The sequence below is a fragment of the Camelus ferus genome, chromosome 10, assembly GCF_009834535.1.
Source record: "Camelus ferus isolate YT-003-E chromosome 10, BCGSAC_Cfer_1.0, whole genome shotgun sequence".
NCBI classification, from domain to species: Eukaryota; Metazoa; Chordata; class Mammalia; order Artiodactyla; family Camelidae; genus Camelus; species Camelus ferus.
This window is the reverse complement of record NC_045705.1, coordinates 10,640,966-10,754,246: the sequence shown is the minus strand read 5'-3', so window position 1 is coordinate 10,754,246 and position 113,281 is coordinate 10,640,966. Positions and strand designations below refer to the sequence as shown.

Below are 113,281 nucleotides of genomic sequence, written 5' to 3'. Positions count from 1 at the left end.
TTTTGTAAAAAAAAATGTTGCCTACAGCCTGGATAGCCTATTCTCAAGGCTCTGACCTTTAAGGGTGTAACACTTTCCCATTCATATAAAGATAAAAAGTTTTAGAATAGAAAATAACACTTGTCCTGTTGGAGGTTTGCAGGAACACCAGGATCTGACCTAAAAGGACAGCTGCAAGAACAAAGGATTCTGACATCAAGCAGTTTGCAACAGTCAACCACACTCCCTCCCCTTTTTGATATAAAAGGAGCCTAAATTCTGACTTGGGAGAAGATGGTACTCCAGGGTGTTAGTCTGCCATCTCAGTCTGCTGGCTTTCGGAATAAAGTCGTTATTCCTTGCCCTAGCACCTCGTCTCCCTATTTATTGGCCTGTCGGGCAGTGAGCAGAACAAGCTTGGACTCGGTGACAACAGGACATCACAGAGCACCACAGAATATCACGGAACAGTATCATACACCACAGAACACCACAGGACAGCAGCATCCCTCCAAGAACATTTAGTTCACTCGAAGCACTATTCTAAACGCACTCAATGACTTATCTCATTTCCTTCTCTCAATAGCCCTACAAGACTAGTTTGACTTTCCCCTTCTTGTAGGTGAGAAAATTGAAGCTCAGAAAATGTAACTAACTTGACAAAGTTACACAGCTAGTAGCATGAAGATTCACAGCCAGGCAGTCTAGCTACAGAATCCTCCTTATTCCGAACCAGTGAACCATAATAACTGGGCACCAGGCTCAGTCAGGCAATCAAGAAGCTGTCATCTCGCTCATTCATTGGCCCTACCAGCCAAAAATTTACCCAAATATTTCTCTGCCTGGTGATGATCAGATCCATGATCTCCTGAGCTCTGGTGTTCAAGGTCTTGTTGGACCAAGTGGAGTGATTATGCTTCTTTTATAACATTTCAAGATTTCTAAGCCACTCTCAGCTGATTTTCAGAGATAAAATAGTTTTATTAGGGCTCATGTCCTCCAACATCAAAGGACATGCCCATTTTTAGGCAAATCAAATCTTAAGGAAAAGGGTAGAAGAAGAAAACTTTAGATCTAAAAAATTTTTAACAGTGCAATTATGGCCAAGGGAAAAATCAAAGGAAGATTTGGAGAAATAAAGAATGAAAGTCCAGGGAGATTGTAGGCACAGACGCTGAAGGGGGAGGAAGAACTATATTTTTTTATAATGTTAACTTTGGTGATTGTTTCTTTACGACGTAAGTCAGTGGTCGCCTCAATTCAGAAGTCTTACCACACACATCTCTCTACCACTCTTCTAGTCAGTTGGTTCCTATGTGTCCTGTAGCTACTCAGTCAGTGAATCTCTCACTTAGAATGCATTGTTTTCAATTGTTAACCGCCCCCCTCCCCCTGCCACTTACTTGCTTGTTTCACACACTGGACTGAGAAATGGCAACCTGAGATTTGAAGCTGTGCTTTTATTTTACATTCCTTGATCCAGTACGGTGCTGAGTACTCATCTGGAATTCAAATAAAACTTATAGAATGAATTTGCCCTTTGTCTCCCTGGTCTTTTGAAAGCCCTGGTTATACTTCAAAAAATGTGTTTTATGTGTAAAACATTGATGTTGGATTTGCCACAACTGGACTTTGCCATTTGCTCTTCCCAGTCCTAAATCTGGGGATCACGGAAAAGGTATGGACACCAGTGATCCAGGGATGGAAGCCAGGAGACAGCCAGACCCCTGCTCATCGCACGGCTGCAGGTGGAGAAGAATCATCAAAGCAGATCAGAAATACAGCCTCCTTACCACAGGCAGGCTCGCCAACCCTCACAAGAAATGCCATAAAGATCCTGCACATGGGAGCTGACTTTAGCATCACTCAGACTTGCATCAAAGAGCCAGTTCCTAACTCTGATGTGAATAATCGTGCTACTTTGGGTGGAATAACGAGTCTAGCTTTCACTTTCTTCATCTCATGACTGCAACGGGGACATAAAAGTGAAAACTTCAGAGAGTTGTGAAAATTAATCCATGTAAGTACTTGAGGCCCCTAACAGCACCTTCACATCAGTAATCCTTCTATATCCCACTGTGCTTTTAAGGTCAGAGGCTGCCAGAGAAGCAGCTGTGGCAAAGAACAGTAGTTCACTGTTGGGGAAAGGGTGGAAAGGAGGAAGGTGGGGCCTCTGCACAGAGGCGCTGGGATATTCTTCCTTCATTTGGCCCATGAACATCAAAGGAGGGCTGCGTGGGGTTAGTTCTGCATGGGGAAGGGATACAGGGCTCAGTGCCACGGGAATGACAGCCCCATAACATCACTCCCAAAGGGATGTTTGTTTTCCCTTCAAAAGGCTGGCCTCCTAATTCCTTTTTGTTCTCTTACCATTTCTAATAATAATCAGGATGGGTGAGGACAGCGTAAGAATGGAAGGCTAGCATGTTTCACAGTGCCATCTCTCCATCCCACAGAGAGCTCCTTCTTGGGGGCCTGAGAATCTGATTGTAAACCCTTTATATCTAAAAGATGGACAGAAGCTTCAAAAGAAAGTTTAAATGGTGATGGAGGTGGGAAGCTAGAGTCATTTCTGGATCTTTCACCCAAAAAAATATTGGAAGCAAAATGGTCACTACTGAAGAGCCAAAGAGCCTCCTCCAACAGGATTTACGGCATTGAGCATTCTGAAAGGTAAAATCTCTGAACCTTGCAAATCCCAGGCTAGTTCATGTAACTGAAACTGAGAGGTCTGCCGTAGCCTTTCTCAGGAAGAAAGGGTGGGGTAGATGAAAATGTTTAGCTACAACCTGCCCTTGGGAAAATCGCATGTTCCGAACAATATCAAACAAAAAGGCAGTATCTGCCTTAATGGCATGAAGTGTCAAGAATCTGTGATGCAGGAATAGGCAGAAAATGACTGTGCAGAGGGTGTTAAAAGATTATAGGATATTCTCTCCATTGTTGCATTATTTTTTTTTTTTCTCCAGTCATTTTGAATCACATTCTGGAGGGGGACAGATGATGCAATTTAAAGAAAGACAGCGGTTTTGCTGGGCTTACAAAAGTGTCTGACCTTCTCCTGGTTTATAAAATGTTTTAGAAGCAAAAAAGAAAAAAATGTAGGCAGCTATGACATGATTATATCCAACAGGTAAAAGGGAAGCACTGAAATTACATTTCTGTAAGTCATCCACATTTCAGTTAACTTTCCAGAGTTTGTGGTTTTATTTTTGGATTGTGACAGATTGTTTGCCACAGATTTGAGTCAGCATAAATTGGCTGCAAAGTCAGACCCCTTCCTCCAGAAACAAAATCTTTCCATTTCTGCCATAGATAGAGTTGTAAGTGGGAAAGGATCTAGCACATACCTATTACTGTGTAGGTGAAGATACTGAGGCTCAGAGAGGCTAAGTGGGGTGGCTGCTGTCACACAGCTAGTTAGTGACAGCGTTGTTGCCGGAAGATCGGCCCCCGTCCCTGATGAGCCAAATAACTCAGAGACCGGGTCTTAGAGCTTAGAGGAAAAGAGGCAGCTTTATTGCTTTGCGGGGCAAAGGGGGCTCACAGCAGATTGGTGCCTTCAAAACTGTGAACCCGTCTTGGGAACGGGGTGGGGTGGTTACATAGCCATGGCTCAAACAATAAAACATCGATAACAATCAACAGAATCATTTTTTTCTCATAAGATCAGAGTGGTGTCATGGTGTCTCCAGGTGACCACGTCCATAGAGGCTAGTGATTGTAGCTCTTTTGATCTCTTTACCTAATGAATCCAAGGCGTGGTCTTCTTGGTAATTCAGGCTATTTTGTAAGGTTACAGTCCCGTGAACTTCTCCTGCAGAGACCAAGCATGATTAATACTTCCAATGACCGGAATAAAGTAGAAAAAGTAAAATTAATAGCTTTAGTTTTAACAACAGGCCTCCAGTTGCGAATAGCAGCCAGTCGGTCAGCTTAGTTGACCATTTTAAGGGCAAGCATAAGAATAAGCAATCTGTTAGCCTAAGTGCGGCCATTTTATTAATCTTCCTTCAGCATCACGACTGAAAGCAGGATCGCTGCTTTGTAGACTGGGGACATTTCTCATTCTGCTTGTCACATTCTAACCATAAAATATTTGCATCTTCAGTTGGCACTGCCTTGCGAGTTTCTGGTCATTGTTTCATTCTGCCAGCTTGGTATGTATTTGAAGAAGTAACTCTTCTCCACTCTCCGTCTGGTTTGGGAAAGTGGGAAGCCATGCACTTCCTCTCACTTCGCGGGTGGGCATTAATCCAAGTCTGGTCAGTCAAAGCTCTTATTTTCCTAGGCTTGGGGACTGGTGTCAAGTTACATACCTGGTCCACAGCGAAGCCAATCAGACCTCTATCTGAGACAATAGCTGGAACTAGAGAATGATCCCTAAGACAGGTAGCCTGCAGACTAAGTGAGACAAGGGATCTAAGTCTGTGTAGCTTTTTTTTTTTTAACTCTCCCACTCTCCTCTGAAAATATATTTAGTGGCAGAAGATCTTCTGATCCTGCATGAGAACTTCAAGAGACTGATGAATTTCTTTCCCTCTCAGAGAAAAAAAAAACCTTCTTTATATTTTTAAGAAACATTCGGGATTTAGAATGTTAAGGCCCGCTAGTCAGTCAAAGTCATAACTACTTAGTGATGGAGGCAGGATGGGGCAAGAAGGGAGGAGGGAGCAGTGTGGCAGTAGGAAGGTTCTCACCTGCCTCCTACTGTGGTTCTCTGGCTTTGCGGTCTCTGCCTCTGACTTTCTCTTGTGGACATTTTGTGGGTTCTTTAGAAAACTCCAGTGCTGGGGTTCTCAGATTGCCCATGCCCTCAACAAGATGAATGTTATCTTCTTTATGCCTGGAAAGTTATTCTTACCCATAGCCATAAAATGTCAGCAAGTCAACCTTTCTTTTTGATAGAATCTAAGACAGCTGCCCTGACAACCCTCCCATCACATTGTGTGATGGGCTGAATTGTGCCTGCAGCCCCCCTTCCCACCCCCTCGCAATCATATGTTGAAGTCCTAACCCCTAGTACCTCAGAATGTGACTGTATTTGAAGAAAGAGGCTTTAAAGAGGCAACTAAGTTAAAATGAGGCTGTTAGGGTGGGCGAACATCACTGGTCTTCTTATAATGGAGACTGCGAGACAGACACACAAGGGGAAGAACTTGTGAGGACACAGCCAAGGAGGCAGTCATCAGCAAGCCAAGGAGAGAGGCTTTAGGAGAAACCAAACCTGTCCACGTCTTAACCACAGCCTCCAGAACTGTTGAAAATAGACTCCTGCTGTTTAAGCACTTTGTTCTTCCAGGTCATAAGTCTAGTAGCTTGTGAAGCTGGCATTCAGACTCTATTTGGGATAAATTCAAAGGGAGTCCTCCTCACCAGATTGAAAAAGGGTTGCACAAGACCTCCTCCAAAGCCTCTGAAAGCATCACAAACAGACTTACCCTGTTCCACCATGACCACCCAACGTGTGGCGGAAGGAAGCCAAGAGAATGGGGGTGCAGCGTGGAGGGAACTCACAGAACCAGACAGTAGGGTGGTAGTTTCCAGGGGCTGGGGGTGGGTGGGGAAATGGGGGGATGCTGGTCAAAGGGTGCAAACTTCCAGTTATAAGATGAACGAGTCCTGGAGATCTAACATACAGCATGGTGACTGTAGTTAAAGCAGCTGTGTGAGGTAGTGGGTGTGTTAACTTGAACGCGGTCATCTGCTCACAATGTATACACATATCAAATCATCACACTGTATACCTTAGGTATACAATTTGTCAGTTATACCTCTAGGAAGCTGAAAAAAATAATGAGAGGATGGGAGGCTTGAGGCTTTTCTCTTGTGGCATCAGAGCCCTGAATAAGAACCCTGCCCAGTTACTAAGAATGAAGCAATGCGCTCCCTCTGTCCTTACATGCTTTCCCTCCACCAACAAATTTCATTTCTTTCTTCATTCATGGGTTTGTGTTCTCACTCATTTGTTAACTCAGCTCTTTTGTTCTGCTATTATTTGCCCTACTTCTGAATAGCCTTTGGTTTACTCACTCCTTACTCAAACCTCCACACCCAGAGGGACTCTTGAGCTCAGAAGAATCTTCCTGCCCAGCCCTCTGGTTCCTCAGGGGTCTGGACCCACACACCACACCCAGCTCCCCAGCCACCGTAACCACTACGTGTGTTACGGCAAGAGAGTGGCACAAAACCAAATGGCAATAGAGCACTTGGAAAGAGTCTCTTCATCAAGAAAGTGGTTTTAATTCAGTTGATACTTTGTAGATAAGAATGTAAGGTTAAAAGGCTGAAGGCTCTAAATCCAGGCAACTCTGAGTTCAAATCCTGGTTCTACCAGTTCTGATCGTGGGACCTTGATCAAGTTAAGTTTAAAGTTGTCATTTGTAATGTGGACATAAAGATGGCACCCTTGCATCCTGCTTGGTGTCTCCTTGTGAGGTTTCCCTATACAAAGAAAATGCCTCTTGATCTCCTCCCTCACTTCCTTCTGTCTGGGGCACCTGTCAGGAGTGTTCAGCCTTCAGGGACCCTTTAGTGAGTCCTGAGGCCCCAGGAGCCACTAACATTTCCCCACACTGTCTGCCTGGTTCTTATTTCCCCATGGCCTTAAAAAGTCAGCCCTGTGCCCATACAGTTGCTTACTGCATACGCCTGGTTCCCCACCCCTTTCTCCACTGCCGTGGTCCCTACACCGATAACCTGTTTAATTTTGGTCCAGTTGAAGGTGACTGCTCACCCTGTGCGGAACCAGTCTTGCATTTTTAGTATAATGCCTTGTGGTCTCAATTTTGATATGTTGGCTTCTAAGGGATTATTGTTAGGATAGTGTCTTGTTTTAAAGTGACAACCCTGTTTTTTAGTGGGTTGGTTCTGGTTTGTGCAAACTGCCCACATGCCCTCTCGGTGGAGCAGGGCAGGGGCTGTTTCTGGGGCATGGCAAGGCATGAATGAGTCAGATTTGGAGCTTGGGAGAACACCTCCCACTCCCTCAGGCTCCAGCCAGAACAAATCCTGCTGCATCTGTTTATACAGTGTGCTTCAATAAGAGGTTTTTAGTTGCAAAAGGTATAGAAAAGGCTGAATACTTCTGAACTGGAATGACAGCCCCCCTCCATTAAACAGACTTGCACGCTCACAGTGGCATGACTCAGTGTCCAAAGGACCATTTACATCCCAAGCCCACATCTCAAATTGGAGTCATGACTTTAGCTTCACTCTGTCTTCCTTCAATCAACAGGCAATTAATTATTGAGAACATACCGTGCAGGTGAATCTGAGACCAACAGGACGTCTTCTCTAAACAAGACAGAGTAATATAAATCTGCCCTCATTGGTGTGAATCTTTTAATATTGGTTTCCAGGGACTGGATTCTAGGCCCCCAAAGTCCCTTTAAAAAGTTTCTTTCAGGAAGCTTTGTGGCTGTTGTGGCTGCCTGGGCAGCCCAGGGTCCCTGAGGGCCACTCCATGTGTTAGACACTGGCCTCAGAGTCACCAAAAGCAACTTGGTGGTATCATTTAGTAAGCTTCTTAGATGCACTGATAAATTATGATGTTTTAAAATTTCCCATTTCTTGCAAAGAACAGATCCCATAGGAGAGATAATAAACTGGGTCTCATCCCACAACAAAATTAGAAAGAAAAGAGAAAAAAAGGGTTAAAAGCGGATTGATCTGAGGGAACTCGCAGTTACCACGTATCTGACCCTCTGGGCACAGTGGTGAACTCCAGTCTCCTGATGGGATGAAAACAATATTCCATCCGACTTCCTTGAGATTTCCCCAGGTTTGACATAAAACTCAATCTAGCCCAAATAGAGTCCATCCTAAGGTACGGCTCAGTGAGCCAAGAAGTTTCTTTTTAAGTTGCAGCTCTGACCTAGCGATTAAAACATAAACTCTTTCTCGTTCTTTCTCCCTCTCTCTTTCTCCCTTTCTCACACCCAGGCTCCCACCTGCACACTCACATCTACACTCACAAATAGGAAATATTCCCATATTATATTGATGGAAATACGGCTGCAAAGCTCCCACACTATTTCTTCTCCTCTGCACTGCCATGTGTTTGGAATATGCCACTTCTCAATGTTTTGGCAGCTTCTTCTATGCATAAAAAAAGAGACAGGGGCAGGAGGTGACAGTAATCATCACACTTAATTTTTTTCTTGTCACATATCCTCAGTGCTTTTCCAATCGATGTAGCTACAAGAACAAGGGCATTCAACTCTTTTTTTGAAGAAACTTTAAATTCATCCACTATTTTGCAATGTGTCAAAATATTTTTAAATATCTCTCTTTGATTTCCTTTTTTTGTTTTGTTTCCTTCCTGCACTCTCAGGGAGTATGAATGAAGGAGATGGCAGAAGCGAAAAGGACAAGAGAGAGAGAGAACTGTCTCTTTTCTTGAGTTTTTTTGCCACTGAAATAAAAATATAATAATAATAATTACTATTTATTAAATTCTGCTAAGAACGTCATGGTTTCATTTCTTCCTTGAGCTCATGCAAGGAAGTTATTATCTCCAATTTATAGATGAAGACTGTGGCTGTGGGCTGAGGAAGTGAGGATGGGCACTAGCCCAAAGTCATAGGATGTCCTGGCTGCTAGGAGCCACTGTCCCGAACAAGGCACCTCACACTGCCTATCTTGTGAAATCTTCATAGCGTTCATAGAATGAATGAATGATTACTGATGCTTTTATAACTGGTCAAAGTCACCGGCTAAATGGTAAATTCAGGGCAGAATGCAAACCTAGGTCTTGCTGACTCTAAAACATGCACTCTGACTACTGCACCACAGACATTCTCAGAACTTGTCAGAACAGATGTTTTAATTCTGAAGAATAGAACAGATTTCATCTCTTGGTGTATCTTTTTGGCAGTCCAATCTCTAACTCAGTGGAGATCAGAAAAATCCATGAAGATAATAAAATGATATTGACTGAGACTAAAGACATTCAGCTATTTTCATCAGAATGGCTTCACAACAGGCAAAAAAGCGACCTGGAATTCTCCTCCTCTTTAAATAAGTTTTTGTTTACATCACCAGTCTATCATTCAAGCAATGCAAGTAAATTTACATTAGTTATAATTTCTAGGTGTTTCTCAGGAAACAAATTTTCTGAGTGGAATATTTCCTTTATAGAAAGTTTGTAAATAGACCTTTTGCGAGGCTTAGATAGCTAGGAAAGAATAGCGTTCATTTTATAGCCATTCTTTTACGCCGGTAGACTACTAGGATTTTCTCTTTGGTATTTTTTTTTCCTTTGTATTTATGGTCTATTAGTACACTACCCCGATTCTAGTAAGTACAGAAACATCAACCTGTGAATCAGAATTGTCACTGAAGCTTTATTCAATCAATGGATTTCACTGAGATTCTTTTCTGTAAAATCAGGACCCGGGGAGTAAAGCCACCAGCAACATTCTGACTCAGGGTGGCCAACTCACTAATCATAATTAGCCAGCTGCACGTGAGAGGTAGGGTGGACAAGGACCCTACGTCAGATCTCTGACAGCCACGTCTACAGCAATATCAGATGGATGTCAGGGAGAGTTTGGGGGCTCTCAACAACTTGACTTAGAAGAAAAGTCACTTGTAGGTGGGACATTGGTTATATGCCTGGCTCAGGTTTGCCTCTGTGCCATTTCAGGAGAGGAAAAAAAAAAACCAGAATAGCTAGTTTAATATATCAAATCTCCCCTAAGAAGCAGGGAGTTTGGTCAACGTGAAATGCAAGGCATTTTCATGTGCTTTTAAATTACTTTAGGAACGAACATTGGGAAGCATTGCACTAATAACAAGTTTATGATTTCTACCTTCAGTTTATATATAAAGCAAATATGAAACGAAGAATCAATTTAAATGAAAGAGAACTACATATATTTCACTTTTTTCTGCAACTAAGGTTTTCCACTAATTCTGAGACAACTTCCTGGAATAGGGGATAACAAATTAGCCTCTGTATTAGATCCGTTTCTTTGGCTCTGACCCTGTGCTCTGTTTCCTGTGCTGAGTCATGCTGATTCTGCATCTTTTGTAAAAGAATGTTGCTGTGAGCTGGCCTTGAGATGAGTTAAGGCCGTGGGACCTAAGTCCACGATCAGAGCATGTTTGTAGTATGCAGTAAATAATTGCTGTACGCATGTGTCAATTATATAAGATTTAGAACAAAGAAAATAGAAGTACGCATGGTGTCTCCTGCTGAAGTCTGTCTGACGGTATGGCAACTCCTCGTGCATTTTTTCGTTTGGGCCACTCACCTCCTAGAACCCCATGTCAGTCTCCCTCAGCTGACAGTTGCCTACAGCCTGGATAGCCTATTCTCAAGGCTCTCACCTTTAAGGGTGTGACACTTTTCCATTCATATACAGATTAAAAGTTGCAGGACAGACAATAACATTTGTCTTGTTGGAGATTTACAGGAACATCATGACCCAACTTAGGTGGACAGCCCCAAGAACAAAGGATTCTGATAAGAAGAAGTTTGCAACAACCACCTCCTCCCATTTTTAGTATAAAATGTGCCTGAACTCTGACTTGGATAAGATGGTTCTCCAGGACATTTATCTGCCATCCTCTTGGTCTGTGGCCTTTCCAAATAAAGTTGTTATTCTTTGTGGCCCCAATACCTTTTCTCTTGATTTATTGGCCTGTCGTGCAGTGAGCAGAGCAAGTTTGGACTTGGTAGAATTCCCCCATTTACCGCAGATATGTTTACTCATGTTAAAACAATAAGCTATTTAAATAATAAGCCCAGGGTTCATGTACACATAGGAAATAGCTAAATTCTTCCTCATTCAAGCACTTTATAGCTGAGCAAACTTTCTGTTCCCCTCTGATTGTGCTGATTACTGGCCGTCTTTTTAGGTCTATACTTAAATATCATTTAAATTTTTTTCCCTTAACCTCTTAGTTATAATTAAACTTCCATGTTACACTCTATCTTAAAGGCTGCCTATTTTATTCATAGCATTTATAACAATTTATAATTTTTTATGCATGCATATTTATTTGTCTAATGGTTCTCTTCCCATTTAATGCCTGATCCCCTCCTCACTGCCATTTCAAATGCTCAGCACCAGAGTGGAGACTCAGTGTATACTCAATGCATGAATAATGAATAAAAGAGAAGCAGAGATGAGAGCGACTGTGGTTTCCCTAAGAGAAAGCAAAGAGCAGCCTTTGCTGTTGGTCGGCCTTGGCTGTATATTGTTTCTCTTCGAAAAATGTCTGTGATATTCCTTCTTGTATGTTTACAATAGTATTCTTTTTTCTTGAGCCTGTTGTGGAAAGTCGGCCCCCAGCCCTGATAAGCCAAATAACTCAGAGGTAGGGTCTTGGAGCTTAGAAGAAAAGAGGCAGCTTTGTTGCTTTGCCGGGCAAAGGCGACTCACAGCAGGCTGGTGCCTTCAAAACTGTGAACCCACCTTGGGGATGGGGTGGGGTGATTATAAAGTCGTAGCTCAAACAAAAATAACAATCAACAAAATGATTTTTCTTGTCACAATATTTCTTGGCATCAGGACGTCTTCAGGCAACAATTCTATAGAGATTAGTAGTTGTTACTTTTCCAATCTTTTTATCTTGAGGCATGTCTGTTTTTGAAAAATTAGCCTATTTTGCAGGGTTACAGTTCCATGAACTTCTTCTTGGAGAACAACTCAGAAGCCAAACATGATTATAAATTTTAATTGCCAGAGTAAAGTAAAAACAGTAAATCAATAACTTTTGATTCAACAATAGGCCTGGAGCTGGGAGGAGTAACGGGTCGGTCAGGTTTGCTGACTGTTCTAAGAGCAAGCAGAAAGCCAAGAATTTGTCAGCCTAAGTGCATCCATTTTATTATTTCTCCTTCAAGCCTGTTGGAATGAGTCTCTCTTCCTTGCAACAGAAATATGCTAAGTCGCAGCCAGAGAATGGGACACACTGGCATAAATAGTCAAAAAGGAATATCTCCAAAAGGAAACAGCAGAGAAAAGGAGTAGTCCTCTTGGTATGGTTTATCTTTGCTTCATCCATCCTGAAACTGGAGCCCTCAACCAAATTGACTCCTTAAATTTAACCCTTTGATAAACTGGCCTCTAACGCCACCTGGTGGAGATATGGAAACCTATGGAAATAAACCAGTCCAAGTGAGGCTAAAAAGGCACCACACCTACTTGATTTCTCAAAGAGAATAGATCTATGCTCAAAAAGTGAAACAGGTGACCTCCTGGGATGTGTTCTACCCACTGGCAGTCCCTGAGGAGAAAAAGGCTGGAGCGATCATCTGCCTGTCGCTCTTGGGTCCCACTTCTGCCCTTCTACTTTCTGCCATGTGTTTTAAGAGCCCAGGGACCAGCGTATTCCATTTTCCTAGTTACTTGCTAGCAAGCTTCTGGTTAGTTTCTACCAGTGGGAAGTACTGACAGGAGTTTGGAAGGCAGGAATGCGGAAGAGGAATTTGCTTCTTGTTCTGCATTCGGTCAGCATTTTCCAGCAGCAAGAGTGATGGCACTCCATCTTTGTCTTCCAGCACTTCAGTCACCTGCAGCAAAGAGTCTCATCACTTGCTGAATATCAGCCTCTCAGCAGTCCCAGCACCTGTTTTAGGTGATGCTTCAGTTGTGACTTCAACAATGGCTCAAGCAGGCCCTTCTCCATGATCCTGGGGTCTGGTGAGCCCATTGCCTTCATTTATTCCTTCAGAGGAATTGTTGCTGCTCCCAACAGCTACTTAGCATAGAGTTACCTGACTATAACCGATTCAGAGAGGTTAAAAGAACCTGTTTCCTATCCTCACCACCCGGATATATCTAGAATCTAATTTTTGGTCTTTAATATTATTGTGGACTTTAATATAACAGCGTCCCTTGGAGGCAGCTCTTTTCAAGCCATAGAGAAGACAAAAGTCTATGTAAATCTGGATTATACTGTTTTTGCCAAATATCTACTCCTTAAAATGAATCTGAATTTTAAAAAAAGTGCTTCTCAGGGAACCCTCCTACACTGCTGGTGGGAATGCAGTTTGGTGAAGCCACTGTGGAACACAGTATGGAGATTCCTCAAAAGACTAGGAATAGACTTACCATATGACCCAGGAATCCCACTCCTGGGCATATATCCAGAAGGAACCCTACTTCAAAATGACACCTGTACCCCAATGTTCATAGCAGCACTATTTACAATAGCCAAGACATGGAAACAGCCTAAATGTCTGTCAACAGATGACTGGATAAAGAAGATGTGCTATATTTATACAATGGAATACTACTCAGCCATAAAAATGACAACATAATGCCATTTGCAGCAACATGGATGTTCCTGAAGAATGTCATTCTAAGTGAAGTAAGCCAGAAAGAGAAAGAAAAATACCATATGAGATCACTCATATGTGGAATCTAAAAACAAACAAACAAACAAAACATAAATACAAAACAGAAATAGACTCATAGACATAGAACACAAACTTGTGGTTGCCAAGAGGGTGGGGGGTGGGAAGGGATAGACTGGAATTTCAAAATGTAGAATAGATACACAAGATTATACGGTACAGCACAGAGAAATATATACAAGATCTTACGGTAGCTCACAGAGAAAAAAAATGTGACAATGAGTATATATATATATATTCATGTATAATTGAAAAATTGTGCTCTACACTGCAATTTGACACAACATTGTAAAATGATTATAAATCAATAAAAAATGTTAAAAAAAAAAGTGCTTCTCAGAAATTCTAAATGTAAAACAAAGTTTTGGTCCTCCCACACTGCTTCATTTATTTCATTCTGGAAATTGACACCCCTACTGTCTCTATTAATGATAACAAAACACTTACAAAAACATATTTCCAGTGATGCCAAAAAATTCTCATAATGACAGGATAATGAATTAGTAATTATTGTCCATTTTAAAGTGCACATTGTTCCTGGAATTTCAAAACCATAACGTTTTATAAAATTCATGGACTTAAATGCTCATAACCTAACAAGGGAGAGGCATTATTAGAAAGGATCTATCCTCAGTAAGTGGCTTAGTTTTGTTTTGTTTTGTATTTTTTCATCACTTTGAACTGCTTGGCTTCTTCAACTCAACTAAGAATCAACTTATCAAGAATGTAACCCTAGACGTTGGCAAGTCTGAGAGAGTATTCTTTTAATTTGGGGTTTGGAAAGATTATTACTACCTTTAAAAAGGTATAAAAGTCAGCATCTGGTAAAATTACTGCAATATTGGGACAGTAAAGAGGAAGACCAAAAACAAGACTATAAATATAAAATGAAATCATGAATAATGTAGCTACATGTTTTCATCCTTACTTTTAAAACTATTTTAATTTTACTGTAATATTTGTAATTGGTGTACTATTTTATGTGTGGGTTTTCTGTTCTTCAAACTGTTTAAAGTCTTTAGGAGAATTTCATATTTCCATGTTTGGATTTCAATTAAATATTCAGAAGACTAAAATTAAATAAATTCATAATTGTTTAAATATTTGAGTTATTTTTAACTGAACTCAGTAAGTGTCGACATAAGTGGAATAAAAATATTTAGAGAGACTGTGAGCGTTCCATGTTTAAGAGAATGTTTATAACAAAAAGGTTCTAAGTGTAATGAATTAAGCGTTAAACAAAGCAAAAGGAGAAGGTGGAGCTAAAAGATCTAAGAACCTCTCTGACTCTCTCTGTAGAACATCACACACTGACAGAAGGATGCATTCTTCACTGGGGCTGGGGGAGGGACTTGTCAACACGTTAGTCTCCTCCAGCACCAACACCATAGACAATTATCAGAGACCAGGAGCCTAGTAGGCTGGAACTTCAGCTGTATTTGGCTTTTAATAGCCATGTCTTTTAAATTTTATATTTTTATATTTTACCTATTGTTGTTACATATGTGGAGCAGATGGGGCACTGCCATCCATGATTATCTAGTGCCATCTTGATTGAAAATCTCTCTTACTGGACTTTTAAAATTGAACTGGAACATTTATTTTAAAAATAACTGTCTCTCCTACTTAATCAGAAACTCATTCAGATATCATTCTTTGTACATACAGACTCTGACACATAGTAGAGTGTTAAATAACTGTTTTTGAATAAATTATTGAGAAGGTAACATTTTGTGAATCCTGGAAATGCTGGAAAGGGAGGACAGAAACTATGGCTCCTGTATTATTGATGGGAAAGTAAATTGATGCAACTCTTGGAACTGAAGTTAGCAATGTTTTGTAAACATGTTCATAAGCTTTGCCTGTCCTTATAGGAATCCAGCCTTAAGTAATAATGAAAAAGAAGCAAAACAACAACAACAACAAAAATGAGAATCAACCTGCATGTCCACTTAAACGGAATTGGTTAAGCAAATTACAGTTTATTCATTAGATGGAAAATTAACCCTCTATTAAAAATATTTTTAAAATAGTGTATAGCAACATGAAAAAAAATTTATGCTGTAAGCTTATTATTTTAAAGGTAGCATTTAGAACTATTATGACAACATTATGAAACACATGGATTAAAAACTGGAGGAAAATAATACCAAAATTGTAGCACTGTTAATCCCATTCCTTTTCCATTTCTCAAATTATGTAAACATGGTTTTGTAAATTGGCCTTACATATCAGAATCAGATTTTGAAATTTTTTATTTCCTCTAACTATATATTCAATTATAGGAATCAAATAGAATACACATTTTGAAAAATATGATGTTTAATCTAGGAACAAATTCTACTTTCAGCTTATAGCTCAAAGCAAGCATGAATTTCAGGGACCCTATTACTTCTGATATACCATGTTTTCACAGGTTTTGTACACATGGTTAAATGTAAGTAGATGTTGCAACAGCCTTTGGAGAGATTAAAAGAAAGGAAAAAGAAATACTGAGTTGCAATTACAATGATATAAACCTCAGAGAGACTTAAAAACATTACAAAGCATCCCAGCCAGTGGACCTTCCGGCCGAGCCCAGCTACCACTCTGTCAAATCACGACTGCACTGGAAGTCAGGCAGCAGTTCCTCTCCGGAGGAGAGTACTTGCAGTATTTCATGATGTGAAACGTTCTCTTATAACCTTGATGGTAGAGACCATTTGGCACAGGTTCTACAGCACTGGCAACTGAGATTCTTAGCACAAGCTCAACTGTCCAAGCAATTTTATAGTCCCTCTAACTCCATCTCTTCTTGGACCTAATTTTATTCATCAGCCCTGTTAGTCTAAAGAGACAGGAGTAAGTGAACGTTTCTGGGCACTAATACACCTAGAGGGGTTGTTAAAATAAATTTTAGAGCTCCACTCAGCACAGAATCCTTCTTTCTTATGGGTGAGTTGTAGTCCATCACATTTATATGCTGCATCTTCTTTATCCATTCAGCTGTTGATGTGAACTTAGGATGCTTCCGTATCTTGGCAATTATACATTATGTTGCTGTTATTAGCTGGGTGTATGTATCTTTTTGAATTAATTCGTATTTTGTGGTTGGCTTTATTCCTCTGATAACTATGTAAGTTTAAAAAGCTAAAGCTATAAAAGTTCTGAGAAACAATGAACAGTACATACATGCAAATTAAAAAAATAAGTAGAGTAAAATAAAATTGATGAGGCTCAAGCTCAGTGTCTGACAGCCACCTTTAAATCCTGAAAATTTTAACTTTAGATTCTGGTCCCTAATTTGACCTCAAAGCTCCTCTCCCGTAACATAATTGTCTCATCCATTTATTAATGATTCAGCCAAAGATTGGTTCAGTGGTCCTCATGTCCCAGCCCACGAGTAACGCGCTGAGAAGGCAGCAGTGACTACAAGAGGCACTCCCTGTTTACCTCTTGTCCCTTATACGATTGTAAAATAAAAGGCCCTGCAGATTCTGGTTTCTTCAAAAGAAAGGCTTATCCCAGTCGCAGGGTCAGTGGAGATTTCCCTGTCAAATCAGTTTCCCCCGAGGGTGAGTGGCTGTGAGGACAGACCGGCTCAAGAGGAAGGAGGAGCAGGTTGCAGGCTGACCAGGTCTGGTAGGTGGCCAGTCTGCCCAGGCTGTGCAAGCCCTGTGTTCCCGGATTGGGGACCAGGAAGGGGGAGGCACACCCTCATATTGTGGGGGTCCGGCAAGCTCACAAAACAGGTGAACACCCACATCAGATATTCCAGACACATGGCTACAGGGAAGATTTTATTGCCAATAAATGGAAAGAAAAACCAAAATGTGCATTTGACATGCTCTTCATACAAAACAACACGAGGAGTCTACGTGAGCGAGGAAGGAGCTGCAACGCTACGGAGGACCCTAGGTCTGCGGCCCCGGGGAAGGGCCCCTCGGGGCAGGCGTCCCGGGCGCCCGGCCGGGCCCTCCTCACGCGCGGCCAGTGCGGACGAAGGGCCTGACGGGGAGAGGGGCCCGGCCGTCCCCGTACCTCCAAGCGAGGGAGCGCTTGGCAGCGTCCACGAAGCTCGTCCCCCCGCTGTCGCAGTCCGGGAACACGCCCGCGCGGCCCCGAGGCCGCTCCCCGTGCAGGGCGGTGGCCGGGGGCCCCCCTCACGCGCACGAGCAGGAAGCCGCCCCTGCCGGCGTCCCGCAGCCCGCGCGCGTCCGTCCTGAGCCCGGAGGCCTCGCAGGCGCCGGCGGCCCAGCCCCGCGCGCCGCCACGTCCGGCTCCCAGCGGTGCTTGCCCGAGGGGGAGCCCGGGAGCCCCGGGCAGCGACGCACCGCGACGCCCCGACGGCCGAAGGCCCGGCCAGGCCGGCGAGCCGGTACCTCAGCCTCCGCGCTTCGTCCAGCGGCCTCATGTGCCGACTGCTGACCTCGCTGCTGAATGAAATGCTCACTGTGGAGAGGTGAGAGAACATTCCAGCAAAATCAGTCTTAAACATAGTTGTCTACTGCACACGAGGGTCCACCTAGAGTCTCACTGGAAAATAACCTTATGATTCAAAGGTCCTTTCTGACTGGAAAGCATTGAGTTCAAAAGTTGTCAGCATGTCTGAGGAAGCAGATAACTAGTTACCATGAAAAAACCTTCCTAAAAATTCAGAGATCATAAAGGAGGGGGAGGTCATAGTTACTTCTGATCGAAAAGCCTGGACACCTGGGCGTCGATCACCTTTAAGACCAGGGCAATATGATTACCTCCGCCTCCCCCACCCCTGCTCAGGGGACAAAAGTGCATCTTAGACTAAAGGACTGGTGATCGCCCTACCAGGGGTGCTGTGGTATTCCAGCTAAATTAGCAAATGGACACTGAAGAAACAAAACCTAGAAAAAAGAAAACCTCTTAAGAGAGGTTGCCTTGTAAGAATTTTCTGCCTTTGCTGTGTGTTTCCGACCTGAGGGCACTCCTTCCACTTCCTGCTACTTCACCCCCAGGGGTAGGTTTATCTCAGAGCTCTGTGTAGGGTCATCAACCACCAGTTTGCTTTCTTGTGGTTGTTTGCAAATTCCTGGTTTCTGCATTTAATTTTGGGGCCAAGTAGGGGTTTTTCTGATTTAATCATTAGGAAAGCACATCATACATTCAATTGCTCAGAAACATTCAAGCAAATACTAACTCTAAGTAACTCCACTTAAACTTTGACTTGGAATATCCTGGATTAGGAGTCAGTTTTGTAGGACTCGGGGAAGAGTTGACATTGTATGTGATGATATTTCTAAGGCTCAAGGAGCCATTTTTGGAGCATGTACTTTTTTCATTAAAACCTAGACCTAGCAATTCAATGTGTTTATGATTTTGAAATCTAAATGCAGACATAACTGGCCTTATAAAAACTTTTGCATTGAGCTTGATGATACACACCTCTCTCAGCCACAGGAGCAAAAAAATGCTAATTTCAGATTCAAGGAAAATCATACTCAGACACACAGGCACAGACACATACACCCAAGCAATGTAGGATTATCTAGTAAGTGATGTCGTCACTTTGTTAAATGTGCTTGATCTTTCACAGCCCTCACAGTGCCCCAGTTAGCATCCAAGAATAGACTTACCATTTCAGTTTGTCTCCTAATTCCTGTCAAGAAAAAAAGTTAAAAAAGATATGATTAGACTTTTTCATAAATAATCCACCAGTCTGTGGGCTGGGGAAGACTTGAGAAGAGTTCTAATCACCACCGCCAGAAAGCAGTCTGGGAAATCCATTTTCCTTCTCCTCCCTGAAGAAATTTCCAGCACAATATATTGACAGAATCTAAATTCTTAAAAAATTAACAAGCTTGAGTGTGAAATAGAGAAAGAGAGAGACAGAGAGGGAAAAGACAAGGGCAGTGACTCTGCTTTGCTGCTCCCCTCAGCTCTGTGTACGTTGGTCTTTACTGGGTCTGGTCCCTAAAGGGTAACATGCCTCAAACTAAAGACAACTAAGACCTAAAATATCCCAACAGGAAGTGGAAATATACATGAGCTTTCCCACAGTGTCTCCCACTGCACAATTGGAGACCAAAAAAACTGAATGACAGTCCATAAGTTGTACCTTTCTGGTGTTTACAGACAAGCTACAAAAGGAGAATTTGAGACAGGAGTGTTCCCTGGGGAATCTGCATAATCACAGTTCCTTAAAGCCTGCTCACCCGTGATTTGGATGGTTTGAAATTTATTTCTCATATTTCCAACTAGGGGAGACTCCCACCTTAAATGCAAGACATGAAGAAATGTAGGGCTGGTACCATCTGATGGAAGTCAAAGGTGTGAGCTTCAGATAATATATTTTCAGGCAATTGCTCCGTTCTTACCTGGAGCAGCTCCACATCTGGTTTGTAGCACATTTCCATGAGTTCTTTATGGATTGCTCTGAGGTCTGTCCTCTTCCCAGTCATTTCCTCTTCCCTTTTTCTGATCTGCAGACACATCTCTTGGCCTTCTCTTAGAAGGCTCTCTAGGTAGTAATCTTCTTCATCCTGGAGATCTAGAGGGAGCATCTGATACGTTTTCCTGATCGTGTCTCTATATCGATACACGTAATACTGCTGGGAGATGGTTTAGAAAACACTTAGTTTTCTTTGATTCATGTCCTCTTCCAAGGAGCTATATTCATCCTAAATTCATTTCCTCCCTCTTCTCAGAAACAAAATTCAATCCTCTTTCATTTTCATTCAATTGTGTTCCATTCTTTCCTACTGAATCCAGAGCCAAACCCACCCCTTCCACACACCACTTTCTTCTACTTCGAGAGTTCGTGAGACGCCCGGAGAAAAGCTTTGATGGGTCATTTCTTTCGTATACATCCTGTCAAATCTGAATGACCCCATGCAAGCGACTGAAATTTATGGGCAATTCACAGACTGTATGCAACCTCCTCATTTCAGTCTCACTATGTAAATTTGTCTCTCATCTCAAACCTCCCAGCTCCACAGGCTGACTTTCTCTCTTAGCAGCCACGGTCCAGTTTACTCTCAGAGGTAGAAGCCGTCAGCAAAGATCTTCCTAAGATTCTCACCCACCTGCCCTCAGGCAGATGTCCATCCTTGTAGCCCTTTCCCCCTGCCCTCCTTTCCTCTATGAACGGGTTTCCACCTCCCCTCTAGGGCCACAGGCTCCTTCCCACCATGTCTGGAAGGTCTGTGGTCCTCACTCCCTGCATGTTCCCTCCCAGCGTGGATGGAGTCGCTCTCTCTCTCACTCTGCACCTCTGTCTTTCTCTTTCCCCTTTGGTTTTTGTTTTTGTTTTTTTAACACGTCTCTTTTCCTCCTACTTGAACCGATATCATTCTCTAGTTAGTGAGCTGCCACTTTTCACCATGACCGTCTCACTCCTCAAACTGCTGTTCACTTTCCGTTGCATCACCTGGGCTCGGGTACTAATCAGACTGAAATACTCATGGTTCTCAGGGATCTGCCCTTTTCTTTCTAGAATGTATGATCTACAGAAATCTCGACATTAAACAATCCATAGATTTTTAAACAACTATTTGAATTCCAGAATTGGGATGGATCTTAAGCCTGAGAAACTTCCCCGAGACCCTGAATCCTGCTTGTGGAATTGTCCCCATCCCTCGAGGCGCCTCCACCCTAGCACTTGTTGCACGTCCCCTAGTGGCCCTTTTGTTGCAGTTACTGCCCCATTAGAGTCTAAAAGCCTGCGAGGCTGTGAGCGTAGGCTGCAGTGGTGGATGGAATATGTATTTCCTGGTGATCAACCCATTCTCAGAATTTCACGGCACATCATGATTTCACATCAAATTATTAACAGATACGTTTCTGGCATGTCTGTCTCAACCTCCTGCGAAGAGAAATTCGTTCTCGTACTTACCATCCAGGGGTCAGCTCCTCTGCCAACTGTCGTGAGATTTTGTTCGATCTCTTGTATCTTTTCCCATAAAGATCTCATTTGGTTGGCCAGCTCCTCCTGTAATGATGAGAACTATGAATGTTAGCACCAGAAAAGCAAACAGATGGGGGTTTCAGAGCCCAAACGATGGGGTGAACCAAGGCCGTAGCGGCAGGTCCTTGCGGGAGACCGGAAGGGCCGCAGCGGGTCGCCACGCTTCCCTGCTCTCCCCCAGGGACGAGCGGTGTCAGGAAGGCAGCGCTGCAGAGCCACGGGCGTCGGGCGGCCGCCCCCCCGGAGGGGCCGGGCCGGCCGCGCCGCCCTCCCGCCTGCCGCGGGCTCCCGCGGGCCCGCTCACCCCGTGCTCCTCAGCAGCCTCGTGGCCGGGACGGCGTCCGTGAGCCCTGTGCGCCCGGGAGCCGGAGCGGAGCAGACAGAGCAGGCTCTTGTCGGCCTCACAGGAGACCGTCCTTGCCTCCCTGTGGCTCGCACACTCGTGCTCCTCAGAGCCCAGGCGCTGCCGGAGGCCGGCTCTTGTGGCGACGGACGCCAGGTTCCTCGGAAGGAGGTTGGTTCTGAGGTGTCTCTTCTCTGCCCGCTGCCTGCGCGCGGGGCAACTGGCGGGCTCTCCGGTTCGCTCCCGGCAAAGACAGAGGCAGGAGCAGCAGAAGCTGTGCCCGCAGCCTGTGGTCACCGGGTCTAGAAGGTAGTTGAGGCACACGGCGCAGGTGAGTTCCTTCTGGAAGGTTCCTGGGATGCCCGAGTCCATTCTCCTGAGGGAAGAAAATCCGGAGTTTATTCCTCTGCCCGAAGACAGAAGAGGCCTAAGCAAATGTGGACTCAGGCTCCGACTCAGTAACGCGCTGCGTCTGGGACAGAAGAGGCTTTGACACACTTTTGCTTTGACACAAATGGAAAACCGAGACGCAAGGAGGGCTCCCAAGCGCTTCGGAACGTTTTCCCCACTGCCCCCTTAGCTCCTACCTGAGGTGGGGCCTTAGGTTTGCTGAGGTCATTTTCCTGCAGCAGCTTGAGCTTCAGGAGCTTGACCTACTTCATAGCTCCAGGTGGTGGGTCCTAAGTGTTCTAAAGGCACCAGTCACAATGCCCAGGGCCGGTCCCGGAGCACAGGACACCTGACTAAGGGTGTGTTTGTTATTTCTTGTAACTGACAGGCCTCTTCCTTGGATGTCCTTTTTCATCTCAGTCTGAATCCACATACGCAAACACTTTTTCTTTCCCAAAACCTTCCTGAATACATTCAGAGTTCATGAACAGGAAACTAAACGCCGTCACGTTGGCTCCTGTTCTAACCAGAATCTACCGACATGAATACACTCATCACCTGCATTTTCCCTCCTGTTCTTATTTTCAATACCACACTCATGAATGAAACCAAAAACTGAAGAGAACGTATACCGGCGCCTCCACTCTTAGGGTAGCCTGAAGTAGGTACTGCATATGGAGGCAAAGAGTCCTAAGAAGCGTTTTAGGTTCTACATCAAACAGAAAACTGTGAGACACCAGGCAACCGCTGTCTGAGTCTTTGCCGTGCACGGGAATAACTAAGAGATGAGTGAAGTCAGAGAACTAACACTAATCACCATATTAATTCCAACTCGCATGCCAAGACAAGATGACAAAATGGAAATGGAATCACTTCCAGTAAGTGGGCAAACAAGGTTATTTCAATGAAACCACCTCAGTTTTCTGGTAAAATAAGGAAATTTTGTTTTTGTTTCCCTCAGGAGGGTCACAGGAGCTGCTCTAAGATGAATGGTGTGCCCACCTAAGGAGAGGCAGATGACTCCACTGTGGGGAAGGCAGAGGACAAATCCAGCCCGGGGATCAAGGCTTCCAGATGTGGGAGCGGCAGCTTTCAGAAGCCTCCACAGCCAGGTGAGCTCCAAACACTCGCTCTCAGTTCTGGAGAAAAATGAGTTTGGCTCCTTGAGTCTCTTTATATGGAGCCTTGAAGACCACGCCTACGTGTTCAAAGCCTTTTGTTGGGTGTTAATATGAGTGGTTAGATTTCCTCAGACCTAGGACGAGATTGATTTAACACCTTGGCTTATCTGCATAAACACATCTCTGCGACCGTTGTCTCATCAAGAGCCACTGATTGGACCACAAACGCACCCTCAAATGGACCTTGTTATCTGAGTTTCTGGATATCAAGGATTTTTATTTTTAATTTACCAAAGAACTTGGAAAGTTTATCAGTTAGGGTGTTTAATAAATGTCTTTGAAAACATGGAAATCTGTTTCCTGAGACTTGTTTAAATACTTTTTGTCATGAATAAAGTGCTTTATTTTATTAATTGGTGGATTTTTGAAATTTAAAGCAAGACTTCAATGTAAGAATACATGTTGCCAGCATGGAGATTACTTCTGCCCCTCACCCACCCAGTATATAACACAAAGAAGAATGTAAACGATATTTACTAAGCATTTCTGATAATGCTAATTATTGGGAAACCTATAAAAATGTGTTAAGTTTATTCTTCTTGAAGAAATTCAAAAACCTATATATTCACCGACTTTCCTCTGAGGGTGGTCTGCCTTCAGTGACTTGACTGCACAAAATAAAGTAGGGAAAGTGAAACGTAACTTTCAGTGAAGAAATCGGGCTCAGAGTTCCATGACCAAGTGATCAAGGTTAATGTCACCAGTGATGTCATGTTGGGACTCTGACTTGATGTGAAGAGTAGGGCGCGTCACCACTGTGGTCTTCCTCCCAATAGTTTATAAGCCCAGTCTAGTTATACAAATATAAGAAAACTCAAAATTGAGGACATACACAAAAATGCCTGACCAGTACTTCTCAAAAATGTGAAGTTCATGAAAACCAATGAAAAACAGAGAGGACAGTAAGGAGTCATGCCCATTTACTGCAGTGTGGTATATAGATTGCATTCTGGAGCCGGAATAGGACTTTAGCAGAAAAACAAGTGAAATCTGAGTAAAATCTGGAGATTAGGAGTAGAATGTCCCAATCTGGGTTCTTAGTTTTGACAAACATACCATGAAAATGCAAGAAAATAGCATTAAAGAAAATTAAAACTGGGTGAGTGCTATATCCTTTTGGAACTACCTCTGCAACTTTTCTATACATCTAAAAAATGTCCTAAAATAAGACTAAAAACTTACTAAAAATAACTGTCAATAATTAAATGGTCAAGGAAACTGTTTCACGCATACAATGCAATATTCAGTAGAGGTTGAAAAGAAGACATTCTCTGTAGGTACTAATATGGAACAAGTTACATGATGTATTTATGTAGTGAAAAAGGCACATTTAAGGAATATATTTATAGTATAAATGTACTTTTGCAAAAAAGTCCACATAAACTAATGATACCGTCACAGGCGGCGTGTGTGGCGTGTGGAAGCCTGATTTGTGCCTGCGTCTCTGAAATCCCACAGCTGGTGTTGTTTTTCTTCTCAGTTCTGCTCTGTGTCCTACTTTCTGAGGTCCTCGCCGCTCTCCCCTACTCCCTGGGGAAAACTAGCCTACACACCTGGAGAAGTGTGTGGATTTGAATCTTGCGAACACAGGTAGCCGTCGTCCTGCAGTTCCTGCACTGAGTCCTTCAGCACATGCCTCTGCGACACAGGAGGGGGAAAAACGCCCAACCAACTTGGGGTAAAGGGGCACAGGGAATCATACCCACTGCAGTGAACACTGGGGTGCATACATCTTTTCCAGTTAGTGTTTTTGTCCCCTCAAATAAATACCCAGAAGGGAAATTGCTGGATCGTATGGTAGATGTGGGTCACATGGTGGTCATGCCCTGTGACATTGAAACTTTTAAGGTTTGATTAACTTTAGAAACATTTTAAAAGCATTTTTTTTTAATGGAGTACTCTTTCTTTTAAACCACAAAAATTTTACTGTCTAAGCTAGTGACAACTCCAAATAGCTGTGACTACAGGTTTCTTCATTAAAATGTCTGAAATTTCTGAAGATGCAGTTCTATTTTCTCTATCAGTGTCATTCTGTTAAGATATGATTGCATTCCTATTTTCTGTCTGTAATGGAGAATTTGTCCAGCCCATGAATTCTGAAGCTAGCCTATTTCACGCTTCTGTTAGGTAGTATCCGCCGTTTTTCCATCTGATTACCCTTACATTTAATGAGCCTTTTAACAGTGGAATAGCATGTTTTTGTACATGACCTTGTACATCTCTTAATTTACTCAAACAGATACATTTCCAGCAGGTAGGTCTCTGCTACTTGTTTGGAATTTATCTGTACATGCCGTAGACATGAACCTTCTTCTAACAAGTCACCTAGATGGAAAGGCCAATAGTAGGTTCTGAGTTTTAAAAAGAAAAGTGTCAGATGTGGTGAGTCCCTACAACAAGATGGCCTCGTTTAGTCCAGAAGGTTTAGCAATAATACCATAAAGGAGATTTTAAAACTGAGACTTGAAGGGCCATGATTTGTAAGAGGCACAGCAAGGAGAAGGGAATTCCAAGTCTGCCCGTGAGAAGGAACCTGTGCTCTTGCCTTAACCCATTAAACTGGGGTAACAAGCCCAGGTCTTCTTTTATCTCCAGCCACCCTCAAAATCAAGCAAAACACCAAGACATAGAATAAAGAGGGCACAGTGTTCCAAGAGAGATTATTTTTATTTAAAGAAAATGGAAACAAATTTATACACTTAACATATCAACCCTTTAAAATCAATCAGTACATCTCACAAAGGAAAGTGAGGTTAAAGAAAATCAAGCAGGCACTAACTTAGTGATCCCAGTCATTGACATCCTGACGCCTGTGGTCGAATTTCTGACTTGTCCCCAATCATGGGTGTCCAGAGCAAAGAAAAGGCTTGAGAGGAGACGAGAAGGAGCATGAGAGAAAACTACAAATGAGGGAACTCCTGGCCACATTGACAAAGCTCACTACACCACCTTCATAATCCAGGAACACCCCCACATGGCCGAGAGGCCTTTTGACATATTGAGGTAATAGTGGGGAGGAGGTAAAGAGATGGCACTGATTATTCTCTTTGATACAAAAAAGGAGAAAAATTCCTTCCGAGTCAACCACCATGTCATTCTTCCTTGTCCAAGAATCATTACAAAATCCAATCGCCCAGTTAGCACAGTCTGCCACATCCACTTCCCAGTAGTGTTGACCGGAAGTGAATGACTCAGCTCCCCACGCAAGAAAATATTTAGATCTTGTTGGATTGTTGGCGACATCAGGACGATCAGACAGCAGACGTCTCAGATCTTCAAACAGAGGGACTTGACAAGTGACTGTTTCATTATCCAAGGCAACATACACTGCAAGAAGAAGGGGAAATTGTATTAATGGTATCATAAATTTACGATGGACGTGAGCTTTACATAGTGTCTGGGTTTCCTAGCTCATTACTAGAAGTAGGAGACAGAATAGCAAGAGAGATCTAGAAAGTCCAGGGTTACTGGTCTGTCCTCATAAAAAGAAGATTTTAATGAGACAAGATGGAAAAAAAAATCATGATTTTTAAAAATATACATAAAGAAGAGGCATATTGCTAAGTTTTAGCCATGATTTTCCCTGGAACATTTGAAATTGGCATTTAATTAAAACTTCACAGTCAGAAACAAAAGTAGCCTGCCCACCTCCTCAGAAAACATACAACAAGAAAAATAATAGTAATAATAACTCCTAAGGAGCTTTTCTTTTCCTAACGTAAGGACTTTCCCCTAAAGCCTGCAAAGCTAAAATATAATGAAAGAAAAATTCACATTTTTTGAAGTGGTTCCTTTGTGAGAATTTTCTGCCAGCATCCCTTGAAAAGAAGAGGGAGAAATCTAATGAAATGAGTTGTCAGCTTACTTTGCCAATGTTGCACATGAACTGTGTATAAAATTTCTTATTATGTTTTTAATAAAATTGATCATAATGTATTTTTATATCATGTGAATAAAATGTGTTCTTTGTAAAGTGGATGTATTACAGAGAGTTTAATAAATCAAGTTAAAACTCTCCAAGCATCTCACAAGCAGTGATAACTCACCTAGAACCTGAAATGTACTGAATGTGCATGCAGATTCCTGCTCCATGTGAACAGTCAACACTGCACCCCTGTGAGCTGCAGGCTTATCTTCCCTATTGTTTACCGTCCAGAAACCTGTTTATAATCTATCATAAGCGGCTTTTCCCCTCAGGTAACATATATATTATTCTTCTATAAAGGTAACTTTGGTTATAAAAGTTCCAGCAAAGAGCCCACAGACAGAGCGATGGGGAAGGGTAACCCACGGGAAACTAACAGAGGAGAATGTGCAGCTCTGTCACCCAGCGGCTGCCTGTTACCTTGGAATTGGTCGAGCCAGTTTATCAGTCCGGGCCTGGGACATGAACCGAACTCTGGGACTAGAGGCTGGGGCATGTGCAGCTGCGCTGACTCACTCCTGCAAGAAGAACACTTAGTTACTCTTTTTGAGCTCAAAGTTTTCATGACAATGATTAGATATGCATCCCTCCCAAGACGCTTCATTGAAAGCCTCATAATTAGGTTCAGGGCCATGAGGGTGACGCCACCAAGTGGGGACTGAAGCAAATTACAACTTATTTCATGAAAAATAAAATCCCGTCCTGTCTCCTAACACAGCAATCGCAGCATCCAATTCAGGTTCATCGTGACTGAATCTGATTCTTCTCAACCACTTGCCTATGCAAAATGGTTTGAAATGAAGGACTTTGAAGAAAGGCAATTTGATCTGTAATCCACACTAGTCACCACTGAAATGCTCGGTGTCTGCGTGACCACAGCTGGGGCAGAGGAGCTCTGCCGGGACAGTGGCCCTGCTTCCCAGGACCCCGTTCACAAGGTGCACCCTAGGATCTTTCCTTTTTAAGGTGCCACATGCGACACCTGGAAACCCAACCCCCGATGGCCCTCTTTATGCCTGGGCTCTCCCTGCATCCACCTTAGGCTTCTCTGAAACCCCTAATTCTTGCACATAATCGTGTCAGGACTTTGGGCACATGCTCACTGTGTTTGCATGTCTAATCAGGAATGAGAGTTGTTTTCATGCCACCTTTGCACAGAACCCTGCATAAGCCCCCTCCCCCACTCCACCTGAGGCAAAACAATGAAAGAAACTCTAACTTTTGAGAAAGGGAAACATAAATACATTACGAAGGAGGTTCTACATCATGATAACTTGTGCTCCCGTTTCAACATCAACTGACTGATCACAGATTCAATTCTCAAAACTTGAAAAGGAGGGCAAACTTACTTTTCCAACACGGTTTCAAAACCCTGTAGAGAGAAAAACAGAGAAGGTCAAGTCTTAGCACTTTTCACAAAATTCAGAGTGGAAACTTAGTTTCTTATTCCCAAGGGTGGGTGAACCCAAATTTCAGCAAATTGTACATGAGAATGGGAAGGGGAAATGAGCTGCAGAGATTCCCCAATTTCTCATTACTGCTGGGACCAGATACAAATCTATCTCTCTTCAAGGAAGCCTCTTTGTTCAGTAATCTAACGTGTATTAGGAGAATTTAAGAAGCATTGTCTAGGATTAATTTAACCTACTTCTCCACAAAGTTTTGTTATTCTTGTATATGGCAGGGATGGCCCTCGGTCCTTAGCAATACCCAGACCCATCAAACTCTTGTACCACAGCTTCAGAGAGCGTCTTTCCCACACATGATGGAAGGCAAAGAGAAGGTGGACATTATCTGAGAACCACACGACTCTGCGTTCCTCAGTCCTTACCTGGAGCAGGTCCATGTCTGGTCTGCGGCACAATTCCTTCAGCTCCTCGTATATCCCTCTTAAGAGTTGCCCCTTCACATCCATATTGTGTTGACTTTCCTTAAGTTGTTGAAAAATCTCCTTGCTTTCCTCCTCTATTCTCTCTAAATAACGTGTCTCTTCGTGGTCGCCCAAGGGGCACATCTTCCAATATTCTGCAAAGATCATCTTCCTCCACAGAGTCACATAACCCTAGAGTGACCGTGAATTAATTAGGTCATATAGTCTGGGAGATTTCATCCAGCCTAGTAGCTACTATTTGTCCTCTGATATTTAGAAATGTTGGTACATTCATTATAAACAGAAATTTTGGAACTCCTTTTTAAACTATCCTCATTTTTTAAAATTTCATTGCATCTGCAGTCAAAATCTTGACTCTAACTACTTTGCCTCAAATATCCACATTTTCTTGAAAATAGGTACTTGTGATTTAATAGTTGTGTTGGATAATATACAAAGAACTCCAATTCTTAAATCTATCTAGTCTGTCTTATCCTCAGATATTTTATCTACAGGCTGACTCTTTCCTTTTAGGAAAAAATAGCAAATAGAATTAGATAAGCCCTTTCTGTAATACTTAGTTCCAGGTCCACAAACTGCACGTGGACCAGAACCTTGTGTGCGTGAGTGCAGCTTGACTCTTTCTGACCGAGGCTTCACCCTCCACGTCTTAGCTGACTTCCACCCTGGCCTGAGACACGGGTCAATAGACAGCCAACTTCCGGTCTTAATTTCCATCTTCTTTCTCTTTTTCTTTTTTTCACTTTCTCTCTTCCTTCTTTCCTCTCCACTTTTTAAAGTAGTGGCCCCCATTGTTTGAAGCAAAACAAAACATCCACCATTGACCTGATGTCTCCATTTGGTTCTTGTGCTGTCGTCTTTATCTCCAAGGAGCAGATTTTTGAATCACAAGTGTACAGTCACTGAACTCATTTATGAAACTCTCAATCTTTCATCAAAGCAATGAACCATCTTCAATTCCCAGCACTTTAATGAAACCACATTCATCATATCAAGAACCTCCCTTGCTGAATCCACACATTTCTTAATACGCAAGTTCCTAATCTCTTCATCTCACACCAGTCCTTCCTTCTAGAAAGCCTGTCCACCCTGGGTCAGTCAACCCCCCCACCCCCGTTTCCCTCTGTCAATTTTCTTCCACCTGCTCCTCTTTCCCAGCTGGACCCATGAACACAGAAAGTCCTCCAGTTATCTTTCCAGGTGGAAATTTTACTCTTTTCTTTTAAAAACTCTCCTGGACAATTTTTCAATATCCCTGCCCAGACCAACTCTTTCACATAAGCACCAACCTCACTCACCCAGTTGCCTACAACCTATTTCTGTTAGGATATCTCCCAGAGACTCAAAGAGCAACATTTCTCAAATGAAAATTTTCTTAACCCAAGCCAGCACTTCCTTCTTTGTTTCTATCCTCAGTGATGCTCAAACCTCAAAGCAGAAACTGGGTCTCAGTTTTTAAAGTTTATCCTCTTAACATTATACATCACATAAGTCCTATTTTCTGACATTTCTCAACTGTAAAGAATATCCCTGAATCTGATCATTTCCCATTGTCTGTAGTCAGTGTATCCCTGAACGTTCCTTTAAGGATTCCTCAACTTTCAGGTCTGACTTCCAATTTCTTCATGCTCTCTCATTCTCCTTCATATCAGGGTCTGCACAATGGAGAAACAAGGGAAGTGTGGCGTGGAAGAAGCATAAATTTAGTCTGAGACGTGGTGGATTTAGTTATCTCTTCCTAAAAAGCCCTTTCCCCAAATAGACACCTGCCTCGATTTCTACCCTTATGTCCAAAAGTGATCTTCCATAGTGAGTCTTTTCTCATCGTATGTAAAATTCAGTTTTGTCAAATTACTTTTCTTATTTGCCTTTACTGCCGTATTTTTCTCAAAAGCACTCATCACAATGGGTCACACCACAGATGTTATATTTAGACGTGTTAATTCACCTCCCGCATTACTTTCTGAGCTCCTTGAGTACAAAGAAATCTATTCCTTTTGTCTGTTTCTACATTAGCTTAGAACAGTTACTGTGCTAAAGGGCACAGCAACCACTCAACATTTCAAAGAAAAATAGTGCAAATTATAACCCAAGTACAGTCACCTTTAAATAATTGGGTTGATTTTGTTACATCTCTTTGCCATTCATACAGCCCCATTCAAATTTCCTTCTTAATGGGAAGAAGTGCTTGCTTTTTACCTTTCCATCATTAAATCTTTACTTCTTTGAGGGTATAAATGTACTTTAATTTCACTCTTGTCTTTGTGATGCTCAATCCACATTTTTTAATCAACAAATGTAGACCTAAATTCATCAGCCATGTATTTAGGTCACATTTTGACCTGAACTATCCTACATTCCAGCCATACCTCTCAGCCCTGCGCCTCTTATTATACATGTGACAACCAACATGAACTTTGTAGAATTCTAACTTGATGATTCCTATAGTTTCTAGTGTTCAACTGTCACAACCTGCCCGACATCCCCATGTATTTCTGACTTCAAATTGCCCTTTACCGAGTAGCCAGCTAATGTCTTCCTGAATTTTCAAAGATTTTGCTTTGGAAAAACCTTGGGTTTATCTCATTCACTAAGTACAGTATCCCTTGATAATTCTGATTTTTCTATATCCGTTGGTGTGTTATGGTGTTACACAGGAAATAAGCTCTTTTAGCGTGGTATTTTGATTTTTAGAAAGAAATCCTAACAAAGGGACATACTTCGTTGTACATGATTAGATGAGAGCCTTCCACTGGTGGTTACCCACTCCTAGAGGATGATAAACATTATGATTTTTAGTTCAAGAACTTACTGAATGATCAGCATGTGTCCCAAGCCAGGTGCTGAATGAAACAGAATTTCTTGCTTACCTCCCACATCCTGACTTTGCTAGTTTCTCTGTTTAGATTTCTTTTATTTTCTTGTGTCTTTTCCCACACAGACCGCATCTGCTTCAGAAGTTTTTGCTGCAAAGGAACCAAACATGTTATTATCAGATAAGGTGATATTGACAATTTTAAATCCGAGTGGAAGAATGGCAGGAAATATCAGATAAATAATAACTAAAGATGGCAAAGGACCAATTTATTTTCACTGTTAAGCCAAGTTACCTAGTGTGTAGCATGTTTCTGTCCACAGACTAGACTTATAGTGGCAATGGGTGCTTCTCCATAGAGGAAACTGGCCCTCGTCCTTTATTCCACCTAGCCAATTTGCATTAAGTGACTATTGTCTCAGATTAGAGTTGCTCTGCTGCTAGTTTTCATCTCCCACTACTCTGTTACTTTAGCTAAAAGACAGTGTTTCTAAGTAGAGATTGTTACATTAGGCTTGTTGCGATCATGGTTACTAGTGACCAAAGTCACTGAAATTACCAGATTTGTCCACCTTAGTCTCATACTGAATTATCCCAATCCTAGTCATGATCATCATCAATGTCAACTCGATTTGTAAGATTTTAAGATGTAAAAACTAAAGTGTTTAAGATTGGGACCATCCTTTCTTCAATAATAGTCCCTGGCACGTAGTACCAGTTAGGATCTGCTTTATATTTTACATGAACGGAGAATAATTATTCTCACTTCAATTGCATTCGCTCTCAGATAGAGTCCCCCAGATTGCAACTCCTCTCTCAGCCACTGCTTACCCGGTATTCCTCAGCCATCCACTCAATGGAGCAGTGCCCATGAGTCACGTGCGCCTTCGACTGGCAGCAGGGTAAGCACAGCGCATCCTTGGTCACCTCACAGAAGAAGCTCTTCGTACTCATGTGTATCTCACATGTCTGTTTTGCAGAGCTGGGTAATTCACAGGGGCTTGTCCTCCTGGCAAGGAACACCCGTGTCTTCAAAATGATATTGGTTTTCAAATTTACTGGATGGGACGTTGCCCTGCACACAGGGCAGCGAGGGGGATCCTGGGCTTCCTCCCAGCCGATGCAGAGACAAGGCATACAAAAGCTGTGCCCACAGCCTAGAGTGACTGGGTCAATGAAATGCTTAAAGCATACGGAACAGGTGAAGTCATCCTGGAAGCTGTCGGCACTCATGTTTCTGAGGAGAGAGAAGAAAAGAAAGAGAACATTATGTTGTCATGAGCATTAAAAGAAGTTTCTTTTCAAAACCATTAAACATACCAAAGGGAATGAGAATTATTTACTTCCCCTTCATACCAATGGGCTTGTGTGTACAGCAGGACAGGCTATGCACTGCATTTAACAAAGAGGATGCTGAGCAACGGAGCGTCCTCATGATATTCAGACAGCCTACTGCCAGGTCAAACACAGCTTTCCCATCAGAGTTTCAGCTCTCTAGTGCAGTTCCAAAACAATCCCTGGCCACAGAGTTTTGGTCATATTCCACCTAAAATAATCCTGTTTATACCTCTGCTGGTTTATGTGTTCTGCTAGTTTATATGGCCATTAGACCCTACTTGGCCAATAAGATTTGAAGAAAATATTATTAGAAGGATTTTGTCAAAGTTTTTTTTTTTTTGGCTCATTAAAAGAAAAATAAGAGTCAACTGTCTCATATTCTTCCACATAGTACTTGAAGGTGAGTCATGGGGCTGTCATTTTGTGACCAGAAAGTGCACTTGCCTAGACACCAAAGCCTACAGCCTGAGGGTGACAGAGAAACAGAAGACCTGGGTCTTTGATAATGTCATCGAGGCAACAAACTAACCAACTGTGAGACTGCCAATAAATGCAAGAGGAATCAAGGAAATAGAAAAATCATTTCACAAACATCACGATTAATAATATATTTGGTAGGGAATCATCAATGGACGTGAGAAACATTTGGAAAGCCAGTATCAGCCCTAAGACTGTTAACTCATTCCTGTCACATCATGTCACGTTAAACTGCTTATTTAGTTTAAAGGAGACAGACTTTACCTTATCATACATTGTGAGTAAACATTTTCTTTAATTATATGGTAACTGTTATATTCCCTGCCTGTGAGCAACTGAATGGGAGAGGCTACATATTTACATGGTTGAGAAGTTATTTTTGGTCCAAAATGGACAGAAAGTAAACAATTGCTTAATTGAACAAGTATAAAATCAGCTTTAAGTTACCTCTTAAAAATGAGTAACAATGAAGGGAAGGTGCATAGATACATTTACAGAGAAAAACTTTTGAGAGGGGAGTTAAGGACTTCTGATCAGTGGCCACAAAATTATCAGTGATATAAAACATTGAAGCCATGGACTCAAATAGTCCTCAAACAAGGAGATAGTTTTGAAGACCAGGGAGAGTATATAGGTAAGCCCTGTGTAGAGTGGGCTAGAAGCTGGCCAAGACTTCATTATGAACATAATCATTTCTAGACTGATGATGTAATGATAATGATAACATTAAAATGGTAATAGGAGAAGCTAATATGTGTTATTTACCATTTCTAGGCATTAGATTCCTTCCTTTTACATGCATTAACTCTTTTAATCTTCTGAACGCTATTATTAACTAATTTTCCTTCTTTACCAACATTTTACAATGAGGTTATTTGACATTTACTTGCGGATAAAATAAGTACCTTGTCTAAAAATCACACATTGAATAAATGATTGATCCAGTACTCACATATAGATACTACTGATAAAAAAATAAAACGACTTAGCTCTAGTGTCCAAGATTACCAGTAAAGTTTCACTTTAAAGTGAAAATAGCAGAAAGGCACTGTACATTGATCGGGACTCACCTTTGGGAACCGTTCATGAGATGTTCACTCTTGTTCATAAGTAACTCTGCTAAATTCAGTGCAAGGGTGAGGAGCTCACCTCCCAGTGTTGGGAGCTTTCAGAAGTCTTCACAGCTGGGCCAACTCCAAACAGGGGCTTGAGAAGAATGAACTTGGCTCTTTGCTAGAGGTTTTATATATTCTCTGAAGACCACACCCATTTCCTCCAGGTGATTCAATTATCAAATCTTTGAAAAGGTATAAGTGATTAGATTTTTGCAGAGTTGAAAACATAGAAAACCGTTTGAAACTTACTTAATCCAATTGCCATAATCCGATCTCATAAAAAGTCATGCCTTGAGTTCACGTTTGTAATCCGCCGAGTTGTTGTTTCCAAAATAAGTGAACTCCCCGAAAATGAATTTCATATCTGCATTTAAGGAACCATGTTTTAGTCCTAATCACAGCGACTCATTACCACCCAGTATACTTGATTATCTGTCTGACTTTGCGTGCATCACTTCCTTGATGTTTCTTTCCTCAGGAAGAGGAGTCACTCACCATCCATTTGTCAGCCCAGTGCTGTCAAATTGCCCAATAATCCCCTCACGGCCCTGGCAGAGTAGCCTTCTACAGTTTTATGGATCTTGTCTACCTCATCGGAACTAAAATTCTCTGAAATTTTATACTTTTCATTGAGTTCTTCACAAAATTCATCCCTCTGAGGGTTTTTTTTTTTTTTTCTCCCTTTTTGGTAATACAGTATTGCTTTTTCTTTCCATCTATAAGTGCACGTAACAATAGCTGTTGCTGGTTCTTCTCTGAGTCTGTCCCTTTTCCTAGTACCCTGCACATTATCTCATACACTCTCATTCTATTATTCAATATATATGCAGAATTAAGATATTGATGATATGTTGTGGAATTAATGATCATATTATGAGTTTATATTATATAATTGACCAAAATAAATCATAGATGTTTTTGTGAAAGAAATAATGATATTGTCTGTTAAGTTTCCGGCAACCATCTCTTAAGGGTTTTTCTTTTGTTTGTTTTTTATCTTGGCTGGCTTTGCATCCTATTCAGCCTTCTCAAAACATTTCCCTATTTAATCAGTGATAGACAATGATGCTTAATTCAAGGAAGGATACTAGAAAGGAAACCTTTAAACACTATTTCTACTACATCGACTGTTCAGTAATCACAAATCTGCTCTTCTCATATAAATCCATGGCTAAAATCGTGACGTATTTCATAGGATTCCAAAATTTTTATCTTCAGTATTCTCTTCTCTTGGAAATTACAGATTGAAAGTAATAAGTTTATCTCTGGCATTGCTTCATTTTTTGTGTGCTTCTGCACATACAACAATGGAGTTAAAATTTCTACTTAAATGTGAGCTTCTTGAGAAAATGATCATTGTAGATATCTTTGCAGTTCTATTGCAAAAAATATCCTGAAGTCCACAGTGAGATATGAAACACTGTTCGTTGCCCAGCCTTCCATCCCCCTGTCCCTCCTCCCACAAAAAACCCCCCTCATTTTGAGAAATAGCCTGATTGGAGGCACTGTTGACCGTGTACAAGTTTCATGCGCCCACCCCAAGGGCTTCAACTATCTTAGCTGCCAGTTACTTTGCTTCCCTCTCTTCTCTAGGTCCTCTCCTTTCAGGTGACACATCAGAATCTCCCATAATATGGGGGATAATTTGACCCACAAGAGGAGATTTGCAAATGTGCTCATGCTGGACTCTGCCACCAGCAATATTTACTTATGTGAGCTGAGCGGAGAGCTTGGACAAGGTCGGATGAGAGGTGGAAATCTGAAACGTTGAACACACCATGATAGCTGAATAAACTACCTATAAAAGAATTTTGTATTGGATCTTCCTGTCTGTTCACCTCTTTGGTAAGAATTTGACACTTATTTCTATGGACCAAGAGTAAGATCTGAAATGTGTTGTTATAAATAAACTAGCGGGAAGAACCCATGGAAATGAATGAAAAAAAATATCAGATTCTTCTCCTTCATCCTCTCCCCCTTAAAACATCAGATAACAAAATCAAAGTCTAAGATTTATGATTATTTTGTGTCCTTTCCATCTAGACATCTGTGTGTGTGTGTCTGTGTGTGTGTGTGTGTGACAGAGAGAGAGACAGAGACAGAGAAAAAGAAAAACAGAGAGAGAAACAGAAAACACAATTATTCTGTGATTTAATTATCGTAGAAGCCAAATATCTAAAGAGAAGTCTATGCTTGCTCCCAACATGACAAAGTTCCCGGAGAAAATACCATTTACAGAGCCTTCCCAGAAAAAGCTAAAAAGTAACTCAGGATTGAAGTCTACATAGTTTCATGAGATATTTCTTTCCCCTGTAGATGATATGGCTTTGTGTTCCTCAAACTTGTCTGAAGGTGAGAAAATTAGGAGACAAACATTCATCTGGATTTTTGTTTCCATCCTAGATGGAGTAACAGGCACAGCATAATCAAATAACTCAGAATTAGGGATAAAGAAAAAAAAAATGTGTGAGACTCATTGGAGTTAACCTTAAATTTTTTAATATATGAGAAGTTTATGCTATTTGCTTCATTGACAGCCTGATCCTTTACCAACTTCAGAAGCCTCCAGTGACCATGAGTCAGGGCTAGATTCTGCAGGTGATGATTTTCTCTTTTTATAAATCATAACCAACACAAACAGTCCAGCAGCAACATCCACAACATGAATAGTGCCAGTGTCTCCCACTGAGTGGCTGCAGGAAGACACGATGAGCTGGGAAAGGATATTTAACTTCTCCCAGTAGGGCATGTGGGATTCAACCTTATTCCCTGCCTGGGATACTGAACCTGCCAGGGGGGTCAATCTGTTTCTGGGTATAAAAAGTCCCATGCCAGAGGTCACAGGAAGCATTACATTCAATAGTATTGTTTTATGCAACAGGTCCCTCTCTCATCCCATCCACTAATCAAAATTACAATTTTTAAATAATACCAATATGTCAAACAATATGTTAAAAAATAATAATACCTGAAACTACTACTTGTTGATGAGGATATGCAAATGTTGGGATTTTAATACCCTTCTGTACAACCACTTTGAAGTGTGGTTTAGTAGTATCTTCTGTGGCTGGGCATATACCCGCCTAATGACACAGGGAAGCGTACACTCAACAGAAATGGGAACACGTGTTCACAAAAAGACACGTACAGGAGTATTCACAGCAGCATTCCAAGTAACAGGCGAAATCTTTAGCAACACAAATGCAACACCAACAGTAGAACTGAAGTGTGATATGGTTACAGGGTAAAATGCAGCAATGATGATAAACAAACCACTGCAACGTGTAAGATCAGAAGTGAATCTCCCATTTAAGTGAAAAAAGTCACAAACTCAACAGATTGAATAATGAAAATCAGTTGATGTAATGATCATACTAACAGGCTAAAAAAGGAAAATCACATCAAATCAATAGTCACAAAAAGAGCATTTGACACAATCTGAGTTTCATTCATGATTTTATCAAAAGGCTTAGCAAGCTGGGAATGAGAGCATTTCAGGCACTTAATAAAGAACACATAAAAAAAATCTTCCAGCTAGCATCGGACTCAACAGTGGGAAAACTGGATGGTTTTCTGCTAAGAAAGAACCTCATCAGGTATTATTAACTAGTCCATAGGTAGCCAAAATGAAAGACGTTAATTCATTGATTCACCTCTCTCAAATAAAAAAGGTCCCTCCACCTGAATGAACTTTGACCTCTGTTTCTAGAACCTGGCTTCAACTATGACAAGCATCAGCAAGCTAAGAGGAGAAGACAGCAGTAGCAGGCAGCCAACCCGAGTCCGGACCATGCCCGTGAGACCCATCTTAATAGTTCCACTGTGCTGTCTACCAGATGTCTAGCTCTCCGTCAGAACTGCAAGCTTGCTTTTCCCTAGTCTTTATGTCTAAAGGAGAATGCGTCAATAAATTTGTTACAACGTATAGCTTCTGGAGACAATTTAACTGCCCATTTTTACATTCGTGTTCATATTAAGTTTTTTTTTTTTTTTAATCAAGTTAAGCCTGTAAACACTGGTGAAGTCACATTGGTTAACTGTTGCAGAATTAGCACACAGGAGTGGGCGTGGTTCTTTTCTGCTTTTTGGCAGGCTCAGTGTTGGCCATCCCAGGGGCTCAAGTCATTTTAATAAATGTGTTTTCAGGGGGCTTTCCCCATGGAAGGATGAGGGGGCAAAGAATGGCAGGTTCAGCCAGGTGCTGTCTGTTGTCTTCTCCAATCTGTACACGGCAGATTTCTCTTCCTCATTAGAGATGTTACACATTTTTTACTTCTATATATATGCATTTGCTTTCCCACTAGTCTATAATCTCCAGATTTTGTCTCACCTTTGAAGACTAGGTTGCTGGGGGTTAGGGTAATCGAGAAGTTATTATGATATTTAGTAAAACATAGGAAGGGTAGCAACTGATTAATTACTGTATTTATTATTTGAGGTAGGGATGAGACCACAGAGTCTGGTTTATACAAGTTTAGAATGCTGTGTGAAATAATCACTAATCCAGGGAACAATGGAGCTTGCAAATGTTGGAGAAAGCCCTCTAAGAAAGAGCATCATTTAACAGCACTATACCCCCAACCACTTAATGTCCACAGAAAAACGAGGTTAGAAAGCTCTTCCTCTACGTGCTTATGTAGATGATATGTAACATGTGAAGAAACATTTGGCGCAATTTTCCGAGAATGAAATGTCAGGAAAAGCCCTCATGTACACATCTCCATATACCTTAGTAGTATATAGACTGCTTCCTTTCCTTTCCTTAATATCCTGAGGACACATTATTGAAGTACAATTGCTGGTCAAGTGAGGCTTACATTAATTTACAGTCCTACGCTTGGAGTAAGAGGCCAGCTACTTTTCCTCTTTCTAGCATATGCTGGCTTGCACGGCTATCATTTTTTTCATTTTGGTAATTTTTTAAAATGTGACTTTTATTGACATTTTCACTTTTTCAATTTCTAGCAAGGTTAGATTATTTTCCTATGTTATAAAAATAAGACCTAAATCCCCAAACATTAGATAACTTAATGAAACATCTAATATCTAATCATGGGTAATTTGTTGAACTGTGATAAGTGTCAGCAAAATACAGGTAGTCTGGCACCTGTGCTAAAAATAACATCCCACAGAATGCTCAGTATGGTGGCCATAGTTAATAATACTTTATTGCATATTTGAAAGATTCTAAGATACTAGATCCTAAATTCTCACCACAAGAAAAAGAATTTATAACTATGTACCATGACAAATGTTAACTAGACTTATTGTGGTGATTACTTCACAATATATAAAAATACCCACTTTTTAATGTTGTATATGTATATGTTTATGTTGTATACCTGAAACTTATATAACATTATATGTCAATTATACCTTAATAAAACAACAATTTTCTTTATGCATTTTATTAGACATAATTATTATGCAAATAATTACTACATTATATTAATATTTAATATAAATATACCCATTGATATTAAATATATCAATTAACTAGGAAAGTTAATTCAACAAATTATTATATATACAATTACTATACAATTATTGAAACCACATTTGAGTGCCTAGTTACACTTTTTTTATGAGAAAGGTATACAGTGCCGATGTGTCCAGTTATTTCAGTGAATGTTTTATTATTGGGCATAATCAAATAAACAATGGCTAGAGACTTCGTTGGCTATTACAAATGTTAAAAGTAGAATAGGAAAATAAATTTGAAAAATTGTGATGCCATTGCTTGTAGAATAAAAAGTCATTTCATGAAAGCATGGCTTCCGTTAAAATGTATTTTCAAACAACTTGTGCCCAGTCACCTTCTTCCGTTTACCCTAAAAGAAGTCTATATTCACTGTGCTGCACACCAGAAATTGACACAAAATTGTAAACTTATCACACTTCAATGAAAAAACCCGAAGTCTACATTCTTTTAGGGTCTTATTCCCCAGGTGTTGTTTCCTATAACCTAATCACCCGCTTGCACATCTTTCTGAGTGATCCAATCAGTGTTTTCCAATCCCCTTTGAAGACAGGACTCAATCTCAAGACGTAGGTGTGGCCTTAGGTGAGTCTAACGCTTTATAAAGCGCCTTTGTCCAGCGGTCACTACTTCTTCAGCGTAGACTGAGGGAGTTTGCTGCGGCCGGGCATCGGAGAGTTCTCGTTGACCCTGACATCCACAGACTTCCAGACGTCCAGCCTTCCAGAGCTGAGACCGCTCGCAGGAGACTCTGGTGAACACAGAATTGATTGTAAATATCTCCATGCCTGATTTCTCTTATCCCAATAATTTTAATTTTCCTGTTGGCCTGCTTGAGTCTTGTCCAAACAAACAAGTAGTTTTCTTAGTTTTTTTTTTATTAAAAAATGACATCAATGTTGAAAATATCCGTAACTAGAACAATTAAAATATGCTGATATTTGTAATATTAAGTTACTTAATCCTTTTTATTCTATTACCTTATGGGTTACTAGATGTTTTTAGGTTTTTAAAAGAAATTTCATATATATATATATATGCACATACACAAAACTCATAAAACACCAAAAATGTTCAATATCATATATACATTTCATGGTCTTTGTGCAGATTAACCCAAGCGTTAAATGGGTTGGATTAATTAGAACACCTTGTTGTAAAGTCTTATTTGCTATCTGTTTAAAGCCTTCAGTTTGTAGTCTAGATTTGAAAAGTGTTCAGAATAGATCTAACCAACTGGTAGAAACTCCCAGGTGGCATTGGTCACGTGGGGAAATATCAGAAACAAAGAGGACACCGTCACGCTTCCATTGACTTCACCTCTGGATATTCTAGTATAGAGAGAATATCCCAGTGTTTATTCTAATTTTTTTTTTTAACTATTGATTCATTTTTGCTGATTATCATTGTCGCTGGAACAATCAGCAGTTGAAAATGTGAGTGTGCTCTGATGTTCCTTTTTACACCCTCTTTTACTCTCTGCTCTAATCTTTAAAGTTTTCCAAGTAACTTCAGTGTGATTGAGAACATGGTTTACCTTAAGCAAAAAGTTGCAAAGGGCTCTCTTATTTTATCATTGTTTCATAGCAGAAACCCAACCTGTCTGTATTCACCGTTTCTAGGTTTGTTCTGGGGATAGGCAAATAGGTAAATCTCACAAGACTTTGTCTAAAGGATTTTTTGTTTTAATAAGAGTAGAAGAATGAATTTCTCTCTTACTCTCTCTTTCTTGTTAATTTATAGAAGCATGGATTCAGGAGGCTTCATGCAAGCCTTCCAGAATGAGCTTATCTGCTCCATCTGTATGAACTATTTCATAGATCCTGTCACCACAGACTGCGGGCACAGCTTTTGCAGTCCCTGCCTGCACCTCTGCTGGGAGGAAGCCCTAACCCCACTGAGCTGCCCTGAGTGCAGGGCAGTGTCAGAGAAGCTGGAGTTTAAAACCAATATTGTTCTCAAGAGGCTGGCTTCCCTTGCCAGACAGGCTAGAGCTAACCACATCAGCAGCTCTGAGCAGCAGATCTGTGCGACACACCAAGAAGCGAAGGGGCTCTTCTGTGAGGTGGACAAGACCCTGCTCTGTGTGTCCTGCTCTGAATCCCCAGAACATGGGGCTCACAGCCACTATCCACTACGATGGGCTGCTGACGAATACAGGGTAGGTGATGCTTCTAAAGCTATGTGGAGTCCACAGGCTCCCAAACAGGAGAAAAAGAAGAGAATGATAATGAAGCTGATGGGAATGGAGACAGTGGAGGTGGGGATTGTTCAATGTGAATCCCATGATATAAGTGTATTGTTGCAATGTTGTTGACCAGCGGTCCAAATATGTGGGACTGCTGCATCCTGGGGCAGGTGGCAGCACCAGGAACACTGGCTTCGGATGTAAGCTCGATGCTTCCTTAGTCAGTTTATATCAAAGGCTGAGTCTCAGTTTCCTAGGAAATGGATTTTCTTATCTGTGGATTTCCCTCAATTTGCTAGTATACATTCCAATCACTTTCGGTATTTGAAATATTAGAGTCAGATTAGATTAATGTGGAAAAATCAGACCACCCCATTCTGACTCAAGATTACTCTTTTTCTCAATTTATGAGCCTTTGCTAATAAATAAGGGGGTGAAATTTACAGTGTCAACTTCTGAGTCACTAAAGCCCAAAGTTTCTACTTTGCAGGAGAAACTTCTAAAGAGAATGGGCTCTTTATGGAAAATGAATCAAGAAATGCAAAACAATCTGAATCAGGAAACTGACAAAATCCAGTCATTTGAGGTAAGAATGAAAATGTTCTTTTTTTTCTTTTTTTAGTATGGAGATCGATATAATTCTGGCTTAGACTTTCAGCTAAATTCAAGTTACCAAGTCTCTTCCCTGGAAAACTAGTGGCTTCAAAGGACCGATCAGTAATCACAAATATACAGGTCAATACAGGCAAACTCAAAGAATGCTATACTATGGGCAATCAGGTCATGAGAAGTATTTTGGTGGCTGGGATAAACTTAACAGACATGGAGTAAAAGACAACATGGCACTTGTGTGGCTGTGAAGGAGAGGAAAGGGCTAGAGGAGAAACAAGAGAATTTTTTTTAAACTTTACAATATGGAGTTTACCTGATTTTTAAAAATATTTAGAAAAATCAGGTAAAGGAACAAAAGGAAGAGAAGATTCAGGTAAGAGAGAAAATATTTGATGGGATAAGAACCCTGAAGAAGCATCCCAGGGAGGGAGCCTGGGGCCCCTTGATGGCTTGATTTAAACTGGGAAAGAGACTAGGAACATAGACAAAGGATGGACAGAAAGGACCAGCAAGTATTCAAGACGCTTTCAGGTGTGAGCCAGAAAGTTTGTCAAGATCTTTCTTGATGCCATTAGGGAAGTCGCATTTGAAGCTCTCCTTTGAGAGTGAGGATACGTAACTCTTTTTCATCCACCATCTCTGCAGAACTATGTGTCCTTGAGGAAGGTGACCATTCGAGCTCAATATCAGAAGATGCATCTATTTCTCCAGGAGGAGGAGCAAGTCCATCTGGAGGCGCTGGAGAAGGAAGCCAAGGAGACTTCCGACCAACTCAAGGAGAGTGTATTCAGAATGGCTCAACAGAAGGAAAGTCTGAAAGAAATGTACAGAGAGCTGACGGAGGTGTGCCACAAGCCTGATGTGGAGCTGCTCCAGGTGAGAAGGGAGAGCCCATTCTCAGAGGCAGAAACACTTTTCTGGGCAATGTCACCATGATGTTGCTGCATATACAGTTACTCCCACATAAGGGAGGATGCTCTGATCTCTTACCCCCTCATATCCTGGTAATCTTTGGGAGAGTCTTCCCTTTTAGTAGCTGACGTAGGACAAAATTATTTCAGTGTAATCAGAAGTACGATCCACATTAGATTTTCCAAAATCAGCAAAACTCTGTGACCAGGGGAGCATTAACCTTGTGGGAGAAGGTCTCAATATATGTTTCCCTAATCTGTTGTCACTCTCTCTTATCCCACAACTGCTGAAGACTTTGAAGTTTTGCTCCTTGTGTAGGCAAGATTTTTAGAATTGGTCAATTTCAATGCGTTCTATAATTAGTTTTTGATGATTCCCTGTTTTGTTTTAACTGTTATTGTAAATGGTGAGATCTCTCCTTGGGAATAGGGCTGGGCAATGAGTGCTTGGGAACCTGGAGGCTATTGCCTCATTACACAGCCCTTTCCTGACCTTCTTCCTTCCTTAATGCACCCTGAGGAAGCCTGTCATAGGCTTTGAATTTAGCTCCTTTTATTAATATAGCCTGACTTTCTTAAAGGGGAACTAAGGAAAAAGTACCTTACTGAACAACAAGAATACTAAAGAGGCAAAAGGACAGAGCTCTCATGATTAACACGATCTTACTTGTTTTCATTGCAGGACTTCCGAAATGCAATGGAAAGGTGAGTTTACGTTAATGATTTTTAGTTTCTGAGAAAATTGTCGTCTTTTCAATGAAGTGGATGTGCATTTGTCCCTTGGCACCATGGGGAACTGGTTCCAGCCCCCACCCCACCCCCCAAATTTCAAGATGCACAATTCCTTATACAAAATGGCAAAGTAATTGCATATAATTTACAAACATCCTCCCATACACTTTAAATAATTTCTAGACCACTTATAACACCTAATATAATGGAAATTAAATGCTATGTAAATAGTCGCCTCATGTGCACTGTTTTCAAGTTTTACTTTTTGGGACTTCTGGATTTTTTTTTTGAATATTTTCCATTCAGAATTCACAGATTCAGTCTATGGTTGAATTCACAGGTGTGGAACCCTAGGATGTGAATGGCAGATTGCCCATCTTTTGAGTTATTAATATTAATATTTTCTATTTTATTTTTAAACATTTTTTATTGATTTATAATCATTTTACAATGTTGTGTCAAATTCCAGTGTAGAGCACAATTTTTCAGTTATACATGAACATATATATATATTCATTGTCACATTTTTTTCTCTGTGAGCTACCATAAGATCTTGTATATATTTTCTATTTCATACCAAAAAACCCCACGGTCTTCTATTCCTTGGTCTCAGAAATTTCCTTCTCATTTGACTGAATTCAAATACACGTAAAAACCATTCAATATTCTGTCCTTGTTCTACACACTCACCCCATCCTCTCCAGCTTCACCACAGTAAAACGTAGGGAGTTTTTCTAAGGTGTCACAGAGGAAACACCTGTCCCAGTGAGCGGGAAGATGAAAAAGACAGGAAAGAGGGAGACTCACTAAGAATGGGAAGGGGGCCTGTGATTTTGTTCCTAGGAGTGGTAAAAGGACTCAGCCTGTTCACCAGCACGCCCCCTTGTAGGCAGGACCTCAGAGGGAACAGCTTCCCGGTGCCACTGGGAAGTGAGAGCTTGAGGACCAGGGTAGCCAGGCTGGCACTGGATTCTATTACTGGCTGACAAGAGCAAAGCTGTCTGGCTCAGTGCACTCTTCCTTTTAATGAATGTATGCTTGGTGACTACTTGCTGACTGAAGTCCCAAAGGCTTTGCCTGAATTTTCTGCTGTCTGTAAAATGCCCAGTGTCTCTGCATTCCTGGAGGTGGAACGGAGGCACTGAATGAACCTTAACAACTTCACAAATGAAATAATATCTAAGATGAATAGGAAAGTTGAAATTTGGTATAATTTATATTTAGGGAAAAAAATAAAGGAACATGTATTATATTCCCAGGAGTTTAGAATATAATATGTACCCTCTTCACCAAAAATGGAGAATTCTGTTGAAATATCTTGAATTAAAAAATTGCTTTGTTGGTAACGGCTGTGTTACCCTTTGGCCCTGAAGTATAACTGATGTCATTCTTCACAGGGCTGAGCTGGTACAGATGCAGAAGCCTCAGCCAGTGAACCCGGAGCTCACTTCCTGGCCCATCGCTGGAACCTTAGACATGCTGAACACCTTCAGAGGTGAGACTCAGCCCTTTGGTGATCAGGCCTCAGTTTCATTAGTGCTTCTTGCGAAGGAGCCCTCTTTTATTTTCATTTTATTTTTTCTGACATGAAGATAGTACCTGACTTTAAAAAATTGTTACATCTTTTCTGCCTGCATAGTTATGTTACAGAGATCAAGACTGAACTTTGTATCCTATAGTTCACTGAGAATGCAAATCCAGACACATGTTTAGTTACATTTGACATAGGCAGAGCAGGAGGAGGGCAATCAGCTTGGTTCTGTGGTTACAGAGAGAAAGTATGTAGTTCTCAGAGTAGCAGTCAGCATTGTGTTTATTCACTTTATTTCACTCTGGAAAGCTTGAGGATAGCCCTGGTGCTTTTAATTGGTTCTGTATTACAAGTGCATTTATCATGCATTCTACAAAGAATATTTATTTCTAAAATTAGGAAGATTTGACCAAAAAGGACTATAATTAGTGTAAGCAGAATGATTTTAATGCCATTAGATCAATCTCAAAACAACGGAAAGGCAGGAGATATGTGAACTTGCTTAGCCAGAACATTCTTTTCACAAGCTTCCAAACTATTCATTTATGGATTTGTATCAAAGTTTTTGACCTTTGCAAATTTAATAGGTAGATACTGTAGCCCAATAAATACCCACATAATAGCAAACTGCTGTCTTATATTGAATAGTATTAAAGACAAAGGACACAAGAAAAGTTTTCTAAAGAAAAAATTTTTCAGTGTGTCCTGAAACAAACTATCTAGAGATTGACGTTACATCAGTCTTCACACAGTTTGTCATATGTCTGGACTTTTGTTTTCTCTTTCTGTAAGATTTGAAGGGTTTCTCCGTGCTGTAGAGGTAGTAATAACTCTTGTTCTTCATAGAAGAGTCAGTCTGAACTCTTTGCTCCCTTCGTTTTTGTATTTGCTTGGAGAAGGGAAAATGCAGTTTCATTGGGTGGAGAGCCTTTGCCTCTTAGGACATGGAAAGCCCATCGCTGACCTGACTTTTGCTCTTTCTGCAGTGGATAACATTGTGAGTCTGAAAACGACCATTCCAAACGTGAGCCTTTCTGACGAGGATGCACGTGTGACATCTGGAGGTGACCATCACGGCGAGGCCGCAGAGCCCCAGAGGGCGGAGGGATTTGCGGTGTGGGGAGCCGAGGCCTTCACCTCCGGGAGGCATTACTGGGAGGTGGATGTGAGCCACTCCCCGAACTGGGTCCTGGGAGTTTGTGAAGATGTCTTGACAAATGTTACTGACATCATTAATAATTCTGTGGAAGCATTTCTTCTATTTTCGACGAAGGTGAACAATCATTATATTCTCTCCACCAACTCCCCAGCGTTAATTCAGTATGTGAAGAGGCCTCTGGGTAGGGTTGGGGTGTTTCTGGATTACGACGATGGAACTGTGAGCTTCTATGATGTTTGCACGGGGTCCCTCATTTACAGTTTCCTCCCATCCCCGTTCTCTTCCCCTCTGAAGCCTTTCCTTTACCTGAGAGCCCCATGAATAGTCACGTTTTGTGACCATCTTTTTTGATAAACTTCCATGTCTGAGGACATGGCTGTCCTGAGACCTCATATGAGGCAGCAGAATGACACGAGATTGCTTTTGAGCACATTGGGAATTTAAGGGAACGTAAGTGTTGTATGTGTATAAGATGGCATAACCATGTTGCATGTATACATGTGTTAATCAAATTTTCTTTAAATAAAAATTAATTATTATGGAGCATTTCCTAGAACACAATCAATGGCTCTTTTTTTTTTTAAATAATAGTTTTATTAAAATAAAAGTGACATACCATAAAGGTCACCCCCTTAAAATATATAATTCAGCCGTTTTTAGTAATATCCAAATATGATTTGTGAAACATAACTATGTTATTCCAGGACATTTCCTTCACCCCCGAAAGAAACCAGGGCCCATTAACATACACTTCCCATTTCCCCTCCCTCACCCCTGTCAACTTCAAGTCCACTTTCAGTCTTTATGGATTCTTCTATCATATGTGCTTCATGTACGTAGAATCACATAACGTGTAGCTTTTTGTTTCTGGTTCCTTTCGCTTAACGTAATGCTTTCACATTTCATCTGCATCGTAAGCAATGTGTTTTACTTGCATATCTGAGCCAGACTGGGGTAGAAGAATGAAGTGGTGTATCATTCAGCTTAGCAAACAAAAGGAAGGAAACCTGAGTGACTCCAAAAACTTAGTCATTTTAATTATTAGTTTCTACTTTCTCTACCTCCCACAACCCTTTTACTAGTGATGATTTTTAATGGGAGCAAAATTTGCTACCCCAAAATGTCTCTGGAATGTGGATTGTTTGGAGCTGAAAACAATCAAAGCCCAAAAGACTCAGGAATAAACTTTGACATTCTGCCACTAACTGCCTAAAGTAATTTAGATAGAGGAACTGTTCACTGAACAAAGCTATCACCAGATATATCTGCAAGGAACATGGGTTGGGGTGGGGGCGGGGGGGGGGGCGGGGAATTGGGTCAGACAGAGAGCAAAACAAACAAAAACCAAAAATAACTGCTTCGTGGTTCAGATAAAAACAGATAATAGCAGATAGGGAGGTTGAGAGGAAAGAACAGACATTTTAGAAGTTCAGTTTGCTTCCTTGGTGACAGATTCCATGAGCCTGGTAGAGAACACACAGTGACACTGAGAACATTTAGAGATCAGAGTCCATTCTGTGTCCCATTGTCTCTGCATGGCCCAGCACACTTTTTTTTTTTTTTTTTTTTTTTTTTTACCAAACATTTGCTTTTCCATCCCCATGTGAATTGCCTTCCTCCACTTGAGGTCCCAAACTACCTCCAACATCCTCTTTTGCCTTTAGCTGAAGATGGTACTTATTTGAGAGGTTTGGGCCATTTTGGTGCATTACTCAGTTCTCCTGGGTCTCTCCTATGTATACACGCTATTAAACTTTTCTTGGATTTGTCCTATTAACCTGTCTCATGCCAATTTAATTCTTAGACCAACCAGAAGAACCTAGAAAGGGAGAGGAAAATTTCTTCCTTCCTGGCAATTTTATTCTGCTTTTTGAGAGATATGTCATCAATAGCCCATGGTCCTATGGGTAGCAGACAAAAAGTGCCAAGGGTATAGAAATTAATAAATTATATAATCAATTCTCAAAAAGTTTGTGTGTCACACATTTTTGTATATACTGACACATAATATTTGATCTTGTTTTTGGCATAAAGGAGATCCTTGTTACCCAACTGTTACAGTAGAAACTGGATTAGCTATTGAAATCTTAATACTCTTTAGTTATGGGACATAAAAATAATTCTGGATGCTCTAGGGAATTTGCTCAGGCTGGCTTGTTTTAGCCCACCTTATCAGAGTCATAAACCCCACTGTCCTTCACAGACCCTAAAACTCTTATCTCACCTACAACCAATCAGAGACTTGTGCACAAGTCAATCAGGCACCTTGTGACCCTATCTTATAAAAGACACCAAACTGGCCCTTGGGGCTCACACAGGCACCTCTTGTCTGTGTGGCTCACTGTTGTCTTTGGCAATGTACCTCTAATAAAACTCCTGTCTATTCCCATACATTATCTGGTAAATTCTTTTACCAACCCGAGCATCACCATGTCACTGACCGGCCGCCCCACTGTGTCCCATAACAGAACTGTTCCTTAAACTAGGTTTGAGGAGTGTGATTACTTCATTGGCTATTGGTTCTATTTGAATAACTTCATTCTAGATCTCTGTCTGTGCTGCTGTATGTGTGTGTGCGTTGAGGGGACTTTGTTATGAAAATGGTATCATTTTAAAGATGTTCATCTCTAAAATAGGAAATGCTGGAGGCATCAGTTAAGGAGTAACAAAGGGGCTAGTAGCTAAAAAAGGTGAAGCTACTTAGGGCTTCAACAATATACATGTATTTTGAAATCAACTAGTTCACTAAAGATATTTGGTTCAAAGTTAACGATCAAGGCTTCTACAAAAGTTCTGAGGGAAAAACCATCAGATATGACCATCAGCAATTACAGTGCAAGGAAAAGAAATTAGATTCTTCTAGCAACTTGTTAGGAGCAAAAAAAAAAAAAAAAAAAAAAAAAAAAAAAGTGCCTTAACTGAGATCAACATGACCTCGGACAACGCAGTGAAGTTGAGGTTATAAGCAGAAACATACTGTCCTCTTCATAGTCCACTCAGTAGCTTTTGCTCTGGCTGCAAAATTGCTTTTAGTTGGATAGGAGGAATCCAGTCATGAATTGCTAAAAGATTTCCTCCAGGGTAAAATGGATGGATGCAGGTGGCCTATTTACAAGGACTACCATCTTGTAAACCTTTTAAAGAAAAATTCTGGGAGAAATGAGATAGGAGTGGGAGGGCGGGGAGCATGACATTTGTTAAAAACCTACCATCAGTTATGGTGCAAGGCACTTTCATGGTTAATATTAATTTGAACCTACAACATTCCAGTGAGGTAGGGGAAAAGCCCAGTTACAGAAGAAGAAACTGACAATTACAGAAATTTGGAGGCTTGTTCAGGGAAAGGAAAACGAAAGAACCCAATCCCATCAGTTCGGATGTTGTACCTGGTTAAGCAGCACGTGAAGCAGCCAGGACCAGAAATGCTCCCCAAGTGTGAGCAGTTAGAAATTAGCCAGAATCTGGCAGGAAGGTAATCAACACGGAAGGAAAAGCAGTAGTTAAATGCATTTGCTGCCAAAATTGAGCAGTTCCTGGAAAGAGGCTGGTAAGCAGAGTTTTTCAGGGAACACTTCGGGACATGTTCAGCTGCTCCTTCCCACCCCAGGCCGACTTTGTCCAGGAGCAACAGAATGGACGTTGCCGGCCAACAGGAAGATTGTCTCCTCCCCTTGCAGGGCTTCCTCTCTCCCCTCCAACCCCCCCGGGGCTCACAGGGGCCAGGAGTTTGGGGCCGATTTCCACTCGCTTCTGGACGGAGCTGGAGGGCAGGGGCGGGGCTTTGCGCCCGGTCGGCGGCGGCCGAGGTGGGCGGCGACCTGGGCGTCCCCCGCGTCCCCGGGCGCGCGCTTTCCGCTCGCCCGCGCTCCCGAGCCTCGCACCGGCGGTCGGCGTCTCCCGCTCAGCCCCGCCGAAGCCATGGCCAAGTCTAGGGGTCGTCCACACCTGTGGATGTGCTTGGCTGCAGCGCTGGCCTCTTTCCTGGGCGGATTTCTGGTGGGTAAGTGTACCGACCCGGGGCCGGGGCCGGGGCCGGCGCCGCCGCCCGCAGCCGCCCCTCCGCGGAGGAGCCGGGAGCCGGGGCTGCGGGGCTGGGCTGCGCGCGGGGCGCCCTGGCCGGCCGAGCGCCCGGCCCGGCGAGCTCCGCCGCTTCAGCCTTCCTAGTAGAGGGTGGCCGAAGTTCAAGTGTGTTAAATGCGCACCGCCTGCACGGTACTGTTAAGGGCGGCTGCAAGGGCAGTTTAGAGTTGCCACTATCCGCAGGGGTGAAAAAGGTGATTTCACTTCCAAGCATCGTTAAGGAGGCAAAACTTGTAGCGAATATGGGCAGCGCTGCAAAAAGCTGCCGTTCCGTAATCATTTATCACGTAAATGTTTGTGGAAGGCTCCCTCTGTGTGAGGCGCTGCGCTCTGACCCAGACCCCGGGGGGGGAACAGGAAAGCCAGAGGCCCGTGTGATGCGTGACACGTGGGGAAGCGAAAAGATACCCCTCCTCCAGACTCCTTTAACCGGCTCAGAATTAGCAGCAGAATTGGAAGGTTTTCTGCATCTATGTGACTTTTTTTTGTTATTGTTGTCAAGCTCACCATGATGTATTTCTCGGATAAGGGCAAATTTTTCCCCTTGGCTTCTAGTTTTATAAAGTCAAAAGCAGTTATGTGTGTCTGTAGTGTGCATACGTGTTTGTATTCTCCCTCCAGGCTGGCTTACTAAGCCTCTCAAAGAAACAGCCACTTCAGTGAGCCCTCACCAAAATGTAAGGGGCGAACTGCTGTCTGAGATGAAAGCTGAAAATATTAAATCATTTCTTCGGTAAGTTTGTCTTGTATATTTGATCTTAAAAATAAAGTGTTTAGAATGTTGCAGGGTGAGAATTGTATGAAAACTGAGTATTTATTCAGGTGGGTAATTTCTTTGTGTGAAAATTTTTGATACTTGTTAATTTATGGTAGTTTAAGATGTCCCTTTATACCATTCTTAGGATGAAATCTATTTGAATGTTGCAGGAGTCTTTCTTCACTAATTTTATCTGCATAAAAAGTATCTGGTTGCTTTATTAAGAGATGTTTCAACTTCACGTAACTTTGGACTGCGAATGAATGTTATTCTTTCTTCTCCGTGCTTAATCAGCCCATTGGGTTTAATCAGCAATTTTATTTGAAAGTCATATTCTGTCAGGAAGACTAAGATGGTTGTAAACTCTGATTTAGAGGAAAGGAAATTGAAGCTTCAGATTCTGTCTGCCACAAATTAAACCTTTATCCCGTGTCGCAAATATAAGTAACACAAATAGGACAAAAAGAAAGCAGAAGATCAGTGGAAACCCACCAGTCTCTTAATAGGAGAAAGTGACATTCAGGGGAGTGACTATGAACTCCTTAAGGGCAGTTACCGTGACATTTATTTCTATATTCAGACTCTTTCAAAGGCGTATCATAAGAACAAAACAACAGTTTTTATTGAAGCATAGCTTACATAAGATAAACTGCATCCATATAAAGCCTACAATTTGGGAGTATTGAGTGATGTGAAATAAATTCAGCAGACCACCTCCTCCATCAAGACACAGAAGATTTGCAGCATGCCCTTTGCCGTTAATTCCGCCCTTCTGTCCTGGCTCTAGGCAATCACTGATCAGTCTCATGTTACTATGAACTCTTTCACATTTTCTAGAATTTTATGTGAATAGAATCATACAGTACGTGCTCCTTTGTGTCTTCTTTCACTCAGCAGTGGTCTTGGGGTCTTTTGTGGATCAGAAGTTTTTAATTTTAATGAGGTCTAATTTATCAGTCTGTGCTTTAAAGAACGTTTTAAAGAACTCTTTTAAGAACTCTTTTTAAAGAACTCTGTGACGAGTCCTAGATCCTTTTTCTCCTCTTTTTTCATCCCCACATTTTATAGTTTACGTTTTACATTACAGTGTATGATTCTTTATAGAGCTAATTTTTGCATAAGGTGTCATGTTTGGCTGAGGGTCATTCTTCTACCTGTGGACGTCCAGCCGCTCTCGCCCCGTTTGTTGAAAGGCTGTCCTTCTTCCATTTAATTGCTTCTGCTCCTGTGTCAATAATCAGTTGGGCATATTTGTGGGAGTCTGTTTCTGGGCTCACTGATGCTCTACTGATCTTTGTGCCTTCTCTCTGCAGCACCACACTGTCTTGATTATTGAAGCTACGTGGTAAGCCGTAACAAGCCAAACATCGACTGATTCCTCCCACTGTGTTCTTTTAAACAATTGTTTTAGCTATTCTATATCATTTGCCTTTTAATATAAAATATATAATAAATATGTATATGTCTGGAAAAATTCTTGCTGGGACTTTGATAATAATTGCATTAATCTTATAGAGCAGTTTAGGAGTGCTTGGCATTTTTACTATGTCTAGTCTTTCAATCCATGAACATGGTAAGTCTCTCCAATTATTTAGGTCTTCCTTTATTAACATTTTGCAATTTTCAGGATGCAGATCCTATACACGTATTGTTATATTTATATCAAACTATGTCATTTTCTTTGCAGCAAATGTAAATCATATTGTGTTTAATTTCAGTTTTCACATGTTTGTTGTTAGTATATAGAAACACTGTTGATTTTAGCATCATCTGGCCTGCCTAAACTCATGTCCTAGTTCTAGGAGTTTTTGTAGATTCATTAGGATTTATTTTCTGTGTAAGAAATCAGGCCATCTTCAAATAGGGACAATTTTATCTCTCTGTTTCCAAACTGTATGCCATATTTATATATATTGCTTTATATATATATATAGCTTTATATTTATATATATATATAAATTTGTCCCTATTGTGCTGGTTGTAATTCCAATACTGTGTTGAATAAAAATGATGAGAGCAGACATTCTTTCCCTGTTTCTAATCTTAGTGAGAAGCATTCAGAGTTTCACCATTAACTGTGATGCTATCTGCAAATTTTTTTGTAGATATTCTTTATCAAGTTAAGGAAATGAGCCTCTATTGCAGGATTGCTAAGAGGGTTTTATTTTAATCATGAATGGGTATTAATATTGTGTCCAGCGGGAAAAAATGAAAAACATGAGAGAGCTGTGAGTTCAGTTTTATTTGGGGCTTACTGATGACTGTAGCCCAGGAGATGGCCTCAGATAGCTCTGTGGAGCTGCTCTGAAGAGGGGGTGGGGGGAGGTCAGTACACATGGGGTTTTGGTGAAGGGGGTACGTACAATCAAGCACACATCTCGGTAGACAGTTACTGCGAGTCACGGGATGGTTGCTGCTGGTCACGAGGAGCAGATTTTCTCCATTAATGATTTTAGTGCTTCTCTAGGTATGAGGCGATGCAAGAAATTGGGTTCATAAAATTAATACTGAAAATATTCATGAAATATTTACATTCATTTTTCTATACTAAGTGTTTGATGTCCAGAATTCATTTCATACTTAACAGCACGGGTCAATTCAGACTAGTCACATTTCAAGTGCTTAATAGCTAGATGTGGCTGCCCTCCCTGTTAGACAACATGGGACTAGACAGATGGCCCACTGCATGAGAGACACCTTGTTTTCAAATCCTTGAACAGACAGTAATTACAAGAAGTCCTAGGAAGAGAGGGTGGATTGGAACCTCCTATCTCCAAATTCCACACCCATGGATGAGGATTATAAATGGTCTCAAGATGATAGTTTTTGAGGAAAAGTTGTCAGCATCAGCCAGGCTGGTTGCTTTCTAACACAGGGCTCACTGGCAGCCATACTTGGCATCCTAATGTTCACCAGTGAAGGTCTTTTATTTTTTGGATAATAGACTCAATTTTATTCTTCAGCCTTTTTGTAGAATTTCCAAAGACTACACTTTACTTGATATATTTTACTAAACTCTTAAAAGCAGATTAGGTTTTCACAGGCGTAAGCGCAAGTTCAAACCGTTTTGATTGGATTTATCCAATGGCCTGATCTATTTAAGGAAACATCTGCGTATTCCTGCAGTCCTCCATCTAAGGGACAATGACTGCGCCTCACATCTGCCATTCTTCTGTTCTTTAAACTTCTCTTTACCTTTTACTAGACAGTAGCTCATTGCTCCAATGCTATCATAATTAGCCATTCTTTATGTTAATGTTCCCCTTTTATGTTTCTGCGTGGTTTCTCTGTCTTGACTGGATGCTGACTGATAAACGTTATATCCATGCAAGTGAATGCTCTGTGTCAGTGAAATTTAATGACCTAAAGCCACAGTAATACACGGATGAAATGTCAAAAGTGAGTGAAAAATCAGGTCCTAGAAAAATATACATGGCATGATTTTATTTATAAATATTCTAAAAATACTCAAAGCCAGAAACATGTAAGGGATACAGCAGTGTGTGGTGAAATTACAAATAACAGCAAAGATTAATGCAAAACTCAAGACAGTGAGTGTCTCTGGAAGGCAAGGAGGGTGCGTGGTCAGCAGTACATGGGGGATCCAGAGATCTGCGATGTGCCTCTTCTTAACCTGGTTATTGGGGGAGCTTTACAAATGCCCATTTCTTTATTATTTTCACTGTACATATATGTTATGTATGCCCTTTGGTATAAACAACATATTTGCTAATTTTAAAAAAAGTAATTATAGTATAGAGGGACTATATTTACCTCCACTGGGTTACACCAGAGCTGCCCGTCTAGTGAGCTAAGATACTGGTCTCCTCAGCCGGGGGAGACGGGCCGGCTAAGGCCTCTGGCTTGGAGCAGCTCTGTGTATTTTCTCATGTGTTCTTTAATGGATGCTTTCTACGTGTGCACTGACAAGAGTAGGTTTGGAAATGCTGAACTACACCTGATTCTCTGACAATGCCACACAAGTGTATTACAATTTTAGCCTGTTAGTTTCAACACTTGGCTCAACTTCAGAATAACTTTCTATAATTATAGAGTAAAAATCACCTATCTTTCTTATTTGATTCTATAGAGAGAAGAAAAAATACCTATCTGTGTATATGTGTGTATATATATATATATATGTACACAAGTTTATTTTCCAGCTTATCAATACATACATCATGATTCTTCCTGCCTGATGCGTCGCACCAGCTCAGTGTGTGTTCTCTGAAGGTCCCTCTTAGGCTACTTCTCGCAGAGTCCCTGCTGCAGCCTGCACTGTGAAGGCTGCAATGGAAATCTGTCTCTTCACCTCTCCCCAGGCCTTGGAAGGGTCCACGCTGCTTTCGATATCAAACAGAGCGTCATAGATCCCTGGGAACGACTCCCCGGCGTACTTGTTGAGGCTGCTTGGAGCATAGATGATGTGCCTGTTGGCAGAAGTAGTTTGCTGTCTATTAGTTGCTCGAATGATATGTACAAGAGAAAACACAGGGACACTCAGCAATTCCTGGATTACATAATTCTAACTTTATGATTTGAAAAAGCCACTTGTCAACTAAACTTCCAAGTTTAATCTCCAAAGACTAGTCTGTGAAATATGTACCAATTAATTATATGCTGACTTTAAACAGATGACTTAAAAGTGGTTCAGAGCCATAAAAATAAAGACAGTGACAGTAAGGACCTCTATCACCTACTATGAGTCATGCTTTCCACTAAATTATTTATTGACAATTTTTCTAGTCCTTGAAAAATAAACTCTACAAAGTTGATATTAGCATTTCAAAGAGGAGGAAATTGAGGTCTAGGAGATGAAGAGATCAGTCTCAAGGCACATGGCAAATATGTGCTGGCTTGGAAAAACCACTCTACCCTCTGAGATGTAGCACAAGTGTGATTTATAAAGTCCTGTTTGTGACCAGCCAACCTACTATTGTGGGTTTTATTTTCGTCTTTAAAAGAGAAGTCACGTTAGAATGCCTAGCACGAGCATGAAGAATCACTACAGACAGCTTTGTAATGTCCGACATGACCCAGGAGGTGAGGTTTTACTGAAGGAGCTACAACCGCGCAGGCGTCAGCCCTGGAAGGGAGGGACAGGTTCCACAGCAGAGCGGTCGGGAAGGAAAGGGGCGTGGTCGTGCTGCCCCTGACAGATCTTTCCCGCTGTTTGGATGATGCCCTTACTCCCAATTCCAATCATTTGAGAGAATTCCTGTATAGAAAGATGGGGTCGCACCCAGGTAATCCATGCTCTGATTCATCCTGCGTACTTAGTAAGATCAACCTGGAGACAGTTGCGTTTATTTGAAATAAGTACAGTTGTCAAAAATTAGGAAAAAATAAATGTCCACATTAGGAGGTAGAGTAAATAAATACATATTTATTATGTCTTATGTCATATATTTATGACATAAATACAGATATACTTAAAACAAAATAAGGGGCTAAAATCATGTATACCAAAGAATAAACATGATTTTATATATGACTAATTGAATGCGGGAAATGTTTATTTTCTACTTCTGACTTCCTGGATCTTCTAACTGTTCTACAGTGAACATACATTTTTTTATAAACAGAAACAAAAAAGATAATAAAAATAAAGATCTGTAGCAATCGTATTGCATTACATAAATAAATATTTATCACTTATGACACATATTTTGGAATTTTCTATTTGCTTGCAAAAATCAACTGTATTTTTTTCCTCAGTGCAAAAAATAAGAAAAAAATGGTATTGTATTAGACTACAGAGTCATATTTTTATCCTTACCTATAGAAAGGCCTGTCTGGTAATCCTAAAGGATCAATAAATGCTCGTTCCAGAAACATCAGTTGATCATTCATAATTCTTAATAATATCGGGCTAGAAATGGAAAGGAGGACAGTTGTAGCTGCATGAAAATACATGTAATACCCAGCAAACTAAAAATCTCAAACAGAAGTAAACACAGCTAAAATATATTTTAAATTCCTGTAACATGCAAATTAAGAACAGTAGCATGCATATTTACATTTTCAAAATCCTATAAAATGCTATTCTGCTGAGGCTTATAAAACCACCGAAACAGTTCAATGTGCCAATGGGAAAAAAATTGTAGTAATTTTTATTTATATTGAAGTAATTAATTGATAAACCTTGATACTTAAATATTGGCAGGACTTTTTTCATGTTAGGTATCCTAATAATCTGTTCACAGAAGTCATTTCAATATTGAAATGGGATAGTTTATTAATGTTCTGTAGTGTGCCTGAAAAAGTATACGTATTTACCAAATGACAGCTAATAGTATTCTTATTGTTATTATTATAAAGATACACCCATTGTGAGCACAAGAGGTGGGGCTTAATCCATCTTTTCAACAGCATTTGAATGCCTGCTGTGTATCAAACACTTCCTGCTTGCAGAGGTCACATTCCAGAGGGCAGGGAAGAGTGTTACTGTAACAAGAATGACTCAATATAACTGAAGATTTACCAGCAAGTCTAGAGTAGTGCAACGATGTTATTAAATTCAATGGATTAATCTGTCATAATTTCATTAACCAATGAGAAATAATTGTTACAATAAGGAATCATGGGGAGGGAGAGAGAGGAAAGGAAGGAAGAAAGGAAGAAAGAAGGAGAAAAGAAAAGAAAGAGGAGGGAAAGAAGAAAAAAAAGAAAGAAAGGTGGGCAGGGAGGCAGGTTTGTAGATGGATGGATTGCAGGGTATGTGGCTGGACGAATGGATAGGTAGGTAAAAAGAGATAGGTAGGTGGATGGGGAGGGAGGGAGAGAGAAAAAACAATCATTACAATAAGGAATCATAAATTACTTTATATAAAATTTTAATTATCTCTTAGTTTTGTGATGTTTTAGCTTTTATAATAACAGCTACTATTTACTGATTTATCTATGTGCCAATTACTACTCTGAATGTTTATACAATTTATACAAACACTATTTTTTTACCTTCAGAGAAATCCTCCAAGATAGAGATGGTAATAGCCCCATTCCATAGATGAGATACATAAAAACCTGACCAGGTTCACAACCAGAATGTCCTAGAGGGAAATGGGAGCTCAGTACTATCCCTTCACCATGCTGATGAAAGGAAGACAGAATAAAGGCACCACAATTTGGATTTGAGCTATTTTCAACACTCATTTATTTAGCATCAAAACTCTGGTGTGATAGGATAAAGGTAAACTAGGTATAGACTTTACCTGTGAACAGTTCACAAACTAACAAAGGAGGCAACTGCAAGAACCATAATTTCAATACGACAATCTAAGTTTCTGAACCAAATTTATAAAGCATTGTTACAAACACACAAATTCATGTGAATACACACAGCCTGCTTGGATATTCCTTGTGCAGAGCAGAGTTCAATCTGAAATATCCCTGGGAGATAAATGCCCAGAGCACCAGCCTTAGGTAAAAGGGATCTTTTCCCTTCAGAAGCATGCTGGCCTCCTGGAGAGACTGGAAGAGGCTAGGTCTTGAGGTTAAATGCTATGTGTGCATGAAGGTACCAAGGAGTCAATACTCTGTATCCTTTTACGATGAATTAAGGGATTAACTCAAGAAAAGCAGGATTCAAAGAAGTGTCTCTTCCTACATGCACCACAGTGCTCAGAGCAGCACTATTTACAGAAACCAAGATGTGGAAGTAACCTAAATGCCCACCTACGGATGGCTGGATAAAGATGTTGTGTGTGTGTATGTGTGTGTATGTATACACACACACACACACATATACATATACACACAGTGGAATACTAGGCAGCCATAAAAAAGAATAAAATAATGTCATTTGCAGCAACATGGATGGACTTGGAGATTATCATACTAAGTGAAGAAGGTCAGACAGAGAAAGACAGATATCATATGAGATCACTTATATGTGGACTCTAAAAAAAGAGACAAATGAACTTATTTACAAAACAGAAACAGACTCACAGACATAGAAAACAAACTTACGGTTACCAAGGGGGGACAGGGGATGGTAGAGGGATAAATTGGGGGTTCAGGATTTGCAGATACTAACTACTATATATAAAGTAGATAAACAGCCAGGTCCTGCTATATAGCACAGGGAACTATATTTAATACCTTATAATAGCCTATAATGAAAAAGAATATGAAACTGGATCACTATGCTGTACACCAGAAATTAACACAACACTGTAAGTTGACTATACTTCAGTTTAAAAAAAGACCACAAAAAAAAAAAAAAAAAAAAAAAAAGAAGTGTCTCTTCCTCAGATTTCAAAGTTTTGGTTGAGAATTTCGACATCCACTTTAATTGACTTTAGCCACCATTTACTATTATTACGTGCAGTCGCTTGTGCTCCAGGTGTTTCAGGATTTATAATACAGACACACAAACTGTACCTTCCTATCATTTAGAGATGGTAAGACAAATACAGAAATACTCAAGGAAGAGAAAGCCAAGGGTCCTAGATTATCATACCAAGCCATCAGATAGTTTGTCACGGAGAAGAAACATCATTTTTTTTTAGTGATAGAAAATCAGCTTCATAGAATATATGGTGTTTGGGATCTCTTAAAACGTATGTATCTTTTTTTTTTCTAACCCTTTGATTTCAATATATCCTTTATTACAAATACATCCTTACATATCACTAGTCTAATCTTTGGTCTGTCTGTTCTTGTCTTTCTATGTATTTTTGCATCAGTCCCCAAAGATTTGATGTTTGTATCATCATAGTAAATTTAATATGTAGTGGATAGTCACTCAAAATTCTACTTTTAAAAAAATTGTGTCTAATATTCTCTATTTTCCTCCCATCTTAAAATTTTGCTCAAATTATGTTTTACTTTTGAGATTTTTACCAGAATTAATCCTAAATGCTTCACTTTGGAAAAAAAGGTAGTGACTTTATTTGCTATTCTGGATACAGAGAATTTTTCCAGGTGGAAGTGGAAATTAGGAACTCTTTGTGGGGTAATGACATTAAGAAGAGAGAGGAAGAAGGTGTGTTTTGGTATAGGAGAGGTTGGTTGAAGGATGATGTATAGATGCTGAAAGAACAAGAGATAAAACTGGAAAAAGATGGGGACATACAGTGCAGGACCTTCGATGCTATAGTGGAAAGTATCTCTTGAGAGATACGGCATCCATCCTTGTACAGGAAGTTAGAGTGGACAGAAAGCAAGCAGAAAAAAATTTTCCAAAGAGATTTCAGCAACAAAGATGTCAACTAGTGTTTCTCTTTCATCGTATCTATTACATGTATAACTTTATCTATATAGAACATACTTGTTTTTGTCCAAGTCTTGGAGTCTCTCACTGAAGTTAGAAGCAACTTCTGTAAAATTCTTCACTGCAGAAAACAGTGCATCTGCAACAGAAATCAGCACTTAATGGCATCGTTCTGTAGCTTCAGCAAAGGGAGCACCATAGGAAGGTGTCCTCTTCTGTATTTAACAAGGTATTTATACTTTGTGTACTGCAAGACAGGCGTCACTGAAATGGAAGGTACATCTGTATGCATAAAATATTTGATCATATAGAGCAGCGATAGATAATAAATGGATCTAAGGTAAGTCATTACCTTTTAGAGATCAATAGAAACATAGATTGTGAATTTTGAAAGAGGAAGGGTAGCATACCAAATGACACACTGTATGTTTTCATTTCTTGTGGATGTTTCATTGAAATATTGTAGATTGTATCAGCGTAGTTTCTTAAAACAACAGCGTAGTCTCGACAGTCAAAGGGGAGCACTATGGAATTGGCTAGTTCGAACACGATTCCTCCTCGAACCTGGGCCACAGCAAGGTGATTCTTAAAAGTTGGATCGTAGAACTTTTCCACTAATTCATATGTTTCATAGATACTGTGATACAGTGGATAGCTGCTGAAATTGGTGGTTTCCTACAAAAAACGCACGAAAAAAATCTCTCTTGTAAGATAACATAATAAAATGCACGGTATCATATTTACTCTTAATATTATTAAGACTGTTTTTGTCAGTAATAAATAAAGAATTTAAGTACTTCAATAAGCCACTTACTAAAGTATTAATATTAAAATACTAGAACCCATCCCAGGTTTTTACTAGTTTAAAAAAAAGTGTATGTCTAGAACATAAATGATATTATAAAAATTATCTTGGAAAAACCTAACATTCTTGCCTTTAAGAAAACAGGAGATGTAGAAATGTTTCTGAAGTAAAGACAAGGTAAATTTGCATTTGAGTGAAACAAATTTAAGAAGACAGAGGGTTGTCAGAAGCAAGTAAGCAAGCACGATACAGTATTATATAGGGCAATGCTGCAAACTGCTTAGTGAATAAATTCCATGAACGAGCAGTTCTCGGACGAGCAGTGCGGGGACAAACGAGGCCTCTGAGCAGGGGAGGGGTTCAGGAGTGGGTCCAGAATCTCCCTGAGGGGAGGGAAATAATGCTCAGACAGGTATAAGAACATACCTAAAAGGCAAGAGGCAAGGACTTCTCAAACTATGAATTGTTGATTTATGCCTTTTATCCATTTTTTCAGATCCTTAGCTATCTATTTATTTCCTTTTTAACTGATTGTAGCCTCCCAACTGTGGGAACAAAGGAACGAGCCTTGGGCTGGAATGGTAAACAAGTCATAAAAGGCTGCAGACTCAGAGGTGAGAAGGCTGGTTAGCCAGTGACAGGTAAGATCCCCAGAGCGGGGCAACCTAAGACAGGCAGAGCCGCCTGAGTCCAGGAAGACTGTTGTTAAGCAGCTGTTTCTCATACGTTCTGCCCTGATAAGCTGTAAGGCTTGCTGGTGCCAAGATGAACATGATTTACCGAAACATCAAGGGTCTTATGACCTTGAGCCAGACACTGTCTGTTAACCATTTCCCTTGTCATTCTTCTTTGCTACATAAGACTATGTAACTTAATAAAGCTTCAGAGTAGCCATCAGCTCTCTCTGCATACGGTGTGTATGTGTACATTGATATTGTGACACCAACACTGATATAATGGAACACTTTATATAGTGGTGTGTTGAGAGTAGGACTCTGGAATTAGCCTGCCAGAGTTTGAATCCAGGCCTCAGGACTTATTACCAAATAATTTTGGGTGGTTATTAAACCTTTCTTTGCTGTGGTTTTCTCCTAAGTAAAATGTACATAATCTTAACATCTACCCCATCACCAACCCCATCTAACCCTGCCTAACGTCCTACCCCCATGGTAAGAGATTAAAGATTTCCTGTCTGGCCAAAATAACTAGCCCAAGAAAAAGACCTGTAGGTTCTCAGTGTCGGTTGCCTCCCAACGAAGCAACTAGACCAGGCATTCTCAGTCTGTCTCTTGTGAAACTTCCCAGTCAACAAGCACCGTCCCTGCATACAGGGCTTCAATCAGTCTTTTATGGTTTCTCTCCCAAAGACAGACTGCCAAAGGTGGCCAGGCATTTGAATAAAGCCTTTAATTTGAAAGATACAGATCAAACACACAAACTAAAGTAAAATCAACTCAGAGTAAGAAGGTACTGCAGGAAATGGAGGAAACTTAATAAAAAAGAACGCATGAATGGCAGCCTTGAGAAAAATATCCCAGAAAGTAGAAAAAGACAGAGATAGGAACAAAAGAGAGCAGACTATTACAACAGAAATTAATCCCTAGATGCTAAACAAATGGCTAAGTTTGTGAAAGGGGAAAGAGGGAATAATCAAAGAAAAAGCCACTTCCTCCAATTACAGTGCACAGATTTCCAGAGCAAAGGGTTCACTTTGTGTCCAGCCCAGCATATTAAAAAATGGCATAACTAATACAACAATGTGTACGCCAAGAACAACACAGTCATAAAGAGAAGATACTAAGATCTTCCTTAAAAAAAAAAAAAGAGACAAGAGATCAGGGGCTGAAAGACAAAAAGAAAATAAAGCAATGAGTTCAAAATTCTGAGGGTACAGGATTTTCAACCAAAATTTTGCTCTCAGCCAAACAATTGAAGAATTGTGTGTAGTACAGATAATTTTGCAGACTTGCAAGGTCTGTAGCTTTCATTCACCCGTTTCAAGAAGTTCCTAAAGGATGTGCTCCAAAATGAGTAGAGAGATCGTAACAAAAAGGAAGACACAAAATCCAGGAAATAGAAAATCCAAAATACAAGAGAAATAAAAATACTCTCAGATTTTTAGTGAAAGAAAATTTCACAGGCAAGAGTTGTGCCAAAGGCACAGAGAATAACCAGAGAAACTGGAGGAGCAGAAGAGCCCTGACGGGGAAAATGAAATCTCCCAGGGCACCTGACATATTTGAATATTCTAAGAGTTTGAGGTGAGTTAATTGCATATGCATGAGGGAAGGAAAAGTCTGCTAATCAACGAGTGTAGCACAGCTCTATACTGAGAAAATGCCACGAGGGACAGTATTCGAGAGTTGGGACAAGAAGTGGTATAAGAGAACCGAATGCCTATTTTCCCTAAGAAGTAAATGCATAATACCGAAAACTGAAAAGGAAAGCAAAGCAGCACAGGCATACTTGTTCATAAACATGCAGATAGAAGTCAGAAGAAACCCACTACACATTGAAAGAATTTTAATCTCTGAACACAATCAGGGGTGGAACAATTATGATGTGTTAAGTCACTTTTTTTTTGATTCAGAATTATTTGTTTGTCTAAAATATATTCGTAAATAATCTTGAAGACCTTATGGACAGACTTACCCAGTTTTTAGTGTACCGTGCTCTGCCTGAGGCAATTCCCAGTCTTTGGAAGAACACTTCAAAATCATTACCAGATCCTAATTTGCTAATCCTTTTAGGGGTAAAATACAGGATTATTTGAGTTAAGTTCTTCACTGAGTGCAGATCAAAGGTTAACTTAACTAAACTCCATTCTTAATACTAAAAATACAATTTTTAGATATATCACCTTAGACAAGCAGAAAAAAAAAAAAGAGAGAGGAAAGTCAATTCTGATCACAAATATTTACTTCCATAAGACTATTATGGATAGGAGTAACCACTGTCCTTCTGGGTTCCTGGACCCAGTTCCAACCTGGGGGAATGCAGGGGTTTCCCACATCAACTAGAAGCAAAGCTTTGGACACCAGCTGGGGTCTACAATTCAGTCCGATTCTGACACTGTCTACCCAGAGACAGCATCAGATTCCACTGAGCTTCAGGGCTCAATCCCAGGAGACTGTCCCCTCTGTCCTTTGGGGGGTTTATGGAGGCTTCATTCTATTGTCATGATTGATTAGATCATTGGCCGCTGATGACTGAATCAACTGTAAGGCTCTCTCCGCCTCAGAGGTGGAGGGCAGGGCTGAGAGTTGGAGTCCTCTAGTCACTTGGTTGGTTCTCCTGGCAAGGAGCCCCCGCCTTAGGTGGGGTCCAAGTCACCTCACTAATGTAATAAAAGACATCTTTGTCCCTCTCGTCACTTAGGAAATTCCAAGGGTTTTAGGAGCTCTGTAAGAGAATTCAGAGGACCAGATACACACTTCTTCTTATGAATCACAGTATCACAATTGCACATCACTTTTTTTAAAAAAGATTTTTTTTCATTTTTAAATTTTTTTTTTTATTGAACTGTAGTTGATTTACAGTGTTAGTTTCAGGTATACAGCAAAGTGATTCAGTTACACATATATAAATATTTGTTAACTGTATGATGTTCAGAAAAAAAATTTATAAATTGACCAGAAGACAGATCTAGAGCCACACATATATACTACTTATTCAAAAGAGAAACATAGTTTGATGGCTTACAGATTTAACCTCAAAGAACATAATAATATTTTCTAAGCAGATAGGGTAGAGGTTCCCTGGAGAAAAAGAAAGAACCAGGCCTGGCTTTCTTGACATAAGAGAAGCCATTTTTATCATTTACACACCACTATATATAAAATATATAAACAACAAGAACCTACTGTACAGCACAGGGAGCTATATTCAGTATCTTGTAATAACCTATAATAGAAAAGAATCTGAAAAAGAACATATATATGTATAACTGAATCACTGTGCTGTATACCTAAAACTAACACAATATTGTAAATCAACTACACTTCAATTAAAAAAAATAATAAAAACATTTTAAATTTAAAAATTAAAAAATTTTTAAAAATGGAAAAAGAGAAGTCATTTTTGGCCTGTGTCATTTTGTGATAAATGCTCGGCTTTGAACAGGTCTCGGTAATTAATGATCTAAGGGGACAAGAGAATTTAGGAACAAATGACTGTCATCAGGCAAGAGAAGTAACAACAGCAAAGATAGTAACGCAGTTGTAAGGACTCCCCATTCTGTTACAAGGGTAAGGATGAGCCCAAGCCCATTCTTGAGCTGTTTTGCAGAATTCAAACCCCCTGGACTGCTCAACCACCAGACCAATGGGAACCTAAGGAAAGTTGATGTTGACCTTTCCTGACTTCAATCAACTAACGCTTAAGACTCTGTCAAACTTTGCCCCAATTTTATTATGAATTTTTCGCTCAAGCCCCTCATGAACATGCACGTACCCTTAGCTCAAAACTTCCCCGGTTTTGCTGTTCTGGGAGACACTGGTTTGGGAACGATCCCCAGTGCTCTCCTTACTTGCTGGTAATAAATCCTTCTTTCTCCCCTTCTTGGGCTTGGCTGTGTCTTCTGGCTCAACACCCACCAAGAGGCTAACCTAGTTTTCTGGTAACAACTTTATTTGTCAACCTAAGCAGTGCTTTTTCTTTATCAGAGGTTAGAAAACTTTTAATTCAATTTCTATTATTTATTGAAAGAAAATACCCTGTTATTTTCAACATGATCCCATACTGACTTTAGCAGGAAGTTTTGATTGTCTACCTGGGCCAGCCGCTGAATTCAGGAGAAGGGTCTTTTTCGTTCCAGCTCTCAAAGAGAGATTTGCCTTCAAAGCCTTCATCAGGACTCTGGAGCTGCACAAGTTGAAGGGGGGGAAAAAGGGGAGAAAGAGAGAGAGAATACTTATAAATCAGACATTTTAAAACCTAAATATCTATTAATCAGGGAATCAGTAGCTAAATTATATTCAGCAAAATAAGGAATGCAATTCATACATTAGCAGTCAGTAAGAAAGACAACAATGGGGGATATAGCTCAGTGGTAGAGCATGTGCTTAGCGGGCACAAGGTCCTGGGTTCAATCTCCAGTACCTCCGTTAGAAAAATAAAATAAAATAAGATTTATATATAAAAAAAGAATTTTAAGAATGAGTTGCTGACAATATGGGAAAATGCTCATGTTATTATGTATAATGCAACTATTATTTAAAAAATACATGGAGTGTAAGGAAAAAGAAACCTACATCAAATTATTACCAAGCCATTGTGTTCACATGAATGGTTGTAAGATTTTGTTTTTGGTCTTTTTTTTTTTTTTTTTTTTAATCTTTCTGAATTAAGGGATGCTAGTCTCAAAAGTATATTCCTCCTCCTCTTACAAAATAAAAAAAAAGAAAACAAACAAGCTGGTTAAGGAAGGTATTTTTTAAAAATATTGCTTTGTGCCAAGAAGGGTGTCAAAGTCATTAAATAATACATACCAAAACAAATGCACTAATATTTTATTTAATTAGTTGAGTATTTATTGTAATTGTGTTAAACCATGGGGCTTTCAATACAATTACAGGTTTTACAGATGAGAAAACTAAGGGAATAAAATATGACTACTATTGAATTCTAGATTCAGAGCATTAGATGTTATGCTAAAATATTTAGCACACTAACGTATAATTAATATTTCATGATTATTCACAGCTAATTGAACAATATGTGATATAAAACTTTATTTTATATTTAATTAAAGTCTTATGTTCTATTTTTTAACAAATTCAAAAAACATTTATAAACTACCTATGCTGTTGAAGGCTTTTTGCAGATACCAGTGATACAAAGTTTAACAAGACGCATTACACACCGTCTATTAGTGGGAACTGTAAGTAAAAACATGGAATTCAGTGTGCCAGGTTCTCTAAATACTGTGCAAAGGTTAATGGGAACACAAATACATTTATATAAGCATGAGGAGAGAGTCAGAATTTATGTTAACATCTTAACTTGTAAAATATCAATACAAAACAATAAAATAATTTCACTCAAACAATACATTTACACAAAACTTTGACACAGGAGACAGTACCACCCCATTTATTTTGAGAAATACAAATTTAGAATAATGCAGAAATATATTACTAAATTCTCAGTTTATCACCAAAATTTGAAATGCTACCAATCACCTTCCCCAAATAAATAAAACAGAATTTTAAAAAATCCAAAATTGTCAAGCAGCACAATTTCAAACCTGACCTAGAGAGTAGTGGTTTTGCATTTGGTCTGTCTTAGGGAGACACCAATCCACCTGCTCAACAAATGTAACTGTCAGGCTTCGTCAGCATTGACCTTAAATTACAGAAATGGTGGGAATTCTCTGAAACACAACGTTTCAGATATTTAATTCTGTATACATTTCATGGGAATTGATAAAACTGCAGGTACCCAATGGCGCTCTTCAGTCATACCATGAGTAGACTATTGCCAAATTAAAACGTTCTATACCTACTGGAGAAGTTAATACGTTAAATTCCATGCCTGGGAATCCAAAGCTTAATGATATGTTTAGGTTTTATTTAAAATCCCTATCTGAGGGCAATAACTGTTTTTCTCGGTAATTATATTTCCATTGGTATTTCTATTAAGTTGGTGAATCTGGACAGGAAAGTCCAGTTCAAATCAGGTAATCAGTATAACAGTACAAATCTGCCATGAAAACTCACTCGGACGAACTTTAGGACCAGAGGATTTTGGGGGCAGGAGAACTGAAGCGCTGCCTGGAGGTCCTGAAGAAATTCAGGTACCGCCTCTCTGCCAGGTTCAGTATCTTGTGCTGCTGTCAGAACTACGGTAACTTCAGCTGATGGCCAGGCCCCGTGGAGCTCAGCCGACTGAGCCCGTGGTGGGCAATCAGGAAGGGGGGAAATGGCCTTAGCCTCTGTCCCAGACTGATTCACGCCTGGAGTCAGCCCTTGGGGTCCTTCTACAGCCTCTTTCTCAATCGGTTGGAAACGTCAATTCTTCCTGAGTCCTGAATTAACTGGTATCATTCTATTTAAAGAGTGAAGCCAGTTTTAAAATTAAGGAGTTAAACTGCAGGACCAAGTTACTGGTTCAGCTACCAAACAAGCTGTGTGACTTTAGTGGCTAAATGCTTTTTCTTTTTTGAGCTGTTTATTCATTTTCAAATGGAGATGGTAGATATAACACTTCCCATAGGCTGCCTCAGATTAGCGTGGGGAGAGCCGGGGCAGCGGGCGTGAACTGTTCATTGGATGTAACGTTCTATGGAGTGGGTATTTGCCATATGAAAAAAAAGACAAGTCATAAAATAGCACGGGCGTTTAACATAGCAAAGCCACTTCAAGAACACATCATCTGTAGAACTTAGATTCTCTAAAATTCAAGGTATTGATTTTTACCTCCTTTGTTAGATTGTACACCAAGCTGTACATAAGTGGGGTGCAATCAACTCTCAGAGTGTAGTTTCCTGAAAGACAAGGAGAAGATAGGTTGTCTTCTATTTCATTCCTTTATTTTATTCTTCCACTCAAAGACCCTTCCTAAGTCCTTAGCCAGGATGATCCCTTTAAAACCTAAGTCTGATCAAAACTCTGCAACTCATCACTCATTGAAAGCCATCCTCCTCCCCGACCCCCAGGAAAAGAACCTTGAATTTATTTCTGTGGCAACGTCCCCCAACTAAAGACTATGTTCCTTCAAAAAATTTAATTAAAAGAATGTCATCTTGAGTTTCCATTAAACTTTATGACCCATGACCTTATGCTGTAGGTTCGCATTTATAATCAAGACTAACATGCCAAAAGGGGGGGGGGGAGCCTCAGTAAGCTTAATTCAAAGTGAATGAAAATTATATTTGAAAGAAAGAGTAAAGGAGCTATTCGCTGAAACCAGGGAAAAATAACACTCTGGGAAAATGTAATAGAGTAACTGCTTTTTTTATGGTTCTATTTATTTTTACAAATAATTGATGTAACTACGTAATGTAGACAATGCTACAAAAATGTTAGAATACCAACTATGAATATTGATCTCGTTAAGGTGTGTCATTTGCTTTTGATTCTTAAAATGATGGGGATATAATGCAGCATTTTAAATCAGGGGATGATGTGATCAGAAAAATCCAATGACTTTAAAAAAACATACATGAAAAATCAAGTCTAAAAAAAAAAAAGCTAGCAATAGAGAGAACATTATTCTACTTTTGAAGAATATATGTTTGGAATACTTATTCTATGTGGCAAAGGCATTTCATCTTCATCCGTGTGTTTAAATAAGGATAATAATGACCCAAGCTAACATTTTGGAACACTTACTCTGTGCAGGGCACAAGTCTGGGAGTTTTGTGAATATTACCTACTTTTGCGCGTCCATGAGCCTCTGAGATATGTGCTCTTACTAACTCTGTTGAAAGGTGAGAAAACTGAGACACAGAAAGTAACAGCCTGAGGTCACACCACTAGTGGGTAGCAGGGCCAAGAATAAGAGGACGCCCTTAGCCACTAACTAAGGAAAGTTAGGAGGAAAAGGTAACTGAAATGCACGACCTAACTTAGGGGACAAAGCAGTTCAGCCACGTGCACAAAGGAGAAAATATAAATAACAATGTACCTCCATCAATGGCCCGATTATTGTTGACAGGGCAGATTTACTAATCAAGAAAATATTCTATTTAAGCCTACCCTTCATTCATTTGTTGCACCCATGCAAACAATATTTGAGACATTAAGAATCCAGGAGGGAAGATGTATGATCCTGCCTGTTCTAGGCTGAAGTATATAGTCTAGAAAGGGAGGCAGTTTGTAAAACAAATAATTTCTTAATAATGGCAGAGATGAGTGCTACAAAGATATGGCTTCCAAGAAAAAATTACATTTCAGGGAGGACTTGTAAAGGTAAGAATTAGGGGGAGGGTATAGCTCAAATGGTAGAGTGCATGCTTAGCATGCATGAGGTTCTGGGTCCAATCCTCAGTACCTCCACTGAAAAAGTAAATAAATGAAGCTAACTACCTCTCCCTGCAAAAATAATATATATATATATAAAGAATTAAACAGAGTGGGTTAAACAGCAATCTGAATACAGAGAATAGCAGTTGCAATGGCTGGGAAGTTGCACGTGTTCAAGGAACAGAAAGATGTGTAGGGCTGCAGGGCAGTGACAATGGACTGTGAGTTTCTTGGACATCAACATGCGATTGTCCCTAAGTTCAAATCTCTTGTTTATCAAAGCAAATCCATTCTAAAAGGCCTGACTCCGATGTCTTCTGCATTTCTCAAGCTTTTCCTAAAGTTTCTGTCATTCTCTCCTCTGAAATCCAAGACAAGTCTGCTTATAGTCTGAGTACCTGCATATATTAAAATCCTAGACTGATTTATTTTATCATCTATAGTCAGCTGTAAACTCTTGAGTCCTAGACTGTTCTTTCCTAACCTCTGATTCGTCTGAAATCCTGGGAAGTACATTGCATAGAGAGGTGCTTCATAAACAGTCTTTAAAGAAAAAAAAATTTTAAGAAGAAATATTCTTGGTGAAAGATGAAATCTTGGAATTCAGCATTTTTTTTTTCAAACTTTGTACGCATGATATTATGATGACACAGGGGTTAAATTTAAATCGTACCTTTTTGCTACCCTGTTCTAAAATCATAGAAATCTTCAGTACCATAACTGACTTATCCATTTAATAGGTATTCACTGAATTCCTACCATGGACAAGGTTATCTGCCAGATGAAACAAATCAAAGAATTTTTCCTAAATTAGCAGCCCAGGGCTCACCACTGCTGTAAGCACAACAAACCGACAGCAGCTTCCCTCACCACATGTTAATGGACCTGCATTTCTTGTTAGGGAACAATTTATGAAAGAAACTGCTCATCTTTTCCTATGTGACCAAGGATATTCACCTTCTATAGAAGAATCAGCATTAATATAGGCCACACCACGCTCTTGAAGGAGTCTGGAATTCTCCTGCAATAAAAACAAACAAAAAAACATATAGCCATAACCCCCCTCTGAAAAAACGCACACCTACATTTACTGTATAGAGATTTCTGAATTATGTTGGCTCAAGTTCACCACAAATTTGACACATAAGATTTTTAGGGTCTGCTTGAAAAAAATGTCAGTTTGTAAGAAATAATGAGCAAAACATTTTTAAGGCTAAAATGATGAAGATGAGACTGTCTACATTCTTAATATGTTAAGTGGAAAAGGAGCTGATTTCTTAATCACACTGACTCCTTCAATAAGGTCTCCTATATTATGGCACCACCTACTGGTCAGAATTGACCACTGCAGTTTAAAAAACTGAGTGTAAGTAGGCTTTTTTTTTTTTTTTGATAAACGTGGATTCTGAATCTCTAAAACATGCAATTTTCTAAGCGTCCTGACTATAAGAAATAAAGTGGAAAACATGCAGTTCTATGTGATGAAAATAATATTAAAAGGACAAATCAAGCTCTCAAAATATGTATGCTCTTCTTGACGCCAGCATAAATCTTTGTCTACAGGAGCACTACATCCCACTGACCCCTTCAAAGAAAGTTGAAGTTTATAGGGCTTCTCATAATTCCTGGAGGATGACAGAAGCCAAGTAAACATTTACAGAATGACTGAAAGTTAATGGAATAAATGTTAATTTTGCACTTTACAGGTCATGCTTCTATTTCACAAAACCAACAATGCATGCAGGTAAAATTACTTTCCAAAGGGCCTGGTAAATATTCTGTGGTGGGGCTTTCCTCCTCACTTTTAGCATGATTTAATTTACAGTAGGTCATTATGCTATGAGGAAGACAGTGCAAACTCAAGGGGTATTTAAATGTGATCAGTTTTAGGAGCTAATTTGCAAAAAACAGAAACATGACATCTTACATGATGTTCAGTTTCTAGTGAACTGAGTGACTATCACACTTCCAGAAAACGAAGATTAAAATATATTGACAATTGACATTAAGTGGTTTTAAAAGTTCAAACAAAATTTAGTTCTCAAGGGACAAGAACTTTTATTACTGAGTTTTGAACGAGAATATGTGCCTATAGACTTTCTGGGGAAAAGTTGGAATATTTTCTCACCGGATTGACTTGTTATTCTTACATCCTTGGGAATTAAATCCTAACTGCTTTGTTATCATGAAAATGTATCTTGGAGCAAATTATTAACTAACCTCTGCCCACTCAGTGGAACCAAGAAGACCAAATTCTTCCGCATCCCAGCTTGCAAACAACATTGTCCTTCTAGGCCTCCATCCTGAAATATGCACATACATATAAATGCAGGGGAAATGCGTACTATAGCCAATACAGCGCCACACCCAACAGAAAAAGACCAGCAACAGATCCCTTGGTTGTTTAGGAAGAGCGAATCATGATGACAACCTTTACTTACGTAATTTCCTTTTGATAGATTTTTAAAGCTGATCTGTCAATACAAAATAGCACATTTGTCTTGAAAAAGGGGAAAAGGCAGACATGGTAAAAATCCAGTGAGGTCACAAAATGTTCTAATAGGTTTGTAATGATCGACTACGCATGGGAAGCCATCTGCGGTCTGCAGGTGCCGAGACTGCTAGATGTGGTCTGTGCTCTGAGAGCTGAAATAACTGAGAGAGAACCCTTTACAACTTCCACGTGTGCTGGCCTCCCAGGAACAACTGCTCAGTGTCAGCTGGTTGTGTGATTTCACTCCACCCTCTGCCGGAATTAATCAACAGACGCTCCAATCCCAACACCAGGGTCGGCTGCTGCTGTGAACCACATCATTCAGGGCAGTCACGTGGACTGCAGTTATAAACACTGACCTTGGAGTTAAAGAGAGACCTCATTTCAAGCCCTGCTTCTCACTTACTAGCAGTCCAACCGAAGGAATGTTATTCAGACTTACTGAGCTTCTGTTTCTAAATCTGTACACCAGGAAGAGCAGAGTAAAGATCAAGTTCCAGCCCGATTGTTGGGCGGATTAAATGAAGTAATACGTACAAATCCAGCACTGAACAAGTGCTCCAAAAAGTGTAAGTTGTCATTATTTTAGTATTTCCTTTGTGCTTATTAAGAATGTATATCCCTGGGGCTGTTGAATCCAGTACCCCATTTTTGTCAAGTGTGTTAAGAGTATTGTTCAAATTTCTTATTAATTTTTATTCCTCACCATTGCATTCTTTTGACAAACTCTGTCATTGTTGGAGTGATGCTTTATATTTGCCACAGGAAATCTTCTTGAAAAATCATGAAACTCTGACTCTTCCACACACCAGCTGTAAGTCCTTGGATGAATGACTTGATTCTGTAAACCTTGGTTAACTTATTTATAAAATGAGAGCAGAAATAACTAGGTGACTATCTCCCTGGTGGTTATGAGTTCAAAACAGATAACACGTATGATAACACTGTTTCACTGAGAAAGTGAGTACCTTGCAAACTTAACATTTTTACCATCATCTTTATTGCTTAAAAAAATAGCCCCCAGACACCTTGTTCGCAGGGTCAGTAAACTAAATGGGTGTTCTGCTCTCGGTGTGTAATGATTATTTTAAACAGCAACCGTTTGAACTAAATTTTATTTTTGTTTTCATATGAAGATTCTAAAATGACTGGAAGTTAACGGCGCTAACAGCATAATCCTAAATTCTGGGAGAGAAACCAAGGCTGGGGGTGAGTAAACAAGTGCAGACATCAAACTTTCGACAGAATCCTATTAAGCAAGAAGACCAGCATTTTTCTGAGTCATCTTCTATCTCCTCAGTCACTTAGTGTCCTTGACCTGAGGCATGAGGCTGGAAGAGCCCAAGAAACTTCTGCTCACATTTCACAGACCAGGATGCTTTGGCTTCTGACCTAATTCTGGTGTGTACTCTCTAGGGAAAAAACCCATCTCCATCGTCTTAGTTGCCAAGAGAAACCCCTAACAGTGTAATTCCTTTATTTCAGATTATAATTTCATATATAAATACAAATAATGTAAATATTATATATATAAGTGAAAAAATGAATAAACAATATAATTAACCAACATGATACAGTCACCATATTATTGACTTGAGTAACGTAGTCATTATATTATTGAAAGCGAACTTTTGCTACTGAGTTCTACAAAGTACTCCATGCAGCTAAGATGATGTACTTTGTATCATGTAGCCTCAGTTGGCCCTTCACACAAACCCACAAGGCAGTATTTGTCCACTCACTTTGCTGAGGACCCAAATGAGATGCAGAAAAAAATTGGTGTTTTTACTCTCTGTTTACATTACCTTCTTTTTTCAGCTTTCCAAAACTCCTGACGATTTCATGAACAACAGCTGCCCCGCTCTGAGGGTCAATGCCACCAAACACCCACGAGTCACGGTGACCTCCAAGGATGACATATCTGTCTGGAGAGCACCATCGCAAAATGACTTACCCTTCCGGGTCAAGAACAGAGCAAACTGCAAATGAGTCAACAGCACTACACACCGAGCACTCACGCCTCGAGATAGCAAGTTTCCTGAAAACTTACGTAAATACGTCACTTTGTTCTGACGTATGAAGAAAATACGAATGTGATAAGCGAATGCATACTTCAGTGAATTACAGTAATTATAAATATATAAGTCGTGATAAGTGAGTATAAAATTATCCTTATCCACCTAGTTATATAATTCTCTATTACTCCTCTGACCTGTTTGCGCTTTGTTGCCAGTATTTTCAGAGTAAGAGAACACAGTAGCCACATAACAAGTTCTCCACTTTCTCCTCCTTTTGCTCAGTTTTTAAAGTACAGCTCAGAGCCTCCCCCTCTGTTTCCTGTAGGGAGAGAGACCTGCCCCCCTACCCAGCTTTCAGGGCAATCTCTTCCTATCTGATAAACCATTTACTGCACTTCAACGTAGGGGGCTTCTTGTCCCTGGTCTGTGTCTTTTTAAAAATCCCTCCATCCCCAATGCCTGGCACAGAACTGGCACAAAATAGGTACTTGGTGAGATTCAACACATAGCCAGTTGTATTTAGATTAGTGCTCATTAGAAGTATATCAATATTCTTGATCCCTGAAAGAAAGTACTGGCTGCTTGCAAGAAAGACATGGAATTTAATTCTATCCATTTAGGTAAGAAATACATCACCGTATAGTTCCTAATGAACCGACACATAATGAAGTAAGATTATTTTTAGAATGTATTTATCAGCAGGTCATCTGAAACCATATAGAAATTGGGTCAATATATTTCACCAATTTCAGTGTAAAATAAAACTAAAGGATTCATTAACTTTAGGTTACCTAAACTCTTTAAGAGTGTTATTTATCGTTATAATGAAGATATTTCCCCATGCAAAATAGGTGGTGAACAAACCCAGAAAACTCAGATTAAACACCTGTAAACTGTCCCTCCCTGCCTTTCCTCCCTGGATCCTTTCATTGAAGCATGATTTATCACTAAGGTCGCTCATCTGACAAACCTGGTCCCAAAGTTTACTTTCTTCTCAACATGTATCACAATGCAAAATGACTTCCTATGGATCTATTTTGTACTTATGTGAGTTCTCTTAGGACAAAGAGTCGCTTTGCTTTGTTTACCCTCCATCCCTCCATCCCTGCTGCTCAGAGCAGTGCCTGGCACCAAAGAACTGCCCGATCGATATTTGCTGAGCAAATGATTAATTTACCTGGTTCCACTGCTCCTCTGAGTGTTCCAATCACATTGTAAATTCTTTTCACTTCATTGTTGGAATGAATATGCATCTTGACTTTTCTAATGCAAACATAAAGGATGAAGTCTAAAAATACTGGTTAACAGCTTGCCACCCACAATGCTGAAATCTGACATCGTCTTGAAGATTTCTAAATGCACACAGGCAAGCATTACACCGGCCATTAGTACAACTGTTAAGGCTGTAGGTGTGTTCCCCTCTTTAGCCTGTTGTTTTGTTTCCTGCTGGTAGTAGACAGATTTTACTTTTCAGTCATTCTCCATAATTTTTTTTTAAAGCTTTCCTCCCCCTAAAGAGTTACAATAAAAATTGTCTCTTAACTGGGTAGAAAAGTTTCCAGCAAAGCCAGGTCCGACATTGTAGGGCACTTGCAGACTTCCTTCCCAGCTGTGATCTGGTGGGGCTGATCCACCCATTTTTCTGGTGAACACAAAAAGTATTATTAGCTGCAGGAAAACTTTGAAGTTATAGGTTAAAACGTCAATGAACTTGCTGTCGGGAGGGCCTGCTCGTAATAGCTTCTCTGAGTCAGGGCAATACAAAGTGCATAAGGTATGCCATTTAAACCTTACCACACCTCTTCTGAGGTGATTCTGCCATGAGCACCCGAGGCTTAGAGCGAGATTAGGTACCATGCCCAAAGCCAGGCAGCTGATTAGCGGGATAGTTGACATTCAAACGTTTGATAAGGATGTGGACTCTGTGTGATCAGTTTCCAACAGGAAACCACGTGCAAAGGGCTCTCCAGAGCGCGCTCGGAAGAAGCCGCTCTTGTCACGCTCCTCGGGGTTTTGCATTATGTGATTCCTCCCACTGATGAAGACCTTCCCAAATCTGTGTATGGTCATCCTTTACAAAGCACTGTCACACTCTGTTAGGGAGGGAGGAAGAGCAAAGGAAAGGATTTCATTTCAACCAGCAGCCCCTCAAAGTATCATGCTATTTATTTATTTTTTAATTCAAAAAGGAAGGAAGATTCGGGTGAACCAGCCCACACACCGTACACGCCACTGGCCCCAGTTCTCGCTCAGCAGGTGACTGAGAAAGAGAATATGGCCCTATTTATGGAAAGGTGGGGCTCTTGTTTCACTCCCACATACCTGCCTTTACTGTTTGAACTTAGTCTTGCTTTGGGCATGGAAACCCACATGTACTTTTGGTTCAAAGAAGCAGAGAAAAGGAGGTGGTTCCAGACAAACTTAAGAGAGTGGAAAACGTCAATCTATCTTTCATGGTTCTGTCTCTAGTCACAGACCCCCATGCACACTATGCTTTGCATGGAACATTTTCTGTGGTTTCCTCCTTTATTCTGCACCTGCACACAGGTGCCTGTTCCCTGCCTACCTATTGGAGGCAATGTGAATAGGTCAACTTGACCTAGAGTCTACTAGTAACACTTGCAATACTAGAACAATAAGATTATCTGCTTATGGAAAACTGTGAACAAGATTTTTGTTTTAAAATACCCTATCAGAGAGGTTCGTCTGTTTTCCTATCTCACTAGAGAGTCTGTGTAACAAACATAATTTCACATACTATATACTATTATTTGTCTATCAAATATACTATGTAATATACTATATGAACTTTATGTAATATACTATACAATTTATTTGCCTATCTACAATAAAATTTCACATGAAAAGCATCAAGTAAAATGAAGGGGCATTTCACATTGCTAAATATCATAATGAATAGTCAAAACAGCAGAGTATTATGTATACAAAAAAACTGTAGAGGGCAAATGAAGAATATACATATGCTTGATTATATGTAAAATATTGGTACAATTCCATATTGTAGATTAATAACATTGATTGGCTTTGAGATGGAAATGAGCAGGAGGATAAATTTTTCTTGTATACCCCTTTGAATTCTGAACTGTGTAAATGTATTTTCTTTTCAAAATAAAAATATGAAAAACATAAAAAGGTTTAAATTCATCAAGAAGAATAATAATCAATTATATATTATAATATAAGGAAGGTAATGAATAGTACATATTCCCAGAAAATAATAAAATACAAAGCCAAGATTACAGTGTCTCCACAAGGACAAGTAAATAGATGACTGGAACAGAACATAGTATTTGCAAGTAAGAATCTGATGTATCGACGAATGAAACATCATTTATCTATGAGGAACAGAGGTTTTAGTCTGACAATAAATGTCACTGAGATAATTAATCAGGGATATAAGTTTCTCTAGGTCTTTCTTTCACTCTATAAATTTAAACAAAATCCAGGAAGATCAAAAAGTTGAATATTAAAATTTCAAAGCCTAAAAATTTCAGAAAATACTGAAAATGTCTTTGAAAGGCTATAATAGATGGTAGATACTGAGTAAGTGTCTGTAAGCAACAAGGAACTGAAAAACCTATATCCTGGAGCATATTAATTTTTATTTGTCCATTTGGCAAAGATTTATTGTCTATAAGGCTCAAGGCACTGGACTGTACTCACAAAGGAACACCAGTATGTGTAAGAAATGGTCATTCCACCGAAGAAGTTATAAGTTAGTTAGAAGAAGATACATATACAGCCAACTATAAAATAAAACAGAGCATGCCAGAAAATAGATAAAGTCCTAAAGAACAAAACAGAGCTTGATTGAGCTTGTGGGATGAGAGAGAGCTTCCCAGAGGTCTCACTTGTCTGGATTTTAAAGAATGAGTAAGATGTGGGCATACGAGGATGGAGGTGAAGAGGACTCCAGTGACAGTGTGTGATGTGAAGAGACATGGAGGCAGGAAAGCCAGAGAAACTGTAAGGCACGGAGATTAAACTGGCTGGGGTATAAAGTGATTAGGGAACATAACAGAGATGCCTGAAAAGCAGCAGGACTTTGCTTCTGAGACGATAGAGAAGATGTGCTTTACCCTGTTCCTCCTGCTAAGTACAGCTAGATTCTCTGGACTATAAACAGATGGAAAACAAACATAAGACCCTGAAAGGTGGACAGAAGAACACGAGCCAGCTTGGGACCTCAGGGCACAAGGAATGACACAGTGGTGAGTTCCTTACGTTTTCTTTTTTGGCTCACATATCCCAGACATGGAGCTGAAGAAGCTGGCCAACCAGAAATGCCAAGTGGCACATATAGAACATTTTACCTAACAGAAGCCTTGAGTATTAATATATATTCTTCTCAAGTGCACATGGAAAATTTTCCCAATTAGATCATATATTAGGCTATAAAACAACTCCAAATAAATTTAAAAGGTTGAAATCATATAATCCTATGATTTTTATTAATCATACAAACCTTTTGTTAATCCAACTACAATATAAAGAACTTAGTAATCAATAACAGAAGGAAATTTGTAAAATTTGCAAATACATGAAAATTAAACAACTGACTCCTAAATAAACCACTGGGTGAAAAAAAAAATCACAAGAGTAAACAGAAAACACTTTGAGATGGATGAAAATGAAGACACAACATACCAAAAGTTATGGCACGCAGCTAAAGCAGTGCTTAGAGGGAAATGTATGACTATCAACACCCATATTGAAAAAGTGGAAAGATATCAAATCAATAAATTAATCTTCCAACTAAAAAAACTCAATAATGAAGTGCAATCTAAACTCATATCAGGCATAAAAGAGGAAATAATAAAGACTGGAACAAAAACAGTGAAATAAAGATAAGAAAAAAAATAGAGAACAATTAACAAAACCAAAAGTTGGTTCTTTGAAAAGATCAATAAAATTGACAAATCATTAGCTAGACAGACCAAGAAACGAAGGAGAGAAGAATGTTACTAAAATCAGGAACAAAAGGGGGAACATTACTACTGACTTGACAGCAATAAAAAGGATTTATAAGGAAATGCTATGAACAATTGTATATAACAAATTAACCCTGATGAAATGAATTCTTAAAAACACACCAACTACTGAAACTGGAGAAGAAAGAGAAAATACAAATAAGCTATAACAAGTAATCAAAACTTCTCAGGAGAGAAGCCCAGCACCAGACGGCTTCCCTGCTCAGGAATAAACACCAGTGCTTGACACCCTCTTTCAAAAACCAGAAGGAACATTTCTAAAATTATTCTATATGACACACATTACCCTGATACCAAAACCAGATAAAGGAATCACAGGGAAACTGAAGGTCAGGATGAATATTGACACAGAAATCCTCGACAAAATACTAACAAAGCAAACTCAACAGCATGTTGAAAGAATCATACACCATGGCAGGTGGGCTTTGTCCCATGATTGCAAGCCTGATACAACATAGGAAAATCAATCAGCATAACACACAATATTAACAGGCTGAAGAGAAGCCACGTGATCATATTAACTGACACAAAAACCGAGCAACCACAGCATCAATAAAACATTAGAAACACTCAACATCCATTCACAATGAAAATTATCAGGAAACTAGAAATGCTGAAAGAAAATACAAGATAAGCCTGAAATACTTTGTGATGTCAGTACGTAAGTGCTCATAAAAGGATGAGAAGAAGTGTCTATTTTTTATGTTGCTGGTAGGACATAAAATGATACATCTACTGGAAAAGTCTGTCAGATCCTTTAAAAGGTTATCATATGACCAGCAGTTGTGAGTCCAGAGAAATGAATACATGTTGACATGAAAATCCGTACCCGATTATATGCAGCGGCTTTCTTCACAGTAGCTCCAACTAGCTGCCGTCCAACTAGTGAAACAAACTGTGGTACCAAACACAATGGTACACTCCTCAGCATTAAGAAGAAACAAACTATATACACAACAACTTGAACAAGCCTCCAGAGGATTATGCTGCGTGGGAAAAAAAATCCCAAAACGGTGTATACATAATCACATTTATATAACACTCTTGAAATGACGAAATTGTAGGGATGGTGAACAGATTAGTAGTTGCGAGGGGTTCAGGTCAGAGGGTGTGGATGGAGCAGGTCAGGAGAGAAGCAGGTGTGGCTAAAGGGCAACGCGAGGGATCCCAGTGGTGATGCAAACACTCTGTATCATGACTCTCGATATTGATATTCTGGTTGTGATTTTGTACTCTGTTTTGCAAGATGTTACCGTTGGGGAAAGCTAGGTAAGTGCCAAGTGGTGACTCTGTATTATTTCTTACAGTTGAATCATTATCTTAAAAAATGAGTTTAATTTAAAGAAAGTAACTATATTCACTATCTTGTAGTAACCTATAATGAAAAAGAATATGAAAAGGAATATATGGATGCATATGCATGACTGAAACATTACACAGTACACCAGAAATCAATGCATTGTTAACTGACTATACTTCAATTAAGAAAAAAGTAGGGGCAAGCTAGATTGGCAGACAATGGTGTGCTAGAGTTTTCCCACTTATCATGTAGCCTCCATAAAGCTGTGAGCACCTGTCCTAAATTGTGAGACCCTTGAGAACAAAACGTATGTAGAAATCATACTTTTTCCACAGTGCCTGACATACGGATGTCATTCCATAAATGTACCTTGAGTGGACAGGTGGTGGGAAGCCACTGAAGGCCTTCTGAGCAGAGACATGAGAATGAGACCATACCTCGACAAAAGGAGGTGCCTACTAAATGCTCGTGTTGCTGAACAGAGACTGAGTGATGCTCATCAGAGCTGTCTTTCACATCAGACCTGGGTTCCCGTCCCAGATCTATCACTTCTTCTCTGAACTTTGTGACATTCATGATCACAATGCTAACTCACACAGTTGTCTTATGGGTTAACTGATAAAGCAGTATGCACATTAGGACAAATTAAGCGCAGCACATCATTAGCGCTCTCTGCGCGTTAGATGCTATTAGTATCGTCTTCACTGTTTTGTGGTTGCTGTCATTCTAATGCTGGTAGTTATTCAGGGAGGCAGATAGAAACCGTACAACCACACTCCTGTCAGTACAGATGGAAACAAGAATAGGGGAGAACAGCCATGCTGCCCCCTTTTACTCCCATCCAGGTAAATATAGTTTTAATTTACTGTAACTCACATTTCGTCAACTTTTTATTGAAGTTCTCAGCATTCGTGGGCCATTATGTAACTTTCTATCTCTCCTCTTTGTCATACACATTTATTAAGAAACTTCCATTTTATGATACAACCAGCTTTTAAAATGCTGTCTTTTCTAGTTAATACATGATGTTACACTGCTAACCATTTGTGGGAATATGAGAATTCACCACTAGGGACAAGTGGCAATACCCCTAGATGATTACGCAGAAGGAGTGAATTTTCACAGTGAAGTTCATAAACAAATTATATGTTCTCAAAACTGTTATGACTAAATTCCAGTCATGTAGAATGTTTCTTTATACCTTAGTAGGTATCGCTGGTGAAATAGAAACTTACTGCTTTTGATATATACAGACCATCTCCTCCTTTCAAATGTGTTGTACTTCCAAAATTCATTTTGTAATCATGGTGTTTTGAATACAAAATATACTTCCATAGAAGCTACATTATTAGTGATGATTGCATTTGCAAAATGACTTACTGAAGCTGGCTTAAACACATTTGAGATAAAATGCCTTCGTAACTTTTTTGATCAAGTAATTCTACTACACAGCTAGGGCACGGCCCAAACCTGCTGGTTTACCAGAGCAGTCAAATGGTAGACATGGCCAATGAACCTTACCCCCAATTCCATATGATGCTCCCTTCTTTCTTTTCATGCATCATTGTTCTAACTACAAAGATAACACAGGCTCACTTTTTTAGACTTTTACAGCAGTGGGGTTATACTATAAGTATATAGTATACATATAGATACACCTGTATACTCACCAAATAAACAGTATCTATTTCTTTTATATATAGTATGTGTGTACTATACATAGTAGATATAGATCTTTTATATATATGGTCTATACATATCATATATGGTATATGTCATCTTTTAAATATAATGAATATTTAGACTTTGTAAGTATATTTAGGTGCCTGCAAAAGTTGTGCCCCATCCTGAATCCCATGCAGAAAAGCTAACAGCTAAAAAAAATAAATGAAAAAGAAGAACAGGGTGCAGTTCCTTAATCTGCCCTTAAATTGGACAGATCCCTCAAGTCTCTGACGACAGCCTCCTCACCTGTAAAAATGAGGGCATTGCACTGGGTCATAAAAAGTCTTCTTATAGATACTAGAATAAAATGATTTAAAATGCCTTGAACTGAAAGAAGAAAAGGGTCTAAGGCTGGACACTTTGGTTTCCCAGCGATTCCACTTTCAGAGAAGTTAGCGCTGAAGGGTGACGGAGAAGAAGGGGCGTGCAGATGGGAGAAAGCAGGACGGGAAAGAGGAAGGAGTTGCAGTGTCACGTGAAATAGTAACAAATTTGGCGAAGCTTCAATAATGAAAGCAGAGGAAGGACAGGAACAGAGACGAAAACCAAATGTTAGATGCTTTCAAAGAGTGTTATTCCAGGTCCTCCAAGAAGTAGGCAATGAGAGTAGGAGATTTCTTAGGGGAAAGGCCTGTGAAGGGAGCTGGGAAAGACTGAGAGAGCCATCAGACTGCAATGCAGGGCAGACATGGGGTAGAGGAGAAAGAGGAGGAGGAAAAGCACGCTGATGAGAGCATCCAGTTGGGCAAGGCTGTCAGGGAGCCCTGTGCCGGAGTCTCTGATCAGCGGAGTCCCATGACTCCCAGTCGTGGGCCTCATTTAGCATCCTGCCGCTCTCAGCCACCGACTGAGAAGTTGAGGATCTGAAAGGCCCACTCTGCTGGCTGTCACACTGGATACCAGTATTTAAAGCAAACTCCAGATTAGAACCCCTGTTCTCTAAACTCATGATAAAATTGTATGCCTCACCCACTAGAGAATTTCAGTAGCAAACAACAGAGATAAAAGCGTAAAAGGTGAAGACTGCCAGTAAGGAGAATTACCCAAACAGCCCATCTGTCTGTTTCTTACAAACTTACTCCAGAAGCTTCTGTGCATCATAGTATCCAATTGGATGAACAGGAATACTTGGAAGACCAACAGCTTCTCCAATGTCGCGTCTATAAGCATATTCTGAAAAAAAGTTGAACATCCTTCTGATAAAAGTGGAGTCCCTTTCAAAACGTTCTCTGTGAACCACATTCAGCACATTCTTAAAGTACATCTAACTAGAGCTGTTAAAATGAAAAAGACGAACAACTTCAAATGTTAGTGAGAATGTGGAGCAACTGAAACATTCATCCGTTTCCTGGAAGAGTGTATAATTATGCGGTCCCTTTGGGTTACTTCTTTGACAAGTCGTGTTATACAAAATGATGCGCTATGGCACAACAATTACAGTCCTAGGTATTTACCCAAGAGAGATGAAAACATATGTTCACAGAAAGACGTGCACAAAACTGCTCATAGCAGCTGAGTCTGAGCAGCCAAGGCTAGACACGGTCCAGCTGTCTGGAAACAGGAGAACGAATAAGCAATTTGTAGAACAGTCCCACAATATGACTGTACTCAGCAATCAGAAGGAAAAAACTATTGATACACACAAAAACATGGCTGATCTCTAATCATTATACTGAGTGAAAGCAGCAAGGCGAATGATGAGGAAAAATCATACATTTTTCTATCACAGCAGCATCAAGCTGAGAAAGAAATAAAACAGCACGCCCTCTTTGGGGTGGCCTTTCCTGTTGTGCAGTGTGCGTCTGCTGTGTACATTAACCAGATCACCTCAAAGCCGGAGGCTATAACCCACCTTTGAGGAAAATGGTCCTTTTCTGCAGATGCCAGCATTGTAATGTTAAGATTGTCTTTCTTCCCTCCCAGACCGGAGGTCACACTGACCAAAGGCTCTCTCTGTAAATGCATAACTGATCAAAACATCTCTGTGGAACTTTATGTACAATGCTAACCTGTCAATACAGTACATACATTCTTTGTCTCAAAACTGTGTAAAACCTTATCTCTAACTCCTGACCAGTGGAATGCTTCTCACAGGTTCTAAGAATCTGTTTTCCTGCTTAAAATTCTCAGTTTGGCTTAACTAAAATTCTGTGTTCTTTCCTCTTAGCTTGACAGTTAATTTGATTTTCTGTCAACATTCAAAACAATAGATACTGTCTGCTTCCATTTATATGAAGATCAAAAGCAAATGAATCAGTGAGGTTGCCTCTGCGGGCAGGTGTGGTGAAAACTGACCAGAAAGGAGCACCAGGGGACTTTCTGGAGTCACAGAAATGTCCTATATCATATTTTGAGTGACACAGATGTATGCAATTAAAAAAATTTTTTTGAGTTAACGCTTAAGATCTGTGCATTTTATTACATGTAAACTCTACCTCAAAATAAAAACACATTCTGACATTTCTTGATATTTAAGAAAAATAAGAGCTATTTTTCCATTTTTTTTCCAAAATTTTAAATTATAATAACTTGAGGTGATTGCAAACGTTTATTTTTTTTTATGGGTAAAATGACATAATGATATGTTGCATGAGATTTGTTTTAAAATTCTCTAGAGTAATAATCAAAAAAGGGACGATGAAAGAGAAAATGAAATTGGCAAAATGGTGATAATTATCTCCATTTTTGTATATGTTTGAAGTATTCTATAATAAATAGTAAAAATAAAAAGAAAAGGGCACAAAAGAGAATTCCACAAATGTTAAGTCCCGTAGGGATAACATGATTTTTCTTTCTATACTGTCATCTTTTAAATTTGAGAATAATAAGCAGAAATATTCCAGTTAATCTTATTTTATGTTCATAATTTGAGCTTTTATAACCAACAGAGCTTGGGAGAGGTCTCGTTTTTTTTCCAAAACTTAGGAATAAAAGCCTAAGTAAGTAAAGTTCAGGTAGATTGATGTGATTTTATTATAGGACAATATGTATTTCTTAAAAAAAAAAAATCTATGTCAGTGTAGTATGTTCCAAGATTTATCAAGCCAAAGCACAGAAGCTTTAAAGGCATCTACACTTTGATAGAAAAAAGCAGATGAAAATTAACTATGGAAATGCCACTATCTGGCAACCTATTTTATCCAAGTTATACACCTTAGTTAGTTAGAAACCACACAAACCGAATGATTACAGGTTTCTGCAAATGGCATCAAATAGCTGAGCACATTCAAAATAAATCATCTCCCCTTGTTAATGCTCTACTGTTTTACAGCAGAGCATTTCAGCCTAAGACACACACATGGACTCTGGAGCCCGACTGTCAGAATCTGAATCCCCACTCCTCGTTTAGTGATGTCATGACCTGGGGCCGACTGCTTACTTCTAGCCTCACTTCCCTCCTCTGTCAAATAAAGAAAATAACATGATGAAGCTTAAAGGACTGTTAATGGATGTGAAGGGCCAGCATTTAGGAAACACCCCTTGAATTACTATTGTCTTTATGCAGTAATGATACCCCAAGCCTGTTCTGGACTCCGTATTCTAAATGTGCCGTATTCTAAAGGTTTATAGAACTTCTGTCCTACTCTCCCTTATCCACAACTAGAATTTCAAAAAACCTGTGAAATCCATTAATTTGGGGGACTGTACTTGGCAATAAAACATCATCTGATGTGAACTCATTTGGCAGCAACGTTTGACTTGAGCAGACACGAGTCTATTTATATTACTTACCTACCGCTGCTTAATAGGATTGTTCATATATTTTGCTGCCCATATATTTACATGTTGCTTCCTGTATTCTGTCCCAGCCGCCCATGTGAATGCTATGCAATAACCTGGTGTACACACCAGGTTACTTTTAAATACCTGGAAATGTCTGCATTTCAAAACCTATCAGACTCAAGGATTCCAAATACGGGATAAGGGACCAGAACCAATAATTACCAGAGTTCAGAACTCTTTAATTTTCTTCTTAGATGTAAAGTAAGAAAAAGACATACATTATCAAAGGAAATCCTTTGACAGAATCACGTAAAAATGTTGTTTGTTTCTGATGGTTACGGTCTGATCACTCACCATTTGCTGGGTAACCGGGAGTGAGAGGGTCCCCTGCGCCATTAAGATTTAAGGTATTTCCACGCTGAACACCACGTCCAGGAAGATTCCAACCATCTGGATAGGGCTCCACTCCAGGTGCAAAGTAATCAGCAGGGTCTGAGTACAAGATGATTCCTTTGGCACCTGCCAGCTGGGCATTTTTAACCTGGGAAACACAATGTCTTTCTTGTTTTAGGTTGGTTATTCAAAATTACACTTAAATAAGCAGCCACACATTATCTTCACTCTTTTACCACTAGACCTCTAACAAAGGACGTCTCACAGAGAACTGGCTTTTTCCTATTCCTTCTGCAGGCTCTACAAATGAGTTTCCATGGCTGGATCAGCCCTCAGAGCAGCATATTTGGAAAATGTACATATTGGTGGAAGCAAGTACTGGCTGTTTTCTTCCTCTAGTTCCAGAAGCACAATGAACAAATAGAATCCACAGAATAGATTCTCACTTTTTCTATGATTGAATATTTCTGAAATTTAATTTTCCCCCAGGGAAGAAAAAAACATTAAGAAATCAAGCGATAGTAACTTTCAAAACTGCTATGTATAAATTGATTTCTCTCATTACCTACAGTGAGAACTCATACTAAGATTTAATTTAGTAAATATTTTCAAAGATAACATTTAAAACAAAGATACTGACAAATTCAGTGCATACTTCTTTGTAAATTAGAGGCATGATCTGTAGGTGTGGAAAAAAATCTGTTCTCCTTGAACATGTATACTGGCCACATTCCAAAGACCCAATTGAAAATCACCATCTAAGGCAGTAAATATATGTGTCATCCTATTAGGTGAGCATGGGCACAGCCTATGAGAAGGTCACAGTCTTCAGAAAGTTGTAAGGATGCGGTTCACCTCACGTAAGACACACCATAACTTTTTATCTTTGCAGAAAAGGAAATAAGAGATGATTTTTACCTTATTTCCTCTGAAAATTTTCCCATATCGGGCAATTGCAATCTTCCCAGAGCAATTGATTTTCATGTCCCGCTCTAGTTTAAAGAAGTCTTCGGTTCGCGCATAGTTAACGTACACGAGGTCACCCTGTTGAGATCACGGGTGACTTAGTACAAGAAAGATTTACTACAAAGAGGTTTCTCTGCATGAGGACAGCGTCACATCTTGGAACGGGGGAAGAAGCAACAGGGCCAGAAAAGTATGAGCTTCGGATAAGAGATTCAAGGGAGAAATGGACTTGATAAGACAACTAGCTGGGTTAGAGACCTGTGAATTAAATAGTCAGTTTTGTTAATATCTATGCTTCCTCTGCAGTGGTTATAAAACTATAGAAGCGCTCCCCAGAAAAAGGCACATAAACACACACACTGCTGCATGCAATTTGGAAGGGTCCAGGCACCCTGCATTAAGAAGCCACTGAAGACAGCATTATTCTCTTTGAAATACATCCTCAAACAGTAGCTTAATGGGTCTTCACACCACAGGATAAAGAAGAAATGTCAGATAATATCACTGCTTTACGGATCTAGTTTCAAATCATTAGGATGATTATGTGAGAGTCTTATACCATCTCTGAGTCTCAATATACTGTCTGTAAAATGGCCAGTTAGATCGGTGTTCTTCACACATTCTTTGCTCACCTACTTCCTAAATTAATTTTGAAAAGCAATGTACCCCAATATATTTTCAAGTTGACACCTGAAATTTTATCATGCCTTTTAAGTAGCTGCAAAGAATGCAATTTCTAGCCCATTATAAATATTAACATTTTTAGAAGCAACTCACTTTTTATAGGTATCCAGAGGAATTTAAATGCTGTACTGATTTATTATTCAACATCATCCATTTAAAAAACACACTCTCTGGTCAGTCTGAATCTTATCATCACTGTTTCTCCTTGAACTTGTGTTTATTTGTCCCCCTTCCCTAAAGCATTCTACTCTCAAGTAAAATATATTCAGGCGGGACACAAGGGTGCCCTGCCCAGATTCCCCTTCAATGCAAGCGTTCCTACTCCTGCTGCAGGGAAGGCTCTCTGTCCCGTGAGATCAGCTATGGTCACCTCGCTCAAGGTCGTGCCCCTTCTTAGGATGCACACATTCAATGACTGATCAAGGAGGGAATATAAAGCCCTGCACATCTTTGTCCAAACCAGGGCAATCCTGAAGGGCTGTTCTGACTCCAGAGCTGCCCATCGGGTCAGCTGAGGCTGTCCTTGAGCTGGCATTGAGATGCAGTTTCTCCCTCTGCCTGTTCCAGCTTCCTGCTCCTCCCCGCCACAGATATCGATCCCAGGAGAATGCTCCTTAATTAACATCTAGCATGCTCAATTCCGTTTCAGTTTCTAGTACCTACAATCTGGGTATGCTTGAAAGTCTTTTATTAATCACTGCCAAACCTCCCTTGATTAAGAATGTATGTGTAAATTTATAGTTAGATAGATAGATAGATAGATACATAGATAGAAGTTTTAAAAATATTTATTTCCTATGATTCAGGCTGCGCATGTTAAGAAAATTCTTCAAGAACAACTTACTGTTATTATCAGTAGCATCAAAGCGAGTCTAACAACATCATTACAAACCTTTATAAATAATACCTAAGCAGAACACTTTACTTGAAATACAACTTTTAGTGCTATGAGGTATGAAAAGTATTAGCTTATGGATCTATGGATGAATAAATTATTTCCAGAATAAGTTCAGAGCTAGGATCAATTTTATTCACATTTCTTATTTTTAGACATAAGTTCTGAGGAACCTTGGGATGGGAATGAAAGAAATTTTGTTATGGAATTTTCACTAAATTATTTAAACTCTTTCTAAGTTATGCACCTTAACCTCACACTGATCTGTTATCCAAGTTCATTCTAATGATATCAGCTGGAAATTCAACTAGGTTCATCCTTAATTTTGTTCAACTGCAAACCATTTGACTTGCCAAATCTTTGTTACCCAGCTATTAGAATCTTTCACCATCATCTCTTTGTTTGGAGTTCCAGAGATTGTTTTTTTACAACTCAGAGATATGCTTCCTATTGTCTTAGGATGGATGAGTGATGTCTCTTACTCATAAAATAAGAGAAAAGTAACTGTAAATAGGGAGGTGGGGACTGAGTGCCAGCAGGACCTCGCCACAGGCTAGTTCTCAATTCCGTGACAGAGTACACTGAGAAATTGATGATGCAACTGATTTCTTTAAAATGATCCTACGTCTGCCTTTGAAAAGTCTTCACACACTCTAGTTTGAATTTTATTTTGTTTATTGTTTTTCTCTTCGACCACATGTCTCCTGACATGTGCACAATAAACCTGTAACATCTTGAAATAAGGTTGTTTCCAAGCTGATTCTAGGATGCATTTGACAAGCCTGTTGAAGACACATCATGTTGAGAATTAGGGATACAGTAAATCTCTGTCCTCAAGAAACTTACATTAGTCTGGAGAGCAGAGAGATACTATAAACAATAAAATTAATAACTAAGTAAATTGTATTGTATATTAAAAGGTGATAAGTTCTGCAGAAAAATTTTTAAAAAGTTGAAACACAGTAGGCAAACAGGGAACTAGTACTCAATTGGGTGCAATTTTCAAAAAAGGAGAAAGTCTATTGAGAAGGTGACATTTGAATCTTTGCTTACTTTTAGCTCTTATTTTTCTTCCTAAGACCAATGCAACATTAACGCACTGTGGAAGACAGCACTGTGCGTCTGATTTGTAATTGTTGGTCTTCTCTGGGGCTCACTTTTAATGCCAACTGTGAACACACAGTCATGAACCAATTTGGTTTCAGTGAATTTTGTTTTTGTGTAAAAGTTCTACTTGAAATGTATTCCTGTTTACTATCACCTACTTTAGGGAGACGAGCTACTTTACTATACTCCTCACATAACAAATTATGACAGAGAAGGAACTGGAGAAAACATTAGTTTGAAAATTACAGTAAACTTAGAAAATGAAAACAAGCGTGACAGACGGGCCCTCTTGGCACTTCACAAATGCAAGTTGTCACTGCTAGTTAGGGGAAAAAAACCCTTTGTTATCAGACAATGACCTTCTTGTAACATTTACACTGTACCATTGTTCTCCAACTGGGAATAAATACAATCTTGCACTGTGAGCCTAGAATTTTCCATTACTTCCAAGCTTCCATCTTCTTGCTCGTGTTAGGAGAGCCAGGATTGGTTCTCACAGCATGTTTCTTCAATCCACAGAATCAACACCACCTAGGACCTCGCTGGAAACAAATTCTCAGGCTTCATTAAAGACCTACTGACACTCAGGGGGAAGGAACCGGAATCTGTGTTTTACAGGCCCTCTGATCATTGCAGCACATGCTGAAGTGTGAGAACCGCTAGCTTAGGCTGTACTTCATGGGCATTGTCAAATAGCTAATTTCAAATAATCTAAAGCAAAGTCCAGTATGTCACACTCCAGAAGATTACGTTATAGTGAAACAACTCAAGCACACATACAGACATAAATAATTAAAAAAAATTAATACTCCACTGCTTGAGTTACTGGTAATCCAGTGAAACACATCAGCCAGCAAACTAATTTAATATTGAATACAAACAACAATTCCATGGAGAATCCCATGCACCTTCTATCCACCTGTTAATCTGGAAAAGTTTAAATCTGCTTAAAAGAAATGAGTTAATAATCTCTATGACTCTTTTATGAGTAGAATAATTCTATCAAAACTGGACAGCTCCATGCAAAAGAATCAAACTAGACTTTCTCACATCATATAGAAACATAAATTCAAAATGGATTAAAGACTTAAACATAAGACTTGAAACCATATGACTTCTAGGAGAAAACATAGGCAGTACATTCTTTGATGTCAGTTTTAGCAACATTATTTTAGATATGTCTCCTCAGGCAAGGGAAACAAAAGCAAAGATAAACAAGTGGGACTACAGCAAACTAAAAGGCTTATGCACAGCAAAGGAAACTATCAACAGAACTGTAAGGCTGCTGACTGGGAGAAGATATTTGCAAATGATAAATAGGATAAGGGGTAAATATCCAAAATATACAACAAACACATACAACTCAACATCAAAAAAGCAAACAACCTATTAGAAACTGAGTAGAGGACCTGAATAGACATTCTTCCAAAGAAGACATACAGAAGGCCAACAGGCACATGAAGAGATGATCAGCATCACTAATTCTCAGGGAAATGCAAATCAAAACCACAATGAGATATCATCTCACATTTGTCAGAATGGCTATCATCAAAAAGACAACAAATAACAAGTGTTGGTGAGGATGTGGAGAAAAGGGAACCCTGGTGCACTGTTGGTGGGTAACTTGGTGCAGCCTCTATGGAAAACAGTATGGAGGTTCCTCAGAATATTAAAAATAGAACCACCATGCGATCCAGCAATTCCACTCCTGGTATATTTATCCAAAGTAAACAAAGCACCAATTCAAAAAGATATATGCACCCTACGTTCATTGAAGAATTATTTATAACAGCTAAGATATGGAAGCAACCTAAATTCCCATCAACAGATGAATGGATAAAGAAGATGTGGAATATTGGAATATTACTCAGCCATGAAAAAGAATGAAATCTTGCCACCTGCAGCAACATGGACGGACCTAGTGGGCATTAGGCTAAGTGAAATAAGCCAGACAGAGAAAGACAAATACCTGATGATTTGACTTATATGTGGAATCTAAAAAACAAAACAAATGTGTAAACACACCAAAATAGAAACAAAGTCATAGATACATAGAACAAATAAACTGTTGCCAGAGGGGAGGGACGTGGGTGGAAGAGAGAGATAGGTGAGGGAGACTAAGGGGCACAGACTTCCAGTAACAAAATAAATGAGTCACAGGTATAAAATGTACAGTGTGGGGAATACAGTCAATAACTATGCAGTATCTTTGTATGGTGGCAAATCATAACTACATTTACCATGGTGATCAGTTTGAAACATACAGAAATACTGAATCACTGTGTTGTGTAACAGGAACTAATACAGTGTTGCAGGTCAATTATACCTCAAAAACAGACTCATAGAAAGAGATCAGGTTTGTGTTACCAGAGGCAGGGGTAGAGGGGAGGGGTAATTAATTAGGCGAAGGTAGTCAAAGGCATAAACTTAATTATCAGATAAATAAGTACTAGAGATTTAACACATAATTTATGCACAACATAAATATAATGAACTCTGCTGTATATTATATAGGAAAGTTGTTGAGAGAGTAAATCCTAAAAATTTTCATCACAAGGAAAAAAAATTTTTTCTGCTTCTTTCTGTATCTATACAAGATGATGGATGTTCACTACACTTATTGTGGTAATCATGTCATGATGTCTATGAGTCAAATCATTTTGTTTTATCCCTTAAATTTATACAGTGCTGTATGTCAATTATATTTCAAAAAAACTGGAAAGAAAAATAAAATAAAAATTAAAAAGAAAAACAAAGTACAAAAATTAATTAGGGGATTTTAACTGATGATACGGTAAACCCACCAACTAATGTGGGTGTAATTTTCTCCTTATAACATTCTGTGTTCCCATCCAGAAACATGATCTTTTTCTTTATACATAATATTTTCTCTGCTCTGTAAATTTCAGTGTTCTTCAACTAGTTCATACCCATTTAATTTAATAATTTTTACAATGTATTTTATATTTTATGGCTATTTTAAATTATATCTCTGTTGCATTTTCTGCTGCTATATATCACTTGTCTGTATATATTTAATCTGGTAATTCTAACGCTATTTTTAAAATAAAGAGGTATTAGTATTTTTTGTATATTCTGGCTACACAGAAATACCACTGTAAATAAGAAGGAAAGAAGACCCTTCTTACTGAAGGATACTAGACACGTGATTATATGCTATACAATCCCATTTATATGAATTTCTAGTATAGGCAAAACCAATCGATGGTGGCAAAAAGATCAGGAGAATGATCGCCTTGGGGGTGCGTGGAGTTTCTGAAGTGATGGTAATATTCTCTATGTTGATGGGGTTTGGATTACACAGGTATGTGCATTTGTCAAAGTCAATAAATGCACATTTTGGATTGCTGCATCTCAGCATAATACATTTTATCTTGAAAAAACACTATGAACACAAAATAATATATATTCTTTTCTATTACTAAGAAATTCTATTTCTTAAACGTGAAAAAGATTAATTTGAATTATATCTAAAACCTCCTTCATACCCCCTTCCTTACGACCTGCCCATAGGAGGGGGATCTGTCTGTTATTTTATTGTATTGTATTGCATGTTTACCTCTGTCATTCCTTGTGGGGAGAAGGCATTAAAAGGTGGCACAACATCTGAAACATTTTCATATCCCGGAGGAGGTGGCTCAAACAATGATGTCTTGAAAATCTAGAGAAACAAGATAAAATCAATAGAAGCAAAGCAGGTCAAGTTTGATTACTCCCATCAAACAAGGAAACAAGTGTATTATCTCTTTTGTCAGCAGAGGGTTAATCCGTCCTTTGGTGTCTTGAGAATACATATCAAAGAGCCAGCACTGTGCTAGAAGCTGTGAGGATTTCATGAGATGAATAAACTACAGACCCTTAGAGGATCTATAAGCACCAGTTTTTGATTTAGAAGGAAAACTTGAATCCTTAAATAGAAAGCAACATGATGCAGTGTTCTTAGTCACCTACAGCCATGCTGAGACAATTACTTACGAGCAAATTAAGTATTAAATTCACTTCGACAAAATATTTCATTTTGGGGAAACTATACTGGACAGTATCTAAATATTCACACTGAAAAGAACTAAAAACATTGAATCAAATATAACATAATCTTTTTAAGTGTGTCACTGAATTGGAAAAAGAATGTAAGGAATACTCAGAAAAAAAAAAATGACATGGAAGCAAGAATCCTGAAAGGTAGCACTGAAGTCTGCTTTTGCCTTAGTTGTAACTATCAAAGCCTGGGGTCCCATGAGAGAAGCATAAGGATTAAAAGACAAAGTCTAGAGCCGGCCCAGATAAGGGAGTTTGCAATTTACAACACAGCTCGGCTGTGAATGGTTAGTCACAGTAATTACGCTACACTGGGAGGCGGGTGAGGGTAAGAGAGTGTTTGTAGCTGGGGCACAGGAAAGAGAACAGAGCTGAACCGTCACAATGTCAGAAAATAATGCCTAGATCTGAAACATAAGCAATACGAGCACATTATTTAAAAAAAAAATAGAGGTGAGTATCAAAAGAATCAACTCAGGGTTGGATAGTGATTGCCTCAGGGAAGCAGGAAATAGGGAGGCAGCAAGGCCCTTTGGAGAACTAGGTGATTCTTTGTGTGCAGGTAGAACTTAGATAAAAATTAAAATGAATTAATGATATAACGGTCAAAACAATGACTAAGCTTTTGGCAGCTAACACAATTCAGGAAAATCTCTAAAATGAAACTGCTACATGATATGTTTATATTAAGTGACAGGCTTTAGAAATTTCATAAATGCTTGTAATAGTAAAAAACAGATAATGAAATGGAATAAAAGCAACGGTACAGTCAAAACTAGGAGGTGAAGAGGAAGAAAACAAGAAGAGAAATGAAAGCTTACTCTTTTCCTCAATGTACACAATCGTCAAATTTGATAGATCGAATTTGGTTTAAGTACTTTTTTTTTATACTACCCAATATTTTATTATGCCATTAAATAATTTCCCTAAATATACTTTTAAAGACCCTTTAGTAGATAATTATATAGATATGTCACCACTTATTTAAAAGATTATGGGATCACAGAACATATATTGGTATTACCCACACCTAACCATAAAATATTTTTAAAATTTTGAAAAAGACTTTTGTAAGTTAAACAGTGTTAACAACTATAATTTAAAATAGTTAATATGGGGGAGGGTATAGTTCAGAGGTAGAGTGTGTGTTTAGCACGCCCAAGGTCCTGGGTTTAATCCCTAGTACCTTCATTAAAAAAATAAGTAAATAAATAAACCTAATTACCCCCCCAAATAAAAAATAAATAAAATAGTTAATATGGGAAGTTTCAACTCATATTATGAAATTTAGCATGAGATCATATCACGGACCGCAAAACAGCATATTAATCATTAAGAAGAGACTGATTCATTAGTCAATAAGAGAAGGTGATTAAAATTTTATGTATACTTAAACCACATGACATTTTCAGTTGACTAATCAAGCCAGACATATCTGAAGCTACACCCAATTTAGAAGGCCCAAATAACAAAAGGACTGAAGGAAGCAATCTAGAGTAAAAGGGGCTATTTTAGATATGGGAGCTCTAAAGTATGCTAAAAAGGGATGAATATGTGAATTATATTTCATAAGCTTGCATATTGAATCTATATCGTGATAAGAAATAGCTCAATTACTTGTATTACCTTCTTTCCCAAATATGTGCCTTCACTTGCAAAGAAGATTGTAAATTCTTTGGAGTAGATATCATTCCATAGAATTTCTCTCAAAACTCTCTCCCCTACAAATGCCCACATCTGGGCACACAGCCGGACGTATGATCACATGAGATATAATCATTAAGTACCAATACAAACCTGCTGGCTCAAACAGCCCATCTCTGGACTTCCTAGCACCCTCAAATCTATGCATGGTCTTTATAATCTGAACCTATCAAAAAAGTATCTAATTTAGTTGCTTGGAAGTTTACTAATATATATTAATGTGCAACACTAAATAGAAAATAGTAACTGTCATCAAGCGTTAACTTCTCAGAATCTTTCAATCATCACATTAAATTCAAGCATCATAAGAGCTGAAGCTGGAAGTAAGATTATTAAAGACACCATTCACAAGTTTCAATACTGATTTCTGTCAATATGTGGAGATAGTATAGGGCGTTCCTTCACAGAAGGTATTCGAAAAGAGCAGATTTGGGGTGGGGGTTCTTTCTTCTTTCTTTTTACCTCATTTCCATCTTCATCAATTATTGAGATGTAGTTGGGGTAAGTCTTATTTGGATAGGACAACAGGACATCATAATGGGCTAGCTCAACAGAATCCAGGCCAAATTCTTTCCACTGAGATTGAATTTGCTTGGCAAGCTGAAAGTTTTGTTCTGTTCCAGCTAAATGTGGTATCCGTGTAAAATTACTGTCAAACAAAAATTCAAAGTGGTTAAAAATTGTTTAGTCAGCCTTTATCCCAAATCAACCACCAAATAAAGCAGATTTATATGAAAAAATACCTTGAAATGTGACACATCAAAAAAGCAAAGTGGTACTATTATTGCATCAAATAGACTTTCACGTGTGTTTTGAAATTTTCGTGCTCTAATTTGTACTCATTCAAGATACACTGATCTTTGTAGAGAATTGTTATGTGCAATACTGTAGATGTATCCTTGTATAATAGATGAGGACAGTGTCACATTCTTTCCTTAAGACCCAGGCATCTTGGAACTTTCATGGAATTATCTGTTTACTTCACCTTGTGAAATATAATTGGAAGATAAACAATATTTTCATCCAAAGATCAAGCTCTTACATGCCAAGAACTACTGATAATTACATTTATTTTTAAATACTGAAAGTTACAGCCAAGTGAGAAAACTTTTGATTAGCAACCATTTATCAAGTGTCTTCATTAAGGAGTAATCTGATCATATTTACACAAGCTCAAACTGAATCTCTTTTACTCTATTCACCATGCAAAATAATACGCTTAAAGTCAGTGATGAGAAACAGTCCAACCAGCAATGTCTTTAACAAATAGACTGTGGCCAAAGTTTTAGCTACCACAGATATTTTCACGAATAGACTAATTTCTCATTTAATATGCGTACACAGTGGTGCTATTGTTTATTTGTCTTATATTTCTCTGTCTTGGAAATTTGCTGTTTCCCTGAAGATTCAGTTCATTGATATTTTCAACTTAAATCCCTTCAAGGAAAAAAACCTCATTTGAAAAAGCATCATGTATCACGAAAAGACATTTCTTTCTTTCTAGCTCAGGGACTTCTTGAACTTCATGAATTTCTGGTTCTAAATATGTAGGTTTTTCTGAAGTCAACACACTTCCATCCTTGTGATGATTAAAAAAAAACAAAACAAACTAATAGACAACATGATGATGATCCCTATTTCTAATGTTTGATTCTACTGTGTATCTTTTAAAAGGTGGGGATGGGGGGCGAGATTCCTATGATTGATTTTATAATTATGTCAAAATCATTTAAACTGTATTTACGAAAGTAGTATTTAAAAATCCTCATTCAGTAAAATTTTAGGGGCTTAACACCTCACATAGGATTTCTAATGTATATTTGCAAAAGAAAGTAATGGAGAGAACACAACGTTAAGAGGCAGCTCAGGAGTCTATGTGCCCCTTCATCAATGGATACCCACAAAGGCAACAGAAAACAGCCAACAGGTTGCTCTTTTCTTCCATATTACACAAATCCAAACTGTGACATAACTAAAGCAGATGTAGATTATGCATGTTTCCTGAAGTGATAGCTATACCTCTGCTCTTGGATGAAAGTAGACTCGTTATGGGAGACTTAAACCTACACACGCACACACACGCGCGCGCACACACACACACACACAGATCATTATCAGACTTCATTATTATTGAAACTGAATCTCCCTAAAACCGAGTTCCTCTGCCAAGTTTATGATTATCCTCTCTATCCAAAGCTTTATTCCCTTTCTTGTCCCATCTCTGTTCCCCTCAGGATTAATGAGCACTGAAGAACAAGGGGGATTGCAACTAAGCAGGACCCTGTGGGGCCCTCCTGGGTACAAAAGCCTCTCAGTGTCCCCCGTTTCTTGTTTGTAGAAAAAGGTTTTAGTCTCCTAGGCTTTCCCCGAGTGCTGAAGAGCAGACTCGAAGTTACTAATTAGGGAATTGAGAGAATGCGGAAACAAAGGAAACGCAGTCAAGCAAGAAAAGTAATGATAGCTTAAGCAGTATCACAACCTGATGCATATTTTGAGCTGTTCTGCAGAAACTAAGACACCCCCCCCCCAAGGTGGAGGTTGGTGACTACATGTTGACTACAAGCACACAGACCCCAGACTAGTTGGAACCAGAAGGCTGATGATTTAGATTTTGGAAACATCACTCTGCTACCTCATCACCAATCAATCAGAAGAAAGTCCTGCTACCCTCCCCCTAAATGTTGCCTTTAAAAACCCCACTCTGAAAGCCATTGGGGATTTCTGGTCTTCCAGCATGAGCTGTCTGTTCTCCTTGTCTGGCGCCCTGCAATAAATGCTGTCTCTACTCCTTCATCTCAACCCAGTGTCTACAGATTTGCTGCATAGCAGGCTAGCAGACCCAAGTTTGGTTAGGTAAGGTTACGAATGAAATTCCTGGTTAAAGTTTTGTCATTACCAGCTAGGATATAAGTGTGCTATGATTAGGATTAGAACCTACCCGTTTGGAGCAAAGTTGATCCTGAAAATGACAAGCAAGAAAAAAGATCCATTTCCAAGGATAAATAAATCAATTGGCACAAAATCCTGTAAGTAGTGTACTACAGGTTTTGCCACTAACTTGTTGTATAATCCTGGCTATGTCTTAACTTTCATTGGTACATGGAAAGAATATTACTACCTCACTAACTCACAAAGATTTGAGGCTCCATTAGATAACTAATAAAAAGCAGTTCATATTTTTTTTAAGTCGATTGAGAAGTGTGTCACAAGCAATCTGTTGATTCTATTAGAATATCAAGGTTTTTTTTTTAATACAAAGAATAATCCAAAATAGCCAATGACATGTATTAAAAAATAGTTTCATACAACTCTGTCTGGTTAGAAAAGTTTAAATATGTTCCAAGTATTATCCATCACATTATCTCAGTTAATAAAGGGCGCTATTGATATTCCTGTTCTGATACATTGCATCTAGTTTACAAATGATGAACAGTGCTCAGAGGAGTTAGATGACTTAAAGACAGCTGGTGAAAGGTGGAACTGGTATTCAAATGCAGATTAGTAAAATTCTAAAATAACTTTGTTTTTCAGAACGGGGTGGGGGAGGAAAGCTCCTTTATTTATTTATTAATTTTCTGATCTTTTTTGGGGGGGAGGTAATTAAGTTTGCTTATTTATTTATTTTTAGAGGAGGTACTGGGGATTGAACCCAGGATCTCATGCATGCTAAGCATGTGCTCTGCCACTTGAGCTATACCCTTCCCCCATCCCCCACAAAGCTTTTAAAGACAGAGAAAACAGTGAAAGGATCTGAGAATTTAACCAGGTGTTAACAAAATAAAAGGGAAAACAGGGCACCCCTGCACCCCAAGGGAGACTGTAAAGGTAGCCCCTACTTAGTCCTCCCAGCCGCTACTGAGAGGCAGAAGCAGTGGAAAAATCTTTAGTTGTAAAGCAAAGGTTGCAAAGGGGAACAAGATCGAGGATCTGAGACTTTAATAACCCCTGACCTAAGGGTGTAATTAGATTGAAAGCACTCTGATAAATAGCGAATTGAGAATCTGGAGCGTCTGGGAGCCTTCTGGAGATTCTGTAGTCCTTGGAGGGGTGACTGGAGGTTCTGTTCATCTCTCTCTTTTGTGTGTTAATGGTGAAAACCCTAGAGTTCTAAACAGAGGAGCTTAGTCAAGGCCACGGAAACAAGCAAGAAGCTGACTGCTCTGGTCCTGCTCAAGGCTCCAGAGAATGAAATAAAAGAAGGCATTCATTTTTTCTTCTTTGCTGGTCACTCCAGGTTAGGAAAGGAGGAAGGAAACAGAGATAGCAGCTCTGTCTAGGAGTGAAGAATGTATCTCAACAGACGACCTTCAGTATAGCTATTACACACAATTACAGTAAGGCATGTGCAAGAGGCAGAGGGCTTCCCACAGAATTGAAGCTCCCAGGTCTCTCATTTGAAATGGCCCTCCCATAGACTCGCTAGGTGCCCTAGGAAATTTTATTCATAGTTTTAATTCTATCATAATTAAGTAGACATATATGTTTGTACATCTATGCATATATATATTTACTTGACTGTCTTTTATATAAAATTATAACTTATATTTACTAAGAAATCTTTTCATCATTATCAGGGACTTCAAGCATTTTGCTTTGAAAAAGTTTGTATTCTAATCAAGCATTCAGTAAAAGTGTTTTATTTTTTGTTGCTTTGCAAATACTTTTCAAATTTATTCATTTACCTCTTTTGCTCTACACCAGAGACAGCTATTTCAGGAAATAGGGAGCTCGTTTTTACACAAGGTCACATATATGTTCTATAATTTCATGCTCATCACATGAATATCATCATCCCCATTTCACAGATGTGCAAATGGGAGCTCAGGAAGGTTAAGTATTCACCGAAAGTTACTTCAATATCAATGGGCAAAGATGGAGTTTAACGTTATGTATGTCTGACTTCAAAGTCCTAATTTATTCTTTTGACTAAAATATACCATCTTCCTCTAAAACAGGAGTCAGCAAATTATGTTTCACTGACCAAATCCAGCTCACTTCCTGTTTTGCTACAGCCCACAAGCTAGGAATGGTTATCACATTTCAAATAGGTGAAAAAAATCAAGAAGATTAATCTTTTATGACATACCATTTATATGAAATTTAAATTTCAGTGCCAATAAATAAAGTTTTGTCAAAACTGCCACATTTAACTCATTTATGTATTTTCTATGGCTTCTTTGGTGCCATAATAGCTGATCTGAGTAGTTGTGCCAAAACCTGGCTGGCCTATAAAAGGTGGACCTTTACATAAAGTTTCCTGACTTTTGCTTTAAAACATCTATCATGATGAAGTTCAGCTGAAGAAGGTATAATCCTCTCCAGATGAAATATGATACAAGATCGTCAACAAATAAAACTTCTAAAGTTCCAGTTTATGAAATATTAGATCAAAACTTCCAAACAGAATAACAAAAATTTCCAACAAATTGTCCGTATAAACTTTCAAGTAGATGCTTACTATAAGAACTTCTTGATGTTCTCTGCTTTCAACTCATCCAAGAATGCTTTCTTCGCATTACGCTGTGGAGTAACGTTAGTAGCTTCACTGGAGGGTTTTATAAACCATCCTGTAAAATACAAACATAGGAATGAGGTATGAGCTTATACACAGGTTGTATTTTTCCTTATTACTGTATTTATCACATGTAAAACACGAATTATCAGTGACCTCTGGCATGAACTGAGATGTTCTGAAGTTTAATTTCTCTTGCCTTCTTCCACTGGAAAAAAAAGGTCATGCAGACAGACTTTTAATTACAAATCAATAGTAACATATTTTTAATCCTATTTCAGTAAGTATTGTTCTTAGATAAGAAATATTTTATGAAATTAGCACTAACATTAAATAGGGTTCAACTAATGGGGAAAATGAAGGCAAAGAGACCCACCTTCTTTCTCCTTAAAGCTTCTATCCCTAGTGACTAATCCTCTGCTGATCCAGAATAAGCATTTAGTAAATGTGATGAATTAATTATGAGTATATTTCAAGTACATACATTATTTCGAAGAGTTGAAAGCAATACAGACTTGTAATTTGTTCTGGTTCTGAAACTAAAACAAAATGTTCTGAGATTTTGTGTTTCAGCTGAAGTAGGTTTGAGAAGTTCAACTTCAGAAAGCTACAATGCAAACTACAGTTCACCCAGCATCTCTGCAAGACGGCAGTGCCCACAGAAGGCTGGAGGCACTGGGTGGCCAGGTCACATAAAGCCATTAGCCCTTACAGTTGGCTTCATTGCAGGGTTTATTTAGAGAAATGATTTGGGCATAAAATGGTTACCAAAATCACCCAGCCAGCTTTCAAGGAGTTTCCCAGTTATTCATCACATATAGACATACACACATGCATATATACATGCCTATTGAAATAAATGGTTGGCAGAAATACAGGTCCACCAGTATGCAAAACAAAGGGAACTGGATTTCCCTTCAGGATCAGGGAAGGACACAGTGAGTATGAAATGCTTGAATTGAGATCTGAAAAATGAACAGGATAAAGAGGGAGGGAGGCCTGGGGCGGGGGGAGAGCACAGAATCCTAGGAAAAAATTAACAAACATTAATAAAGAACTGATTCTGTGTAAACCATTGAACACTGATGCAAGGATGGTACTGAGGGCAATACTGGGGAGAACAGAATGCCTGTAAGAGACGCAGAAGATGTTAATCCCCATACCAGTCTTGCCAAGTCTGTTTCTGTGTTTACAGTTGAGAAAATTAACTGAGGTTGAAGTGTGTCCTTACTGAGAGCACTTTCCTCATTTAAGTCCCACAACAACCCTAATATCCACATGTTAGTTATGAGAAGAGTGTGGCTCAAAAGTCTTTAAATGACCCGAAGGTCACACAGCAAGCAAAAAGAGACTGAATCTGTGCCAACCTAACTGGTCTATGCCCTGGTCTTCTAAATCCCAGAAAGCGGACCCAGAATTGGGAGTAGGGGCAAACTACCTGGCAATACCTTAGGCTAGTCCGGCACATTAATGTTCAACTAGAAGCATCTCCTCATCAGAAAAGAATAAAGAAAAGGGCCAATACCTCAAGACTGTGCCGGGAGCTTTAGCTATTCATGTACAAAAAGTTACAAATACTCTTCTTATCATAAAGATAGACAAACTGAGGCTAAGAGACTCAGTAACTTGTTCAAGGCCACGAAGAAGTTGCAGAGTCAAAACTCGAATTTAAAAGTCTCAGCTTGTCCGTGGTGCCCCTCTGGTTACCTTGCAGAGTTGGGCTGAGTCTGCAAATCAGTACACGGGGAAAACGCGAAAGAACTGCTGGTAAAGAGCTGTTCCGAGCACTGACAACAGTGTCAGCCAGTTACAATGTCCCTCCATTATGTATGTACTCCCAAGAAGAAAAAGCGAGCGAAAAGGTCTCTCATGCAGCAGTGCCCTGAGTCCTACCTGCTGTACATACGAAGCAGCTCCAGGCAGAAGCGCAAGAGCACAGACCCCAAACAGGTAAGGGTCGTTTCTTGCAAAACTCTCTGGACCACCTGGCAAACGCCCCAGAGATCGGCCGCTCCTCCTGAAGCGTAACCAATTTCCGCAGGGCTCCAGCAGGTGGAACTTTCTGGAGTTCAGTTTCAGGGTCTCTCCGTCCTACTCCTTACCCTGGGTGACTGCCCTCCAGGAGCGTGTCCAGAACCCAGCCGTGCACAGCCCCCAGCAACTCCCACCTACCTCGGGGGCGCTCGTCCCCACCTGTTCCCCCGACCCAGTCATCACTGACCCCGGGAGCCCAGCGGCGCGACCCCGCCTCCCGCCGGCAGCCCGCCCGGGAGTCCCGCGAACCGCGGGGCCGCGGGGTCGGCTCCGGGCCGTGCGTGGCGAGGGTCCCCCTACCGAAGACGAAGCCGAGGACGAAGAGGCCGGCGGCCAGCAGCAGCGCCCCGGCGCACAGCCAGCGCGGCCGGCGCCAGGCGACCGAGGTCGCGCTGGTTTCGTGCAGGGGATTCCACATCCCGGCGCGCGGTCGGCGGAGCCCGCAGGGACCCGTGCGTCGGCGGCGGCCCCACTGCGGCCTCGCGGGCGCGGGGCAAAGGCTCCCTCCTGCTGGGGCCCGCGCTTATCAGTTGAGCAGGACCCAGTCCACTCCCGGCCCCGGGCTCTGCTTTCTCCGCCCAGAAAGTTTCTCTCCTTCACTCCGGACCAGTCCCGGCGCCGGGAGGCGGCGTCCGCAGCCGGAAGAAAGCCCCGCCCCCTTGGAGAGGCGCTTAGAAACTCCGCAGCCTGCAGCTCTCCAGCCCTTACTCAAGAATGAACGGAAAAGGAGGAAGAAAGGAAAGGGGCAGGGGGAGCGGAGCAAGAAGTTCTTTTTCCCTTAGCGGACCACAATCTGATTCACAAAAAGAAAAGTTTCCCTCTTAACCCAACAGAATGCTGCTCTTATCTGTCTAGGAAAGCACATACCCTAAGCCAGTTGGTAGACTAGACTAAATTATTTCTCAATAACTTTTTTCAGATCTGAAATCCTAGTAGATATTTTATAGCCATGTAATGAGTAAAGTCAAGTGAAAAACGGGAGTGTCCGGTTCCGGCGCTGTTTGGGCTAGTCAGAGAGGAGATGGGGCTTAGTGTGGCTTTCCACTGTGCTTTCTTCCAGTGAAGACCATTGATATTAATAAACTATTAGGTACAAGCTACTATATATAAAATAGGTAAACAAGGTCCTACTATTTAGCCCAGGGAACTATAGTCAATCTTTTGTAATAACCTATAACAAAAAAGAATATATATATGTACAACTGAATCACTATGCTATACACCAGAAACTAGCACAACATTGTAAATTACACTTTAATTTGTTAAGTTTCAGCAATAAAAAGTTTGTAAAAAGTTTCAGCAATAGACCAACCCCACACCCCACCAAAAAAAAAGAAAAACTATTAAGGAATTATCCCCTTCTTTACATAACATATCCACTTTTAAAGAAATAATATGGGCACTTGCTGAAGGCAGAACTTTTTTTTTTTTTAAGATAGTGGTTCCCAGCTTTTTCAAATATGAAACATTTTTTAACCAATCCATTTTTAGATTTTTAAATGGTTGACATTACAGAACTAAACTGAAATTTAACATTCCACTCTTACATTTTTTATCAACAAACAGAAATAAAATCTATGAGCCAAAAATCCAAAACAAAACTAAAAACAGGGAAAAGCTTATAAAACTAAATATGGGTCCCAACATTAACAGCTGAACAGAGAATGTGATTTTTCAATTCTTAGCAGATAACAAAGTTGTGTAGAAACTGAACACTTAAAAATTATTTAAAACCTGGAATCACTGACCAGAAATTAATTACACAGTTAGATCATGGGAAAACAGCAAAAAGGGGTAATGAGTGAACCTACACTGTTCTAGCTGCGCCCCCTGCCCTTCTCAGAGGAAAGCCTGGCATTGATTAGATATTGGGCCAGACTAATGCTGGCAGCAGAATCAATGTGTCTGTTTTCATATTCCAGCTGCACTTGGGACTGTCTCACATTGTAGGTATGAAATCAGTCTTTGTTGAATTAACCTGAAGAATCAGTCATACATAATTCTACCCCTATTATAAATTCTTAAAAAATTACAACATGATTATCTAAAGGGGGACAGTGACCACATACTTTATAAAAACAACAATGTTCTTATAATCCGTGAGGGAGACTGCATGCGTGGACTGTAGGTAGGAGTGCTTTACGGAAGCAGTGTGTTTAACAGAACCATGAAGTACCAGCAGATTCTGAACCACGGGAGATGAGAAGAAACTTTGAGTCTGGGAGCCAGAAGGGTAGTCAAGGACTAATAGTTTCCTTTTGCAAAGGGAGAGGACAGGGAGAGATTAAGGAGAGACAGGGCTAGATTGTAGAGAGTCTTGGGTACTTTGATAAAGAATTTCTGAGCTAAATGAAGAGACGTGGGAAAATTAAAATGTCAGCAGTGAGCCATGACAGCTACTCGATGACCTCAAACAGGAGAGGAGGAAATTTCTTAATCTCTTTCTAACGATGTCCTATATTTATTAAATGTCTCCTGATGTTCCTACGGTCAGATCTAACCAGGGATGGCAGATGAGTAATACTTACTGAGCACTTATTCTAAATGAGGCACTTTATGTACAATAACTCATTTAATCATCACTGGTGCTTCATGGTTGATGTTATCACCCTTGGCGTTTTACATGTTAGAAAACTGAAATTTAATGAGATGAAGTAAATCCCCGCAAGTCACTGAGCTAAGACATAATCCAGTGTCTGCCTTACTCTAAACCACTGTATTGAGCATGGGCTTAATTTGCTAAGACCTTTGCTTGTATTTGGAGAATCACTGGGCTTGGGGTCAGAAGACTTGGACTTAAGCTTAGGATCTGGTCCTGTCTCAGATGTGTACCCTTGAGAATCACATATTTAATTTGCTTGAATATATCTTCTCACTTGTAAAAATAGGACCATCTAATACCATTATTAAGTACCCTCTGCTAATAAAGATGTTCTGAAGATCAGATGTGACTATAAATGAGGTAAATTAAACTTCTAAAATATAAGAAGAGTTTTTTGAACAATATTAGGTCTGCCTAACAATTTAATTAATATCCTTTATGGTGAAATGGGTTGCATTTGAAGAAATCAGAGAACAAATGAATATTTGTCAAATCTTATAGAAGGAATTCCTTCTCCCCTCGTGAAGCTTACAGTTTAGTGGGAAAGACGTATCTTTTATGAGTAATCAATGACTAATATGAGCACATTCTGCATGATAGGCACTGACTATATGCTTTACAGGAATTATTTCATTTAATTATCAGGATTTCACCCAAAAGAATTTGAAATCTCTAGTAAGTGGTTATACAAGCCAGGCTAGATTTTATTTTGATATCATTTTCATTATCATTTCCCTTTTACAGCTGAAGAAACTAAGCTTTAGTGATGGTGATTAACTTCTCCCCCGCCAAAAAAAAAAAAAAAAAGAAAAAAAACTGGCACGTTTGCTTTGATAAGCATTAGATCACACTGTACCTCCTTTTTTGATTACTGAGGAAAAATTGTCGATGATGTTTCATATAAGGACTGTAGAAGAACGCCAAACCCAGCGGGATAGCGCCTATTTCTCTCGATTATAGCATCTATCATACTGTATTTTAACTGTGTTCACTTGTATAGCTTCCCGGTACTGTGATCTTTTTTGAGCTTAGGGACTTTATTTGACACATACTTGTACCCATAATTCCTGGTACAAAAAAACTATTTGATAAATACACTTCCAATGAATCAATAAACGAATGACTGAACTGAAGAACAACTTTGATGTCAAAAAGGAAAGCTATTTGCTGGTTAATTCTCTACATGTTATGTCTCCTAACGACAGTGAGACATCTGACATACTTACACCTTGTCTGCACGCCTATGTGAGATTTCGAGAACTTTGGTTTCATACAGTTCTCTCCCCAGCCCTGACCACGTGCTTCCTTCACCCATTCATTATGATTCCTAAACTCCCAAGGAAAAGTGAATATAATATTTATTTAATAATGCTTTATTTTAAAATATCCAAAGATGCAAATGTACTCCTCTAGGTAGACATTTTATTTTCACCTTCACAGGCATCATTTTTTCTCTCTTTAGAGATCCTGCTTAAAAATATTTATGTTCTGAAGTCTTCTTGATATTCATAGACATTTGCTACTAATATACTGATCTCTACATTTCCTTAATTTTGTGTTAGCCTTTTGCTTTCACTCTTTTTACTTTTTTTTTCTTACACATTTTACTCTTTTCCTTTCAGATTTTAAGCTTCTTGGTGCCGGGAACCGCATCATGTTCCTATTTTCCTAGAGTGATCACAATGCCTCGTATACAGGAAAATCCTTTTGAATGAATGGATGACAGTATGCCAAGTCATGAAGCAATTATGAGGTATAAGAAATAATTACTGTTACTGAAGAACTTGACTCAAAAGGGGAAGGCAGAGCCTAAATAGAAAGATAAGTAACAACACCAGAAAGCAGGGATTGTCAGCCAAAAAGAACAGCAATAGCTGGTGTTCAGGAAAGCATCGTGGACTCCTTATTTGTACTTAATGATTCCTATTAACCTCGATACCTCTTGTTTGAAGAACACCTTGATATATTTCACAGTGCCACGTGCCCATCCATACACACACAAAAACGTGCGGCATCACTTGGTAGGTAGGTAGGGAAGCTAAAATGTGACCTGACCATTCTCTTTCTCTCCCAGTGCCAGAAATAATAAATTCAGAAAAGAAATATTAAGTGAAGGAAAGGTAATACACTTGCATCTGCTACTAGTTATCAGCTTTTTGAAAGCTCCACAGAGGAAGGATTGTGCCTGACAGAGGATTTGGCACATAATACTTACTCAATCAATACTTTATTTTATTTTACTGAAGTCTAGTCAGTTTACAATGTTGTGTTAATTTCTGGTGTACAACATAATGTTTCAGTTATACATATACATATTATTGCTTTTTGTATACTTCTAAAGGAATGAATTGTTTAGCCACTATCAGATGATGAGTAGTCACTAGCTAGTTACAAAGCTCCTTTAAACAATAGAACAGCATGGTGCAAAATCCAAGTATTTAACTTTAACTCAAAAGAAAGCATTTTTGGTCCTTTACTAATATGTACTCATATTTTATTCAGTCCTTCCAGACATTTTTCTATGCACATACACAATATCTTTAAAAATAGAAAATAACGTCTTGCTATGTATTTTTTTTATTTTAAGAACGCTTTCGATGTATATATATCAAAAAGTATATATATACAGGAAAGTACACACATCATAATCATACAGCTTCATGAATTTTTACAAAGTGAAAACACTGGTAATTCAGAATCAAGATCAAGAAACAGAACTTCACCAAGAATGCCAGAAGTCCTCCTCAATCCCATTTATATCACTACCCTTCACACTGCATAATATCCACTATTCTATTCTGAATTCTAACACCAGTGTTTAGTTTTGCAATTTTTATAAATAGAATTATATAGTATATTTACTTTTGTTTTTGATTTTTACACTCAGAATTATGCTTGTGAGATACTTTCAGTGGTGTGCTGGTAAATCAGCTCTACCAACGAAGGGAAAAGCCCCAGTTTGTAGCATTTCCTAACTTCTGTGATGGAAATACTACCGCCATGGTAGATTTCAAGCTAATGACATGATGTAGCTGAAGGTGCGGTTGGAAGGAGATTGCCTCTTGTGAGTGGTAGGAACAGGCTCCAGCACATCACTAGACCATGTTTTCCCATGTAGCAATAATTCATTCATTCTCAGTGTTCTGGACTAACCAACTGTGCAGATACAGATCACCACGGTCCTCCTCTTGATGGACATCTAGAAATCTCCGGTTCTTCGCTGTTAGAAACTGTGCTTCTATGAGCATTTGGAGATAATATGTAATTATTTCTGTGAGTATACATCTAGAAGTCATAGGTATGTTTATGATTAGCTTTAGTAAATGAGTCCACTTTTTATGCACTACTCTTACCAGCAGTGTATACGAAATTGTAAATCTTCCACATGCTTGCCAACTAAATTGTATTTCCCCGACAGCTAATAAGACAGAGGAGCTTTTCCCAAGTTTCTTGCCCACTTGCATTCTCTGGAGTGACCGTTCAAGTGTTTTACTCAATTTTTACCTGGGGGCTCTGCCTTTTTCTTTTTGTTTCATAGGATTTTGTAAATAGGCATGCCTATGATTTTGTAACATGCTTATTTTACTCAATAATGCAGACTTTCACATTAGTACATACATTTTCTCCTTTGTTGTTTTTACTAGCTTTGTAATACTTTAAAGAATAGATGTGAAAACTCAAATATTTTTTTCTTAGGCATGTCAAAAATTTCTCTGTGTGTCTAATTCATGTAAGAGTTTAATATTTTGAATCAAAGCTGAAATCTGTCCTGGAGTGTAGCACCTGGAGTCTTGCCATGAATAAACATTTAAAAGGAAGGAGTGGCCCTTAAAGAAGTTGAAAAGTGGCAAGGTATTCTCCAGACCAATGAGGTAGGAAGGGCCCTGTCTATTCCATACACAGCAGAATCATCATAGAATATTAGTGATCTTAGTTTGATAAGAAGCAACGTGAGTGTGACTGTATGGAGTAAAGTGAAAATGGTTGGTATTTGTTTGGAATATAAAAGTAAGAACTCAGCCAGAAGCTAATTGAAAATAAATAATGGCAAAGGTCATAGTTTTGAAGGTCTGTAATGGGAATTCAGAGAAAAGATACATTATTAAGACCTAAAGGGAACTGAGTTAGCATGTGTCTAAAGAAATATCTTTTTCAAAGCTCTTGAGAAAATATGGGGAACCATAAACTGAAGATTCAATTAAATGCAATTTTATTGGGGAAATAGAAGAGTGGGGATTGGACAGATGTTCCATTGTTTCTTTCAAACTAGAAACTAAAAGCTAGAATCTCTGTTTTTTTGGTGTTTGCTTTAAATGATTGGAACCCTTTTACACTATTTGTAAGACTCAGAATAGTGCAGCCCCTATGGAAAATGGTATGAAAAATCCTCAAAAGTTTAAAAAGAACTACCATATGATTCAACAACCCCATGTCTGGGTATTTATCCAGAAGCAGGATCTTAAAGAGATATTAGTTCTTCTACATTCATTGCAACCCTATTCACAACAGCCAAGATGTAGAAACAAACTTAATATCCACCAGTCAATGAGTGGACTTTTAAAAACGTGGTTTATACACAAAATGGAATATTATTCAGCCTTTAAAAAGAAGGAAATCCTGGGGAGGGGATAAATTAGGAGTTTGGGGTTAGAAGATACAAGGTACCATATATAAAACAGAAAAACAACAAGGCCCTGCTGTAGGGCACAGGGAGCTAGATATCACTATGCTGTACACGAGGAACTAACACAACATTGTATATCAACTGTACTTCAATTAAAAAACAGAAGGAAATCCTACAGTATGTGATAACACTGATGAACCTTGAGGACTGTATGCTAAGTGAAATAAAGCAGTCACAGAAGGGAAAATTCTGCATACTTCCACTCACAGGAAATATCTAAAAATAGTCAAACTCATAGAAGCAGAGAATAAAATGGTGGTTGCAGGAAGTTGCTAATCAAGGGCTATAAAATTTTAATTATGCAAGATGAGTAAGTTGTAGTTATCTCTGCACAACACTGTGCCTATAGAGATCATGCACTGTAGATAACAATATTGTTTTGAACTCTTAAAAATCTATTTAAAGGGTAGTTCTCATATCAAATGTTCTTACCACAATTGAAAAAACAAACAAATTCAATGGTAATTTTAAAAAAGTACAGGATGCTGAAAGGCCCACAACATAACCAAAACAATGAATTTTAACTTTTTTAGTTTTTAAAAATGCTGAATCTAGATTTATTTAGAGTATTCACCTAATTAAAAAATTAACAATGACAAATATTATGAAAAAGACACAAACATTCACACATACAAACATGCCAAGTACATCTCAAAGTTGTGACTTTGAAATCATGCATACTTGATTTTAAATCTATTTTAGTTACTCACATATGCAATTATAGGTAAATTGTTCAGTTTTACCCTTTTCATAATCTCTATGAATTCCATAGAGAAGGCTCTTCTCAAAGCTACCAAGGCAGAGGTCAATCATCTTTGCTCCTCATTCTTTCTCTCTCTTTCTCTGTCTCTCTCTGTCTGTCTGTCTGTCTGTCTGTCTGTCTTTCTCTCTCATTAGTGGACTGGGCTGCACCTTGGCACTGTATGGCCATGAGTTATCTACATCTATAAAGGGCCTCTGTTTTTACCAAATAGGAATAATTTACAAAAGTGTGGGTTTCCATCAATATCAGAATTATTTACATCTATATAGGAAAATATTTTAAATAACATCAGAACCAAAAGAAAATTCAATCCAGTGATATAACTACCTGAGTGGGGTTGCAGAGTCTTGTAAGAAGAAGAATTAGGTAAAACCTAAACTCAAGCATGAAATCTGTGTGGGTTACGAGGTCTGCGAGACCACTGA

At 39.5% G+C, this 113,281-nt stretch overlaps 5 protein-coding genes and 1 long non-coding RNA gene across 7 annotated transcripts; 3 read left to right on the top strand and 3 right to left on the bottom strand.

Moving 5' to 3' along the window:
• Positions 1-16,815: 16,815 nt before the first annotated feature.
• LOC106729573 (tripartite motif-containing protein 43-like) lies at positions 16,816-21,280 on the bottom strand. The gene is made up of 4 exons (XM_032490436.1): positions 21,198-21,280; positions 19,681-19,914; positions 18,940-18,962; positions 16,816-17,782 (listed from the first exon to the last, which is right to left on the bottom strand). Exons 1-4 carry the CDS (start codon positions 21,273-21,275, stop codon positions 17,494-17,496), a joined length of 624 nt encoding a protein of 207 aa, XP_032346327.1. The 5' UTR covers positions 21,276-21,280; the 3' UTR covers positions 16,816-17,493.
• Positions 21,281-26,022: 4,742 nt separating this feature from the next.
• LOC102521981 (tripartite motif-containing protein 43-like) lies at positions 26,023-41,009 on the bottom strand. The gene is made up of 7 exons (XM_032490432.1): positions 40,834-41,009; positions 32,646-33,051; positions 31,870-31,965; positions 28,940-29,170; positions 28,458-28,480; positions 27,529-27,626; positions 26,023-26,510 (listed from the first exon to the last, which is right to left on the bottom strand). Exons 1-7 carry the CDS (start codon positions 41,007-41,009, stop codon positions 26,023-26,025), a joined length of 1,518 nt encoding a protein of 505 aa, XP_032346323.1.
• A 961-nt stretch (positions 41,010-41,970) lies between these two features.
• Positions 41,971-47,677, top strand: LOC102521323 (tripartite motif-containing protein 64). The gene is made up of 6 exons (XM_032490431.1): positions 41,971-42,384; positions 42,902-42,997; positions 43,669-43,944; positions 44,617-44,639; positions 46,040-46,161; positions 47,184-47,677. Exons 1-6 carry the CDS (start codon positions 41,971-41,973, stop codon positions 47,675-47,677), a joined length of 1,425 nt encoding a protein of 474 aa, XP_032346322.1.
• A 3,069-nt stretch (positions 47,678-50,746) lies between these two features.
• LOC116666318 lies at positions 50,747-75,127 on the top strand. 2 transcript variants are annotated; one of them, XR_004323105.1, is made up of 4 exons: positions 50,747-51,356; positions 52,058-52,169; positions 74,812-74,884; positions 74,976-75,127. XR_004323105.1 is itself a non-coding variant. In XM_032488364.1 (3 exons), exons 1-3 carry the CDS (start codon positions 50,861-50,863, stop codon positions 53,520-53,522), a joined length of 624 nt encoding a protein of 207 aa, XP_032344255.1. In that variant the 5' UTR covers positions 50,756-50,860; the 3' UTR covers positions 53,523-54,780. The 2 variants fall into 2 exon arrangements, 1 of the variants encoding a protein (XP_032344255.1); XM_032488364.1 differs by lacking the exons at positions 74,812-74,884; positions 74,976-75,127 and adding an exon at positions 53,507-54,780 and having other exon boundaries at positions 50,756-51,356.
• On the bottom strand, positions 55,623-105,376 carry FOLH1B (folate hydrolase 1B). The gene is made up of 19 exons (XM_032488363.1): positions 105,108-105,376; positions 102,720-102,828; positions 97,724-97,910; positions 95,079-95,180; positions 88,765-88,890; positions 87,808-87,994; positions 84,810-84,903; positions 77,237-77,335; positions 76,871-76,956; positions 75,481-75,600; positions 73,402-73,484; positions 72,139-72,202; positions 69,634-69,701; positions 66,987-67,078; positions 64,868-64,958; positions 61,821-62,085; positions 61,468-61,549; positions 57,973-58,065; positions 55,623-56,623 (listed from the first exon to the last, which is right to left on the bottom strand). Exons 1-19 carry the CDS (start codon positions 105,223-105,225, stop codon positions 56,434-56,436), a joined length of 2,256 nt encoding a protein of 751 aa, XP_032344254.1. The 5' UTR covers positions 105,226-105,376; the 3' UTR covers positions 55,623-56,433.
• On the top strand, positions 82,980-104,711 carry LOC116666319. The gene is made up of 3 exons (XR_004323106.1): positions 82,980-83,638; positions 93,341-93,345; positions 104,700-104,711. It is a non-coding gene; the product is annotated as an uncharacterized LOC116666319 (long non-coding RNA).
• Positions 105,377-113,281: the final 7,905 nt, after the last annotated feature.

Excerpts from the sequence above, each read along its gene's own strand:
- LOC106729573 (XM_032490436.1), bottom strand. The coding sequence starts at position 21,275 with ATGAGATCTTTATGGGAAAAGATACAAGAGATCGAACAAAATCTCACG. Across the intron at positions 19,915-21,197 it reads GAGGAGCTGACCCCTGGATG|CAGTATTACGTGTATCGATA; the intron begins GTAAGTACGAGA and ends ACCATCTCCCAG. Across the intron at positions 18,963-19,680 it reads CAGATGTGGAGCTGCTCCAG|GAATTAGGAGACAAACTGAA; the intron begins GTAAGAACGGAG and ends TTTTCTTGACAG.
- LOC116666318 (XM_032488364.1), top strand. The coding sequence starts at position 50,861 with ATGCATTTGCTGCCAAAATTGAGCAGTTCCTGGAAAGAGGCTGGTAAG. Across the intron at positions 51,357-52,057 it reads CCTGGGCGGATTTCTGGTGG|GCTGGCTTACTAAGCCTCTC; the intron begins GTAAGTGTACCG and ends TTCTCCCTCCAG.
- LOC102521981 (XM_032490432.1), bottom strand. The coding sequence starts at position 41,009 with ATGGAGATATTTACAATCAATTCTGTGTTCACCAGAGTCTCCTGCGAG. Across the intron at positions 29,171-31,869 it reads GCAAAGTCAGGATGTGGGAG|GGTTATGTGACTCTGTGGAG; the intron begins GTAAGCAAGAAA and ends CGGTCACTCTAG. Across the intron at positions 27,627-28,457 it reads TTTGAAACCGTGTTGGAAAA|GAGTGAGTCAGCGCAGCTGC; the intron begins GTAAGTTTGCCC and ends TTCTTCTTGCAG.
- FOLH1B (XM_032488363.1), bottom strand. The coding sequence starts at position 105,225 with ATGTGGAATCCCCTGCACGAAACCAGCGCGACCTCGGTCGCCTGGCGC. Across the intron at positions 84,904-87,807 it reads TCCCGGTTACCCAGCAAATG|AATATGCTTATAGACGCGAC; the intron begins GTGAGTGATCAG and ends ACTTTTTTTCAG. Across the intron at positions 64,959-66,986 it reads GAATTCAGCGGCTGGCCCAG|GATTAGCAAATTAGGATCTG; the intron begins GTAGACAATCAA and ends TACCCCTAAAAG.
- LOC102521323 (XM_032490431.1), top strand. The coding sequence starts at position 41,971 with ATGGATTCAGGAGGCTTCATGCAAGCCTTCCAGAATGAGCTTATCTGC. Across the intron at positions 42,998-43,668 it reads ACAAAATCCAGTCATTTGAG|AACTATGTGTCCTTGAGGAA; the intron begins GTAAGAATGAAA and ends CCATCTCTGCAG. Across the intron at positions 46,162-47,183 it reads CATGCTGAACACCTTCAGAG|TGGATAACATTGTGAGTCTG; the intron begins GTGAGACTCAGC and ends CTCTTTCTGCAG.